Consider the following 118,423-nt stretch of genomic DNA (forward strand, 5'->3'; position numbering starts at 1 on the left):
CACACGCAAGCAAATAATATTCCACACCCCTCCTCCCAGAAGGGTCACACAACTGTGTCTTCACTAATAAACACACGAAACACACGGACGAGATGTGTTCAACCCACAGAAAGATATATGACGGCCTTCAAACAACTCGGGAAGATTGAGTGGATATTCTCAATATAAGCCGGGGAAAAATCCATTCAACTCAGATCGTCAGGGCCTCTGGCCCCACCACAGATTTCCAGGGCTTCGGCTCAATCTCTTCTCGTCGCCGCCAACGAAGAAGCTTTTCGTCATCCAGAAGGACGAGGCATCGCCTGACCCAAACGAGTACACGAGCTCAGCTCCCTTGCCGTGTCACCACGCCGAGGTGCATCGCCTGCCGCACACGAGGGTACGAGCCCAGCTCCCGTGCCGTGTCACCACGCCGAGGTGCATCGCCTGCCGCACACGAGGGTACGAGCCCAGCTCCCGTGCCGTGTCGCCACGCCGAGGTGCATCACCTGCCGCACACGAGGGTACGAGCCCAGCTCCCGTGCCGTGTCACCACGCCGAGGTGCATCGCCTGCCGCTCACGAGGGTACGAACCCAGCTCCCGTGCCGTGTCGCCACGCCGAGGTGCATCGCCTGACCGCGCCGAAATCATCGTACGGGGTCAGCCGAGGGCGGAGTCTGCAGCAGCTGATCACCGCAACCGCGACAAGGAGGGCCCTTCTCCGAAAGTCGTTCGTACCCACAACTTCCCCCACCAATAGACCCACACACACGCACGCATCGACGCCCCACTCACCTGTGAGACTATCCTATCTAGTTCACCCTTACTGTCGTATCAACCCTACACAATTATTGGAAGACTGATTATCAACTACATGAACCATCAGCTGGCCATGAGGAATCGTGGCCCATCGAGTGATTAAGAGTCCGTCGGTTATAAGAGTGAGGTTGGTTTCCGTGCCTTTCCCTTGTTCCGCTCATCACATAGGCGATCAATAGACTCGTCGAGGCAAACTCAACCTCCCGAAATTCTCATTACAAATCGACCGTGCACAGAGAGAGAAAATCTTGTCAAACCAGTTCCCCTTTGTCAGAGAATCTCGCCGAAGAATTAATACAAAAAATCAGACTCGCTCTCCCCACACCCGCCCTCACATACACCTTCGCCTCTGGGATACAATAAGTGCTGTTTATTACCGCAAAATGAAGTGTGTCATGCTTGTTTTCAAACTCGGCCAGTCGCCGATGGTGATCGATACAAAAACGAACTAATGAGATGCCTGGTGGAGAGGTAGAGGTTACGATTGCATAGGAATTTTAGTTATCCATATTAGTCGAATGCCCAATATCGAAAATGCATAAGAGTTTTGAGTTATTCAATTTAGTAAATGCATAAGTGTTTATTCATTCATATTAGTCAATGCTTAATCTCATAATTGCATAAGAATTTTAGTTATCCATATTAGTCGAATGCACAATATCGAAAATGCATAAGAGTTTTGAGTTATTCAATTTAGTAAATGCATAAGTGTTTATTCATTCATTTTTAGTCAATGCTTAATCTCGTAATTGCATAAGAATTTTAGTTATCCATATTAGTCGAATGCACAATATCAAAAATGCATAAGAGTTTTGAGTTATTCAATTTAGTAAATGCATAAGTGTTTATTCATTCATTTTTAGTCAATGCTTAATCTCGTAATTGCATAAGAATTTTAGTTATCCATATTAGTCGAATGCACAATATCAAAAATGCACAAGAGTTTTGAGTTATTCAATTTAGAAAATGCATAAGTGTTTATTCATTCATTTTAGTCAATGCTTAACCTCGTAATTGCATAAGAATTTTAGTTATCCATATTAGTCGAATGCACAATATCAAAAATGCATAAGAGTTTTGAGTTATTCAATTTAGTAAATGCATAAGTGTTTATTCATTCATTTTAGTCAATGCTTAACCTCGTAATTGCATAAGAATTTTAGTTATTCATATTAATCGAATGCATAGTATCGCAATGCATAAGAGTTTGGTTATTCACCTGCATGATAGAATGTCACATGCTTGTTAGAATAAAATTGCTTAACACCAACTGTTCGAGTGCTTCTTTCCAAGTCCATGCAAAACTGTCTTATTCATAAGAGCTGTATCCTGATGAGATCTGAACTGGTGACCTTAAATATCATAACACACACTAGGATAATCGGTAAACGTTTAATCGATGATAATCGTGTTATCCTGATTGACAACTCTGGATAAACGAAGCTGAGCCTAATTATCACAACTGCACACATTAACATCATCGCAAGCATCCGCATAAATTACTACGATTATCTCAGCGATTATCATAATTTATGCATATCATTACACGCATCATCATAATTTATGCATATTAATACACACATTAACATAATTGCTGCGATTTGCGCATTTTTCGGAAAATTATTAAATTTTATTATTTTTATCAAAATTTCATAACCCGACACATACAACACCCCCTCCCCCCTGTGTGCCCCGTAACACAACAACAAGAACAACAACCAACGTAACAACACAACACAACGCGAACACTGCCATCCGCAACCATCAACCAATGCCACTACAACAACAGAACAATATATACAATCCGGCGAGTGACAATACCAATTGTGTATGCAGAAAAGAAAAAAAAAATTCCATTTTTTTTTTTTCTTCCGACTCGTGCAGCGTCCCATTCTTTCCGAGCGTCCCTAGAACGGGACATTACCCCGGCAGAGGGGGAACACCGGGCGAGCTCGGTGTTGAAAAATGTCTTCATGAAAAGTGTTGTGCCCTAGCCCGAGTCCGCCTTGCCGGTCCGTCGTACGGCACCAGACGCGGTTGACCGTCCGGTGGTGCCGGCAGTTCAGGAAGACATTGGCCAGGCATCGGGGACCCGCGCGTGCCACGGGGTTCCGGTTCCCGACGGTCAGCAGCCGTCAGGCCCGAGACACCTGGGGGTGGGTCAGGTGGAGAGACGTGAGGATCAGCCTGCGACACATCCCTCCCCGAGTCGACGGTCACATCACACGCCCGGTCGTTACGGCACAGAACGGGGTCACACGGTGCCGCATAGGGCTTCAGTCGGGAGGGGTGCACGTACCAACGGCGTTTTCCCCATTTAATCTGTATACTCTGGGGTCGTGCAACCCGCACAATTTCCACCGGTCCCCTCCAAGGTCTCAACAATTTGGGGGACGTAGCCAACGGTGCATGTGGACAATGCAGCCAGGCCTTATCGCCTGGTTTCCAATCGTGCGTATGCACCCTCCGTCCATGCAATCTCTCGTTCGCGATTTGCCGAGACCACGAATTCAATCTCGCCGCCTCCCGCGCTTCAGCCAATTTGGCGATATTAAATTTGATGTGGTCTGCCAATTTTGATTTTGCACGTGGCTGGGAAATCCCCAGTTGGACGTCCATGGCCGGATCGGCCTCCCGCCCATACATAAGAAAAAATGGGGAAAACCCCGTCGCCGCATGAGGGGCCATTCGATAGGCCGCGAGTACCCCCGGCACCTGTAAGTCCCAATCAACCTGATCGTCGCAGACCTGTTGGCACAGCATAGACGTAATCGTCCTGTTCAGACGCTCAACCATCCCGTCAGTCTGCGGGTGGTACGGGGAAGTACGCACTTTCTTTGTACCCAACAGGTCGCACACCTCGCGCAACAAAACGCTCGAAAAATTCTTTCCTTGATCCGTCAGCAAGCGTTCGGGGGCGCCCTTGTCCAAAACATAACCCTGGACGAAGGCGTCCACCACCGCTGCAGCCGACTGGTTGGCGAGTGGCCATGCCATGGGCCATCGGGTGAAGTACTCTACGCCAACCAGCAGGAACCTATTTCCCCTCGGTGTAGCAGGAAAGGGCCCCAAGATGTCTAACGCAACCAATTCGTTTGTGCGCGAAACTTGAATGGATTGCAGCGGTGGATTAGCCGCCAATGGTGGCGGTTTTCTTTGGGCGCACCCTACGCATCCCTTAAGAATGTTCGCCACGTCGTTACCCATCCCCGGCCAATAATAGTCTCGCTGGATTAGGGCGAGCGTTTTGTGAAAACCCAGATGCATGAGTCGTTCATGAGCAGCCAGAACGACCCTACCCCGCATAGCAAAAGGCACAACGAGCACGTGACGCCGGGACATGTTGTCCCACTTCATCAAGAGGCCCTGTCTGCACACCCAGGAACCGACCCGCGCATCCCCTACCTCGGGAGCGTCAACTTTTCTACGTAGCATAAGTAGGGAGCTGTCGGACATTTGGAGACGGCCCCACTCAATGAGGGGCAACGATAACAGCGAGTCCCTCCCCGTGGGAGCGTCGACACCCGCGGTGTCAGTGGCGGCGAGCGCAACTCCCGCGGGGTCGGCGACCGGGGGTTTACACCGCGCCGATCCCAGCAAACATGCGCAGTCCGTGCGCGGTGGCAACCGCGACAAGGCGTCCGCAGTTGAGTGTCGTAATCCCTTGCGGTAAATCGTCGTGAATTGGTAGTCCTGAAGGACCTCCAACCATCGGGACAATTGGCCCGATGGCTGCGCCACCCGCATAGCGTATTGGAGAGCCGCATGGTCCGTACGAACCGTAAAATGACGGCCGTAAAGATACGGCCTGAATTGCTGTGTAAAAAACACAATCGCTAACAATTCACGGCGAGTCACGTAATAGCGTTGTTCGGCGGGGGAAAGAACTCTACTACCATAGGCGACCACCCGTTCAACCCCCCCGACCACCTGTGAGAGCACTCCCCCGATACCCGTGTTGCTGGCATCCGTGTCAAGCAAAAACGGTTGTGTGAAATCGGGGTAACACAAGGGGGGAGCCTGCACCAAGGCGTCACGAAGGGAGCAGAACGCAGCCTCCTCTTCCGCCCCCCAGTGAAACCGCACACCCTTAGCCGTCAAAGCGTGCAGGGGCCTGGCTATGGTGGCAAACTGCTTGACAAAACGACGGTAATAGGAGGCGAATCCAATAAAGCTGCGAACCTCCGTGACCGAGGTTGGCGTTGGCCATGAGCTGACGCAGTGCGTCTTAGCAGGGTCTGTCGAGATCCCTGAACGACTCACGATATGGCCCAAATACCTGACCGATTCCCGAAGCAGAAAACATTTAGCCGGTTTAAATTTAAGCTTAGCGGAACGCATCCTGAGGAACACCGCTCTCAGTCGCTGGAGGTGCTCCTCAAAAGTCCGGCTGAAAACGATGATATCGTCGAGATAAATCAAACAGGTGTCCCATTGGAGGCCCGCTTCGGGAATCGGAACGTGGCGGGAGCGGAATGTAAGCCCATGGGCAAACGGTTGAATTCAAATAGGCCACCAGGTGTCCGGAAAGCGGTTTTAGGTTTAGATTCGTTATCGAGGGGCAATTGCCAAAATCCGGAAAGCAGATCGAGTGTGGAAAAAAACTGTGCTCCCGCCAAGGCATCCAGCGACTCATCCATTCTGGGGAGCGGATACGCATCCGCCATCGAGATTTTGTTTAAGCGGCGGAAATCGACACAGAACCGCAAAGACCCGTCCTGTTTTTTAACTAGGACAATAGGAGCACCCCACGGACTAGAAGAGGGCGAAATGATGTCGGCCGCCAACATATCATTAACCGCCGACTGCACATGCTCCTTCTCGGCTGGGCTGAGCCGGAAGGGATTCTGTCGAATAGGGGCCGCATCCCCCGTAGCTATGTGGTGGCGCAACAGGTCTGTGCAGCCGATATCGTACTTATGTCTGCTGAACACGTCAGCAAACTCGAGTAGCAAACCCCTCAATGCTCCCAATTGCACCTTGGACAAGTTAGCAGACCCGGCACACAACGAGTCCAACCACTCTGTCCCCTCATCACTTAGAGGATGCGACTCGACACTGAAATCGGCGTGAGCAACGAGCTGTTCCTCAACGGGTAGCGGCGCGGCGTGAGCCAGCACCGTTCCCTGCGTAATTATGGCCGGCCGCGACCCCATATTCAGGACCATTACGAACGGCTCACTGTCCCCTCTCACCATGGTTTGAGCTACCGCCAAGTCGAGGCCACTTTTGGCCCTGTTAGACGGCCCCAACAGTACTCCCTGTGCCCCCGCACCCACCCCGAGTGGTTTCCTCAACCGAAGGGGTACCAACATTTGCGATCCCGGGGGCACGCGTACAGTCTGAGTTGCCAGCACCTGCACCGTCGCACAAACCGTGCGTATTTTGGTAGGGCTTGTCAAGAACGCAACCCGCCGTCCCGACGGAAGCTCAATGCAGGCCTGATCTATGAGAATTTTGATGGGCATTTTGGACAAAAAGTCCGTACCTAGCAAACAAGGAACGGCCAGCGATGATGATACAAAAATAGGGCCCGCCAATTTGATGTCACCAATGCAAATAGTCGCCCGAATCTGGCCGATGATCCCCAGGGATCCCTCATTCGCCGCATAAAATGGCACGTCCACAGGCAGAAGGGGTCGACTTTGAACGGGAAGAATGTTATAAATAAGGTCCGAAATGATAGTGGCCGACGCACCCGTGTCCACAAGCACCCGGACCTCAACCCCGTCAATAAACCCCGTTACCACGGACGACCCGGCCGACGCAGCCACTATCCTGTGGGCCAATTCGGACCATTCGACTGCTTGCGGGCCGTGTACGGACCCCCCTCGCCGAAGTGAACCCCCAGCACCCAGCCGCGGACCCCCCACCGCCAAGCGGCGACCCGAACGTGCCGCGTATGTGGACCGGGCGTGTGAGGTGCCGCGACTTGCCGGGTTTAGTTGGGATGACTTGTGGGCCTGGTCGTCGTCCCGACGTGGTCCCGTGGCGCGCTGACGCGGGGCCCGGCACCCGGCTGCGACGTGACCCCGAAGGCCCAACCACCTTCCGCCGATCGTAGAATTGGTGGCGGCAGGTCCAGGGCGGGCCGAACACCTTAGCCATCAGGTGTAGCGCGTCCTGGAGCGTTGAGCGAGACGACCTTGGGGCCGATGTGAAGGCTGCAAGCGCGTCGTCGTCGAGCATCGCTGGCAGAGCGCGCAGGGCAGTGGTGTCGGACCACCCCGACATTTCTTGATGTGCGAGGAACCTTCGGTGGAAGGCTCCCCAGTCGCCTCCGTCTGCCTTGAACGCCGACAGCGCGGGCAATCGTTGCTGGAGGACTCGGTCGTCGTCGTCGTCGGAACGATTTTCCCCCGCGCCACTGTGGTTGTACAAAATGTCGGCTCTGTCAGCAGTCGCACCCTGGAGAGCTCCGGCGCGCGCCGATGACGCGGGCCGCGCTGAGTGGAGATCTCCGGCCACGTGGTGTCCCCGCTTCCCGCCAAACAATGGCGGTCCCTCAAAAACGGCGCCAACTTCAAAACTTTTGGCGCGAAGCGCCTTCTGGCGGGAACCCTCCAGCCGCGCCGCCTCCTCCAACCCCGCAGCCGTCCCTCCGCCCGTTGGAACGGAGATCTCCGCCAAAACTGCAGCGGCGGCGAGCAGCAACTCCGCCAGGCGGGAGTGTGCGTCCTGTAGGCTGGTGTCGGAGGCGAGCTGAGCGTCGGCCATCGCCGCGAAGTGCTGCATCGGCGGCAACTCCTCGTCCTCTCCTCCCGAGGTTGGTGTCTCCGGTACGCCGTCGTCTTCCCGATCTCGCTCGTGGGTACGGGTAGTCTTCCTAGTATCCATTCTTCTTGAAGACAGGTTTACTTCTGACGCCAGTTGTAATGTAGTAACTCGGCGGGAGACGACTTCACGGGGAGCACACTCTTTATTTCACCAACTTCGTTTCACAGGTGACTAACACCCACTGTAGTATCTCGGGTGACAAACACCCACTCAGCTACTCGGGTGACCAACACCCACTTAGCTACTCTGGCGACTAACGCCCACTGAGCTACTCGGGTGACCAACACCCACTTAGCTACTCTGGCGACTAACGCCCACTAAGCTACTCGGGTGACCAACACCCACTTAGCTACTCTGGCGACTAACGCCCACTGAGCTACTCGGGTGACCAACACCCACTTAGCTACTCTGGCGACTAACGCCCACTGAGCTACTCGGGTGACCAACACCCACTTAGCTACTCTGGCGACTAACGCCCACTGAGCTACTCGGGTGACCAACACCCACTTAGCTACTCTGGCGACTAACGCCCACTGAGCTACTCGGGTGACCAACACCCACTTAGCTACTCTGGCGACTAACGCCCACTGAGCTACTCTGGACACACCCTGCCGGGGTGTCCGTCTCGACTGTGGGTCCCCCAGTCCCGACCCACGTGGGCGTCGGACCACGGGTCCCACAGTCTCGCCTCCGAGCCACACAGGGCCCCGGTCCCCACAAGGACAGCGGGACTAGGGGTCTCGGGGCACTATGTCTTCAACTCCGTCTTCGATCTTCAACTGGTTAACCACCCCGAGTGCTCTCGCGCGTCCCCCTTTATACCCCACCTGCGGACGTCGCTGAGAGCACCCATCCTATTTGACCAATCACTGGGCGCTGGCTACGATCCTGTTTTCCCACATCTCAGCGTGCCTCACCACCCACGCCGCGCCGCCCCGTCATCCGTCACTCCCGGCGCGCGCGTCCACACCACGCCCACAACGCGTGCCCAACCCCGCACCCCGTGCCGCCCCGTGATCCATCACTGTCACAGTCGGCGCGCGTCAACACCACCACTACATCTGTATATATAGGCCATGGACTGAATGGGACACGAGTCCATATTGCATGCTTGTGTGCCCTGTGTGTAACGTCATCATCAGCAGCCATGGCTAAATCCACTGCTGGATAAACGCCTACGCAATCCGTCGATAATTCACAATTTTGGGGATACAACCAGTCCCATCAAGCTATCGGCACATGAGCTGATCCCATCGCTCCATCTCCGTGGTGGGACTGCCTTGTGAGCACTTTGCCACGGTCATCGTTCCTTCTCTCGACATATCCTGTCCCAATCCTACTTCCTCTTATGACAGTGTCTCTAATATATTCTTTTCCGCTCCAATCTAAACGTTCCTCTTTCTGCCTAGCAGTCTAATTTTAAACATGCGTCTCCCCGTTCTGCTTTGTGGACATTTCAAGTCTTATTTCGTTTCGTCTGTTTCTGATTGAAATGGCACACCAGGTAATTTGCACAGAGAACGCCCCTCTCTTCAGGTAATAATTGCTGTTACTTTTCACGAACAAGTTCCGTTTTCATATAGACGGCAACCTGCTCTGGTCTGCCTCTGTATTATGCATGATTACGTTTGCTTACCGAGGAGAGTCTGACCGAGCCTCTTTGTTCAGGAGGGTCCTGCTAAGTTTTTGCAATCACTAGCAAAGGTTGCGTTTGTGTACATGTATTCCCAATTGAGTAAATCCTCACTTTGATCCCAATCCACTTTCAATAATTGCCCCCGGCATGCTGTCTAATGTGTTTTTTTTCTTTCTGCGGCGTCCGTAATTGTTTAGCGAGCTTGTTGAACGAGAATTGTGTTCACACTGTATCTCTATTAGCCGGGTGGCTGTGACACGTCTGTAATCCAGCACTGTTGAGGCAACGAGGGCTGGAGGATCACACAAACGTTTTCAAACTCCCCGCGGGCGTCAAGGTGCTATAACCCTGGCTTGCCACAAAGCAGTGCACACACAGAAAATGTGGACCCCACCTGTTCCATCTGTATGGGATAGCGTGTTGCTCCTTCGCACGCGTGCGTTTTCTGATTCTCCAGGTTTTCTCCCACATGCGTGCACTACTGATTTGGCCGATAGCACCTTAATGTATAGAGGACCGCAGACCTGAGCGCCTGCACATCACAGCGCGGCTGCTGCCTTCGCTGATTGTCTGTGGTTCTCCATCGCGCTTCAGAGTCGTTCTCTATTAGTATGTTGAACTTATGTTGAATTTTTGTCGCACCGTACGTAGCCAACCGTGATAATTGGAGGTGCGGGGGAAGGGCAGCAAACTAAACACAGAGTGAGCGAATGCTGTGGGGCAGGGACACGGGGAGGTATTCATAGTGGTGGTGGTCACACAGAAGTCTCGTGATATACGGGAGGCTGAAGTTGATTTAGATGTCCTCTACAGCATTCAGATACTGGTCCACGAACTAGATTCTGATATTCTTGGTTGTTTCGGTAAAGTCACGTAGAAGGGAAACAATAAAAAAAAAAATTATTTTATTATTAATAAAAATATATATAAAATATATTTTTCTTATTTTATTGTTTCCCTTCTACGTGACTTTATCGAAAGAACCAAGAATATGAATCCCTGCAGTCACGAAAACTTTAAATCAAAATTTAGATTCTGATAGTTGACATACATGTTTACTCATATTGAGGGAGCGGTGGCACATTGGTTTGCGCACTTTACCATAACGCCCAGCTACATTTCTTCAATTCCTGACTACATACATCAGTGGCGAGTGAAAGCGGAACTGTTTCTGCAGGCACCTTGCACAACTTCACCAAACCTGACCACCGTGGGTGAAGTATGGCCAAACAACTTCCAAAGCTGACACGGTGTGTGAAGGTCTTCATCCATAACATTGACAACCCCCCCCCCCCCCCATTGAATGAATTAGTAAATAGATTTACCCATATACAGTACACTGTTCACTACCATCAGCCATGGTCAATCCACTGCTGGATGAAGGCTTTCTCAAACTGTCATCACCTGCTTCCATCTCCTCCGTGGACGTACTCTCAGACGCGTTCCAAACATGCCTTGGCTAATCATCACTCATCCGTGATTAGTGTATCACGTGTTGCCTTGAAGCACATTGGCCCAAAGATGGTCACATCAGTTCACTGAACACGCAAGGCACTCACGCGGTTTTGATATATGCTCGTGAACGCGTTCAATTACGTACCCCGCTGATTGCTTAATAGCCTTCTGACTTTTTTCTCAACAGGTGACCGAATATTGTGAAAGCGTTGGCGTCACATATTATCAAGAGAGAGTGGAGAGTTACAATATTTAACAAGTGTGTTGGAGATTTTGTGGTGCATATGTGGGGAGTTTGGAATCAACTGCCTCTCAAATTTCTTCCACTTATGTTATGTATTTATGGATATTTTTAGCCGGAAAATCTTTTCAATGGTGTCCAGGGATATCTGTTAATATTGCTTGGTTTATGTGGTCTATAACAACAATTACCTATTATATTGATTATAAGACGCATCCAACCCTCCTCCCTGCCTGTATTTTAGAGCGCAAGCTTTGAAGGCGCGTCTTATAATCCAATAGGTCGGTGTGTGTGTGTATATGACCGTATTTGTATAACTATATTGACAACGGGCACACATTTGGGGGTACGTCTTACTTTCCGAAGGCTCTCGTAATCCATAGAATACGGTATTTAAAAAAAATTACATTCATATGCTCGCCCGGGGAATGTTTCGGGGCACTTTACTGTGCTCGGGATTACATAATGTACAATACCAATGACGTCCCGGCGCTGAGCTGCATCACGCTGGAGGGGGGGAGAGGAGATCCGGGCTGCGGTCATGGTGCTGATGATGATGGTGGTGGTGCTGAAAGTGATGATAGAGGGGAGCGGTGGTGCAAGTGGTTAGCGAGCTGCTGCGCTACGAACCTGTTCACCCGACGTCGATTCGCGCTCACAGAAGCCGACACCGGTGACGATTATTTGAACCTGTTCCTGGGCCTCCCCTATGTCGACTCAGCCTAAAATGAGTACCTGGTGCGGTGTGTAAATATCGTCACTAGGGAGACAAAGGCGGTGGGGCGTGGTGCTGGCCACCCACCCCCTCGTGTACGATTCCAGCCTTCATAGGTGCTCGTTAACAGCACTTGCCCCACCACCCACCAGTCTGTTAAGGCTATACGGGGGATCTTTGTCTTTGATGTCGCTTTTGATGATGGTTAGTGATGTTGGTGGTCATGATGGCGCTGATGATAATGATGGTGGTGGTGCCGATTTTGGTGACGGTGATGATGATAATGATGGTTGGTGGTGGTGACAACAACGATGGAGGGATGATGGTTAATGATGCGGCTGTTGTTATTGATGACACTTATATGTGAAGTTAGATGACTATGATGACGCACGTTATGGTTGATCATCTTGGTGGTGATGATTTATTCTACGAAATTGACAATATACGATTGTTATATTATTTACATCGATGTATTAATATATTGTGTTAATATTATGTTCATTATGTATGTTGGACTCTTTCACACCGTACGTAGCCAACCATGATAGCCAGCACAGCACACGAGGGAGTGCGTGGCCAGCACCACGCCCGGCCGTCTTTGTCTCCCCAGTGCTGATACCTACACCCCCCCTCCCGCCACTTAGTGTATGCGGCGACAAATTGTGACGCTCTCCATTTGGTGGCTCAACACGGGAAGGGTACAATTATCTGTGTCCTATCCCCTCTACTCAATGTGCGGACGTGAAAAACAGGTCATGCTCCAGAGGTGCTGCTGGGTGTATTGGAACATCGTCTAAATATAAAACTAAACTATATTTTAGTTCACCAGGTAAGGTCCACTGAGCTATATATAGCTATTCTTTTCAGAAGCGACCGGGCTATCAGAAATTACTCTCAACGAAGCAGTTTACCATAACGTGGACATGTATAGCGGCCAAGTAGTATAAACGCACGTTGATTCTAAATGTGGGGTAAAAGAAAAACCGGAGGATCCAGAGAAAATTCACACGACCACTGGGAGAACACGCAAACTCCAAATATACAGACTTCAGGATTGGGGTCGAACCCACGACCTCCTGTATACCTAGCGAGAGAGTTAACATCTCGCCACCGCGGCGCATTCGCAGAACCGTGAAAGATTTCGACGGAACTGTTGGTTTGACCGTGGCTTGCCGCCACTGCTGCTGATGATGATGGTGCATAGCACGATGGATTAATCGCACACGAAGTGGCTATGATGATTAGAACTACGGTGGTGCGTCCCCACGCTGCAGTAAAGGCACAACGCAACACCCACGTGCGATATAATCAATTCTGTAACGTGCACCGCGTGCAGTACCCTAACGGAGTTATCTTCGCGTGTCGCGTTACTCCAATCTCATTCATTTGCGCCACTTAAACGAGGGTTGCTTCCGTGGTGCATGGCTGACGCTATCGTATCGCCCACCGGCCACGGTGAGAGGTGTTGTGCATGTGGTGTGCTGGGTGCGGACGTGTGTTTTTTTCGGGGTCGCTGACCCCTTAGAGGCCTGGCTGAAATGAAGCCCAAGTTATCAGATACAGGTCACCGTTATCGTCCCGTGTATAACCATCGGTCTCCAAGAGGGTCCTGCATTGTACGTTGTTTGTTTTGTTTACTAAGATATCTTCGGTCATTTCATTATGAGTGTTTAGCGACACTCATACCAACCCCCCCCCCCGTGTGCGAGGGGGCAACACTGTATCCCGCACAGATGGGACGGGTGATATTAGTGAGCCAGGAGGTTATGGCACCTCCTCGACCCCCCCCCCCCACCACGGGAAGGAGGTTTGGCAAAAAACACTTTTTCGTGTGGCCCGCTGCGTCCCCAGTGCTGGGTTGCAGACGTGCGCCACCACCTCAACATTTCCTTGAGAAGGCCTGTCGGCCGAAACGTCGATATGTTTCTCCTCTCCGTCATTCTAAAAAAAAAGATTTAAAAAAGTTATTCTTGATTATTTCGGTAAAGTCACGTCGAAGGGAAATAATAAAATAATAAAAATAAAACTATTAAATTCTCACGACGTTTTGATTGCAACACAAGTAATCATCAGGTGTGAAAACCACAGCAAGAAAATTTAAATACTTGTAAAAAAAAAGATTTCTGTGTTGACCAAAGGACGCCAAAAGGCGAACATCACAAGGACAATGCAAACGCCAACGCATTACATCGCTCGGGTTATGTGCAGTGACAGTACAATACATCGATAGGACCCGTTTCCCCCCCTCTGCGTTACTATCGATATACAGCGCTGGCAACAACAACAACAAAGGTCGCAAATAGATACAACAATGTTATTATTTTAAATCAAAATTGTCTAGGCTCAACAACGCCCCTGCTTGGCTTTCCGAGTCGAACGAGTCCGGGCGCATTCCTGGCCGCCCCGTCCCACGCTGTGTGCTGGACAACAAAGAGTGGCGGCACGGAAACGTCGCTATTGTTGTACTGTATTACTATGGTTCCACGTCGACGGTCGCCATACCTGTCAACCCCTATACCTTATTACAGACCCCCGTGCCCCTTAATAAATCTCAACGTTCATTCTACAAAGTCCCATCACAAGGGAGAAACACAAACAGATAGAGACACATTATATTTTGATTTAAAGCTTTCGTGACTGCAGGGATTCATATTCGTGGTTCTTTCCATAAAGTCACGTATAAGGGAAATAAAAAAATAAAACAATAAAATTCTCACGACGTTTCGACTGCAACACGGGCAATCATCATCAGGTGTGAAATCCACAGCAAGAAAATTTGTGGATTTCACACCTGATGATGATTTCTTGTGTTGCAGTCGAAACGTCGTGAGAATTTTATTGTTTAATATTTATTATTATTTTATTATTTCCCTTCTACGTGACTTTACGGAAAGAACGAAGAATATGAGACACACATTATGTTACGAAACAATAACTGGTTTATGCATTCATTTTGATAATTGGTGTCAATGATGCTACTTATCGTGCTACTTACTGTTTGTGACCTTGCATGCTGATGCTGTCGTGTGAATTTTTAGTTTTGCCCGTATTGAAACGGCTGTATACGTCGTACGGACCTGAAAACTCAATTTCCCTGTACAAGAATTCGGGTTAAAAACCCGTGTGTGGGTTGACACGTTTATGTCTCCCGCACTCCTCTGAAGCGCGGCCATGTAAACCCCAACATGCACGTTCTTATTCTTAGGTTTTTTCGGTAAAGTCACGTAGGTAAATTTTTTTTTAAATTAATAAAAGTAAAAGAAAAAATATTATATTATATTCTTTTTATTTTACTTTTATTAATTTTAAATTTAATTATTCTTTTACCTACGTGACTTTACCGAAAAAACCTACAAATATGAATCCTTGCAGTCACGAAAGCTTCAAATCTAGAACCTAACATGCACGATTGTCAGAAACAAAGTCTGCGGCCAGTGAAGCGAATTTAGTTTTTTAACCGACAAACTAAAAGTAAACAAACTTTTATCTCAAACTAAAAGTGGTCGCGCGTTAGGCGTAACCCAGTGCCATTTACACCTACGGACACGGTCTACCTGCAGGTTTAACACTATGAGATCTCCTTTACCAGTGGCAAAATATAGTAATAGGGTTTAACCTTTCAACTGGTACAAAACTGACACCTTTATACAAGGGATCATGTTTGCAATAATCACAACACAAGCAGTCAAAATTCAAACAAAAAAGAAACAACTCTGATGATAATGATATGCACCCGAGACAGCTTTTCTTAGAGCCTAGTCTCCATTGGTGTTGGACCAGATGACGCCAAAAGGCGTACAACTCAAAAACAGCGCACTATCAAAGTATTGAGACCTCCTTTACCAGTGGCGAAATATAGTAATAGGTTTTTACCCTTTCAACAGGTTGCTTCCGTTCCACTTTGAGGTTCCACATCCTCCATCTCGGAGTTGGGCACGGTGTAAGGAAGACCCGCGCGTGTGGTGCGATGTGGGGTGTTTCTGTTTCAACGTATCTACGGTACGTACGTTGAACTTCTTTCGCACCGTACGCAGGCAACCTACCCTAATAATTATAATGATTGTCCGAGGCTTTAACCAACAGCGCATTGAGCGGCGTGGTCAAGGGGCCGTCCATAAATGACGTCATGCGATTTTGGACGATTTTTGACCCCCCCCCCCTAGTCACATGGCGTCACAAAAATTCAGACCCCCTCAAATATGACGTCACAAAGCTCTGCCCCCCCCCCCTCCCCAAAAAATAAAACCTGCTTTAAATCGCTTTAAACTATTGTCATGGTAGTACGTATTTAATATGCCGCTGCACGCTGATGTTGTAGGAGAAAACATTTATTAAAAAGTATATTTAATTAAGTATAACGTGTTGTCTATATTTATTTAAAGTTGCACATTTTGATGTGACGTCACATTTCTCAACACCCCCCGTTCCCACGTCACACATCGTCACACATGTCTGACCACCCCCACCCCCCCTAGGTGCGTGACGTCATTTATGGACGGCCCCGAAGTTATGACCAAATTAACCGGACACGACCCGGGCGCGCGTGGGAGGGGCGGCCGTCCGTGATTGTATTGACACGGGGCTGCTGCTGCTGCTGCAGATGAACTCGTGTGTGCGTGTGGCAGAGGTCGCATACGGGTTTTGATTCCTTACCCGTACCCGGCCGCACCAGGGTCGCAAATGGGTACCCGTACCCGGGTACGGGTACCCGTTCCCTACCCGTACCCTACCCGAAATGAGTGACAAACGGTTACTCACCAGTGACTCACGGCCTACCCGTACCCGGCCGCACCAGGGTCGCAAACGGCTACCCGTACCCGGCCGGGTACGGGTAGCCGGGTATCGGGTAGGGTACGGGTATCGGGTACCCGGTTGCGACCTCTGGCGTGTGGTGCACCTTGGGAGCGGTGGTGCAGCGGTTAGCGCGGTATGCTACGAACCTGGCGACCCGAGTTCGATTTGTGCTCACGGCCAACACACCAGTGACGATTATCTGAACCGGTCCTGGGTCTCCCCTAGGTCGACTCAGCCTCAAATTAGCACATGGTGCGGTGTGTGAAATACATCGCCACTGGGGGAGACAAAGGCGGTTGGGCGTGGTGCTGGCCACCCACCCCCTCGTGTGTCGTACCGGCCATCATTGGTGCTCGCTAACAGAACTTGCCCCAACAGTCTGTTAAGGCTATACGGGGGATCTTTGTCTTTGTGTGAATGTTCACTGGGTGTGGAGCGAATTGCGCGAACCCACTGCACCACGACCACAAAGACAAAATACAAAAATCCCCCGTGTAGCCTTCACAGACTGTTGGGGCAAGTGTTGTTAGCGAGCACCTGTGAAGTCAGGCACGGCACACGATGGAGTGGGTGGCCAGAACCAAACCCGCCCGCTTTCGTCTCCCCAGTGGCGATGTTTACACACCGCTACACCAGGTATTCAATTGAGGCCGAGTTGATCAAGGCTATACGGGGGATCTTTGTCTTTTGTGTGCACCTGCTGCTGGGCTATGTTATTCTAAACGCCGCGGGGGAATTCGCGATTCGTCCTCGTGCTCCTCTCAACTTAAGCGAGGCTCATTTTCGTGTTGGCCTAAGGACTACCACTCAAGGTCCACACAGACCCCCCTTACCCCCTGTCCCCACCACACAGGAATGGGGAGAAGTGTGAGAAAGGAAGAGGAAGGGAGTGATTAGGGGATGATAAGAGGTGAGGAAGTTGTCAGACTCAGATTCCTCGTGTGACGTGAGTGTGGTATCTGTGCGGGTGCACGTGTGTGCTCTTTGTGAGTGACGATCTGTGTGATTGTGTTGTCTGTTTGTGTGCGCGGGCGTGGTGCTTGCCACCCACCTACTCGTGTGTGCCACAGTGCCGGCCTTCATAGGTGCTACTCCTTAACAGCACTTGCCCCAACAGTCTGTTCCCAGCTATATGGGGGATCTTTGTCTTGTGCTCTTTATGGGGAGCGCTGGTGCAACGGTTAGCGCGGTATGCTACGAACCTGACCACCCGAGTTCGATTCACGCTCACGGCCAACACCCAGTGACGATTATCTGAACCGGTCCCGGGTCTCCCCTAGGTCGACTCAGCCTCAAATGAGTACCTGGTGCGGTGTGTGAAAAACATCGCCACTGGGGAGACAAAGGCGGCCGGGCGTGGTTGCTGGCCACCCACCCCCTCGTGTGCCGTGCCAGTCTTCAATAGGTGATCGCTAACAGCACTTGGGCCACCTAACATGTTGAAGCTATGCGGGGTATCTTTATCTTTGCACTCTTTGTGAGTGACGTGTGTGTTATATGTGGGTGTGTGTATGCTGATCTTCTTTCGCACCGCACGTAGCCAACCGTGGTAATCGGAGGTGGGTACCGTATATGTACTCTTAAACTTTTTCGGTAAAGTCACGTAGGTAAAATAATAATAATAAAAGAATACAATTAAAATAAGAATAAATGAAAATAAATCAATTAAATTACGACGTTTCGGAGGCACAGCAAAATAACGTTATTTTGCTGTGCCTTTTTACACCTGATGAAGGAAGCTTGTGTTGCCTCAGAAAGGTCGTGATTTAATTTATTTATTTTCATTTTTTTATTATTATTATTTTTTACCTACGTGACTTTACCGAAGAAACCTAAGAGTATGAATCCTTGCAGTCACGAAAGCTTCAAATCTAGAATTACCGTATATGTACTCTGCAAGTGACGTGTGTGGGTGTTTGCGTGTGCGTACTATTTGTAAGTGACATTTGTGTGTGTGTGAAATGCGCGTGTGTGTTTTATCTGTGGGGGTGGGGTGTTGTGAGTGTTCACGTGTACTGTGTGTGACATGCGTATCGTATCAGCGTGAGAGTTATCTGTGTGTATGTACTGTGTGTGACACGTGTATATCAGTGTGTTATCTGTGTGTATATGTGTACTATGTGTGACATGTGTGTCGTCACTCATTGGTTCTTTCGGTAAAGTCACGTAGGTAGAAATTTTAAAAAATCACGACGTTTCGATAGCAACACAAGCCATCGTCTTCAGGTGAAAATCGCGATAGCCGCGATGTCTGCTGCGAGCAGCATGATGTCTGCTGCCTTGTCGTATCAGTGTTTACTATTTGTGTGTGTAGTGACATAAATGGTGTCACTAGGGTGTTCGCGCCAGCTACAGTTACAGGAGTGCAACTGTGCATCTGGAGCCTCTCTCCAGCATCAGAGTAAGTACGGTGTGTCAGCCAGCGCTAGGGGGCATAGTCCTGGTGATGGCCTGAGAGAGGGCAAGGGAGCACGTGGTAGCCCGAGTGGGGCACGTGATGCTCGGTCGAGATCCTTCGGGAAAGATCTCGAAGGGGGCGTGGCCAAAGGCGGAGCGAGGCCACGCCCAGGAGCATCAAGGGGCAGTCCCGGGAGTGTTCTGGGCTCGTCTGTGGAATCAAGCCTGAGCCCCGCGTCTCGTCGTCTCCGGGTCTTCGTCTAGCGTTAACTCTCTACTCACAAAGTTATCCATATCACCTACTATAGAACCCGAGTTACCCGTTAGGGAAGTTGTTAAATAAAAGTGTTGCCTCCCAGTCCAGAGTGTGTGCCTCCGTGTTGAACACTACAACTGGAGTCAGAAGTGGTAACTAGTTAGGAAATAGGCTAGGATAGCGATACTTACAAAGACGTTTTCGATGGAGGAGGACGGCAAGGGGAGATTCTCCAGACGGCCCCGGGGGTTTGCAGCCTGGTTACCCACTGCATGGTGGCTTACAGCGGGTGGGAAGCTACGTCTCCACGACTTTTTTTATTTTGATTAATTTTGTTATCGGCAGCTGCGCTGCTCACCGAGCTCCGAGCTGGAGGAGCCAGTCGAATAAGTCGGTGTGCCGGGGCCGCGGGGAGACGGCTCCGCCGCTACTGTTCCCGTGCGTGCGGGAAACCCAAGAAACACGGTGCGAGCGGCCGCCATTCGCGGCCCGGCGAGACGGGTTCCCGCCAAAATTGCGCTTCCCGCCAAAAACGCGTTTTCCGCCAAAATGTATGTCTGCGGAGGGAGAGCTTCACTCCGCCTAGGAGCGCCCCGTCGTCGGCTCTGAGTGTGGCCTGCCGGCTCAAGTCGCAATAGGATGCCGGCTTAAGTCGCAAGAGGATGCCGCGCTGAATACAGCAAGACCTAGCACCGACCGGACGTGGATTGGGGAGAGTGGAGCAGCCGTCACCCACTCCTGCTTCTCCCATTTGTTCTTATTTCCGGGAGAGGTCGCACCCATTGGACCTTCTTCCCCACCGTCTTATTTATCCCTACGCCATTGGAGATCGCACACACGACACACACACATACACACACGATCACACACACACACACACGAGCCAGATTATGCTGCCGGTTGGTGTTGGGTGGTGTACATTGTCTGGTGTTGTGTTAGTCATGTGTTGTGGGCATTTTTTTGGGTGCTCCTCCGTAGATGTACATATTGTCTGGGCGATGGTTGCTGCTTGCTTTGTTGTCATTGAGTTTTTGGTTATTGTTACACAGAAAATTTTGGGAGGCTTATTTTTTTGTTGTTGGTTGTCGCTGTTGTTATTTAGGGTATAGTGATCAGCCAGGACGGCTGTGTTTTTAGAAAGGGGTGGGGGGGTGATGTAGTGATATAAATGGTGTCACTAGGGTGTTCGCGCCAGCTACTGTTACAGGAGTGCAACTGTGCGTCTGGAGCCTCTCTCCAGCACCAGAGTAAGTGCGGCGTGTCAGCCAGCGTTAGGGGGGCATAGTCCTGGTGATGGCCTGAGAGAGACAGGGCAAGGATGGACGTGGTAGCCCGAGTGGGGCACGTGATGCTCGTTCGAGATCCTTCGGGAAAGGTCTCGAAGGGGGCGTGGCCGAAGGCGGAGCTAGGCCACGCCCAGGAGGATCAAGGGGCAGTCGGAGAGCGTTGTTGGCTCATCTGTTGAATCAAGTCGGGGTCCTGCGTCTCGTCTTCTCCGGGTCTTCGTCTCGAGTTAACTCGCTACTCGCATAGTGAGCCACATCACCTACTATAGAACCCGAGTTACGTTGAGTGTTACCCGCTAGGGAAGTTGTTAAATAAAAGTTTTGCCTCCCAGTCCACAGTGTGTGCCTCCGTGTTGAACACTACATGTGTACTGTGTGTGACATGTGTATCGTATCAGTGTATGTTATGAGTGTGTGTATACGTACTCTGTGACATGTGTATAGTATCAGTGTGCTGTGAGTGTGTTATATATATGTGTGTGTGTGTGACATTTGTATACTATAAATGTGAGCGTGTTATCTGTGGGTGTTAAGAGGTACCTAGAACTTCTTTCGCGCCGTACGTAGCCGACCTTGCTAACCGGAGGTGGGTATAATGTACTAAGTGACGCGTGTATGTGTGGGTGTTTGTGTGTACTATTTGTAAGTGACGTGTGTGTGTGTGTGTGTAAACATGCGTGCGTGTTCTATCTGTGTGTGTGTGGTATGTTAACGCGTACTGTTGATGTTACCACCGGAGCGGCCTTCTTAGGTGCACGCTAATCCAACAGTACTTGCCTCAACAGCCGGTGGGTATGATAATTGGTTTTTTACCCTTCTATCTGGCAACAAAACTGACACCTTTTTTTACAAGGAGTCATGTTTACATAGACCACAATACCTGCAGTCATAATGCAAACAAAAAACATAACTCTGATAATGTGCACTGTCCTTGAAGTTGATTGGTCCACATCCAAGACAGCTTTCCTTAGAGCCTAGTCTCACATGGTGTTGGACCAGATGACGCCAAAAGGCGCACATGGTCAAAGTATGACCGATGGTGACCATCAACTTACGAGAAAGGAAGATCTTGATTGCCACAATGGCACCGTGGTTTAGAAACATTATATAATATAATTGAAACAAATGATCATATTTTTACTGGCAAATGAGGTTCCAATGGTGTAAAAGCCGGTGAGTACTTTCTCATCTATGTGTAACATGCGTGTGTGCTCTATGTGTGTGTGTGTAACATGTGTGTGTGTTATATCTGTGTGTGTGTGTAAGTAATGTTGGTGACGTGCCTGGCGAAATACATCTTCACCGGTTCTGTGTCTCCTCTAGGTCGACTCAGCCTTACGTGAATACCTGCTGTGATTGAGTTATTACTGGTGCGTTAGTAAGTGTATTATTAATATATATACATATCTAAATTGTTTTACATCTGATGTAGAGTACAGCGCTTTGAGATTACCAGTTTGGAAGCCGATTTATAACAATAAAATCATTGTCGGGGGATAAAAAAAAATTATGCGATCGGCAAAGGCGGTCCTATGTGGTGTATCGCCTTAATAGGTGCTCGCTAACAGCACTCGCGCCCATCAGTGTGCACAAGACGAGGCGGCAGCTGCGTGTGGGTGCTCTCGAGGGGGGGGGGCTTGATGGTCGCTTTAAACACGTGCGCGCACGAGTGGTCATTGACCAAGGGAAGTGCTCTGTGGTGGTGGTGCTGGTGGTGGTAGTGGTGGTGCTGCTGGTGGTGGTGTTGGTAGTGGTGGTGGTGTTGGTAGTGGTGGTGGCTGGTGGTGGTGGTGGTGTTGGTAGTGGTGGTGGTGTTGGTAGTGGTGGTGGCTTGTGGTGATGGTGGTGTTGGTGGTGGCTGGTGGTGGTGGTGGTGCTGGTGGTGGTGGTGTTGGTAGTGGTGGTGGCTTGTGGTGGTGGTGGTGTTGGTGGTGGCTGGTGGTGGTGGTGCTGGTGGTGGTGCTGCTGCTGGTGGTGCTGCTGGTGGTGATGATGATGGTGGTGATGATGATGATGATGGTTAGTGCTGGTGTTGGTAGTGGTGGTGGTGATGATGATGGTGGTGCAATAGTGTCGCGATTAACGCGCTGCGCTACGAACCTGGCGACCCGACTTCGATTCCCGCTCACGGAAACACCAGTGACGATTATCTGAACCGGTCCTGGACCTCCCCTAGGTCGACTCGGCCTCAAATGAGTACCTGTTGCGGTGTGTTAACATCGCCACTGGGGAGACAAAGGCGGCCGGGCGTAGTGCTGGTTACCCACCCTCTCGTGTGCCGTGCTGGCTTTCGTAGGTGCTGCTCGCTAACAGCACTTGCCCCTAAAATCTCGTAAGGCTATACGGGGGATCTTTGTCTTTGGTGATGATGGTGGTTGGTGGTGGTTGGTGGTGGTGGGGGTCGTGATGGTGGTGGAGTCGTGAGTGGGTGGTGATGTTGGTAGTGCTGTATGTATGTACCGCATGTTGAACTTCTTTCGCACCGTGCGTAGTCAAGCGTGCTCATCGGAGGTGCTGCTGCTGCTGATGGAGTCTCGATCTGGAGGAGGTGGTGTTGGTGGCTGTTGCTGCTGATTATCTGAACCGGTTCTGGACCTCCTCTGGGTCGACTCGGCCTCAAATGTGTACCTGCTTCGGTGTGTAAACATCGCCACTGGGGAGACAAAGGCGGCCGGGCGTGGTTCTGGCCACCCACCCCCTCGTGTGCCTCGCCGGCGTTGATAGGTGCTAACAGCACTAGCCCCAACAGTCTGCTCGGGCTATGCATACGCATCCAGTGAACATTCACACACTCTTACACTCACCACTCACTCACAACGACACCCTCACACTCACCCATACACTCACACACACTCTCACACTGTTACACTCACCACACACTCACACCCACACCCTCACACTCACCCACACACTCTCACACTCACCCACACACTCACCCACACACACTCACCCACACACTCACACCCACACACTCACACACTTTCACACTCTTACACTCACCACACACCCACACCCACACACTCACCCACTCACACTCACCCACACACTCTCACACCCACACCCTCACACTCACCCACACACTCACACCCACACCCTCACACTCACCCATACACTCGCACACTTTCACACTCACCTACAAACTCTCGCACACACTCACCCTCTCAACTCTCTCTCACACACTCTCACACACTCTCACCCACACACTCTCACACTCACCTACACACTCTCACACTCCCTCACCCACACACTCTCACACTGACCCACACACTCACACACCCACACACTCTCACTCTCACCCACACACTCTCACACTCACCCACACACTCTCACACTCACACTATCACACTCACCCACACACTCTCACACTCTCACACACACTCTCACACTCACTCACCCACACACTCTCACACTCACCCACACACTCACCCACACACTCACCCACACACTCACCCACACACTGTCACACTCACTCACCCACACACTCTCACACTCACCAACACACTCTCACACATACTCACTCACCCACACACACTCACCCACACACTCTCACACTCACCCACACACTCTCACACTCACTCACCCACACACTCTCACACTCACTCACCCACACACTCACCCGCACACTCTCACACTCACCCACACACTCTCACACTCACCCACACACTCACCCACACACTCTCACACTCACCCACACACTCACCCACACACGCTCACACTCACCCACACACTCTCACACTCACCCACACACTCACCCACACACTCACCCACACACTCACCCACACACTCTCACACTCACCCACACACTCACCCACACACTCTCACACTCACCCACACACTCTCACACTCACCCACACACTCACTCACCCGCACACTCTCACACTCACCCACACACTCACCCACACACTCTCACACTCACCCACACACTCACCCACACACTCTCACACTCACTCACCCACACACTCTCACACTCACTCACCCACACACTCTCACACTCACCCACACACTCTCACACTGGAGTGCCGGCCTGGCATGTCTTCTCCCCCTACCCCTCCCACCGCTCCCCTCCCTCCCCGGGTTATCGATCCCTCGCGGTAAAGCGATGCCGTCTTGTTTGGTTGTTTGCGGGCGGTGTCTCCTTGCCAACCGATTGAGTTAACCGGGGGGTTGTGTGCTGCGGCCTTGTGTGTGTGTGGGTGTGTGTGGGTTGGCTGGGGGGGGGAGCGGTGGCGCAGTGGTTAGCGCACTGCGCGGCGAATCTGGCGACCCGTAGGTCGATTCCCGATCACACGACTGACATCAGACCCGGTTCTGGGTCTCGCCCTTTAGGTCGACTCAGCCGTAAAAAAAATAGTACTTGGTGTGGTGTGTGTGGGTGTGTGTGGTGTGTGTGTGGTGTGTGGTGTGTGTGTGTGGGTGTGTGTGTGGTGTGTGTTGGTGTGTGTGTGTGGTGTGTGTGGTGTGTGTGTGTGGGTGTGTGGTGTATGTGTGGTGTGTGTGTGTGGTGTATGTGTGTGTATACGTCGGCGCTGGGAAGACAAAAGCGGCAGGGCGTGGTCCTGGCCACACCATTCCAAGGAGCGCCGTTCCGGCCTTAATAGGTGCTCGCGAACAACAACTTTCCCCAACAGTCTGTTAAATGGCTACACGGGAGATCGTTGTTTTGTATGCGCGTTGGGTGTTTGTTGTTATCAGCGTAGCAGCCCGCCTCTCGACTACTCCCCCATCGCCACACCACTTGCTCACCCCGTCCCTCACCTAACCATCTCCACTCACCCACCACCCCACGGCCTCCTCACACCCCCACCCCCGTCCCTCACCCAACCACCTCCACTCACCATACCATAACCCTGGCTCCATTACAAAGTCACTCACTCACCCAACAACCTCCGCTCACCCACACCACGGGAGAGACCCAGGTGCTATCGGTTGACTCGCCGATACGACAGATCCACCAACCTGCCCAAGGTGCCAACTCGCCGTGTGTTTTATCCACCCCGGTGCTCTTGCTCATTGTTGTGAGCGTCGCTTGTCTGACCTCCAATTATCTTCCTGGAGGGCAGTCGCCTTTTCAGCAGCGCGTGTCCACCAAACCTCTTGAGTGAAGGCTCCTTCCTCATTCTCGGGCCACGAGATACTTTGGTTCGGTGAGAGTGAACCTGCCGCTTTCTCTCAATCAGCTGGGCACTTTTCGATTTAAAGCTTTCGTGACTGCAGTCTCCCCGACAGACCTGGTCTTCATCTGAGGACGGCTGCTTGCGTTGTGGCCGAAACGTCGTGAGAATTATTTTATTATGTTTATTTTTATTATTTTATTACTTCCCTTCTACGTGACTTTACCGAAAGAACCAAAAAGACAGCTGGGGCACCTTACCACCTCCGTCGGCCAGGGCTTCTGGGGAGGTCTAGACGGGGCATCTAGTCCAGCCACGGCAGCTGCAAGAGCCAGTGTCCCCCCTGAACCTCACCGAATTTATCCTTGGCCTCAGGAGGATGGGGATGAGGGGGGGGCAGGTGCCAACCCCAGCTGCAAACGATCAAATCCTCACAACTTTCAAAAGCTAATCGAGGCCAGACTGCCGTGGCTAGTACGATTGGGATCAAACTTTGATGTCCACCTCCGCAGTGGAAGAACAGCAGGCACATGTCACAGATGGCAAGTCGGTCGACAGCTCAGTTTGACTTCTAGATCCTGGTGTCAAGGATGTGGGAATCACATTTGCCTTCACACCGCCGCATAGCCCAGCAGATGTTCTTGCTCGGATCCATTGGCTGCACTCACACACAAAAAAAACACCTAACAGCCTCCTACCATTATTCTTTAAGTTAATCTGGCTCATGACTTCCCATCGCTCACATCAAGTGCTCGCGTAATGACCCACTCAGAAATGAAAGTAATGCAATTAATATCGCTCTCTCTCTCTTGAAAAAGACAGAGGGAAAGCAGGTTCGAGAAGGCTTCCACCTGACTCATCAGCCTTGCCTGTGTTGACTTTCCCCCGCACCACCGATGAGCACAGTTTGCTGCGAAAGAAGTCCAACATACAGTGCATACTAACACACAGACAATTGATGTGTTTTTTGTGAGCTATGAAGAACAGCGCTGCGCACGAGGTCAGTGATGTGGCCAAAGCCGTCCCCCGGCCGCCTTTGTCTCTCCAGTGCCGATGATTACAAACTCTACCAGGTTTTCACACTGAAGTTGGGTCACCAACGGTGGAGGCCTCGGATCGGTTCGGAATATCGCCGCTGATTTTTTTCCGCGAGTTGGAATCGAACTTTGGTGGCCGTGCTCGTCGCTCAGTGCGCTAACCACTGCACTACCGCTCCCCATCATCACATACGCAAACAAAGACAAAGATCCCCCGTGTAGCCTTAACAGATTGTGGGGGCAAGTGCTGTTAGCGAGCACCTATAAAGGCCGGCACGGCACACGAGGAGGTGAGTGGCCAACACCACGCCCGGTCGCCTTTGTCTCCCTAGTGACGATGTTTACACATCGCACTAGGTACTCATTTTAAGCTGAGTCGACCTAGGGGAGGCCCAGGACCGGTTCAGGTAATCGTCACTGGTGTTGGCCGTGAGCGGGGAATCGAACCCGCATCGCCAGGTTCGTAGTGCAGCGCGCTAATCGCTACACTACCTCAATTACGCGCGCACACACGCGCACACGCACGCGCGCAGAGGGCTCGTGCTCTCCGCTTTCACTGCCGTTGCAGCCGTCGCTGCCGCAGTCTTCAAGGTGCCGGCAGCCCTCGCGTCTATCTAGGGGAGTGCGCGAACGCGGCTCCGATTCCCCTGCAGCTCAGCCAGAACCTGCCGCACGAGACTCGCGCTCTCTCCTCCATCCCCCCCCCACCCTTCCTCTCTCCCCTCTCCTCCCTCCATCCCTCCTCCTTCCCCCCAACCCTCTCTCCCCTTTCTTCTCTCCATCATTCCTCTCCCCCCTCTCTCTTTTTCTTTTTTACGATCAGAGGCAACAAGAAGATGCTCGGTGTAGTCGCCACTTTGCTTCGTTCATCATTTCGTTTTTTTTTCAATGCTTTGCTTTATGTACCTCCCCTTTTTAAAATGAAAGATTTCTCAAAAGATTTCACGCTCTTCTTTTCTCCTTCTTACCGCTTTCCTTTCTCTCTACCCCCCCCCTCTACCCCCTCTCTCCCTAATCTGTCTATGTTCCCCCTGTTTTCTATGTAATATTTCTTTACTACGACAAGTGCTGCATCAGCACCCAGCCCTTCTCGCAGTCCTCCGGCCTCCAATGGGTAACTCCTCCCTGCGATGGTCGCTACATTTTTCCTCCACACACCTCTCCTTCCTACAATACTCCCCTCGCTCTCTCTCTCTCTCTCTTATCTCCTCCCTTTTCTCTTTTCATCACCCCTCCATCTCTCTCTCTCTCTTCATCTCTCCCTCTCCTCCCGGTCCCACCGTCACGCTGTCTCTCCGTTCCTCTTCCTTCACTGCCCCCGATCTCTCCTCCTCGAGATCCCAATCGCAGGGAGCGGCACCACCAACCACCACGGCCTGTGGCTTTCGTGTGCACCAGCAAAGGGGCCCTCAGAGATGCGGCGAGACACAGAGACAAGAAGAGGGCCTGGGCATCTTCCGCGCTCTGGTCGGAGCCAGGGTGTGTGGGCTGGAGTTCCGCCATGCGGCGCGGCTGACCCACGCCGTGCCGGCCTTCAGGGAGCAGTGGGCGCTGGAGGAGGCCGTGTGCTCGGTGGCAGAAGACGGAGAGGTCTGCGTGCAGTTATGAGCTACCCGTCGGAGGCCGTAGGACTGCGAGAAGGGCTGGGTGCAGATGCAACAGTTGTCGTAGTAAAAGAAAACACATTACATAGGAGGGAGCAGACACAGGCGGACAAGGAGACCCGGAGAGTATTCTTATTTGTTATGAGTGCACGCTCCGGCCCCGTCTGTATACCCACCCACGTGATGTGTGCATGGGTAACGATGGCAGTGGCGTAGGGTGGTTGGCATTGGTCCTGGTGAAAGATATTGAATGGAGAGGGGAGGGAGGCTGTCTAAACGCAGTGTGTGTATGTTGAGCTTCTTTCGCACCGTACGTAGCCAACCGCGCTAATCGGAGCTGAATGGGGACTATCAGATGGCACTCACCGCTGACGTTAGCGGTGGTCGGGAATCGAGCACAGGTCGGTCAGGAACATCGTGGCGTGTGCGAGTGAACACTTCCACTGCCCGACTTCAATTCTCTGTTCGCGGTTACGCGGTACGGCGCCCCGATGTGTTTTATGAATGCACCGCGTGCCGTTCGCCACGATGTCCGACGCTTCGCACCCTCCCCCCGTCCCTACGTATGAACGGTGGCGATGGGTTTTCTCCGGGTACTCCGCCTTCCTCCCGGACGAAATCGTCAAAGGCAAAACACCATCGGCTGACCTGAGTGAGAATCGGTGGCGACGCTGCACGGCGCAGCAGTACCCCGGTGCACGTCGGGGGATGCCTTCCTGGAAGGTGCCACGACGACGAATATCATCGAAACGACGTAAAATGCAAAGCGACTTACATGGTAGTACGGTGGTGGCGGCGGTGGTGGAGGCGAAGGCTGAGAGGCGACGGGTAACGAGAAAAGGACATGGACGATGCCGTCAGCGACGTGTGTGTGGGTTGAGGCGACGCAAAACAGCTGGTAGTAGTAATAGCTATTATTAAAGTGACGACGTATCTGCGAAACGACGTAAACAGGGGGAGACGTGAATAGGGGGTAGTGCCGTACAATACAAATCGTGGAAGAAAATTGAAATCGCTCATTTCAGCTCGTGGAGTAACTCGCAGCACGTGAAGCGACACGTAGAACTTCACGCCGAAAATCACGTGATACACGTGTTTCCACCTATTGCCCCCCCCCACCGCCCGCCACCTATGCGCACCACGTCCTTGCAGCCTCCCTGAGCCTCTATATTTATCCTCCCTTCGCTGGACTTTGCATCTCCTCCACCCCCACTCCAACATGGTCGTGACGAGGCAGCGCGCGTGTGTGTGGGTTAATAATAGTAAACAAACACGGGACGCGTGGTCCGGCCCTATGATTAATGACCCAGTTAATATTATTATTATTCATGTGTGTCACCAAAACCCACATGTACACATGTGTGTACACACGTGTAAGGTTCTGGGCCCTCCCATAGGTCGACTCGGCCTCAAATGAGTACCTGGTACGGTGTGTAAACATCGCCACTGGGGAGACAAAGGCGAGGCGCTGGTCATCCAATCCCCTCGTGTACCGTTCCGGCCTTCATAGGTGCTCGCTGACAGCACTTGCCCCAACAGCATAGTCAAGGCTATAGGGGGATATTTGTCTTTGTGTACATGCCCTCTGAACGGAATTTTCAAAGATTCGTTCTTTAAATGTTGTGTTTTTCCTTAAATTGTGTTTAAAGTTCATTGCCATGACGGTGGCAAGGGGACCTGGGCTCACACGTGGCCATGATTGACCTAAGGATCCAGCAGCATTAATTAAAATGTTAATCTAATTACGTTACCACGAGACCGAGTGAAGTTACAGTGCTTTCACCCGTGCCTTTCTATCATCACCATCATCATCTCCACCACCATCATCACCATCATCACCAACGCCATCATCATCACCTCCATCACCGTCATCATCACCACCAATGTCATCATCACCAACCACCTCCATCATTACCACCACCTCCATCATTACCACCTCCATCATCATCACCGTCATCATTGAGATTGGCTCCTCAGGGTCACGATCATTGATGTTTGTGAAATATTGTGCGAGTTACAAATAGCATTTTTATGATACTAAAACTAAACTAAGCTATTTTAATTTTACCAGGTGAGGCCCACTGAGCTATTTAGCTCTTTTTCAGAAGCAACCTGCTCACAAATGATAGCTCGACGAAGTGGCTTGTCATGTGGAAATTTATAACAGCCAAATGCTCTAAACGCGTGTTTCTAAATGTGGAGGGGGAAATTAGCACGAAGATCAAATCGCAACGCGATTACGTAATTTTTCCAAAAAACTTGACAGAGTTTGAATGACATCACCTACTCGATGTGTCCACAATGTTGGGGCGTGTCTGTGTCGCACAATGCGACACAGACACCCACACCCACACACGTGTATCCCCATACATACAGACAGTTGTGGCAAGTGCTGTTAGCGAGCACCTATTAAGGCCGGTACGGCACACGAGGGGGTGGTGTGGCCAGAACCACACGCGGCCACCTTTGTCTCCCCCAATGCCAATGTTTACACACAACATCTCGAATTTATTTTAAGGCACACAAAGACAAAAAAAATCTACCCGTTATAGCCTTAACATATTGTTGGGGCAAGTGCTTGTTGGCGATACGGCCTTCATAGGTGCTGAGTGCCAGGAATCGAACTCGGTTGGCCGGGCACAGTTTGTGCAGTGCGCCAACAACAGCGTCGGCGAGTCCGCAGATAAATGTGAAGCCGTGCCGCAATGTCTGGCCGCGTCTCATCTCACAGCTCCACCCTTATTAGGATACAGCCCCTACCCCTACCACCACCACCACCACCACCCCCCTCACCCACCAGCAATCCCTGACCCCTGACGTGGGGTCGACCGCGTTCAATACCCGACACCAGCGGCGGCGGTTTCTGACAGCAGCCGCGGCGGCTGCGTGAATTGTGACCACAAATCCCATCTACACACCCAACCCTGCCTGGCCGAAAAATTACTTTTCTAAAACAATTTCGATTTAAAGCTTTCGTGACTGCAGGGATTCATCTTCTTGGTTCTTTTGGTAAAGTCACGTAGACTTTCTTCACCTGAGGACGGCTGCTTGCGTTGTGGCCGATACGTCGTGAGAATTATTTTATTGTTTTATTTTTATTATTTTATTACTTTCCTTCTACGTGACTTTACCGAAAGAACCAAGAAGATTTTCTAAAACAATCAAAATAATAAATATATATACAGTCGTGTATAAATATTACTGACAGCCTGCATCGTCATCACCGTCGTCAGCTGTGTTCTATCTACTGCTGGATGAAGGCCTCCCCCCCGACAAGCTGCCACCTCTCACGACAGTGTGATGCAGTCATCCACTCAGCACCCGCACCATGGACAGATTTCATTTCTCCATCTCCACGGTGGAGGTAATTTTTCCCAACGACGGCGAAACGCTCTCGATTACCCCGTGGGCTGTTTGTACGCAGGCAGGTTGCGGATCTTTTACCGTGCGCGGTGTGCGGATTACTTCCCACCACCTCGTTGCCATTGAAGGCAAAAGTTATCAAATGTTGTGGACATCATTGCGTTATGGGTAACCCTGCTGCCCTGTGCTCACGCAACGACAAAGGGCGAATCCGTTGGCCCTGACCCTGACCTTGACCCCGACGATTAATCGCCGACTCACAGCGGCGTTCCGGAGAACCCTCTGCAAGGAGAGGGGAAGAAAGGCGCTGAGACACCTTGATTCGATCTTTTGTTTCTGTTGTTCCTGCTGTGTTTTTCTATCGAGCGTTCTGCTCTGCCCCCCTCCCCCTCTCTGTGTGTCTCTCTCTCTCATGTCTCTCCTTTATCTCTCGCAGCTCTCTCTCTCTCAAACGAATTCCTTTACTGGGTGCCGCCTATAGAGAGAGAGTTGCGTGGCTACGTTGATTATGTAAGTACAGTACGTTGAACTTCTTTCGCACCGTACGCAGCCAGCCGTGCTTAATCGGAGGTACGGACGAATTACACCAAACTACACACACACACACAAAAGCAGTTCTAAAGAAATGATTTGTAAATCTGGATTTAAAAGTGCGTAGCTCCAGTTGGCTTCCTAATATCGGACGGAAGAGCTTTCCAGACGGCCGCAGAAGCGCACCTGAAAGCGCGCGATGCTGTGGCCACCGTCTTTGTTCGACGGCGAGGCAAAATCCGCTGCCGCTGCGGGGATGAGCGGAGTTCGCGCGATGACGGTTGATGCTCCTTGTCGAGATCGGCGAGGTATTGTGGCTCATTTGTGGCCGAGCACTTTGTGTGTGACGAGCGCGACCCATGGGACCACTGGACGTCTGCGAAAAAGAGCTTTATAGCTCATCGGATTCCTCCAGTCCAAAATACAACATTCCGAGCCGGAACTGCACTACCTGCTCCTCACCAAATCCCGCGAGCTGTGATTGACACAATCCCTGCTCTTGACGAGAGGACGACGCGATTGACGAGGGAGCGCACGCTGGCACGAGGAAGATCAACGGTGGGGTGGGACACTCGTGAAAGTGCCGTGGGGTGGCGGTGGTGGTGATGGAGTAGGGGGTGACACGGGTTCGATTCCAGGCTCGTGCGCCTTGCTGTTGTGCCGTTTGTATGTTCTCCCCCTGTTCTCTGTGGGGTTTCTTCGGATTTATCCCAAAGCTACAAATCGCACACCCTCCATGCAATGTAACCGGTATTGGCCAAACAGCCCCAATGCTGAAAACTCAAATTGGAATTACAGGTTTCGGTATATGCGTTTGAATTCACTCATATGCGGCGATGCGGTCGGACGTGGGACAGCACTCTGCGTGTGCGTACCGTGCACGCGCTATCCGGCAGGCAGCCGTCTCCTCGTGCGGTTTCGCTTTATACGCAATTTTTCCTGGAGCGATACATCTACCACATGAAGTGTGGGGGGTGGGTGGGCGTGTACAGCACACATAGCATCATCATTATACCCAACTGCGAAAAGTTGGCAAGACCCTCCTGAGAAAGAGTCTTGAGACTCAGTGAGGCTTTCTTGCGAGCCTAGGATGGAATGCGCATTCTAAATTTGAATTATGATTAAACAAGCGTAGTGGTAACAATAGAACAGACACCAATTTAGTATTAAACTCATTGACGGGAGTGAGCAAAAGAGTAATGAAGATCTGTCACGTGGCTGCAGGTTTGACATCACGCGCGCACTCCGCTTTCCAGGACTGGAGTTTGTGGAAACGCGGCAATAAATGATTCCTGAAGAAGGCCAATTGTCCGAAACGTCCACGCCTCTCTTTCCTCTCGGTGACTGTCAGAACGCTCTGTTGTTGTTTCTAATTACTGTCGCGTGTTACAGGGACATCAGGATACTGCATATCCGTCTAATCGTTTATAATTACACGCACCAAAATTATTTGAACAAACGGGAGTTGAGTGAAATTCAGCTCTTTGTCAATATCCACTGCTGTACGAAGGCATTCCCACGCCGCGTCGCTCATGGGGTGGTGTTCGATCATACTTCACCACGCCGGTCATTGCGGGGCTGGTGACACAGGGGAGGAGAGGAAGCCCACAGGACCGGTTCAGATATCCCTCGCCACTGAAATGTCGCCGTGGGCGGCTATCGAACTCTGGCAGCGCATTGCGCTAACCATTGCGCCACCGCTCTCCCCAAACATTCGTTGTTTCACGAACAACAACAACAATCCCCACACTAACTGGAAGCACCAGCACCACCGCCGCCGCCTCAGCCACCACAAAGCACGCTCTGTCTCTTGCATGGCGGGGAGTTTGATCGACAACAAACCAATCTCTGTCTCTGTACGTGTCGCGAGGTTGTGAGCGAACCCGGTCAACGGCTGCATGGACATCAGGAGCCGTGCCAACTTCTCAAATCGTGGCAACGGCGTTAACCATTGCGGCCCCATGGCTTTGAGATAAGAGGCTCGGTCACACGGGGAGGTTCGCAGACTTAGACAGAGTCCCGCAGACTCGCACGGAGGCCCGTAGACTCAGGCGGGGAGGTTCACAGACGCACGCGGACAATTTGCGTGCGCTTTAATCAACACTTCGTTTGTCCTGTGGCCGGGTGAGCCGATCGGCGACCTTCGGTGTCGTTCGTGCATATAGGTCGCTGCGCCAGTGGGGACGGCTTCAGGGGGCAGCCTGGCCGATGAATTAAATGAAATCCAACCCGAGTGACGGGGCATTGGTGCAGAGGGCGCGACAACGGACGTCTGGGGTGCATCGGCAAATCAGCTGCATTGCAGCAAGAGCCTGCCGCTGCTGCCGCTGCAGAGGATGTGGCAGCAACTGCTGATGTCTCATCGGGGTGCAGGGGCTGATGTTGATCCCGTGCCTTCTCCCTCCCTCTCGCTCGCTCCCTCCCTCCCACTCTCTACTTTCTCTCTACCTCCCAACTCCCTCTCGCTCCATCATCATCATCTCCCACAACTCCCTCCCCTTCTCCCTCCCTCTCGCTCGCTCCCTCCCTCCCACTCTCTACTTTCTCTCTACCTCCCAACTCCCTCTCGCTCCATCATCATCATCTCCCACAACTCCCTCCCCTTCTCCCTCTCTTCCGCTCTACTGAACCGCAGTGCAGCAAAACCCACAGCGAGAGGAGGAGGAGGATGTGAGGACGGGGTGAGAGGGGGGGGCAGCTGTGAGATGGGTGGGGGGTAGAGGAGCTGGGGGAGGGGCTGGGTGAGGGGGCAGTGGAGCGAGGGGTTTAGGGAGCTGCTCTGGCCCCGTGCCGCTGGGTTGAGTCACGCGGCGGCGCTGGGATGAATTCGTGGGTTTACATCCAAATGTTTCAGATAAAAGGAGGGCCTAGCCTCCAGGGGGGTGGGGGTTCGTGCTTAGTTCTCTCCCCGCTTAATAATGTAATAGAGTTGCGAGGTGTTTACTACCTCGTCTGGTATACAAGCGGTCGTGGGTTCGTTCCCGACCCTGACGCCTGCTGTATATTTTGAGTTTGCGGTGTCTCTCTCTCTCTCCACGTGGTCGCGTGGATTTTTCTCCGGGTCCTCCGGTTTTTCCCTCCAAATTTATAACCAAAATGCGCTCAGAGTATTTGGCTGCGATCAATTTCCACGTGATGATAAGCCAACTCGTTGAGCTATCATTTGTGATAGCCAGCTCGCTTCTGAAAAATAGCTCTGTGGGCCTTACCTGGTAAAAAAAACGAACTAGTTAGTATAGTTTAATTGAGAGCCCTCTTTGTCAGTCCAGTGCTGGATGAAGGCTTCCCCCACATCAGGTTGCTTTGACCATACTTCACCGCAGCTGCTTCGTGCGGATTGGTGCGTGGGGTAGAGGGGTCCCAGGATTGGGTTCAGTGTAAACTCGCCACTCGTTCTGCACGCCACCGGGCATATTCAAAACTCGGAACTGAAATCCAAACAGCAGGGTATTGGGAATAAAGTTGCGGTGGTACAATGCCCCCGCCCAAACTGGGCACCTCTATTCTCATTATTTTTGTGGTTTACTATCAACATACCTGCCAACCCCTGATTACAGAGCAATTCAGACCTCATTGGTCACTCCGTGCCCTTATAAATATCACCGTTCAACCTACAAAGTCCCATCACAAGGGAGAAACACAAACAGGCAATGATAGTTTTGCCCGTATTGAAACGGCTGTACGCCGTATGGACCTGAAAAAACTAAATCTCCCTGTACAAGAACACGGGGTAAAAACCGTATGGGTTGACACGGTATTAATTCAGCTAAAATAAATAAATACAATTGTTTCATCCGTGATTCCTTACGCGAGGGACAAAGCGAACCCCTGCCCACTCGCCCAAATCCATATCGAAGCCAAACACCGCCTATGCCAGCACCCCGGGGTTCCATAGCACCCCGGCTCTCGCATAATGTCCGTGATGCAGTCATTTTTAGTCTGTCGATGGTCGGCGATGCGGCAATCGACTCATCTCGACGAGCTGTACACGATGCACCACTACGGTGCGTACCGCGAGCGTTCAGGGTTTCGGCGCAATCGTCCTCGCGGAGTGGCACTGATTTCAGATTGATTGGTACCCCAGTCGCGGAGTGAAGTACACCCAAAAAGTTTCCCAGAAATAAAACAATTGGCTCGGTCATATTTTGATTTAAAGCTTTCGTGACTGCAGGGATTCATCTTCTTGATTCTTTAGGTAAAGTCACGTATAAGGGAAATAATAAAATAATAAAAATAAAACATAAAATAATTCTCACGACGTTTCGGCCACAACGCAAGCAGCCGTCCTCAGGTGAAGAACAGGTCTGTCTGTCTTTCCGACAGACCTGTTCTTCACCTGAGGATGGCTGCTTGCGTTGTGGCCGAAACGTCGTGAGAATTATTTGATTACATTTTATTTGTATTATTTTATTATTTCCATTTTACGTGACTTTACCGAAAGAACCAAGAAGATGGCTCGGTCATTTTATATTATTTGGTACCCCGGGTTTCCGCCATATGGATCATATGAAGGGCCGTTCAAATTGCCCGTCTGCGTGCTCGCCTCTTTGATGGGTATCGCTGCCCATCTCGGTGTGCAGCGGATTTCTTTTTCCTTTCTCCGGACGCCGCTGGGATGTTCCGCGGGCGGTGTTGTGCAAGTTGGTGCAAGCGCCCCTCTCCGATCTCGGTCGATTGTGCTCCTCTGTTCATCGTTGTTACGGCGTCTGGGTACGACTACAATGGTTGCGGCGTGGGTTTGTTGTTGTTGCTGTTGTCTTCGTCCACGTGGGGGAGCGGTTCGCGTGCCGCGCTACGAACCCGGCAGCCCCGAGTTCGATTCCCGCTCTCGCGGCACAACACAGGTGACGATTTACCTGAACCGGTCCTGGGCCTCCCCTAGGTCGACTCAGCCTCAAATGAGAACCTGGTGTGTAAACATCGCCACTGGGGAGACAAAGGCGGTCGAGCATGGTGCTGGCCACCTTGTGTACTGTCGGCCTTCATAGTTCTTATGTTAAGGTGAGACGGGGGGGATCTTTGTTGGTTTCTGTGCACCCACGCGTTTTTCATGTTGATTGAACAGAGGTCACTCATTGTAAAGGACCCATCCTGGACCCGTGACCAGTTCTCACCTGGCTAAACAAATGACATGCGAAGCTTGAACTTGATAAGTGGGCCAACGTAAGGAAGAGAAGATGGGGATGAAGAGGCGGCCGAATGCTGGCGGGAGAGCGCCCCCCCGTGGCACGGACTTGGCTGGCGCCTGCTGCTACCAACATCCCGGCGTGATGCAACAGCGTCTTCTCATAAGGGGCCGTCCATTTAGTCGGTACGCAAAAATGTGTCAGAACTTGACCCCCCCCCCCCCGCGTACGTTCGCTTGACGCACCCCCCCCCCTCCGAGTCCTATAGAACGGCCGATATTTAATCCACGCAGAAACGATCAAGGATTCATAATATTCACGTGTTTAAGCAAACAGATAGTCCACCGCCGGACTATCTAACTCATTTGAAGGCCAATGTCGACAAATTATTATCGAGGCTTCACCCCCCCCCCCGCCGTTTCCTATGCGTACGTACATTGTCAGTAGACCCCCACCCCCCAAGCATACGCATTTGGATTACCCCCCTCCATGCGTACGCACTAAATGGATGGCCCCTAACCGCACGCCTGTCATCCGCAATGACGTGCGAGGTCGCTAAGCGTTGGCAGGAGCTGCGCGGAGATTTGGGCTGCGAGATTTGGCCAGGGGACTTCAGGCGCGCACAGAACGGGTTCGTGTTGTTGTTGCTGTTGTCTTAGTACACGTTCGTGAACCCGTTCTGTGCGCGGACTTTGGCGTGCGGGCCCCGGGTTTCCTCCCACGTGCACGGGGCGCTTCTTCTGTGCACGGTGGTGGTGGGGGGCGTAGCGGCTCTCCGATGCGTTTCCGTTGTCCGACGTTTCGCTTCCGCGTGCTGCGATCGACGTTCCGTGAACCGACACACGCCGTAGGGGTGCATCGTGTGGTTGCGCTGTGGGTATTTGCGCGGTACCCGTTGGGTCAGAGGTCGCGGTGGCAGCCCTGCAATTTCTTGCCGACAACCACAGCTGGCGGATGGGCTTCCCGACGAGAGGCATCTCTTAGGGGGGGGGGGGGGGGGCTTGGTCTACTCTTCCACGCTGACCTTTGGTATTGGGTCAGTATGAGTTGTTAGAGAATATTACTATACTGGAGTGTGCCATGTGTGTGGTGACCGTTCACCGCTGTTGTTGTTATGATGATGCGAGAAGAAAACTCCGTAACATCCAGACTCGGCCTCTTTTTAATAATAATAACAGCAATGATAATGACACGACACGCTGACGTACAACTTTAAACATCGACATCAGGCAAGACGGTCAATTATCTGTGAGAAAGCACAGGGTGGAATACGTATCGCTACGATCTCAAAACAGCTGGGAAAGCAGTCTCAAGAAAGTGAACGTCAAATATAACTTAAATTGTTAAACAAAGGCGGAGTTTGTAGAAAAAAAAAACGTCAGTAAAAAAAACCACGGTGTCGAATTTGAGAAAAACACAGCTTTGTGACACGCGGGGGTGTCTGACAGCCGACGTCACGTCGCACGGAAGTGATGGGACACGGAGGTTAGGTCGATTCTGCTGCTGCAAACAGACAGGCAACACGGAGTATTATAGTAGTAAAAAAAACGAATTCCATAGATTAAAAAAACCCACGGTTGGTAACTTACATAGTGCAAGGACACGCAGTAACAAGAGAGCTGTTAAACCCGGGTTGAGAGGCAACTCGTGGAAGCGTTGTCGGCTGCATAAAACCAATCGTCCAATTCATCATGAACGGCTCGCTTAAGTCGTATTCAGATTGTGGAGTTTGGCGGCGGCGGCCGGGTGGCGGAGCGATCGAGTGCGCAGGCGGTGCACCTGCACCAAGGCGCCAGGAGGCTACGAAGAGGGAAACATGGACAGCGGGTGAGGAACCTCATTTCATTCCGAGCACCGACGCCGATGCCAAACACGATGCGCCCACTGGGGAAGGGGGGAGGGTGGTAGTGGTGCCCACGATTATGAATCGCAATCGCAAGTGACCTGGAGGCAGCGGTTTGGTGAATCGCGCAGATGTATGCGCACTTCGTTGTGTGCGACGCGTAAACCCCACAACCCGCGCAAGGGGTGACAGGCTGGCCCCTGCGGAAGGCAATGGAGTACGGCAAAAGTAGGCTGTTCACGAAGAATTCGTACAATTGTTTTACAAAAGGCGTCATTGCCTCATACGTGTGGGTTTTCTCCGGGCACTGTCGTGGTTTTCCCTCAACTTAGCGAATAGAAGAAAAAAAACTACTCGGTAAAGACATTTGCCAAACACCTAAATGCAGAACCCTCCTGAGAAAAGCCTTGAGATTGAGCGAGGCTCTCCTGGCCGGAGACCTCCGCAGACGACTCACCAACGAGAACCGACTGTGGAGTTCATCGCCGCTGCGTCGGTGTTCGTGGCTGCGCCCAACACCTCCCCCCAACACCTCCCCCGTCGCGTATTTGGGGCGTACCGCGCATTGTTCGGCACAAAGTCCCGACGTTTCGCGCCACGTGCCGGGAGATTCTTCCTGAACCGGAGCTTGCGGTGCAACCCGAAAACACATGGGAGTCCTTGTGGAATAATTTCTCTGCGAGCCGAGTCCCCGATCGTCACCTTCATCGTGTAGTGTAGATTGCAGCAAATAAAATGTGAACCTCGTTTATATCCACCACCCTCTTTCTTTCGTGCAAATCCTCTCTTATCTCTGACCTCCGTTCTCCCACATTTGCCCGCCTATCACAGATAAAAGGAGTCTCGCATATATATTCGTATAAAATTCAGGGCTCCGTTCCGACTGAATGAAGTCTTTAAATAAAAATCTGACGTTAATTAAATAACGTGTTACAGGCTACCCAACGAAAAACTCTACGAAAAATAACAATGAAAATGAGCTCACTAAAAAAAACTTAAAAACTACCGTCCATAAAAAGGGGCCCAATTAAAACGCCAGCCCAGTCTCAGACTTCCCACCGTTACGCACGAGGCGGCGAACTACACCAAGGGGCCTCGCGGCCGGCGGCGGAGACCTCGCGCGGCGAGGAGCGCCTTTGGTGGGCCGAGGGGGGGCTTCACGCGACCCGTTGAGCGTACGGCGCCGCGGGCGATTAGCTGACGACGCGTGAACTCGTCGTCGGCTAATTTGAGTCCGCAAGAGTAAGGGCGACGAGCGACGTGCAATAGTACCATTGAGAATAGTCATCGTCGAAATCTCTAACCGCTGCTCGGTGAAGGGCTTCCCCCCTTCGCCCTCCCCCAGGACAGTTACCGCTTCATATTTGGTCTCGCGAAAGCATACCTGTCAACCCATACGGTTTACCCGTATTCTTGTACAGGGAAATTGAGTTTGAAAGTTCACACGGCGTACAGCCGTTTCTCAATATGGGCAAAAAATATTTTGAAAAGTGTCTATTTGTTTGTGTTTCTCCCTCGTGATGGGACTTTGTAGGATTAACGTTGAGATTTATAAGGGGCACGGGGTGACCAATAAGGTTTTGACTTGGTCTGTAACAGAGGTGGGACAAAGTCATTGTTATGCAAGTCCAAGTCGAGTCGCAAGTCATCAAATTCATGACTCGAGTCTGACTCGAGTCCAAGTCACATGACTCGAGTCCACATCTCATAGGTGGGACAAAGTCATTGTTATGCAAGTCCAAGTCGAGTCGCAAGTCATCAAATTCATGACTCGAGTCTGACTCGAGTCCAAGTCACATGACTCGAGTCCACACCTCTGGTCTGTAATAAGCTAGGCACTGATAAGGGATTGACAGGTATGTGAAAGAATCGCCGCGCCCGTGCAGAGATCTACCAAGCGATGCATTGGCCGTCCGCCGCATCATTTCACTGCCGCCACCACAACACGCAACGCGGGTTCCCGATGAGCTTCTGTGCGTTTGACAAGCAGTGTCCCACTGCCGCGTGGGTGACGTAGCTGAAGGAGGCTCAGTTCGAGCGAATGGCGACTGCTTGAATGAAATGGACGTGTACGAAAGTTGACGGTGGTTTCATTTAACCATCGGATATCCATTCAAGTGAATGGAGGGTGATGGTCAACAAACAGGGCTCGATGATGGGGTAAGGTTGTGATCTCTCACGAGTTGATAGGTCTCAATGAAATGGAACGTTGCTCGATTTAATAGGTGCGGTTGCACCTCCTAAAACTTGGTCGCGAGACTCCTCCAGTTGAAGACGATTTAAACGACCGCGCTCGGAAATGAAACGACTGATGATTGGAAGCGTTAAGCAATGCTCTCCCTTTACAATCACGCGTTGCTTGTAAACTACGGACACGGAGGCGCTAACGTCCGGGGGTAAAATCCCTCGCGCCCCTCCCTGTCGTACACACATTATTGCTTTGCATTCTTTACACTCGCGGCTACAACCTACGTGACACAAAAACAAGATCCTTGGTTTAAAATTTTGACTCCCATCGTTCTCTTCAATACAACGCTCTACATTTTGGTGATGGCCACGGATAAAGACGAAAAAAATACGAAAGTCAAGGAAAGGCAAAACTTTAACTAGCAAAAGAACGCAACGCCGCAAAGATATAGGTCGCGATTCAGAACGAGATGAAGGGTTCCTCTTGCCGTCCGTCGCCAGTCTTCCCCGACTGCCGTGCTGCTGCTGCCCGTCCGTCTGTAGTGTAAGCAGGGGGTGGTGGGGGTTTGTGAATTCTCATGCAAAGGGGTTTGATTCATCTGGGTTGTCCATCAGGTTTGTCCTGCAAGGGACCGACGGGAATGCACCGCGATCCCTCGGTGAAGTCAATCCAGCCACGGGCGCCTCTCCTCCCTCCGGCTTTGGAAAAACACGAGCGGACCAGAGTAAACAAAACGTTTCGCTCTGCTCAATCGCATCGTGCTGGGAAGGCGTGATTTCAGGAGGCGGGATGGTGGTGGAGGTGGTGGGCAGGCTCTAGGAAAGTCGAGTTAAGTTTCAGGCATCCCCACCACTGCCGCCCCCCCACCTCCTAAAATCTTCTTGCCCGCCGCCCCCCACCCTTCACACGCAGCCGTACTCGTACCACACGGTCTGCTTGTCCGTTGGGGTGGAGGTGGCCTGGGGCGGCGTCTGAGCGCCGTCCTTGGGCGGTGGCGGCGTAACGGCGCCAGCGTCCGCCGTGTCCATGCCCGTCATGGCGACCGGCGCCACCGCCTGCTGCTGTTGTTGCTCAGCGTCGTCCTGCGACCCCGATGCCGGCCCCACCGCCACCACCGGCGTCACCATGGCGATGTCACTGGGTCTCGGCGCGGGCCGCTGCAGCCGGATGAGGCTGCCCGATGGCGGCGCCACCGACAGCTGCACCTGCGTCACCACAATCTCCTTCGCCGCGCCGCTGCCCGGCGGCGATCCGATCTGCGTGGCCGTAGCCGATTTCCTGACGCTGCCCCCTGTCCCCGGTACGCACCACCGGGCTGTGGCGCCGCTGCCGCCGCCGCCGCCACCGCCGCCGCCGCCACCACCACCACCACCCTCCTCCTTAGCCGGGGCGAACGAGAAGCGGCGTGTGTCGACCGGCCGGCAGGGGTACTCGGGCGTTAACGACTTCGCCGTCGCGGCCGTGACTTTAAACGACTGCGGCCGCTCCAGTCGAGGGTGCGTCTCTTGCTGATGCACGCGCACCGCCGTCGCCGTTGCCGTCGTTGCCGTCACCGCCGTCACCGCCTCCACCGCCGCCGCCTCCCGCTCTGCGGCAAGCTGGGAATTCTGTGAACACGGCGGGGCGGCGGTTGCGCAGGGCGCCTTGTCGCCGACGGGCAAGACGTCCACCGACACGGGTCGCCGCCGGTCGTGCTGCATCAGCTCCTGCACGCTGCACGAGGGCGAGCGCGCCACCCCGCCGGCCGACAAGCCGGGACGCGGCGGCGGCGATGCCACGGCCCCGCCGGGGGTCCCGGCGTCCTCGCCACGGCAGCCGGCGCGTGCCGGCGAGGCCCCCCGGTCGTCGGCGAGCGGCGGGCGGTCCCGGAGGGAGAGCCCCTTGCGTGGCAGCGTGCTGCTCCCGTGCAAGTACCCGTCGGGATCCGACAATCGCGGCTGCTGCTGCTGCAGCCGGTCGAGCCGCTCGGCCACAGACAGCGCCCGGCGCTGGCCGTCGAGACCCGGTCCCGACGCGTCGCCGCTGACGCCGTCCGCGGCGCTGCCGTTGCGGGGGCTGGGCCGCACGTACTGCCCGGGTCTGGGTGGGCGGACGCCGTCCCGGGCGGCGAAGCCGACGCGCTCGCGCTGATGTCGCCGGTCCTGCGCCTCGCCCGTCGCCGGCCGCTCCTCCCGCCCGTCCAGGATGTTCTCCTCGCTGACGACCTTGCGCTGGGAGATACCGGGGGGAACGCGGGGGCGGAGGGTCATGTTGGAGGATGAGGAGGTGGTAGGAGTCTGCGTCGTCACGGCAAGCTCGTAAGCACGACCTGCCTGAGCGGACCGCGAGATGCGGGTCACCATATTAATGGAGCACCGCTGCTCAATTGTGCTACGGGGTGATGCTCATTTGCAGGCCTGGGATTTGTGTCAAAGACCAAGGGATGTGTACCATTCTGACCGCCTCAATTTGGCATGCCCTTTTTGGCTTGAATTCGGCCTTTAAGTCATTCTCTGGCTGGAAGAAAGCCTCCCCATGCCGTGTCAGTTCAGATATCACTCCGATATCGCTCGCCGCTGCTGATGACAGCCGTGGCTGAGAATTGAAGTGAACGCAAGCAGCTGGGTTCATAGCGCAGTGCGTACACATTACTACTACACACACACGTGCGCGAGCAGCGAGCACGCGATCACGTTGCCGGCGGTGGCGTGCAGGGTGGTGCCGTACGTACCAGGCACGTCGGCGACAGGCGGTTGCTCTCCTCCAGGAACTGCTCGAGGGTCATGAGCTCGCTGCCCGGCGACCCGATCCCTGGCTTCTGCCGCAAGCCGGGCACAGGCGGCGCCGAGGGCGCCACCTGCGTGGAAATGGGCGGCGCCGGGGTCCCCGGCGTCCTGGGAGACACCGGCTCCTCGCTCGCCGGGCTGTCCGGCGCGCCATTAACTGCCGAACCGCGCCGCACGTTGCACCGTTAGGCCCCTGGCTCGCTGTCGATGCGAAGCCTTTACAAATAATAATAGTCGTATTAATACCATTGCTTATTGTCGATCGGGAGGGCCCTCCGCATCGAGAAACATATGGCCAGTTTTATCGAAGAGAAAGAATTGCGTGACTCGGAGTGCAGTCACAATGGCGGACGGCCATGTGGTTTTTAACTATGAGATCAAACAACGAGAGAACGCCGCTGCCGCGGCAAAGCAGTAGCCGACTTTCATTTACGCAACAAATGAAGAGGCAAGCGGACGCTGGGAATGGGTGGGGGGGCGTGGGGGCACAGGGAAGAAGGTGAGAGGCATTACCTCTGCTGGCCCGCGTGCTGGCGTTGTTATTGCTATTGCTACTGTCCCGGCGGTTGCCGTCTATGCTTGAAGATCCGGAGGCTTGGGGTGGGAAGGGCGTTGATGGAGGGAAGGCGGGCGAGCGGGCGGGCGAGCGGGCGGGCGGGCGAGCGAGCGGACAGGCGGGCGGGCGAGCGGGAAGGCAGGTGAAGTTACAACCGGGTCGGGGAGGAGGGGAGGTAGAAGGGAGGAGGGAAAGGGGAATGGGGAACACATCACGCAGGAATGAAACAAAACTGGGAATGCATGAGTTGGACACCTGTGTAGCATCAAGCAGCCTCAAGCCATGCTTTCGGCCCAAACGGAGATGGAAGGCGGGCACCCGATCGTCCAGAGACGCGCCAACAAGAGCGAATCGGGTGGGTGAATCAATCTCTGTGATTTAAAAGACACAAGCCCAAAAAAAAGACTGACAGCTCTTGCCTTGCAGATGTGTGCCAAGGCTGTGTGTGCGTGTCTCAGGCCGAGCGACATTAGCGCTTGAAGTTTTTTCGAATAAGAAAATAAGTCTTCTATTCTTGCACAGGGCAGCAATATGTTCAGGAGCCAAGTGCCGGCGTCAAGGTCTGCTAGCCGTGACCGGGCTTCACGAGAGAGTGTGTGCAGCGTTGCCGTTCCTCCTCCGTTGAAGGAGCGCAGACTACAGTGGTTTCCTGTCTGGGTCAATAGTTTGGGGTTGCATAGCCACAGTCGCACTCCTGTGGCCGTATCTTTAATTTTCCCACTCATGAAGGAGATGTGCGCATCGGCCTGTTGATGTTCCGATGCGGCCGATGGTGGCACCGGTTGTCTTCGAGGAGGAATGTGAAAGCCAGGAGGTGCGATGATGTTTGGGTTCCGGATAAGGTATTTATTCTGGACGTTCGCGTTTTTCCAGCGTTCTTTGGGATCTGGTTGGACTAGGTGGAGACTCGTCGGAACTTGAGTCAGTATCAAGGTACACTGTCGAGGCCTTGGTTGATGGGTAGGTTGGTTGTTGTTGGCAAGAAAATGTGTAAACGCCCCTTGCAGTTTGGGCGATGTCTTCACAGATATTTGGTGGCAGAATGTTCGCCAGATCAGGGAACCAGGAGATTGTTGTTGGTTTCAGCGTCCCGGTTGTGATGGTGCAGTGCGTTATTTAATTGTGCATCCAGCAGTTTTGTTCACGAGCTCCCGGGGCCCATCCTGGAGTCCAACGACTGCCACCGAGTTAAGATCAGCGAGAAGGTGGCAGATCGTAGCACATCAGCCGAGGGCACCCCCAGGTCGTTCCTGCAAATTCCCACAGCAGCGGCGATCCTCGACCTGGATCTGTTTTCACAGACCTGCCTTATGTGGGACTTGAAGGCCCAGCTATGCCATACAATGTCCATGTAGCGATGTGTCGCTAGAGTGCTTTCGATGACGCACTTGACCGCGATTTGTAAACCTTTCTGTTCCTCATTAGCGTACCCCTGAATATCGGTGTGGCGACATGGCGGGAAACTAAAGTCCAACAACTTCGCAACCTCGGCGCGGACCCTCCACGATAAAGCCGAGTAACGTTTCCCCCTTCCATTCGAGTCAAGCTGCCTTTGTCGCACGCCGCGGCTCAAAGAGCGCAGCACCACACACAGTCGTGGACGGGCCCACAGCAGATCCTCCGCTCGCCGGGGCCACCTGACGCGGAACGGCTCCAGTGGAATCGCTAATCCTTGTCGGACCAGTATCAACGAACAGCGCAGTCCGCTTCATGCCATGCGCAGACATCGCTGTGGAAATCGCCCTTCGTTGGAGCGGACGCGTTGACCGATACGCCAGCCGATTGGGGCTCTTTCTGTTATCAGGCGGCATTAACTGTTAAGTAGGGAGATTTGATTACTTTGTGTAATGCGTACTCGTGCACACTGAGCTCATGCATTCCGTTAATGTTTCCTGTAATTCCAGTACACCACAGTCTCGGCCACCCCCAACAGAACCCAGTGTCTGCTGTGGCCCACGCGCAAAGTTGGGGCACGACCCGCACGGCCGGATTAAACCACCGAACCCAAACGATCACTGGGCAGTGCACTTCGATCGGCGGCGTCGGGTGCCGGTCAAGAGCCCTGGAAATGAAAACAAACACAAACCGCAAAAAACAAACGAGGCGATGGCGCATTTGGGCAAAAGCGTTGGAAAGCGCAGAGGAAGCGCGAAAGGCGGCTGCATGGGGGGTGGGGGGAGAGGATGGGGGGTGGCTGGGAGCGGGCGGGACGCCCCCCGCCCCCCCCCCCCCGCAGCGATGCCAGCGCTGCACTTACAGCAGGAGTGGCAAGGTGCGGCGCACACGGAGGCCCCCGTGTCCCCCGCGGGTTCCATCTCCCACGCTCCGCCGTCTGGCGGGTTCGTGGAGGAGACGTGACGGAGGCGGCACACATCACAAACGGTCGCGTTCGCTGGGGTCGGGGCTCACGGGTTTTAATCGCTCGGTGGCTCCGGCGGGCGGGACGGGATCGGGAGGGTGGCGAGGGTTCCAGCGGCTCGAGTTGTACGGCAATAGATTGTGATATTGATGCGTTATCATTACAAGAATATTCCAGGAACAAACTCTTGTTGACCGAGATCAATAACGAAAGTGGCTTTTTTTGTGTGTCTTTCCCTCTAGTTTTATCCCAATCGTGCCTTCGGCGTAACATCACAAAATTAATCCGCTCGGAACTCACACAGAGGAGTCTCGTCCCGTGTTACTGAACGGTCAATGGCAGGGGATATCACGAAACTTCTTCTGAAATCTTTCCCACTCGCCCTGCTACGGAGAGAAACTTTGTTGTATGACAGTCAAAGCGAGATTTTCAATTCTCAGAGCTGGCATTTAGTGAAAACCTCATGTAACATGATGGGTACTCCACTCGTGGGTGTACTCGACGCATGGCCCGGGGTCGATTCGCACGGTTGGCTACGTACATGTCGCGCTGGACATTGGTGTGGACGAATGCAGCTCCTGGGGACTGGGCAACGCCGAATCCTCGCATGACGAACTCACTGATAAAAAAAGACAAACGCAACACAAGCCAAGGGACGCACGCTCCACAAGGGTTTTATAAACCACAAACACAAGCTGTGCCACGCTAAGTGCGCGATGGGGTTAACGCACACGTATATATATATGAGTCACAATGAGTGTGCATTGTGATTTACACATTTGCCCCCCCCCACCCACCTGGCATCTTCCCCTTTGGGCGGCGGCGCGCAAGGAGAAGGCTCGGCGTGGAGGTGCTGGCCACCATGTTGACGGCTGACGTGGAGAAGGCCATGCAGCCGAGGTCGCGCCGGCGGTGCCGAGAGAGGCCCTCGTCCGGCCCGTCCAGCGCGTCCATGCTGCCTGCACGTTGCTGCTGCTGCTGCTTCTGTTGTTGCATCAATCCTGCCGGCTGCTGCTGCTGCCTTTCCAGGGTCTTGGAGCTGCTGGAAATGTTAACGACGCCGCCGCTGCCGCCACCACCACCACCACCACCACCGCTGACACCGCCGCCACCGCCGCCACCACCACCGCCGTCGCCGCTGACGCCACCCAGTTTTGAGAGCGAGTAGCCGATGCTCTGGACCAGGTCGTTCATCGCTGAGCGAGTCGGGGGTCGGGAAACACGGCGAAACGAGGTGGGGGGGGGGGGGGGTGAATAAGGTGGAGAGAGGTTAAGAAACGAGATTGCAGTTCGGACGCCTTGCCGGGCTGCGCCGGAGCGATGGCGCCAGTGCGAAGGCGCCGGCAACGTCGGCGACGTCCGTGACCGCCGCAGAGAGAGACGCACTCTCGGCGGTGTGCCGGCATCGCTCGGCGTTTGCGATGCGCTGCCCGCCCTCATGTTTAAATGCGGGGGGGGTGGGGGCGGGGGCCAGGGTCTTAAGTCGGAGCAGGGGGATCCTGGTCCCGGGCAGTTGTTTACACGCAAGCAGCCGGTGGTGATGCGCATGCCAACGCGCGTAAAAAAAACGGCCTGTGTCCAATCGTGTTACACAAATACCAGTGGCATAAAAAGATGCTCGCTGTGATCCACTAGAGAAAGAGAGCTAGTACGATTTGAAGCAGGCTACATAACCGATATTTTAAGTGGGAATGCAATAAATCACCCCTTGTAACTTGATGAACTGTAACGACTCCCGGATAAAAAATTTACCCCACAAATGCATTCGTTGTTGTTTTTTTGCCAGTGTACAGGATGAGAGCAAGATTCCATATTAATCGGCAAATGGTTACATTACGTCCCTAATATAAAACTCGTACGTAAAAAAAAAAATCTACGTAGTAGACGAGATATAGATTCCATTCGCTGAACCAGCCATTCAAACGACAGGAAAATGAATGCGGTGTTATGACTTTTCGCCACATCAGCGATTTGTTAATTGAAAACGGTAAATGAGCTGTGCCTGTAATTTACAAATCCCCCTCGGGCGTCACTCAGAATTGGATTGGCTGGTGTCGCCCCCCCCCCGCCCCCCCCTTCTCCCTGCCCCCCACCCCTGTTAGTTACGGGGCCCTCCTACGACACCCCCGTTCAAGTAACAAAAACACGATTACCACGGAGACAAAAGCGGCGGTGTGCGCGGCGCGGGTTACTGCGACGTGACGGCTGATTAATCGAAGCGCAGCAGGCAGCCCGAGCCCCCGGGGGTGGGGGGGCGTGCGCCTACATCATTCGCTCCTCCCTCCCTCCTCTCCATCCTCCTCCTTCTCCCATCGTGTGCATGCAGTCTCATGCCAAGCATGCGCCGGGGTCGCACGGCATCGCCGCCATAATCATGCTGGGTCGTGGTGGGGGGGGGGGTTAAAGGGCGTTCGGCGTGCAGCTGTCGGGGCGGCACGTCGGTGTTGTTAGACGCGAGGACGCCGCGGCCGTACCCGTGTCTCTGGAAAGGAAGGCATCCGGAACGCTAATAAGGACGTTAAAGAGTCTTATTTGCTGGGTGTTTTTTTGCGCGGTTGAGCTGCTCGGCTTCTCCACCGTGGTTTTCGGTTTGCACGCCCGTGTTGTTCGGCACGGCGTCTGACGTTTAAGAGCTAAACCCTCCACTGCTAAACCCGGAGCGCATCAGGGCCTGAAGAAACGTTGGGCATCCAATTACGCGGTACAAGCCGGGAACACAACGGAGGAGTGGTATGAAGAGTCCCCCGTTATCTATCTTGTTGCCAGATAAAAGGGTAAAAAAACAATTATCATATTTTGTTACTGGCAAATGAGGTTCAAAGGGAGTCGCCCGTTATTTACCCGGGGAAAGCTTTGCCGAGTCTCAGGGACTCCTTTTTTGAGGAGGGTCCTGCTGAGGTACACGTTTGGCCAATTTTTCCACTGGGTATTTTATCATCTGGGAGGAGGGAACTGGAGCGTTAGGGTCAACCATCTACTTCACCTCGCCGACAAAACCCAAAAAGAAAAAGCCGCAACGGAAAGGGGTTGCAAGCCAACGAAGGACGACGGTCGCGCTGCGTTAAAAAAAAATTAAAATGTTAATCGCAAGGCAGACAACGACGACAACAAAACCACGGGCTCCCACACATCCGTCAAGACAAACGCACGAAGAGGTTTCGCAAGCGCAGCGCGTAGCCCGCTTCACGTACACAGAGTCCACCACAGTGCGCCGAGCAGCGCGGGGTGGGGGGGAGGGGTTCGAGTTGGTCGCAGGCGAGACGCACGGGGCGAGATGACGGGCGGCAAGGGCTCGGGCTGTTAGTATGGAAGCTGCTTGCAGGGTCATGCTGGGGGAGGTAGCCCGACGCAGCAGGTGGGAGGGCGGGGGGGAGGGGGGGTGGTGGAGCGCCTTACACATGGATCGCCGGTGCAACGCCTTCCGCTCGTCCCTGTCCTTGGCTCTGCTCCGCAGCAGCCGTTTGAGCGTGCTCGCTGCGCGCGGGGGACGCAACGTGGACACCGGGAGGGGGGGTGCGGGGGGAGGGGAAGAGTGGGCAGGAGGCGGTGGAGCCGCGAGGTGGTGGGGAAGGTAGGCAGGAAGGCAGAGAGGTGGAGAGAGAGGTCAAACTTTGGAGAAGGTGGCGAGGGGGTGTGGGGGGGGTACCGACAGCGAGAGCACCACAGTGGGGTGGGGGGGGTGCGGCGCGGAGTTTAGCCGAGGGGTGCCGTGCCGACCCAGCGCGGTGTGGCCTCCGGCCCGGCGAGAGAGCGAAGCCGCGAGAGAGGGAGACAGAGAGCGCTCAGAAATCCTTCGATGTTTAAAAACGAGAGGGAGATGGTGACCTGCAAACGAGGCGACGGAGCGATTCCCTCCACCACCTTCCACGATCCCACAGATCGTCGCGATCAGATTGGCAAATGTATGCTCTTCGGTCTTGTGGTGCACGCAGAATATTTACGTTGGCATGTATAGAATTTATATTTCGCACCTCCTATGAGCACGGTTGGCTACGTAGAGTGCGAAAAAAGTTCAACATACATACGTGCATATTCGTATGTAGTGGTATAAATATATATCAACTGAAAATAATCGTTTCCTGTATGCATGACTTGATGGATGCATTTTATAGGCATGGCACGAGCGATATATATTTTGCAAATATTGGAATACCGTCAGCGCACGGATGTTTTGCAAGTGCAAGAATCGATTTTGATTGACGAATCGACGCACCGTTAGGCACCGAACATCATGCGAAGCTACGAGTCGATCTTAACGGCGCAGCTGGTGAACCGTTGCCTTCCCTGGCGATGGGCGCGGCCGGGGCCGTTTGCCGGACGGTGACTCACGTGCCCGTGTGCCGGAACATCCATACGGCACAAGCAAGGGTTGAGAACATTAGCTCGGCATCAATACCCGGAGACGGTGTGAGATAGTATTCTAATGCTGGGGTCATAATATTTTCTATTATTTTAACGCAGTCCCATGGTAGGTAGGCTAACCTCTTTAATCCGAATGATAACCCTGATTCTGACCGCGGGCAGGGTGGAGGGGAGTCGCATTGCTTGAATAGGAATTGTTCACCAGGGTTCAAATAAATATAGTATATTGATCCCGGGTCCAAATCCTACGGGGTAAAAAAAAAAGTCTCACAACAGCTCGGAACTCTGATATTGCTACACGGTGCCCCGCTTGCCCTCTTGTCCACCCGCCCTGGCGCCTCGCCCGCCTCGCCCGCCCGGCGGAGCCACTCACTGCTGCTCTTGCGGGTGACGGTGACGGCGTGGGCGCCGTGAGCTCCGATCTCGTCCAGCGAGTTGGAGCCGACGGACGAGCTGTCCTGGCTGTCCCCGGGGAGGCCGTCGCCCAGCGCCCCCTCCACACTGCAGCGCAGCTGCTCCCGACCCACGGTCGTGCTGCTGCCGGCGCCGGTGCCGGTGCCGACGCCGCCACCGCCCTCCTTCTTCGGCCGGATTAGCTTCTTCATCTTCGCCGCGATCCAGTTGCTTTTCCTAGCAGAGAGATAACCGGGATTGATGACCACGTGGCCTAGGGACGGTTTTTGAGCCAGGCGCGAGGCTCACTGCGAGGCAGGGTCTCAAGAAGTTAAAGATGTAACGGTCAAATCGATTCAAATCGATTCCCGCGCTCGCGACGAGGACTATTCGACGAGACCCGATCACGCCGGTCAGTGCGGTTTGGTGAAGGCGGACAGCATAGACATGAGCATAGGAACAACAATTTTATTTTGCCACACTGCCTTCTGCTACTCACCACGTCGTATTTGCTTCAACAACGGAAACTCTGGACTGGTTTCGCTCTTCCGGCGCTCACCAGCAGTCAGCCGTACAGGATTAGATGCTGCTAGGTTTCAACTGGCGGCGCCTCGATACCGCTGGGTTACATCTGGCTGTCCTATATAGTTTGGGTGCGGCACCGACCGTGTGGTGCGTGTGCGCTAGGGCGTCTGTAGCGGCCGCGCTGAGCCCTGCCGTACCGTCGCGGCGGCGAGAGGCTGTAGAAGCGGTACTGGTCCATGATCTTCTCTTCCAGCCTCTCCTTTTGCCTCCGCAGCTCGTTCAGTTTGTCTCTGCGGCACAAGTGGCACGTGATCCCGAATACCGTGTACTGTCCACTCCCCTCCCCGTTCTATGTGCCCTGTGCAAACATTGCCGTCCAATGACCGCGAGAGGTCAAAAGTCACAATGTTCTTTAAAAATATACGCCGTGAGACGGAGAATCTATTTAGATCTCGAGCACAGCCCCATTTGTGGTTGGAAACGGCCCACGGAAGCAGATACCACAGAGCTACTTCTGAGATCCCTTCAATTGACCTCTATTCAATACAGCAGTAGAGGGGGCAGCACTTTCTCACTCACTCTGCCACCGAGGGTAATGATCGTAGTCCAACAGTCAAACTAATATATGAATTCTCAAAGCTGAAGCGTAGTCCAATTAAGTCCGGAGCCAAATTTAATCCGATGGGTTTCTTTCGTGCGATCACTGGTGACCGGGCTGAGACAATTAATTCACTACGCTTGAGAACTCCATTAAATTGCAGACGGCTGCTTGGATTAGAACCCAGGATTTCAGCGGTACCAGCTTCGACAGGTTGAGCCACCCCTGTACCTTAACGTCAACGGGCTAAGCCAAGGGGAACCCCTGCAAAACGCGCAGGGCCAGTGTTTTAGCAACGTACATGTACTGCATCTGCTCAGAGTGGTACTGCTCCTTGCTCTCCATGAGCCGATGGATCTGGTCCAGGAGGTGCCGGTTCTCCTCCTCCAGGTTGCCCTTGAGCTGCGATAGAAGCTGCACACGCAAACACAGAGACGGTGACCTCCTCCTTTGGCCTTGGCGGAAGAGAGCATGTGATGACGCATCAAGTCATCGGTACACAATTGGTTTGTTTATGCTCGTGACAAGATTTATGAAATCTCACGCGGAAGAATATTTTATTTTCCATGGGTGGAACGGTGCTGCAATTGTTATTGCATCGCATGGTGAACCTGGCAACCCAAGTTTGATTCCTGGCCATGGCTAACATCAGTGGCGAGTATTTATCCAAACCGGTCCTAGGCTTCCCCCCTCCAATTCACATATCAGCACGGAACCAGCAAAGTAAGGCATGGCTAAAAGTTCACATTAAAAAAATGCCCTTCCGTTTTTAACAATACTCACGGCTTTCATCTCTCCCACAACGTGATGTCCTCGCTTAGTTGGAACAGCGGGTCCCCCCCTCCCCCTCTTTGTACCCCCTCCCCAACCGCGACATACGGCTCAGTTGCGTCGGGATGGTTCTTTGGATTTGAGAGCTGCGCGACGGGCTGTAACGGGGCTCGCATTTGATAAAAAAAAAAAATCCATGGCTGGGATTGTGAACTTGGCGTGTGACGTCACGGTCAGTTTCCATGACCGGCCTCCTGGATCGGCCTGATTGAAAGCACACGGCTTGGTTTGATAACCGTGCACGGGCACAGGCACATGCAGTGAGAACACAGACCCCATCGGTGCTCTGAGGTGGCATCCGAGTACAGGATGGTGAGAGGAGAATGACAATGACAGCCGTCTTTTCTTACTTTGGCTCCGAACCCGTAAAAACTCGAGTTCGAATCCCACACTCGCGGCCTACATCGGTGACGAATATATGAACCGATCCTGGGATTCCCCTAGGTTGGCTCAGCCTGAAATTAGTACCCCGTGCAGTGTGTAAACGTCACCACCGGTGGGGAGATAAAGGAGGCCAGGCGTAGTTCTGTCCACAATGGGCCTTTCGTATGTGCTTGCCAACAGCACTTGCCCCAACGGCTATCAAAATCATCATCGTCATCACGATCCATGGGTAGACAGCCCGCAGGTGTCCACTGCACATTTCGTCATTTGTTTCCACTTTCCTTCGTCTTGCGCCAATATGCTCGAGTAGTGTAACATCTTTCTAGCACAAATCTCTTACGTCGTCCCCAAGCCATTCTCCTTTAGGTCCTGTTGTTGTCCATCCTACACGCGTGTCCAAAAAGTGTGCCACCTTTTTCTTACGTCTACGTTGGTCACTCTTCGGGGTCCAGCTTAGATGCAGCAGTATCCTGTAGCAATACGTTTCTAAAGGCTATATAAAGGGGGGGGGGGGGGGATCTTTGTGGAGTGGAGAGGGGGTGGGGTGCGGGGGGGGGGGGCCCGCACCTCGCACTGGTTGCTCAGCTTAGCCGAGGTGACGTCCAGCTGCTGGCAGTGTTCGCGAAGCTCCGAGTACTCGGCCTCGAGGCGTGCCTGCTCCAGGCGGCTCCCGTTGAGTTGGCTCTTTGTCGCCTTGTAATCCACCTGGAGCCCCTCGTGCTCCTTCATGAGGTGGCTGTAGGTCAGGTTCAGCCTGCGGGGTGGGCGGACGCCGAGTCAGCGAGGTGCGCCCGTGCCGGGGCTGGGCGTGCTCTGAGACCGCGACAAGTGGGGAAGGGCTCGCTGCCAGTCGTCTCGGTCGGCTAACTGACAACGCCGCGAGTTCGCCGACCGAGACGACTGGCAGACGAGCACCACCTGAACTCCCCGCTGTGCCACCACGACGCGGGGTGTTACGTCGCCGCCCCTCTGCTCGGCAAGCACTACCGCGCACACACACACTGGCGCACACACACACTGGCGCACACACACACTGGCGTACACACACACTGGCGCACGCAGACGTGTCGCGTGTCGATTAGTGGCTAGCGACGTGTCGCGGCTCGAGCTGCCTGCACCTGTCGTTCTCGTCGCGCAGGCGGTGGTAGTCGCTGGCGATGGACTCGTACTTGCTGGCATCCTGCGCCAGCTTGTCCTGCTCGGCACGCAGCACGCCCTCCAGCTCCTGCAGCTGCACCTTCTGCTTCAGCAGCGTGTTGTACCTGCGGCACCGTGCATATGAAGAACGAATGGCTCACTCAACCTATGCTCAGCACCCTCCTCGGCCCTCCTCCCTCACCCCCATCCCTCACCCCCATCCCTCACCCCCATCCCCATCCCTCACCCCCATCCCTCACCCACATCCCTCACCCCCATCCCTCACCACCATTCCTCCCGTCCGACCGATTTAAAGGGCAGCACAAGCAGCGTGTTCGTCAAACTCACGTCTTACCAAACACATTTTTTATCCAAGATCGATTGACCAGAGTTCAGTTAGACTTGAAGGACAAGCAGTCGCTGCCCCGTCGTACTTTAAGATTAAAAACCTGGGGCGCGTGCAACCTTTTTTGAGCTCGGGCCACTGTGAGAATATCTCCCGGCTCTCCTTGGACCAAAAATTGTCAAATGGAAGCTTAGACGTTGCGTAAGCCAGAGTGACGTCGCTTGGTGGGACAGCCGGCCTTGTCGATGGCCCCGCGTTCGTGTGACCCCCCCCCGCCGGTACTTGACCGTCGCCCAAAGCCAGGCCGCTTCCGGCCCGCCCTGTGGGCTACAAAGTTTGCACGACCCCGACTTTAATCCCGCAACGCCAGCCCATGACAGGCGCCGTGGGGCGTCCCCGACGGCGCCGTCGAGGGGATGGACGCCAGCGGTACCTGTCCTCCAGCTCCTTGTGCTGCAGCTCCGTGGCGCGGTGCGCGCTCTTGAGGTGGCCGTGCTTGCCAATGAGCGCCTCGTAGTCGGCGGCCTGGCGCTCGTGCAGGCCCACGAGGCGCTCGTGGTCGCGGCTCAGCGCCTCGTAGGTGGCGTGCAGCTCCTCGCGTGAGCGCGCCAGCTCTTCCGCCTCGGCCTCCAGCGCCGCCTGCTGGCCCTGCTGCGACGCGTTCTGCGCCATGAGTGAGGCGCTCTGCGAGCTTACGGCCGAGTTCTCGACCTGCGACGGCGGGAGACGGGGACAGTATGAGGACGACGGGGTGGGGTGGGGGGGCGGCGATGCGCAAGTGGTCAGCAGATATAGGACACGAGCTGGGAAACGTCGGGCGTACGCGTGCATTATGGAGTGTGTTGCTTGTCTATGGAAAAAAATAATTGGCAGCACGGAAGCTGATGCTGTTGGGGAACAATGCAGTGATTGGCGCATTGCGCTGTGAACCTGGCGACCTGGGTTCGGTTCGGTTCCAGGCCATGGCTATCATCAGTGATGAGTGATATCAGAGCAACATCTCAACAGGTCCTGGGCCTCCTCCATGTCTAAACACACATTGGCAATGGGGAAACAAAGGCGGGCGGGCTGGTCGCAACACCTCCTTGTGTGCCGCGACAGCCTTTATAGGTGCTCCCTAACAGCACTCTCCTGAACAGTAAACATAGCTCTCTGTGTGGATGTGGTTGTGCGATGGGCTGTGATTGGGGTGCGAGCATTGCCTGCAGCTTGGCGTTCTGCGTCTGCAGCGCGGTGTTGTGCTCCTGCAGCGACACGGCCTGCTTCTGCAGAGCCAGGATCTGCGTCTGCAGGTGGTTGTTCTGTGACTCCAGCTGCTTGTACTGCGCCTTCAGTGCCTGCTTTTCTGCCTGTAGCGTCGCATTCTGTGGGGGCAGGGGGGGAGGTGGGGCAGCAGTCTTAAAAAAGTTTGTGTCACAGGATTCATCGTTCATCGTGTAGCAAATTAACAAAAATCACGATTATTATAATAATTATTATTATAACTACAGTCAAAGTCACGTTAAAGATCTTGCAAGCTCAAGCGAGCTTTGGGCAGCACTTGAATCCGTTGGCTGCACCTGAGCCAGACGTCGAAATTCCACATTACTATGGAAAGTTCAGTCTCTCCAAAGGAGAGGGAGTAATCGCGGCATGCGACGATTCGCCCACCACGGCGACTCTCGACGCGCCGTTACGGATCGGGGGTCACGCTTCCATCCCAGAACACGTCATTCGTAGGCCTCACTGCCACCGTGCCACAGCACCCTTTAACGGAACATCTCGCTCCGCGCGACATCTTTAGCGGCGCGAGAGAGAGAGAGAGCACGGACGTACGTTCCTCTCGATCTCGATGAGCCGGTCCTTGACGCGCAGCAGCTCCCGTGTGGCTTCGCGCGACTCGCTCTGCGTCTGGCTCACGGCGAGCGCGTCGGCGCGCCGGCCCGGCAGGGGACTGACGCCGCCGCCGCTTTTCCGCTCCTCCTCCTCCCGCTGCTTCAGAGCCTCGTAGTTCTTCTTCACCTGGTTGGGAGCCACAACGCGGGCACGTCAACGCAACTCGCATCCGCTCCTCCTCTCCGTAAGCTCGCGCGTGCGCCTGCCTGCCGACGGTGTCTCTCACGCCCGGACGGTGGTGACGTCACCTAATCCCGAAGGCAAGCGGAGGGCCCCGCTGAACCGGCCTTCGCCGGCCGCCGGGTTCTGGGTCGGAGGAGTCACAAAGTCCACTCCCCCTACCTTTCGGGTTTTAATCTCAACTTCAAATACGTGAGTAACAATCCTCACTTGCCCTTAAATGACCGTTGTACAACCTGAAGAAAAGTGTCGCTGTGGGGAATATAATAAACAAGATAAATAAGAAAGCAATACACCTCCCTGCCATATCTGTACCTCCACATAAAACCAAAAACACAAAAAAAATGTTTTACATGACCCATCAGCTATAGAGCCTACTGGGGGTAGCGCATTCATTCAGCAGCAACGGTTCACCACAAGCAAATATCTCTGCAACTGGTTTTCGTTACTCGTAATAACTTTCTTTTTTATTCAAAATGACACAAAAAGTTAGGGGGGGGGGGGGCGGATCGAAGGACAAGGCGCCGTGCTCCACAAACCGTTTTGAGCTCCTGCCGCAGCTGCTGGTTGAGGTTGGAGGACTCCTCGAGGCGCGACTCCAGCGCCGAGATCTTCTCCTCCCGCAGCTCCAGCGTCTTCTTGAGCGTCGACTCGATCCTCGACTCCAGGATCTTGTACTTCCTGCTCAGCGGTCACCGCGACCGACGCGACCACGGGAGGGGACCGTTAAGAGCTCGCACCGCGACGGCGGCAAACAAACGCTCGGAGCTCTGCACGAACGCATTTGACTTTCCATCGGTGCGCCGACGTCTCCCGACAAACCCGTGCAAGCCAATCCTACTGCCCGAGTCTCCGATTGAGGTACGAACCATGCGTCGACCTGCTTTGAACTTCCGAGATGCAAAGAGATCGGGCGCAATCGGGCTGATTTGGTTGCAGGTGGCGGAAGTGGTGATGGTCGTGGTGGTGGCGGTGCCGTTGATAGTGGAGGTTCTGTTGCTGGTGGTGGTGTTGATACGATGGAGCTCAAGTCAAATTTATTTGTTGAACAAGGGTGATCACTCACTTTCTCAATGTGGGTGACGGAGTTCATGCTGTTCAAGGTGGTGTATGTAGGAGACAATGTTGGTTGTAGATGGTCCTAGGAGGGGAGGTTGTTAAAACTATTTTTATTTTACCAGCTAAGGCCCACTGAGCTAAAAAGCTTTTTCAGAAGCAACCTGGCAACAAATGATAGCTCAACAAAGTGGCTTATCGTGTGGAAATGTATAGCTGTCAAATACTGCGTGTTTCTAAATGCGTGTTTCTAAATGTGGAGGGAAAACCGGAGAAAAATCCACATGATCACGGCAAGAACATGCAAACTCCAAATATACAGCAGGCGTTAGGGTCAGGATCGAACCCACGACCTTCTGCATACCAGGCGAGGTAGTTAACATATCTCCACCACGGCGCCACCTCGATGCTTGTGGTGGTATAGGTGTTGTAGGTGGTGGTGCTGTTATTGTCAGTGCTGGCGTGAGCGGTGTTTGAGTAGGCGACCTGTGGCACCTGGGTCTGCCCCGTGACCTCCTGCCAGCGGGCGTTCGACACTTCACGTGGCCGCAAGGTGCACATAGCCTGGCACAAGCGTCGTGGTGACGTCACCGCCATTTAGTGGCGAATGTTGTTGAGTAGGCGCTGTAGTGGATGGTGCATGTAAGCTTGTGCTGGCGCATATGGTGGTGTGCGAGCGTACATAGGTGGGCAGCAGCGTTGGCGTAGGTGCGGCTGTTGATGGTGGAGGTACGCACAGGAGCCAATGGGGGAGCGGTGGCGCGTGTGCCTTACGTATCGTCGTTGCTGTGCGCGTCCTGTAGCAGCCGCTCCTTGTTGAGGCCTATCTTCTCCAGCTCGTTGCTCAGCTTGTCCAGCTCATTGCTCAGCTGCTGGCCCTGCAGCTTCTCGGTCACCAGGTCCTGCGCGCCGCACGCACCAACCCGGAACTCGTACAAGAACCCCAGGATGCTCGGTGTATTCCAAACATGGGCTGCAACCAATCGATTTATCAAAATCCTGGGTGTGAATCCCGTATTTAGCCACCACCGTGGTTATACCGGTGAATTGGGCCGATGGCCTCAGCCCATCCGATGAATGACTGCACGCAAAAAAAATCACTACGTGTCAAAAATCTGGCTCCGAGACGTATCGATATGATAAACCCTCCAGGTCTGGGAATATAAAAAAAAATTGGTTTGACTGCTATGTGAACATCCCTATCGTAGGCCAAAGAGGAAAAATGCATCATCCCCAAGTATAAAAAAAATATATAACACAACATAAGAGTTAGCATGATTATGGAGAATATCACAAATTAGATAAGCAAACTAAATATCAACGAGGCCAATTGAAGTAATCTCAGAAATAGTTCTGCGATATCGACTTCCAAGAGAGTTCGGTATGGATTTTTCATCTCATGCCACGACTCCCGATTGCCCGACTGGAGTCAAACATCAAAACAAGCTTTTTAACGCCCTCCCCGCAACTTAGATTCAAATGCGACGAAGCCAAAACACGCCGCCGGCGCGTCGGCCCGACCTCTCGGAGCGTCGCCAGCGTCTTCTTGCCGATGGTGACCTCCTTGAGGAGCTCCTTGCTGTCCCGCTCGGCGTCGCGCAGGCGGGCGCAGGACTCCGAGAGCCGCGCCACTTCGCGCGACAGCGAGCGCCCGTCGACCTCCAGCTCCGCGATGCGTGCCGCAGCCTCCTCCGCCACGGCCTCGCGCACCTCCGCCTGCTGGCGCAGCCGCCACACCTCCTTCTTCAGCTGCTTGCGCTCCTTCTCGATCTGTGCCACTTCGGCCTCCAGCGAGCGAGCCGCCTGCTCCGCCACCTCCAGCCGGCGCGCCGACATGCGCAGCTCCTCCACGCTGCGCTGCAGCGACTGGTTCTCCAGCTCCATCTCCTGTGCCGGCACAGCCACGGCAGCGTCACCTGACCCGTCGCGCAAGGGCTACATAGCTAATCTGGTTGAGTTAAGCATCGTTGTTTTTACTCTGCGGGCCTAGGCAGGACAGTGCAGATGCATGACGGGCCGGTGTGGCCAGGGCAGCTTTCCCACCAGGTACTCCGTGAAGTTCTAGATTTGAAGCTTTCGTGACTGTAAGGATTCATATTCATAGGTTTTTTCGGTAAAGTCACGTAGGTAAAACATTAAAATTAATGAAAGTAAAATAAAATAAAAATCACGACGTTTCGGAGGCAACACAAGTCTCCGTCATCAGGTGGGACCGTCACAGCCAGATTTGCTGCATCAAGTGAGGCAATGATTCAAGATGTAATCCCTTAAAAGCAAGTTGAGGGGGGAGGAGAGGGGGGCGGAGCTCATCGGAATGTGGTAGCCAATGAATGGAACGTATCGGGAGGGAGGGGGGCGGGGCTCAAAGACGGCACGACGTGTCACGTAGAACGCCTCGGGAGGGGGATGGGGGGCGGGGCCAAACGAATGCACGACGTGGTACACGTCGACGGCGTGGACGTGGTTGTGCGCAAGCAACTACTGCTGCACACGCCAACGCATTGGACAGAGAGGGGGGGAGGGGAGGCCAAACGATAGTGTGGTGCAAGTGTACGTGGACATGTGTGTGTACAAGCACCTGTTGATACACATGATAGAAAAGAACGAAAATGCCCATGTTTATACCAGTGCTGGCTACTCCGTGAAGGATAAGTCATATTTGCATGCCCAGCCACCTTTATCTCCGTTTACAGCACCCTATCTAGACTTGAAGTTTTCGTGACTGCAGGAGGTTATAACCTCTTACCACGGCAACTCGCTCTCCCACTTCAGCAAAAAATATTTCTTGCTGTGGTTTTCACATCTGATGATGATTGCTTGTGTTGCAATCAAAACGTCATAACTAAATTTATTTTATACCTACGTGACTTTACCGAAAGAACCAAAGAGTATGTTTACAGCACCCAGTTTCGACCTCACCATACTAGATAGGCTTCACGGGTTCATAAACAATGCAGCTCTCACCGATTCTCCCCAGTCACTCGCTTACCCCCCCTTCACCCCACCAACTATTCCAGTGATCCCCCTGGCGATAATGGCAAGCACTCTCCGATCCGTCTCCCGCGATCGCCCGCACGCACGCACTTGCAGCTCGCACTCCGTCTGCGCGGCCTTCTTGCTGGCGGCCTCCAGCGCCCGCTGGGTGCGCTGGCTCTCCGTCTCGAGGGCCTGCACGCTGGCCTCGAGCCGCTCGGCCTTGCGCCCGGCAGTGCGCAGGCCCTCGAGCGAGCGCCGCAGCGTCTCCTTCTCCTGCTCCAGGTCGCGGTTGTCACGCTCGGCCTGCACCAGCCGCGCCTCGGCCGACTTGAGCGACTCGACGGTGTGGCGCAGGGCGGCGTTCTCCTCGTCCAGCTGCGCGTTGTCCTTCTCCAGGCCCTCGAGCTGCGAGCGCACGCCCTGCAGCCCCTGCGTGGGAGCGCGTGCCAGCACGAGCGAGCGCACGTCGTTAGCGCTTTCCAACTGAGATAATCCTCTACCAGTGGCATCGATCGCCCCCCCCCCCCCCCGATATACCTCTCAGTCACCAGGGCCTGCGTGCTGGCCTACAATTACAACTGCTGTGTAGAGTACGCACGCGGCCAAGTTTGGAACACTTATCTAGGACAGGACGTCCAGCTCCCACCTCGCTGTAATTGATAGAACTGAACGTAAAGCAGTGGAACAGCACCCTGTGCCATCGAACAGCCTGCGAAAGGTGATATCACAGAACTACTTTCGAGATTCCTTCAAGTGCTTCCTACGCACACGAGGCTTTAGGGTTCGTAGGGTTCCGAGCAAGAGCTGCGAACCACGGCACCGACGCCCCACCCCGCAAGTGCTCGTGAGCGCGATATAATTGCAAGTATCAGCCGGCGTGTCGAGTACGCATGCCCATGCGCGCGACCGACGCTTGCCCCGACCTCCAGCGTCTTCCGGAGCTTGCGGCTGTCCTCCTCGAGGGCGGAGTGCGCCTGCTGGAGCGCGGCGAGCCTCTCCGCACTGCCGGCGCCGCGACGCTGCAGCTGGCTGTGCTCGCGCTGCAGCCGCCGCACCTCCCGCTCGGCGCCGTCCGCCCGCTCCGCCTGCTCGCGCCGCTCCGCCTCGAGCCGCGCCAGCCGTGCCCCCCCCGGCTCCGCCGGCGCTACTGCCACGGGGCTGCCAGCGTCGTCGGCGTCTTTCTCTACGAGCCGCATCAGCTTCTCTTTCTCTTGCTCCAGCGCCTTCATCTGCACGCGGTCACGGGCGCTGTTAATGGAGGTGCGGTCGGGCCGAGCAGCCTAGTGGTGGTGGAAATGGCGCCGATGGGATTTTCAGTTTCTACTCTTTTAATGTGTGTTGTATGTCTTTTTCTTTATCGTTTAAATGGCTATTTTGTCAATCCAATCCACTCTGCTGCCGACACAGAAGGATGGCCGAGAATGCCGGCTTTATGCAAGGCGGTCGCCTCTCCAAGCACTATCCGAGGCTCAACTCTGCTTAGCTCCGAGACTTGATGAGATCGGGCACGTTCTGCGGAATTCGGTCAGAGGATGTTACATGAAGGTCGGTGATTTATCCAGGAAAGTCTCACCGAGTATCGTAGTGTGTTTTCAGGAGAGTGCAGCGTGGGGATTGTTAGGCCAATTTTATTTTAAAGTTGTTTTTTTTCGTGCGTGAGATTAGAAACTTGAACAATCCACGAATAAAAACTTGAGACACCCCACGGGAAAAATGACACTCCAAAGCTCCGAAAAGATGGGTTAATGAAAACAATTCGGTGCACTGCAATCTCCAGGCCAACTCGCAGCTCGGCGCATTCTGGATTTGTGGTGCGCGTAGCCACCGCACACCTGCTTCCTGCAGTTGTCGTGCACGGTCCGCATGCTCCCCTCCAGGTGCTCCTTGTCGCGCAGGAGCTCGTTGCTCAGACTCTCCATGTCCTTGAGGCTTCTTCGCTCGCTCTGGAGTTCCGCCTGCAGCTGCTCCACCTGGCGCCGCACGCACACACGATGTTTAGGGCAAATTTTCTTTTTCCCATGAATACTTTTTGTGAAAACTGTGCCGCCGTCGCCAACAGTGGAGGGCGGGGGGGGGAACCCGGCTAAACGATACGTTTAGGCCGTTTTTTTAGAATTCGAGGTCATAATCATAACATAAAAACTCTTTTTGATTTTACCTGAAATTTCGTGTTCCGTTTTTGATCCGTTTTGATATCATAAGGTGGTGAATGTATTAATACAATGAATTAATCGATTGTATTAATTTGAGGTTTTATATCCAACGTCCTTTGGTCTCTCGTAGAGCCCGCCGCTGATTGGTAACACACACCCTCAACGGTGACGACAGCATCTCTCCGTCGCCTGACCCGCGTGTGTACATGCGTCTCCGCCCGTGCGTGCACGCATCTGTGCACCGCGCCCACCTTGTCGTTCAGCTGCCGATTGTTCACCTCCAGCTCGCGCAACCGCACCACCTCGACCGGCTTGGGCGGCAGCCGTGGGGGGATCCTGGCCGCGCCAGAAGCGGCGGTGTTCTTGCTGCTGCTGTTGCTGGCGGTTGCGGTGGTTGCGTTGGTTACTGTGGCTGCCGCCGCCGCTGCCGTCGCAGCTTCGCGCAGCTCCTGCACGGTCTGCATGAGGCTGCGGTTCTCCTTCTCCAAGCGCAGCACGCGGCTCGACGTCGCCTCGCTCACCTCCGTGCTCACCGACTGCCGCCGTCCGTCTGGGGGCGGCGGGGGGCACGAGATGGGGAGTGGGGGTGAGCGGTGCAAACGTACACACACACAGCCAAATACAATGATAAAGATCCCCCCGTATAGCCTTAACACACTGTTGTTGGGGCAAGTGCTGTGAGCGAGTAACACCTATTAACGGCTACACCACGCCAGGTTGCCTTTGTCTCCCAAGTGCTGATGTTTTACACACCACCGCAACCAGTTACTCATCTGACACCGAGTCGCCCTTGGGGCAGCCCAGGACCGGTTCCAGTTGTTCGCCACCGATGTTGACCGTGGCTGGGAATCAGACGTTGTGCTACGAACAGCGACGCAACGGCTGCCGTTTGAACCGCAGGACATACGGCGCGCTTCTCGTCCAGTCGCTCGCCGTCGCGCAATCGCGACACTCACTGTCGCCGAGGTCAGCCGTCTTGCTCAGCTGCTCGAGCTCCCAGCCGAGGTGCGCCGACTCGTTCATGCTCTGCTTCTGCGCCATCTCCAGCGTCAGGTTCTCCTCCACCAGCTCCTCCAGCCTCGTCCTGTCCGCGTCCCGTTCCTCACCCCACCGCGGCGACAACGGCGGCCCGCTCGTTATTTTACGCACATCCTTGCCGCCCCCCCCCCCAAAAAAAAAACATTCCCGCGAATCTTCGCGCGCACGTGGTCTGTCGCGTCGACAGCCCTTACCATCTCCAGGTCGTGAATCTTGGAGTGCAGCTGCAAGTTCTCCTTCTCCAGCTCGTGCAGCTTGTCGCAGCGCGAGTGCGCCACCTCCAGCTGGTCCTCGAGCATCGCCTTCGTCTCCAGCAGCACCCCGTTGTCTTCGCGCAGCTCCTGTTCGTGAGCGTGGTTGTGAGCGGCATGGGGGGGGAGTTTAGAGTTAGGGTTAGGTGCCACATTTCATATTCACCCCGCACCTCCGGATAGCACGGTCGGCCACATATGGTGCGAAAGAAGTTCAACGTGCATACATAAATATACACCACGTATACAAGTTGTCAACTTCCAAGACACCTGACCAGCATGCAGAGGTCGCAAACGGGTTTTGATTCCTCACCCGTACCCGGCTGCACCAGGGTCGCAAACGGGTACCCGTACCCGTACCCTACCCGAAATGAGTGACAAACGGTTACTCACCGGTGACTCACGGCCTACCCGTACCCGTACCTGGCCGCACCAGGGTCGAAAACGGGTACCCGTACCCGGCCGGGTACGGGTAGCCGGGTATCAGGCAGGGTACGGGTATCGGGTACCCGGTTGCGACCTCTGCCAGCATGGGACATTTCTGCTCTAGAGCTCCCTCTAGTGGAGGGACCTTCCACCAGCAGCGGTGGGAGCCAAGAATTTGCGGAGCAGCACCTCTTAACGTTCACCTCTATATACTTTCTGAATGTTGTTTAATTTATGTCCAAGAGCTGCTGCCAAATTGCTTTATTTGTTATTCCCAGCTGTGTTCCACGCTGCAATCCGATTGGCTGGCACCAAGTGGGGGGGGGGGGGGCTACAAAACTATTGGAGCAAATTACCTTTTGTGTGCTCTGCACTGCCTGTCGTGGGTGTCTTGTTTGTTCTGCTTAGTACTTTCCATTATCCATTAGCCTAAGGATAACACTTCCACAAATAGTAGATCATGGAATATGGGGGTGTGTAAAGAGGCCAACGTTGAACAAATAAATTCTATTTTACAAGCTTATAGGGCAGGAGTACGATAATTAATGTGAGGGTCTGTTTGGCCCGTGTGGTATTGGTTTTGAGCTTGGGCCTGGTTGGTTTATGACGCTATAGTTAAGGGCAGATCAAGCATCTGCTTAGCCTGTGTGATTAAGTTTTGGTTTAGAACTGCGGCCTGGTTGGCTAATGCGGTCGAGTTCGGGGTAGGGCAAGGATATGTTCATCTAGCGTGGTTATGGTAAGGGTCACAGATAGGGTTCGTGTCTGGTTGGCTAGTTGTCGTTACGGTTACGCGAAAAGCTAGGGTCTGGTTAGCCAGTGTGGTTATGTTTATGGATAGTATAGTGTCCGATTAGTTTGTGATTTTCTGCCTATGGGTAGGGCAAGGATCAGGTTCATCTCGGACAATTAGGGTTATGGGCAGGCCTAGGATTTGCTTGTCCAGTCTGTTAAAGGTGAGAGCCACGCGTTGGGCCTCGTGTCTGGCTGTCTGGTCGAGGTAACTGTCTGGCGCAAGCCCTCTCCACCCTCCGGACAATCCCCTCTTTCCGAGCGCGGGCCGCCCTCCCGCCGCTGGTTGCCGTTCCGCCACCGCCGGTAGGCCTCACCTCGGCGCGCGCGCGGTAGAAGTCGACGTCGTGGAGGCGCTCCTTGTAGCGCCCCACCTCGCTCTCGAGCCGCTCCACGCGGCCCGCACGCTCTCGCATGGCGTCCAGCTCGTCGCGGTACGTCCGCGCCGCCCGCGCCTCCGGCACCAGCAGCAGGTTCTGCGCGAGCACGAGCAGAGGCGGTTCGCGCGTCACCAACTGCGCGCGCGTGCCCTGTGATGAGGGTTGCCGCCTTGGCCTGGTATTCCCCGATATTTTTTTCTTCCCAGGATATTAAAAGTCCAGGTTTTCGTCACTTGCTCAATAATAATAACAACAACAATATTGCACTGCTCAAGACAACGCATTTATATGCTGGTATTTTAAGGTATCCCTCTTTGCTTGATATGACCCAGTTCATTGTTCCTCAGAGGTGGCAACCCCACCTGGAATGCCTTCGAATTAAATCAGCGATTCGGACACGGCCCCCCAAAGGATGCCACGGGATTCATTATAGGGTCCAAGCCCCACACCTTGGCAAGGTAAAATGTAACCATCAATGCTCATATCAATAAATAAACACACACACACACGGATCTGTCTCTTCCCATAAAAACACACATCAGTGCACCAGCCTTCTGGACCCACCATTTGTTTAATCGTAAACAAAAACAACCCGGAACCTGTCTTGACTTTAAGACTCTTATTCGCAAAAAGTCAGCATTGGTTTTGTTCTACGAGGAGAGACTGGTCACCTTTATTAGCATGTGGAATTGTCAACACCGGCTCAGGGCTGCCAACGGAGGTTAGCAACTCCCCCACACCCATTTGAGCAGGGGGACACAAAGCCTCTCGCTTGTGATCACTTCAGATGTTTGACCAGGCTTTCTGCCCCTGGAGGAAACCCACATGTACATGGGAATAACAGCCAAAAATCCATACCAACTAAACTAAACTTTGTATTTTACCAGGCAAAACACACTGATTTATATAACTCTTTTTCAGAAGCGACCTGGCCTTCACAAATTATAGCTCAACGAAGTGGCTTATCGCGTGGAATTTCTAGCAGCCAAAATACTCCCAAATGCGTGTCCATTCTAAATGTGGAGGGAAAAACCGGAGTATCCGGATAAAAATCCACGCGACCACGGGGAGAACATGCAAACTCCAAATATACAAGAGTCAGGGTCGGGATCGAACCCACAACCTCCTGTTTTCCAGGTGAGGTAGTTAACATCTCCCCATTGTGGCACCCTAAAGATATGTCAGCAACCTCCTTGCTTCACTACCATTTACTAATCCGATGGGACAGTGAGTCTGTATTAGGAATGGCGACCCAAGGTGAGTGCCTATTCTTCTAAAGCTACGTTAGCTAAATTACGCAGTCGGCTGTGGCTTTACCGGGGTGACCGACTGCCTGCGAACTCTCCGCTACTCAGCGTCAGATGAGGCTGCCCCGGAAGTCACTGACCTCCTGCCGTAACCTCTTCAGCTCCAGGTCCATTTGCTGAAGCTCGTGTCTGCAGTCGGTAAGCTGCTCTGTCCTTTCCTCCCTGAAAGCAACGACAGCGACGTGTTAAAATTCGCAAGGTAATAAAAACGTAACTTTAAAAAAGACGTGCAGATCGTTACAAACAACTGAAAAAAAACTGAATTGCAAAATCTGTAATTGCGGGCGAAAATGAGAACACTTAACCCATCAATGACGGCAAATCCGTCCGGATTAAATAAGCGACATTTATTTTGGCACGCAATCTCACCTCGACCCAAGCATCGCGAGACACTCGTGCCTCTAGATGCTAAATATACCCTCATTACAAAGCGTATGCAGCCTGAGCTTTCATAATAGGGCTTAGTAACTGAGGGTAATAATTTCCCAAACTTTGATCTAAGAGTTAAAAGCAACCGTTGGCTCCTTTACTCATCTTGCAATCTTCTCCGATCACAAAAATAGATTATGTGCATTCAACAATCTGCTATTAGCTCTTTCATTGTGTATGTCCATGTGTAGAAAAACACCAGAGTGCTTGGAGAAACCCCGCACAGACAAGGAGAATACTCAAAACTGCCACTCGGAAATCCTTTGAGCGGCGTTGTGGATAGCCACTCAGCTAATTAATTTAGACACCAATTGTAATGCCTGGTGTAACTGTCATCATTTCAAATGAAGGTTGCACGATGCACAAATACTGCACTGGGTGTGCGTGATTAATTGGACAGGATGGGTAGCTTCAAGTTTATTTTGTTTAACCAGGTGAGAAGTCAGCATTGTTGGCTACGTACGGTGTGAAAAACGTTCAACATACGTACATACATAAATTGTGGTGTCACCATAAATGACAAAAGCAAAGCATATGAAACATAAAGTGACAGCAATGAAGCAAAAGAGAAATCAGGCTATGCGGCTGTTCGGATACGCGACGTTGCACTGTATTGTACACCGAGAAGGGGAAGCATTTGATGGAACAGGGGAACAGGCGTTGGGGCGAGCCGCTCCAGGCCCCTGGCCATCTCCACTCACAGCTCCTGGCGGACGCGCCGGCACTTGGCCTTGGTGTCGGCGAGCTCCACCGCGAGGTGCTGCCGGTTGTCGATGGGCGACAGGCGGACGTGGGCCGACGGCGAGGGAGCCCGCTCCGGCCCGCTGGGTGAAGACGTCTCCAGCTTCCCGTGCTGCAGCTGCTGCTGGAGGTGGTCTCGCTCTTGGGCCAGCTCCACGATCATCTGAGAGGAGAGGCATCGGCGGACAGCCCCGAAGTTAAAAGGCGCCGGTCATTTGGTTGATGGAAAAGCGGTCGGATTGAATTTGAATTAGAAATAGTTTTAGGGGTGTCAGTCGCTCACAACTTGCAGGCCTGCGGTGTAGATGACATTTAATAGGCAGGCAATGATCCACTTGCATCGAACGATTCGGATTCATTACTTGGTTGGAGAATGTATTCTTTGTTTTGGATAATTTTTATTCCTCTGATGCACCAACTCCATTCCCTTAAAGATAATATTTGCATCGAGTATAACACGCACAAATCGTGATTGGTGATCCGAACACGTGCAACTTGACGCACACGTCGCGACTGTTACGATCGCTTTTCATTAAAAGTTCGTTACACACCTACCGTCAGAATTCACAATTGGTCTTGACCTTTCACCTGCATGCATATACGTGTGTATGTATGTTAGACGTCTTTGGCACCGCATGTAGCCAATCGTGTGAGTTGGAGGTGCGGGAAAAGGCAACAAACTAAACACAAAAAGCAGTTGTAAAGAATTGAGTTTTCAATTTAGAACCTCAATTACAAAACAATAATAATAAGACATGTATATATGTACTTTGTTGAACTTCTTTTGCACCGTACATAGCCAACCGTGCAAATCGGGGGTGCGGGAAAGGACAACAAACTAAACACAAAAGGCAGCTCCAAAGAAATGACCTGAACAGTGATCCCGTGAACTCCGTATCTCAGTTGGCTCCTCTCCGGCTCACCCCCCTCCATGCCCCAGCACTAGCCCCCCCCTCCTCTCCGCGCCCCCCCCCCCCCAGCCCCCCCAACAACGCATCACCTGCGAGAACTTGTCGCGCTCGTCGACGAGCCGGCGCAGGTTGTAGACCATGCCGTGCGTCAGCGCGTACAGATCCTCGGGTACCACCTCCGTCACATGCATCCACTGCATGTCCAGGATGTTCTCCTGGCTCTGCGTGACCTGTGGTGGCGGAAGATCACCCACCCCCCCCCCCCACACACGTGTTGGTGTGCGCACGTGTGTGTGTGTGTGTGTGTGAAGGTGTTCGCTAACAGCACTTGCCCCAACAGTCTGTGTCAGGCTATATGGGGGTTCTTTGTCTTTGTATGTGTGTGTATGTGGGGCCTGGCCGGGCACAGGCGCCGTGGTGACGTCACCGTCACTTAGTTGCGTATGACGGGTATTGGTATGTAGGCAGCGGTGGTGTAGCGATTAGCGCGCTGCACTACGAACCTGGCGACCAGAGTTCGATTCCCGCTCAAGGCCAACACCAATGATGGTTATCTGAACCGGTCCTGGGCCTCCCCTAGGCTGACTCAGCCTCAAATGAGTACCTTGTGCGATGTGAAAACATTGCCAATAGGGAGACAAAGGCGGCCGGATGCGGTGCTGGCCACCTACCCCATCGTGTGCTGTGGCGGCCTTCATAGGTGCTCGCTAACAGCACTTTCCCTAAAAGTCTCTTAAGGCTATATGGGGGATCTTTGTCTTCATTGTATGTGGGGAGCAGTGCTGCAGTGGTTAGTGCTCTGCTCTACGGATCCAGCGGACCAGTGTTCTATTCCTGTTCAGTGGCGAATATCTGAACTTGTCCTGGGCCTCCCTTAGGTCGACTCGGCCTCAAATGAGTAAGTGGTATGGTGTTTAGCCATCAGCACAGGGAAGACAAAGGTGGCCCGGCCACCAGACTGCGATTCTCAGCCACGGCAAACATCAATAGTGATCGATATCGGAATAATTATCGTGGTGAAGTATGGTCAAAACAAACCCACACGGCCAACGCGGCATGAGAAGGCATTCATCCAATAGTGCATTGCCAAAGGGCCGTCGCATTTTATTATTATTAATTAATATTGTTGTTGTTAGGTTAACGAATGAAACAAACAATGGCAAGGAAAAACCGCGAGGGCTCGGCCGCATGCATAATGCAAGCGCCGGGGGCGCCATGCTCAGGCACCGTCGGCATTTTTCCGACATTTACCGCAGCGCCACGCCAAGGGAGGAAGGAGGAGGTAGAAAAAAAACCCACCGTGGAAAGCGGCGCGCCAAGCTTTGTGCCGCACGAGGCGGACAACCGGCATTAGAACTAAAAAAAATAAACCCTGAAAGTGCCCTCGAGTCAGCGGAGGGCCGAGGAGGCAATTACGGGGCCCCGTCATCGTCGCGCTAAGTGCAGCCCGAGGACGAATAAACGCAGAGAGGGAAAAAGAGGGGAGGGGGGTGGAGAGAAGTGGTGGTGCGTGGCCCGGTCTACACCACAACACCCATCCGGTGCAACAATTCAACGATTCGTATCGATTCTTAAGCTCACAAAAAATGTGGTTAGCGCAATACGCAAGTAAGCCGAGAGGACATGAGTTTTATTCCTGGCCACGGCTGGCATCGGTGGTGAGTGTTGTTTGAATTTAAGGTCCTGGTCAGTCCCTTCACCAACCCGCCATTGACCAGCAAGGTGAAGTATGGTCAAACAACCTCCCAAGCGTGATACGGTGTGGGCGAGGCCTTCGTTCAGGAGGGGATTGTAAAGGGCCGTAAATTATTATTATTGTTGTAAATCAATCAATAAAGATTGATTGATCATTATTGTCAATGTCTGCCACGAACGGAATAATCCGGAAAGGAATAGTCTGCAGCGTGCATTCTCACCTCTTTGATGTGCGCGACGATCGCCGCCTGGGTGTTGATGTCTAGTTCCTTGATTTTCTCGATGTGCTTCTCCTTTTTCTCACACTTCATACGAACGACACGTCAACGACACGTCAATAACAGCACGTCAACGACAAAACAACAACACATCAAGCCTCCGAACCGCGATGCGGCCCGATTTGATCCGCGAGAGTTTGTTGAAAGAAAATCGTGGAAGGGACGATCGCGACCGAGAGCGTACGACATGGGCGGCGCACGCCAGTTCCTCACCTGCACAGCGCAGCCCAGAATGAGCAGCAGCAACTTCTTCAGCTCCAGAATGCTCTTCTCTGAAGAAGAAAAGCACGAGGAATAAAAATCATGCACGCGGACGGATTCTCTTCACGACATCCGACAACGACGCGTTCCCGCCCCCCACCACGGGAGTTATTTAAGCGACATTAATGATGTTAGCCTTCAAGCTTGCATGGACGAGATGACGTCACACACGGTTCATACGAATCGACAAACGTAGCTTCTCACACGTGCGACTCGGCGCGTGTCTGGCGAGTAAGGGGGTGTGACATTTCAACTCTAACCCCACGTCCCCGCCCCACGAATGCCCAAGCATCAGCAATTCCACAAGTACATTGTCACGATTCATGGTGGCGATTCGAATTCCAGAACTGATTCTCTATCGAGACACTGCGCTGAATGTGGTGACCTCCCGTGTCTGCAAGGGTCACATGATCCCGCTGCACGTGCCACGCTTGCATTCTCTCGCACACAATTCAATGGGAGTATTGTGGAGCTTATTGGGAATACAAATGCATTGATCGGCGGTGAATCGACTCACCATTAGAAGCATACAGGTTTGACAGGTGGACCAGCATCTGTTTCTGAAAATCAATATCTACGATGGAACGGGGCAGACAGACTGTTGACGATCGTAGGCGGATGAAACAAGGTCAGGGGGTGAATTGCGCTGGGAAAGTAGGTCTGAGGATCCCCCCCGCCCCACACCCCTCCCACCCCCCCCACCTCCTTTCGGGCATTTGCGCTGTCAACACGGCCTCGGAAATTGGGACAACCCCTGTGATGAGTGAACGCTGCCCCCTCCTTCTCGGGGCCAGGCTTCACTCGAGTCCGCTCGTCGTGTTGAAAACCGCTCGACGACTAATAGGTCACACACACACACAGCGCTCTTACAGATTTCATGCAAACCGAAGAAGCAACCCACGAAATAGAGGGCTGTTTAGGAGATACAAATGAGGCTTTAGAAATCTGTAAAACCTCATTGGCTAAAAAAATGTATAAATTAAGTCAGACATGCCATTATACAAATCTTGTGATATCACCGCGATGACGTTGTATTAAAATGTGCGCACGTGACAGCAGTACGGTGTCATAATGATGGACTTGAGCAAACAATTAATTAGTTTTGTTTCTCATTAACAACCCAGGGTACAACATCATTTGTCACTGACGTCAGCTGTGGCTGGGAATCAAACTCGGGTTGGCGGCTTCGTCATAGCGATAATTCCTACACCACGGCCTCTCCACCCCGACGGTTTTTAATTTGCTCATTCGTTATCATCCTGCTTCGGAGATGAATTTTGCAAGGACCATTGCTTCATTGCATTCGAGCAAATCTGCATATCTGCAGAGGACGGCGATTCTCTCTCTCTCCCTCTGTCTCTCTCCCTGTCGGCAAACGCGGCTCTCACGCGAACTCGCGAGCACGCGCCACCGCTCTGGTGTGCCGAGCCGGATTAAAACGCACGACAACGGCAGCAGCAGCGGCGATGGCGGTGATGGGTGCGGTCACTGCGGCAGTCGTGTCTGGAAAATGGCCTACATTAGCCGATGAGCGAAATGCGACATGACGGAACCACTTTCCGAAAGTGCTCGGGCGCACACAAGGCGCAAGCAGCAGAGCCGTCCGCCCGCTTGATGGCGACCGAGCGAGGACAGGGCGAGCGCGGGGCGAACGCCTCTTTGAAAACGAGCCAGATCTGCAACAATTCAATACAACTGCGTTCATTTCCGTAATATGATTCATTTGTCAAGTAATTTTTAGGATTCTGGAAGAGAGACCATAATTATGTATGTCAAACTTCTTTCGCACAGTACGTATCCAACCCCGTGCTAATCGGAGGTGTGGGGGAAGGACAACAAACTAAACACAAAAAGCAGTTCAAGAAATAAATTTGCAATCTAGATTTAAAAGTGCCGAGATCCAGTGTCTTCCTAATATTGGAGGGATGAGCATTCCAGACGGCCGCAGGAGGGCATCTGAAAGTGCACGATGCAGTGACCATCTTTGTTTGATGGCCAGCAAAAAGCTGCTGCGAGGATGACCAGAGTTGGCATGATGGTTTATGCTCCTTGACGAGATCAGAATGGTATTGTGGTTCACTTGTGGCAAGCACTTTGTGTGTAAGGAGTGCGGCCTTAGAATATAAATGAATTATGAGAAGAGTTCTGTGATAAATACTCATCATCGTCATAATAATAATCTATGATCTATCCAAGACTGGATGAAGGCCGTCACCATCTCCTCTCTTAGTCTTGCAATGCAAATAACACAGCTAAGCTCCTTCGCCCAAGCGGACTCCATCTCTCCGGTCAACGTTCACTTGAGCGTCTCACTCCTTTGACTTCCACTCTGAAATTAGTCTCGACCACCGGCGATGATCTCTTCACGTGACGTGTCCTGCTCAAGCCCACTTACTTTTCCTAACAAACAACGTGATTTTTGTTCTCTACGACAAATACCGCACAGATGTAAAAACAAATATGAGCAGGACTCAGTGCCGTCTCCAGGTATAAATACGTTTTATTCCACCAGCCTACCCACTTTCCAGATCAATATTATCAAACAGCATTTGTTTAAGCGAGCACACGGGTTACTGGTTTCATAGCACAGTGCGCTAACCAATGCACCACCGCTCTAGCTGGTGGCGCAAGAAAATTAATTTCAGTGGTCTCAGGTTGTGCGTTACAGCCCAGCTGTTTGGCTTAATTTGACGCCCCATCCCCGTGCACTTATCATAAACACGAGCAACCGCACCGCCAACGATATTAGGGTCGTTCGTTACCATGGTGCAATTGCAGCGGCAAAAAAATAAAAACTGGTTAAGTGTGAATTGTTGGAAAACTACGTCGTGCCGTTAAATAAAAGGCATGCTTTGTCGCACGTCACAAAAAGCATCGCTCATTTACGCGTCCTACGAAAGGGATTTCTTGATCGCAATATTCGTCCGCACGATGGCGAATATTGACCGCCGTGCCATCTGTTGCTAAAGGTCGGCAGGCACGTGCAGGATTAAATATGGCGGGCGGACGGGCGGGCGGGCAGGCGGCCGTTCTGCCACGCCGCCTTCCGCTGCTGCCGACATCGAAAACAAAATTAAATTTAAAAAGCACTTTGGGATTTGCTGAGCTCTGCTCACGAGCACTGATTTGAGTTTAATTCGGTCATTTGACTGTGTGCTGTAGCGGTCAAATGCAGACCCTTTGCTGCCCGGTTTAAATGAGACAAACATTGAATTGATGCAATAACCATTCCTTGCCTAGAAAGTGCGGGAAAAAAGTACAATCTTTTGACAGCAATTTAGAAACATTCTTTTAGATTATTTTGCTGCTATTAATGTCCACATGATAAGCCACTTTGTTGAGTTATCATTTGGGCTTCTGAAAAATAAGCTAATAGCTTAGTGGGCTTTACCTGATCAGAAAAAAAATTGTTTAGTTTAATTTGGAAATATTTTTACCAAGTGATTTGTTTACCTTTTCTATACTCCTATCGTGTTTTTGTCCCGTTTATTGTAGTAACGTTCTGACCTGCCCCGACCTGGACATTCGTTGAAAAATAGCTTTATGGCTGGTTGGATTCCCCCAGTATAAATAAATATTCCGATTCCGATTTCTGAAGACTGCATTAGTGATTTTTTTTTAGGCCGACACACTTTCCAGCTAAGGATAATAGGTGGTTCACTGCACAGGGGAGACAGAATGTTTTGCCTTCATAAGGACTCATCTGTGAGTCAAAGCAGGTAACAATTCCCCCCACCCTCACGATTCAGAGCAGCAAAGCAATTCAACAACTGAATAATTATTCTCTTGATTTTTTCCCTATATCGTTTGTAATCATTCTTGTTGTTCCCCTGTCTGCTTTTAAACATGGCACGATCGTCCAAATTCCACCCTTTGTAAATAGTCAATTCTCACGGGCCCGATTAAACGTGAGTATTGCGAACATAGGCAATCCTCTTAAATAGACGAAACGGTGCATCGTCGCACGCTAATCAGCGAGCCATGGCCGAGTCTTTCGTCGTGACAAAGACAACCGAGAGACCAGTCTCTCTCTATTCAGCAGCATTGATCTTCCATCTTCAATCAACCCACTGACAGAGGTTACCTTGCAACCCAGCGGCCGCGTGATCGATGCCTCTCAAGGCCCCCGTGGCAACCGGGCCTCGCTGCCAGAAAAGGGTTAAACGGAGAAATGTGGGGCAGTTGGGGGGGGGGGGGAGTGGGGCTACAGACGCGCAGCCACTCGCGTGAAGGTCACGCCGGCGCACGGACGGCTCGAGGTGCTGGATTTTTATATTTTTTTTTATCTCTGCGGCTACCGCCACGCCGGTGGCCCGACGTTCAATAGCGGCCCCAGGGATCCAAATCACATGAGGATCCCACCACTGCCCCCAGCCCCCTCTGTCGCCGTTCAGATTTCAAAAGCCGCGGAAATGTGTCGCAGAGAGAGGGAGAGCGCGCGGGAATATGATACACTCGACTTCTATTGCAATTATCCATTTACCCAGGGAGTCCTGGGTTCCTTTGCCCGTTTGAAATATTTGGATAGTTCCCTCTGAAATATTTTTTCACGTTGGTAGAGTGGCCGCAGAAAACCACAATGCCAACGAGCGGAGAGAACACCCTAACGCCGACTGCACAGAGAGGCGAAACCATATGGTGTAGTTTACGGCGCCGTGGGGTTTTAAACGATTAAATATTTGCGACAGTTTTTTTACGGCTTCTGCTCTTAACATTAAAATTAGATTTGCACGCGAGCGAGCTGGAACAGGCGTGCACCCGCCGCCACATTTAACGCCATCTTCATAGTGTTCCTGTTGTAATTTATATCAAGGAAATCTGTTTTTTTTTGTTAAATCTTTATTGACTTTATCAGTCCACATCTCTAACCAATTTCTACTAACTTGAGAATGTTTTAAATGATGGATATACTGTTTACATTTATGAGAACTGAAAAACACATTTTGGGGCAACAGAGAGCAGTGTAGCAAAATCCACTGTTGTACTGCACTTCTATGTACCGCGCCTTCACCAACCCGAAAACGGGCAACGTGATGAAATATCCTCAAATAACGAGCCGCACGGAATGGGTTGGAGGGAGGCCCGCATTCACTTCCGATTGGCGTGGTTGGCTACTTGCGAAAGAAGTCCAACATGCATACATACGTCCAGCAGTGGATTGAGCAAAAGGGTCGCGCGTGCACATGTATGGAGTGGGACGGTGGGCGAGCAGCAGAGGCCGTACCGGAGAAGGGGTCGCGAGCCAGGGTCAGCACGTGGGGTGGCATCATGATTATCAGCTGCTGCAGGGTGTCCTGCAAAAAAAACACACACAGCAACAAGGGGGTCAAAGGGCATCCGCGGGCATCAACCCACGGGTGGCACGCTCGGCGCTTAAAAATACTCCCCCACCCCCGCCCCAAAAACGTCGCGTTACTTTGTATGGTATTACGTTACTACAGACATATGTTAATCCACCTGCTGGACGAAATCCTCGACATGCCACGTTGGTCATACTTCAACCCAAGATGGTCACAATGGCAGGCTGGTGAAGGCAGGTGGGTGGGTGGGGGACCGAGGAATGGTTCGGACCTCACTTGCCACCGATGTTAGCCGTGGCCAGGAAGCAAATTCTGGTTGCCAAGTTCAAAGCTTAGTTCGCTCGCCATTGCACCGCCCAAGCATAAACACTGTAATTAGTGATACAAATGTATACGGATATATCTATCGTGGGGTGAATAATGTAATTTAATTGCAGTATAAATAACTGTAAGACTGGATGAGCAGCAAACTGTAGTGTGTCTAACGAATCAACAACTCACTGACGAATATCGACTCTCACTCTCACGACACGTGCATCAAATCGCATGTCTCGATAGTTTTTCAATTCGTATGTTGCGCACCAGGTTCATGTGACCCCTGCGACCACTAGAGGCGCTACCATTCACACGTAACACTCGTAAAACAGAAAGCACAGTTGTTTCTCTCAACGTCTCCCGCTACCGAACGCTCGCACACGCAATACGGATATCTCAGACTGGAAACTCAGTTGGGCTCTCCTGCCATGCTTTATCGTGGGGTAATCGGTCACCGGAATCATTGTCTCCACAAATCCAGAGACGAAGAAGAAGAAGAAATGAAATCGGATGGTGGGATACTGTCAGGGCAGATCTTGGAGGTCGTCGTACGTCTACTTTGCAGCAGCTGCGGTTATCTGGTGGAGGGTAGGGAGCGTTGGCGACGAGGTGCGGTGGCAGTGGCGGTGGTGGCAGCATCAATGAATGGCTTTGGAAAGAAACACATCTCGATCTTGATGCAGTTCTTGGTCGGGGGAAAAAAAAAACCGATTCTTTCATTGAATCACTACCCGGAATCAGAACAATTCATCACATCGCTAGGTGGCGGGGGGTGTATATAAAGTAGTTCCACCTCTAGTCCACTGTAAAGACTCGGCAAGTAGTGAGATGAAGAGCTCTGCGATCGCCCCCCTCTACCAAAGGTCACCTCCTTCAGCCACAAGCGCCGCGACCGCGGTTCCTTCATTACTTCTCACTCTCCCCGTCATTCGTTTCTTTCGGGCCGATTGTTTCCCCCGTCGCTGCTGCCGGGGCTCCGAGCAAGCTTCAGGGCCGAGCGCGCTGCCAAAAGACCAGGCTTTTGAGAGCTCTGGGCGCCCCCGCGATATTTATAGCTGCACAGGAATGCTGTGGCGGCAGCGCTCGAGTTAATTGTCCTGTTCACACGAGTGTTGAAAAAAAAAACTGCCAAGACAAATTAAAACTCAGGGATGGACTCGGCGAGCCCCATGCTGTGGGGCTACATTACGGGCAGCAGAGAGTAGTGAAGCGAAATCCACTGTTGCACTGTACTTCTATGTACCCTGCCTTCACCAACCCGCACCGACCGGGGTGGTGAACTATGGTCATGCAACTCCCCATGGACCGTAATGTATGGAGAGGTCCTCTAGCAGTGGATTGACAAATGCCAGCACAAGCTATGTGTTGGTACATGTGGCATGGACGAAAGAATATTCTCATGTTGTGATGCCAAATATCAGTGACAAAGGAAACGCTCACAGCAGGGACACCTCGATTCATATCGATGCTTAAGCTCACGAGATACACGCGTTGAATCGAGTAAGAATCGACGTTTTGGTAGATTTGTTTACAATTTATGTCATGGCCTGATGCCACCCCTGCAGCCACTCGAAGCGTGACCATCCACAGCCACTTTGGGGAACATCTTTTCTTCCTGAACCGAATCGCAACAATTGATGGAATCGGGCGGATGGGGTGGTGAGGCAATCATAACACCCCTCATTTCCAGAGCTAATCATCTGTGACGCTGGGGACACCGCACCAGCTCGCTGGGCTTGCTCGCTCACACAGCTCCTGGATTAGCGTTGCTCTGTGCCTGTGATCCTGGGAGGGGAGGCTAATCCGGAGAACGGGCGGGTAGCCAGTGGCATGGCGGCGAGGAGGAGGAGAGAGATTCCACCGAGAGGAATGCAACTCCGGTCTCCCCTTGCTGCGATGCTTGTTGACAAGCGGCCACACAAAGGGGCAGCGTGATCTCCGAGCCTTTCTGTAACTATGCTTCTTTTGAATTAATGTTTTTTTTTTAATCTTCCTCCCTGGTCTGGGCCATTTCCTGCACCACCCGTGTGTCAGACCACCGACATTTCCGACAGAGTGCTGTCCTTGTTTGTTTGTAGAGCGGGGGTCCGAGCGATGGCCAACCGCGCGCGGTGATTCATTATCAGCGCTCGACAACAGGAAGCGGTGTCGCGAGAAGGATCGGTGATCAATGGTCAAGAATGTTTACGTGGCAGCCAAGAACGTGTCCGAGTGCTCGTGTTTACGCACCACACCAGGTAGTCATTTGAGGCCGAGTCAACCTAGGGGAGGCACAGGACCGGTTCAAATATTCACCAGGAATCGAACTCGGATAACCAGATTCGTAGCGTAGTGCGCTAAACACTAGGCTACAGGACAACATATAAAGAGCCTCCATTAAACCTTAACAGACCTGTTGGGGCGAGTGTTGTTAGCGAGCACCTATGAAGACCGACATGGCACACGAGGGGGTGGGTGGCCAACACCACGGCCGGCCACCTTTGTCTCCCTAGTGGCGATGTTTACACACCGCACCAGGTATGTGCTCATGAGAGGCTGTGTCGACCCTCAGGGAGGCCCACGGCCATGAACGGGATTTGTGCTCGGGTCGCCAGTTTCGTAGCGGAGCGTGCTAACCGCTGCACTACCGCTCCCAAAGATACCCTTACACACAAAGACATAAGTCTCCCATGCAGCCGCTAACATTGCCAGGATAAGTGCTGTGGGGCAAGCTCCTATTAAAGCTGGCACAGAACACAAGTCGCCAGCCGGGAGTGCACAATCCCAGAAACATTTTGATTTCAAATCCTGGCTGGGGGTTATCGACGTCAAACCATTATCACTCTAGGGTCGGTAAAATACATTCCACTTTGTGTGGGGAAGTCAATAGCGGTTGCCATTAGGATAGACTCGGCCTCACCACAGCAATGTGGATTTTCTACCGCTGGCTCAGGACTGTGAACAGATGAGCACCAATACCACCTCAACACTCGTTTTTGAGATGCTAATCACTTTGACAGAGCACAAGGAGGTGGTGAGGCCAGCATCACGCGCGGACACCCCACTCTTCCCCTAAGCAGAGTTGACCTGGGGAAGTTCCAGGACGTGTCCCGGATACCACTCGTCACCAAGGTTATCCGTGGCCGCGTCTCGAACTCTGGTCACTGGGTCGTGTAGCACAATGCACTGCCCGCTCCACACAATCAATTCACACAAAGACAAAGATCTCCCGTAAAGCCTGAACAGACTGTTGGGACAAGTGTCGTTAGCGAGCACCTATGAAAGCCGGCATGGCACACGAGGGAGTGGGTGGCCAACACCATGCCCGGCCGCCTTTGTCTCATTAGTGGCGACATTTACCCACCGCACCAGGTACTCATTTGAGGCTGAGTCGAACTAGGGGAGGCCCGGGACCGGTTCAGATAATCGTCACTGGTGTTGGCCGTGAGCGGGAATCGAACTCGGTTCACCGGGTCGTGTAGCACAATGCATTGCCCGCTCCACACAATCAATTCACACAGGCATACGCAAACAACTACACAACTCTGTAAACAGTAACAAGCATGGCTGCCTCCCACATGTTCTGTTTGGGAGGTGCAGGGAGATGGGTGATGTTTAACCTCCCGGCTGGGCGCGGTGGGTGTGGCTCTCAAGGCCTCCTCCTCCGCGTGGCGGCCAAGTTCAACTCGGCACGGATAAGGTGGGCCACATAAGATGGGTGCCGTCGCGGCTCGTTATTTTAATGAGTCAGGACGGTTCATCGGGAGGGTCCTGCCGTTTGGAGAGGCATGATTCGCTGCGGCTTAGAGCGGTGGCGCAGTGGTTTGCGCATTCCGCTAAGAATCCCTCTGACCAGACCCATAGCGGAATGCCACAAACCTGGTCCCCTAGCGTCAGCTGCGGCTGCCACTAACTTCGGCCACAGCTGACAGCTGACAGCTCCCCTCCTCCAACGAGTGCTGACCAGCGTGGTGAAGTATAGTCAAAGAGTAATAAATAGTAATATCCTTTAAATAACCAGCAGATTAGATATATAGACCCGTTCAGACACTGAAACGTCGCCTCTATTAAAATAAAGGGGTGGAACGGTGTGGCACAATGGCGAGCCAAAACTGCGCCGTCAACCCGGCCACCAAAGTTTGATTGTCAGCCGCGGCTATAACATTAGTGGCGAGCTCTATCAGAACCGATCCTGCTATTCCCTCCCCTTCACCAACCCACGCCGACCAGTGAAGGTCAAAGAACCCATGAGACCTGCACGGCACGGTAGGGTAGGGCCCTTATCCAGCAGTGGATTCACCAAATGGACAGATGTACGTTTGTACCACTGCAAATTCTATTGATTCCTAACACTATAAATGACGCATGTAAGAGAAAGGGGAAAAAATAACATGAACATCATTATCGGCCTGAAATATGGCAATTCGTCGAACAGTTATGCGTACGGCAATGATGCTGCTGGTTTTGCCAGAGAGGTTATCAAAACGCTGGCGGCACAAGCCCCCTCGTGCTCAGCGCTGGAATGAAAAGAGAATTTGTCCAAGGTGCTGTTGCAAGCAAAACACAGCCCAGGTATTATTGTGAGTCTCGGGCACTCTACACTCGGGCGAGCCTCTCCGGCAGAAAGAAAGCGCTATTATAATTATTAAAGGTAAACAAACCTCAGTGGCTTCACTAAGCCATGAAACGTTTCTCTTAAATGGAATGCCCAGTATGCGGCTGCTAAACAAAATAGTGTTTTAGTATTACTAGTATTACTTATATGGTCTCTGCGGGCTCCAGAATCGCGTGATTGTTCTGCGTGTTTATTAAGGGACCGCCGCGCTGGGAAGATTAACCTATAAAAACTACTTACTATTTTTTTAATTTTACCAGGTAAGGCCCACTGAGCTATAAAGCTCTTTGTCAGAAGCGACCTGGCCACAAATAAGAGCTCAATTAAGTGGCTTATCACGTGGAAGTTTATAGCAGCCAAAATACTCCTAAACGCGTCTTCTAAATGTGGAGGGAAAAACCAGAGGACCCGGAGAAAAATCCACACGACCACGGAGAGAACACGCAAACTCAAAATATACAGAAAGCGTCAAGGGTCGGATTGGAACCCACCGCCTCCTGTATACCAAGAGTGCTGATTAACATCTCGCCGCCGCAGCACCCCACAAAGGCACGAGGCCCGCGATCCTCCACGGCGGGCATCCAATGACCCTCACGGGGCCTTCGCTCCGGAGGAGAGGCCGCCGCTGCGATGGGACGGGCGAGGCCGGTGAGACACGCAAGCCTGTGACCCCAAACGCGACCCCAAACGCGACCCCACCCCCCCGATTGTCGTGGCGCTTTGTTGCGAGAGTCGCAAACCATGCTCCGCACTGCTTGGCAACGGCCCACGGGGACAGCAAGCGGAAAACCATAACACCACGCGCGTGATTCAGTTTCAAAACACACAAACACGCACGCACACACACACGTGCGCACGCACACACGCAGGCCGGTATACAGGTGTAGCCAGCGCAGCGGTGCTGGGCGATACGCAAGGGCACACTATCCAACATGCACAAAACCAGCACTGGCGACGATGAGCAGGTTTCCCCCGATACCGGCACCGCGATGCCGGACGTGCTGTACCGACATTGGGTACGCGTATAAACTATTCGGGTTATTGAATCGTGACGCAGGGCGGCCGTTAAAGCCCCCGTAAGCGCGCACAATGAATAACAGGTTCACTGAACATACCGCAAGGTATTTATTTTTACGGCAACTGCTAACACGGGGAAGATCGCGATGTTTCGGCCAAATGGCTTTCTTCAGGTGCGGCTCTTCGTGAGCGACAGCACAATCGCACAGGGGGATAATTAATTACCGCAGGATGCCTCTCAATTAAGACAAAAGCACACGGCAACGTCGCACCGATCGATCGTAACTGGGTGGGGGGGGGGTAGGGGGCGGAACTGAGCATCGGAATCGTCAAAGACACCGCTCCGCTGATGAATTATTTAACGAGCATACCTCATCATCAATACTGTCGTTAATAATTCATGCCGCCCCTCGCACAATACGACTGTTTTGTCGCGCTCGGCACATTGAGCATCATTTTCCTGTGTGTGCAGAATGTATCTCCTGTGTGAACAACTAAATTCCCGAGGCCTTTGCGTTAAAAGAAGGGAAACTGCCAGGTTTTTTCCTCAGCGCAAGCCACTGCTTGTCTTCCAAGCGACACAGGGCAGTGCTCACTTTATACACCTCGTAGACACGAGATCAATTCCAGTCCATGGCTAAAATCAGCAGCAAGTTATATCCGATCTAATTTCTGGCCACCTTTCCAACCTCTTCACCAACCCTGTCACTGCCCATCACGAATGACACAGCATGGGGAGGCCTTCATCCAGCAGTTGGTTGACAGAGAGACGTAAATTATTGTTATTTTAAGAGACATGATGGCGCGGTGGGTCGACCTCCCCCCCCCCGCACCATGACCTGTATTTGAACCCACGACCTTCCGACTGAAAATCGGGCGTTTTGCCCCCAAACACCGCCCCGGCCAGCTTTTGACAAAGGGCTCAGTGTGAAACATGGCGATTTCGTTTCATCACGACGTGCAAACACGTTTACACTCCTGTTGCTCCGAGACTCAAAGCCCAGTGGGGTTCATACAAACGAGAACTTCAGCTTGTGAGCAGCCAGTGAGCAGCCAGTGAGCAGTCTACAAGCAGCCATCTGGCTGTGAGTGAGCAGCGTGTCGCTCATGCCAATCACCTCCAGCAGCTCCCAGGAATTTTATTTTCGAACTATTCCACAACCCTGGTTTCTTTCCTGTCCGACAGCACGTCAGTCAGCACGCCGCGCCAGCTGTCCATCGTAATTAGCACTTACAGGAAACGCTCAAGGATTTTGTTGAATGTGTGTGTGTTTCGGATTGTTCAACGACTGATTTTTTGTCCTCTTTCATTCCTCCTCCCATCTTTCTTCTTTCGAGTTGGAGACTAAAGGGCAGCATTTGCTCGTCAAAAGTGAACAAGGGTTTGAGAAGAGAAGAGGGGCGAATGAAAGGGTTTTGCTATGAAAACCTTGCCATCAAAAGGTCTTTAGAGGCACGCTGTACACACACAAGTGTTACCCCCCCAACCCTCCTCCGAGCATCGGATCAAGAGTCGCCCTCTCCGGCAAACACTAGTGTGTGATCCTAAGCGTGTACATTTCTGCTCGCTGTTGTTTTTACTGTAGGCCCTGGGACTGCCGGGGTCATGGCGGCAGTGATCGCTGTACAAAATAATAAACCGAGTGGGGGGGGGGGCGGCGTTTGCTCGATACTCGCCCGGACCCTCGCCCGAACCCTCGCCCGGACGCTCGCTAAATTGGGTTAGGGAGACCGGAGGGAGAACGCAATCCAGACGAACACAATGGGTGCTGCTGTCTGCCTCAACAAAGCAGATCATCTGGATCAGATAAAGGGTGCTCGCAAAAAGAAAAGAAAAAGCCCAGAAATCAGATTTCGCTCCCTTTGGCTCGCCTAATGAGGCCAAGAAAGTTCAGTCGGGGCCGATATACACGTACGGCACAAGGTGTGGGAATCAATCTTGTGTGTGCGTGAGACATTCTCACGCACACTGTCCAGCAAATGGCTGGACAGCAACAGAGTAGGTTGCTGCTTAGCGTGTTATGAATCGTCGCGAGTCGGGGTTGCGTTCTTGTTTCTGGTTTGATCTTTGTCGCGTTGACTCGTTCATCGAATAGGAACGGTTTGCGTGATCTCCACATGTTGGAAATAACCCCAACTTACAGGCAAGGTGCAATGCGTGTTGCCGTGCACATAGGAATCAATTTTAACAGACGCATCGATAAACTATTATGCGCTTTATAACACCAGTGACGGGGGAATTGTTAACAGCTGTTCCCTTGAATGTACGCGCATTTCCTGGGTTCCATTGCCTTACTGTCACCTCCTTCCCCCTTATGATACCTGGTATATGCAGGCGGTCTCCCATCCAAGTACGAACCGGGAACAACCCCTGGTTATATTTTGACATATGATGGCACATTCAGGGTGCTTTGGTCTTGGATATCACAAAATCTCCTAGATGTGTGCTAAAGTGGAATGGAAGATGCTTCACAGATGAGAAAAATTCCTATGCAGAGAAGAAGAAGGCCTTCAGCCTGGACTTAAACAGGGGCAGGCAGTCGGCAGCACAGACAACAGGGGGAAAAGGAATTCCGAGACTGGAGGCGGCAGCAGCAGAGAAGGAGTGACCGCCCATTGAGCAGAGGTTGACTGCATAATTCGCAAAAATAAGTTCTGGTTGCTGGAGTGAGGAAAATACGTGTTGCGTTAAGTCAAAATAATCGGTAGCCACGCACTCCTACCTCCCCCACCGCCCACCCCTAACAACAACGACTGGAACAACGTCACATGAGCGATCGCGTTTTGGATCGAGTTTTGAGCGCAGAGTGGCGGCGGCCTCTGCTTGTTCAAACACATCTCCCCGAGCGAGGGCTCCATGAGGAGCGGGGTGGGGAAGCGTGAAATCAGAGCACTTAGAAAACCACCGCGATTCGCCGCCCGTGTTTGTCAGCGGCTCCGGCGGAGCCCGACGGACACAACACGCCAGAGGAATTCTTGGTACCGTTTACGACAAAAGTGGGGCACGCCTTTCAACGACGAGGGTAGCTTCTCCGTTACCAGGTCTCGTGATTAAAAAGGAAACTGTAGACCCGACGGACGAAGACCCAGTTTGGTAAAAACAAACTGCAGATTTTTTTTCCCCCAAAAACAGAACTCGCATTTATAAAACGCCGACGCTCCCGGGAACGCGTTTCCGAGCGGGTTCTTCTCCGTTACCGTCAACAGTGAGATTTAGATTTCATCGTCGTACAGTTCCCAAGAACCGTCCGTTCAAACAAAAAGATGGTGTTGGTTATTTGTAAGTAAAAAAAACCCCATAAAAACGCATAGTATAGGGTTTTTTGGGATAGATCGCGTAAATATTTATATTTTTTTACTTACAAATAACCGACGCGATCTAACTCAAAAAAACCTCTATTATGGATGTTATTGATCGCGAAAGCCTACCCGTTAAAAACCGCACCCACACAAAGGGAGCAAAATTCACCCACAACCAACGGCGTTTTTTTGGATCGAGTCTGAAAAACGGTTCCGCTGGCGATGCTGGCCGTTAGCTCCAGAGCGCGGCGAGGCTCGCTGTCAAGCGATGGCTTCCGCCCCGCCGCAAAACCCCCGTAGCAACCACCGCTCTCTGGGGGATTCTCCCTCTCTCCCCCATGGGGGGGACAAAGGCATTGGACAGTTGCTTCTCGTTAAAAAAAGGTGGCGGTGAAGTGTGCAGCCGTGAAATTTTATACCGCTCCACTGCGTGTGGGTGGAAGGGCTTCGAGTCAGGGGAGAGCTCTAGAGAGCCGCTCTAAAGAGCCACTCTAGAGGGTATTTGGTCTACTCTTCCATGCTGGCCAGGCGGTCTTGGAAGAGGTGGGTACGTACATTTTATCTCAATGCACGCGACCTGCTGATCGACTGGGGTGTATACATTTATACTGTCCGGGGGACAAATGCGGGGGGATTTTAGAACATTGACCACCGTTTCTCTGCACGCAACCTAACTTATGCACCCAAATTGGCCGCCGTTGTCGATTTACGTGCAGAGTTTTGATGACAACGTCGAGTCGATCCCTGCATCTGACGGAACACGCGTGGTTAATGACCCAGAGACACCTTGAATGACCTCCAGAGTTACGAGCCGATGTCTTCAAGTGCATCAAATGCTCCAACGATGAACAGAACGCGCTTCCAGTGAGCGTTAAAGCCATCGCCCATTCACGCCAGCTATTTCGGTTTGCTCAGCGTTTGTTATTTGTACTCCTTTGGTTCGCACTCTGCATTTCAATGGCCTGCCCCAGGAAACTGAGTAACAAATTAAACAGCGAGGCTCTTTTCGGCCAAGCCTGGCAATTGATTTAGACACTCCTTTCTTCTTATTTTCTCAAACGATGGAGTCACGAGAACTCGTCTTCCGCTAAGCCTTCAGATGCCGTCTCGAGTTTTGCTGTTTGGTGCGACGCGCGTGTGTGCGGCACGGTTAATCGGATTAATTGGATGCAGATTTCACTGCACAGAAATGTAAAGCTTGTAGTAAAACTCCTGTTAATGGGTCCAGGCCAAGGAAAGACACAGGGTCCAAAACGGTTACGGAATACCGCTCCCCAATAAACACTGCAGTAAAAACAACATTTACAGCTGATGCCAATGGGAATGGGTGAGCCATGATATTCTGTGATGTGGAAGATTATCTCTACATTGGCTCAAGGCCTTCACCAGGGTTGATACGTCACTGTAACGTACACGTAAGGACCTCTGTCAATCCACCGCTAGACAAGATCTAAATTTGACCACATTTAACCACCCGCTCGGCGTGGAGGTGGTGAAGGAAGGCGCATAGACGTTGGAGGACAGTACGATACAACAATGGATGTTTGCCGCACTGCTCTCTGCTGCAGCCTGCAACACCTTGCTTTTACGCACGATGGTTGCCCATGCAAGTGTAATGGGTTCCACTTAGTCGCCAAACGTAGACTTGGAGGCAACACATTTATTCAGTTCCAGAACACGGGGTAACTTCCCCTTAACAGATTAACAACCTAAGGTGGTGACCACCCGGCTAACGACACTAGTTACAACGTAACTGCGACTACGGACCGGGACCAATGACTTCGGCCCGGGTCCACGTGTTGGAGACTCGTTGAACGGAGAACGTTTCTTCCAGGATGAACAACAACCCTGGTCCCTCTCAGGACCCGACTTATATTCTCTGTGGCATGGCCGGCTCCGCCCTTGACCACGACCACCTTCCAGAATCCTCGGGAAGGATCTGGGTCGCAATCACGTGACACCCCTAGCTCCCTCTTGGGGCCCCTTTGTCAACTTAACAGGTCACGTGTCCTCCCGGGTCAACCAGAGTGCCATGGCCTCACACAACCTCATCCTTCGGTCGGCACCCACACACCCTGTCCTGTAGGGTCGGCACTGCACTTAAAGCGTGGTGCCATCTAGCGCTATTATTCAGCGCACACTGGGCCCCTCTAAGGCCGGTACTATACCGACACAATTGTGGTATCCGGCGATGTCGCTACACCGCACGCCGTGCCCCTCTAGGGCCGGTACTGAACCCACAGCCTGTTGACATCCAGCGATGTCACTCCACAAGCACCATCCCTACTCAACCCAGCTTTTAGCTTTTGACATCCGATGAGACCGGGGTACGTCCCGAGCAATTTGGTCGCGAAAGCTTCTAATCATCGCACGCCCTATTAAAATACAGTGTACGCTGTCGCCCGGCAATACTGGGGAAAGCTCCTTCACCTGGTAGTAGGCCTTGATGTGACGAACGAGGACACCGAGGTTCTCAATCCGAACGTTCACGTCGCCGTTCACGTTCGCGTTCACGCGGTGGTCGTCCGGCCTCGGGTCTCTGTCGCGAAAATGAGGGGGGATGGGGGGGCGGGGAAGTGACAACAGGACCGTCGCATTACAGCACTGGCGACACAATCATCCATCCACGCGTATGGCCAATTGTTGATCCACTGCTGGATGAGGGCCTCCCCACACGCTCCATACAAAGCACACAGAGGCACACGTGACATGTGCATATTACACACACGCACAGACGTTTATAAACAGCTGTGCAAATGCAGTTTAGAATTTAAGGGTAATTACGGTATGTGGGCTAGTGGAGGCAGGGAACATAGAAGCATACAAAGTGCTGTACAACAACGGAATTTCCTGCCCTACCACAATCCCCCCCCACCCCACAGCGACATATGGCAAGTTGGTGTGCGCTGCGGTCACCCATCCAAAGACTATCCAGGCTCAAGCCTGCTTAACTCAGCTTTCAAGAGCATGGGGGAGTGGGGTGGATGGGGGCGATTTGAAAATATTTGACCTACCGATAATTACTACTAAAATAAGCCAAGAATTTGTGTGTGTCCCGCGTGTGACGTCACTCCACGAGGCCCACCCCCCCCCCCTCATTAATATTCAAGAGTGGGTGGATTTTTACACGAACGTATCGGAAGGTCGAGCTGATTTAAATAATTTATTATGCAAAGTCGCTTCAAATATGACGTTTCTTTACAGAAAGTGACTGTAAAAAATAAATATACGCAGCACAGTGCTATATCCGTGAATGACGTCACTGCAAAAGAGCCCCCCCCCCCCCTTTTATTAATATTCATGCCCGCCTGGAAATTTACACTAACGCACAAGAAGGTCGCGCACTCCACGTACCGCACCTCTCCCCTCATTAATAATCATGAGCGGGTGACGTCACTCCACATGCCGCACCCCTCCACAATAACCATTAACGGGTGACGTCACTCCACATGGGGCAACCCCGCCCTCCCATTAATAATCACGAGCTGAACAATTTTTCTATTGAATATTTCCCATTTACTGCAATATTCACCCGTCCTTGGACGGGCACACAAGCTAGTAATAATAATATTCCATAACGCGCATAAAAACGTAACGCTTCTGCTATTGCGGTGAAATGCGTGGAGGCCACCGTCAATTTGGGGAACCGTGAACTCAGCACACAGCTGTGCCGGGCGGCCCCTCCTGACCCCACAAGCCATCCCTCTGGGGATGAGGCGTCTGCGGCAAATGTTTAAGTTTCCCGGCGTAGTGGCCGAGACGCTGAATCCCCCCGGGATGATTGCGCCGAGGGGTGCCTGCGTCTCGGTGAGATTTCCTGGCACCGCTATTTGCTGCCAGCACCGTCGCGCTCAGTAATAACCAACATCGCCATCATCATAATCGTAGTCGTCATCATCATCACAGCGATCGCTGCGATCGGCGGCGATGACGACGAGAATCAGAATTTTTATTTATACTGGAGAAATCCGATGAGCTATGAAGCTCTTTTCACAGATACCCAGTAGGGGCGGGTCAGAAAGTTACAACAACAATACAAAAACTGATATGGGTGCAAAATATGGGAAAGGTAAGCAAGTCACTAATAATAAATACATTTTTAAAACTTAATCGAGTATACAAGTAAAAATTTCAAAAGTTAATAAATTCTTGCCAATTTTTCTACAATAAAGGCAAAGTTGGGCAAGGCAGCAAAACAACAACAACAACAGTCCCAGACCACAGCAAGACAACACACGGTAGTCCCTCAATAAAACTGCACATTCAAAATTGTACTTATCGATACACGGCGAAGGATCAAGGTTACTTATCACATTTTGACGAGGCACGGGCCAGTCATGTGACGGATTTCTCTTCGTGCGTGGTATCATCTGCGCACGAGTCTAAACATTTTTTTTGATAATTTCCTGCTCGCGCCATTAACTGGAGGCCGGGGCCTCCGCGAGAGGGAGTTGGAGAGAGCCCCTCCACAGGGAATTTGGGCCGACTCCAAAAGACTGGCCACATATTTTGGAAAAGACATAAGAATTTACGGAAATCTGCAAATTAACCTAGAAAAGAGGTGGTAGTAGTCAAAAAAAACGCGTCTGTAAATTCCGATTCTGAAATGCGTGGCATGAGCGCGGACAGCGTATGTGAAATATTGATTCTTGAATCGTATCGCGACCCTATATCATGAAAATAATCAATTCTTACATGCACTATTCAACGCACGAATAGCAAGGGTTCATTTTATTATTATTGTGCTTGTTTACCCAGGAAAACCTGATGCCGAAGACTTTTCCAGCAGGAGCCTGCCAAATGTTTGCAGGAGGGGGCGATGCTGATGTGTGTGATCCCAATTTAGTAATTTGCAGGTAATGTTTCAGCATTGGGATGTTTGGCAAATGCTAGTTACATTGTATCTTTGGTTGTTTCTTTGGATATGGGAAAAGACCATGAGAACCCAGAGGAAACCCATGCAGAACAAGGGGAGAACATATACAGTGGTGCCCAAGTCAGGAATCAAACCCAGGATCTTATTACTGGGATGCACAATTGTTTCTCCTGCGCTGCCACCCCAATTTCAAAGCATGAATCGACGAGTCGTTACGCCCCTCGTGCCCGCATACTGGGCATCGTGACTGCGGGCCACCCAGGAAATAGAGGCACATGGAACTTAACGGCAGAATGGGGGAGGGAAGGAAGGCAGTGCGTGCTTGTGCCATCCCCGATTAGCCACCGCCAACTCCGCGTGCGCTCCCCGATACGCAATCTTGTACATCTACATTTTCCCTCGCCGCCGTCATCACCGCCACACCTCCACCCGGGCGGGAAGCCCTGCTCGTGGCGGGTGCCGGTGGCAGCGACTGGCTTGGTAATTGAGCCCAGGGTCTCCACAATCGCCGGGGGTAACACCCGCACAACATCGTGGCGGCCGTGGCAGTCGCCAACAATCGCAATAAAGTTAATAAAATTGGTAGGGGTGGATTGCAAGCGAGCGTTTAGAATTTCGCTCGCAAAGGTTTTGCTTAAAGAGGGAGCGATGTTAGCAACGGAAATTAATCTCAAATCGCAATCTCTTTTGCACGTACGTCGAGAGGCATACAGTGCGTGCACACTTTACGTGATAATCTAATGGGAGAGCATTTCTAGAATTAAGATGAATTAGCAACCACGAATGGCTGAGCCGGAGGATGCGGTCAATTGAAAAGGTCGATTAATATCAGTCTGGTCGAATGCGTGTAATCCTACACCCTTCCTCGCACAGAATGCGGCACAGTGCATGCAGTGGTGGAGAAGAGGAGGCGAAGGAGGCTCTACACTTTCTGCGGCACTCAAATTCTTCGTGAAAATTAACAATACATACGTAAACTACAAAACTATTTGAACTATTCACAATTTTTTCTATTTACCAGGTCAGGCCCACTGAGCTATACAACTCTTTTTCAGAAGCTACCTACCCACAAATGATAACTAAACTCAGTTGCTTATCATCACATGGAAATTTATGGCAGCCAAATACTCTAAAACCATTTTTCTAAATATGGAGGGAATAACCGGAAGGCCCGGAGAAAAATCCACGCAGCCAGGGGGAGAGAGAGACATGAAAATTCCAAATGTACAGCAGGCGTCAGGGTCGGGATCAAAACCTCGACTTCCTGTAAACCAGGCGAGGTAATTAACATCTCGCCACTGTGGCACCACATAACCAAGTGGAAAAAAAAGAAAGGTCAGCTGGGGCACACAGAGTTCGTATTTGTTCCACTCCGCTCCACACCAAGACTTCCCTCTGTGGGTGCCACTCAGCGTTTACTTTTCCACACCGGCCAGAAATAGAGGTAGGAAGTAAGACGTGCACCAACACTTTACCTCGCTGTCTGCAAGCAATCCAACAATCTAATGTAATATTAAATATTTATAGAGCGCCTTCACTCAAGGCGCTTGGCATAGTTTGAAAGACGGTGGCAGAAAAGAATAATTTAGATGGCAGAGGAGTGTGAGGATTGAGGAATGAGTGACAGCGATAGAGGGGTGCTTCTGGGGATCACGAAAGGGTAGGGGAGAGACGGGGAGGAGTGGAGGGGCGAGGGGAGGGAAGAAAACGGGCAATAGAGAAGATGTGAGGCTTTAAGAGAGGAATGGAAGGCGGTTAAGGAGGGAGACTGCTTTATGTATAGGTGACTTGCATGCAGTGGACTTGCAGCAGCATTCGTATTTTTTAAATCTCTGGATATACGTGTACGTAAAGTAGGGGGCGTGACGGTCTAACTCTGATCCCCCCCCCACCACCCCCAATCACGAAAAACTCTGATTAGTCAACCGTGGCGATCCGATTCCAGAATCTATTCTTTACTTAACACTGCAGTGGACGTGCGGTCGGCTCCATCGCGGCTTCGGGGGGTCACGTAAGCCCACTGTGTGCAACGTACGTCAACACGCATTGACTCTTTCACACACGATTCGATGCGTAAATAACGGGATGAAACAATTATATTCACCGACGAATGCATCGTCATCAGTGGAGTAGGGATGGTTGGTATGGACTCTGGTGCGGGGAATGATGACATGAGGCCTCTTGTCTCTTATCAACTACCGTGACAGGGAATTGAACACGGCTCCTCGGAAGCGCGGAGCTGCGTCAGCGTTAACTAGCAAACGCGGTGCCACTTAAACCTCGGCATTTGAGAGCAGCAACAGCACCACACTTTCTCTACGCTCAGGAGAGACTACAGCCCCATCCTTGCATCACGTGTCTACGGCAGTGCAGCAACCACAAGACAGGCGGCACTGTACGCACGCACTCCATTACACGCCCCAGCAGACATTCGTCCCTGCACAGAGCCAAGCCGGGATCTCCACAAAACAAACTGCACAAATTGGGCATGAGATGGCGGGGGGTGGCAGTGGCTGTGGTGCTGCCACCCCGTACAGATATCGCTCGAGTCGGGGCGCGGCACCTCCAACGTGCGACGCACTTGTAGCGAGCGAGATGCCTCTCCGATAATCCGACGTGACGCATCCTTCCTCCGAAGATCTCTCCCACACCTCGGGGGCACAACAGCGACCATCTATTTATAGCGGTGCCCCGAGTTACAGGAAATGTGATGGAGTAGTGCTGCTCGCGAGAGAAAATAGGTTTGAGCCGCAAGCGAGAAAAATCTGCACCACGCCGGGACAGACGAAGGAGGATGCACCGCGGGCTTCTTCGCTGGGACCAGACTTTGCAAACCTCTGCAGTTTTGCTGAAGGGGAGGGGGGTGGTGGGGAACGGGCAGCTAGTCTGCTGCTCTCCCCTCGCCCGCTCGCTCGCTCACTCACTCACTCGCTTGATTGCTGCTGCTCCTCCTCATTAGCGAATTGAGAGGAGCTTACCGGCTGCAGACGCCCGGAAATAAAATCGATGCGAAATATGATGTTGTTGTCTCGAAGCACAGCAGCATCCAGCGCAGCGGTCATTGTTTCCCGGCAACGACTTGGGGTGGAATGATTAGAAAACCGCCGCTGGCAGAGAACACCACGAACGTAATATTCGGCAATCGATGCCCAGACGACGCTTCAAATGCCAACGTCCTGACCGATTACAGATAAAACTGCAGTTGAGGGGGGGAGGAGGGAGGCAGGGTGACAGCAGGAGATGTGGGTATTCTGGGAGGCAGACAATCACAACTCTTTCAAGCCCCCCCCCCCATCTCAAAGGATAAGGCCCGTTTATAAAACCTTCCACCGCTGCTAAATCGGTTAAATTAATAACGCCATGCCTCGAATCCGGCGGTCGCGTCGGACAAGCCGCGGCTTTGTGGGGCCGGCCGTATTGTGTGTCACACCGCTTGCTCTGCCCCGGGGAGCCCCACGGAGATCATAGGCACGACTCCCACTGGCTCCAGTGCCGACCACAATAATGGAACTCTTTATTGGGTGCGCACAGGCACGCTTTGAAACACCAGGCCTGCACGGACGCCCCCTGCACCCCTCCCCGCCGCTGCCTCCCAAGCAGTGCTTCCGCACCTCTGAGCTGCGCTTGCAACCTCGGCGTGAATCACATCTCCGAGTGCTCGTTCAGCCGGAGTGCACCCGAATATCGCCGCCCGTGCTGTCAGGTCGATGAAATCGATAGGGTTTGTCGTAAGTCACCGCGCGGGAGGGGATTCGGGTGAAACGAGTGGCTCACAGGAGTCAAGCCTCTGACCAAATCACTCTAAATGCGCCCAATCTTGGAAGCTGAGCAGGGCTGAGCTGGATTAGTACTCGGATGGGTGACCACCAGGGATTGCCATATGTTGCGAGGTGGCCGGGAGATGGCAGCAATAGTTGTCGGCCCCGCATTGACGTGGTGAGGGTTTTTTTGTCCGGTTTCTTCGGTTTGCCTCTCACGTCCCAGACATTCACCGGTGGTACTGGCCACGCATTCCAATGCAGGAACTTCCTGAAAATGTATCTTGAGACCCAGTGAGGCTCTTCGATGTAAATAAATTGTATTAAAATCATCATAATCATTATCCATTGTTTTTGCAGTGCTGCTTTCGTGCCCCGATTCGCGTGTTGGTGAATGTCCATTTTCTTCCCAATTTTTGGATAAATTGCGCCGATGTCTCCATCACCAACGGCTGTGGTTATTCGCCAAGGTGACGATTTTCAGACGTTTTGTCCAACGTTGGAATCTGGCTCCAAGTTTCAGAACATGCTGCAACGCGAGTGACTGACAATAGCCCATTGACCAAAGCCAAAAATTAGTACCATCTTTAGTCGTACCGACGTTTTTATATGGCTAATATGAGTGAATTCCTTGACATCCCACTCGTATCAAATGGTTATCACGTGACCCACTGTTATTGGCCACAAATCAAATATCTGTTCTGGGCTCATGGTTTTACAACCTCCCCGCTTCTCCGGGCTGCAACCTCTAACCCGTGGCGGCCACGGCTAATTGGGGCCATCCGTCTGCAGCGCGGCGGGTCAGTTTTAATTAGGTCTAATGTGGAGCCTGTCCTGCGAGTGACCGTGGAAGTATGATATAATTAATGAAACCCCCGCAGCCAGCAGATGCGCAAACGTCGACATCGTGGGTCCATTCTCGATTAATTGGGTGAAGGAGCACAACAGCATTTTGAAACACCAGGCCTGCAGAGCCGCCCTGCGCACCCCCCCCTCCCCGCCGCCGCCTCTCAAGCGGCGCTACCACATCATCCCGAGCTACGCTTGCCACCTCGGCGTGAATCACAGCTCTGCGTCCATTAGAACGCATGACGAGGTTTGATTTTTTTTTCTATTGTGACGCTTCCGCATGTTTAAACATGAAAAGCCTCAAGAGACTTTTTTTGCAGGAGGGTCCTGCCAAGTATTCGCAGTTAGGAGGGCGATGGAGCTGTTGCGCTTTATCCTAATTTGGGTAAATTGCAGGTAGTGTTTCGGCGTTTGGGGATGCTTGGCCAATACCGGTTGCATTGCGTGCGTGTTTTTTTTTTCGTTAAGGACCGAGATGTTCACTGTGGTGAAAAAAATAATAAATGCTGCCGAGAACCAGAATAAGGCACTTAATGCTTCAATCTTTTTGCGTTAAATATTATTATCAGCATTCATCGTCATTACGAGCTGTGTGCTATTATTATAATCAGCACCAGCAGCAGCAGCATTTATCCTGACTACTGACTCACTAATGCATTCCTTATCGCCACTGGTCCCTGCGAAAATGAATACCGCAACCGATACTGCGATGACCGTGCCCTGCTGTGTCACGCAGCTCGGGCGTGTCTCTTACAGAGCCGGGATACAAAATCCTCGAAGGGACGTCACCTGGCCGTGAATAAAGGATGCGAGCGAACGATCGATTGGCGTAGCACACACGCACGCTCACGAGCCGGTGCGGTAGACTCGCCAACGAGCGTAAGGGAAGCGTGCCTCCGTTAAGACAAGGCGAAACCCCAAACAATAACGCGGCAAACGGCACGGTGGCATCGCTGCCAGGAGAGAGAGAGAGGGTCCCACGGTATAAAGTACGATCATCAACTGTAAAGTCAGGCAATCTCTCTGTCCCTTCTCTCCCTGCTCTCACAAAGGGCCATTATCCAAAACGTCGCCCGACTGTTGTTATTACTACGACACTCGTTTACCCGGGAATGCATCACTGGGTCTCAAGGCTCTCTGTCAGAAGGGTCCTACCAAGTTCTACCAGTTGCGGGCGAAGTAGCTGAGTGCAATCCCAATTAGGTTACCCTATTAGCGTAGGGATGTTTGACCAATACCAGTTACATTGCATGTGGGTTTAAACAATAAATTCTGTATCTTTCCGTTACAATAACTTACAGCCCCTCTGTCAAACTGCTGCTGGATTAAGGCTTTAGGGGGGGATTTGTTTGACCATACTTCCCCCACCCACCCCGCGTGAGTGGCGTTTTTTTATTCAATCAACACTTTTTCATACGACGCCACCGCAAATAACACCGACAGGGCACCCCTCAATGTGAGTGCCATGTTCGGTTTCTCATTAACGGGGGCTTCAAACTCGGCGTCTGACAAGACAGGCCCCGGGACACCGCCTGGTTGAGCGGTCGTTGTGTCACGCGTCGCCTTCTACAATCTAACGTCCTCTCTGGAGGACGGCACCTTCAGGAGGGCAACACCCGAACGAACTCGCGGCGCCGCCGCCCAACGTCGGCGCCAAACCTCCCAATCGTCGGCACGTCGACCTCGACCGTGCGCTTGCCGCTCTCATTTGCCACATCTCTCCTCCGCCACGCGTGGTCCCCGAACCGGGGGGCCGACAAGTGTCTCGTCTCCATCTCTTCCCATCCCTTATTTCCTGTAATGCGAGCGCGCACGGTGCGGCCTTGTGAACCGAACCGCTTCAAAACTTTATCTAGACGCTCCCTTCTTCCGTCTCCCTCTCCGCTGTTCTCTTGCCCTCAATCTCACTGGTGATGCCCTGCTTAGCCGAGCCCTCTCGTCTCATTACGGTGTCCCAAAAAGTGTTGTCATCTCCCTGCTCACCACCCCCATCCTTACCACCCCCCCTCCTCCACCTCTGTCCACCTAACAATATACACAAGGACACCACAGCAGTTATTCAGCGTGAAAGTGAGGGTCAAACTACCCTCTCGAGAGTGGCTCCAGATAGCTCCCTCTAGCGGAGACCCTTCCACCAGCAGTGGAGATAGCGAGCAATTACACAGAGTCCACATTTCTCCACCAGCCAGTTTTTGTTCCATTGCCACTTCACAAAGGTGTCCACCATGTCTCACGACAGCACAGCCGCGCGACAACGCTGCACGCAGAGCTGTCCCCAGGGTGCGGCGAATCGGGGTGACTTCCCCGGGCCCCGCGCTTTGGGGGGCCCCATGCTTTGATGTCACGGTGTCAGATGTAATACTTCCGGTTTATGTGGAAGGCGTCGGGGGACCCACACGGTGTGATTTGTTCCTGGCCCCGCACCCACCTATGGATGGCCCTGGCTGCACAGCAATGACAACATTGCTGCTGTCATTACCACCACCATTATTATTAATAATATTTACCTCACATGAATTGCGCTCCAGCGGTCTCAGAGCCCCGCACTTCTTTAATTAAAACACACTGCCCTGCTCCTTCGTTCCGCTCGGTGGGCGTACAAAACGCGGCTTGACAATGTGGCCCAGCTGCTCTCCAGTCATGTCGCCCACTGCAATTACGCCATCAGCCAACGCTTGAGAATGGCAATTTGCGCATGCCACGCCGTCGCCATGGCGAACAAAAGCTTCCGATCCCATCGGGTGCTGAAAATGAAACGCCAGCCATGATGTTGAGCTCAATTACCCATGGAGACCTTCATAACACAGTTCCCCGGCTGACAGGTAAATCATCGCATGCCACGGAATTTTGTTTTATTGTTGTTGGTATCATTATTGGGTCCCCCCAGATATTCAAAAGAGGATGGCCGGACCGTCTACGGATTTCGTTTCTCTCTATGGTTTTTGAAGTTCGCGGAGCCCCAGGCAAAGACTTGTTGTATGCATGTACGTTGAATTTCTTTCGCGCCATACGTAGCCAACCCTGCTAATCAGAGATGGGGGGCTGCGATTATCTTCCAGATCCGTGGCTGCCAGAGTGCAGCACGCTCCAGCGGTGCCGATTTGCAAGGGTGCATTTGCAAAAAGTGCCCGCTTTCTATTTTTAGGTTTCATATTCCACACACAAATAATAAAATAACTCTGCCAGAAAATGTGTGGGCAGGATTTTCTGCTGCAGTGCATGTTATAGAACAAAAACACAGGGAAATATCACACATCTATAGGGGTAACAAAGAGTAGTAAAGATTTTTTTCCTGAGGTCGCCCAGCTTTAACTCTGCTCTGTAGAAGGGCCATTACTACAAACATTAGCCCACTTCATAATTTCTGCTTGTGGCATATTTTTACGTGCTCTCTGCTCCAGCAGATGCCTTTGCTTAGTGGGAGGTCACTCCTTTTCCCCCGCGATTCACTCCCACGGACCCGTCCATGCCGTGGAATCCTTGTGACATCTGTGAAAAGGGGCTTCATAGCTCTTCGGATTCCTCCACTATAAAGAAATACTCCGATTCTAAAGTCAAGACACAACACTTTCCGATTAACCTCTGCCTATGACTGTCTCTCTATCAAATAAACATTCCTCCTTTCCCCACGACATGCATGCCCCCTTCAATTCTACACAACGCATTGAGATGTGTTTGCTTTTAGATGCGATGCCATATCAATCCAGATCGCACTGTATCACACTATACATGATTGAATCAGTAATCATAGTATAATGGTAGTTTTATCGCTGGCTGCCTACCAGATGACAACCATCCCCCTCTCCATTCAGATGGCTAGGACATGTGGTAATAAGAGGAAAGCCACATCGAATCAAGAAAGTTGATGAACATGGAAGTACATGAGTGGAGACCAAGAGGCAGGCCTAGACATACATGGATGGTTCCTTCCGGTGAGCCAGGATGTAGAGGACATGGAGATGATTCAAACCTCATTTCTAAAGAACTGCTTTTGGTGTTTAGTTTATTGTCCTTCCGCCGTACCTCCGATGAGCACGGTTGGCTATGTACAGTGCAAAAGAAGTTCAACATACATACATACATGATCGCCGTGTGCAGAACTGAGTGTAGACAGAGGACCAGGAAGTCAGACTCCACACGAGTGGGACAAATGCCATATTTGTGTCAATTACAGCTAAGCCTCACACTCGCAAAACGTTCGCAGCGTTGGTTTGCGGTGTCAAGAGCAAGCGCGGACATGTTGGCACGCACGCTTGGCCAAAGACAGCGAGAGCGCAGTTGCTTGCCATTCGGTCGTTCTCTCCGGCGGTCACGAGGCTGTTAAACTCATTATACTTCGCCACGCGCATCGCGTTCCCCCCCCCACCCCGTGACTACCTATGCACCACGCAGTGATGTCACTGCCCAAGCATGACGGGAGCCCTGCCGGGGTCGGGCCGGGAGCTGAGCGCCTGGACAAGAGAGAGGCTCACAGTGACGTTAAAAGCAACCGGACCTTCGCTGAACGGCGGGCACACGTAAAATCTATGGCTCTCGCTCTGTGAAAGCAGTCACCACCACCGTCACCACCACCGCGATTTGAAATGGCAGCATGCGGTAAATCAGTGCAAACAAACGCTCTTCTTCATCGCGTCGTTAACCGATTTACATTATTGCTGGTGACGCATCCGTAACAAAAGACGGGTGGCCATTAATAAACTTTAACCAACGTTTCCCGCTCTCTCTCTCGCAAAAGAAACAAAAAACGACTTGAACATGTTGGCAGAGGACCCCCCCCCCCAACGGCCGCGCGTTTGAAATTCCACATTTCCATGGATATAACGACCTCTCTCGGAGGACTTCTGCCAACAAGCAAAAAAAAATCAAGCAAGCCAGAGAAAAACCTTCTATCAAAATACCAAAGGCAAATCGCTCCAGGTTTGAGCCACGGGGTGTTTCGTGCCGATGTGATTTGCATTCCTAGCGCTCAGCGACGACGCGGCCAGAAAGGGGATGTGACCAAAGTTGAGAATTCATAAAACTTTAAAACGTGCCGCTCTTGACACCAAAGAATTTCGAGACAATGGGGCTCAGCCACACTGCAGTAAACACAGCGAACGCACAAACGATTATCCACACGTACAGGACATTGTGTAATCCCCGACTGAAAATGCACACCGTTGGTGTGTATGCCGTAAATCATGGTAAATCCACTTCTGGACGAAGGCCTCTCCGAAGCTGTTGCCATCTCTTGCAATCCTGAGATGTAGTAATAATAATAATATTATGGCAATGGTATGTATTTCCCAAGACAAGGCTCTCCGAGTCTCAAGGCGCCCTTTCAAGATGGTCCTGTATTTAAATATCTGGCCAATTCATTCCTTTGGGAGGAGCGGTTTCTGTTTTGTATGCGCAAGGAAACTGAAGAAACCCAAAAGAGATCCACACAAGTGAGGTGATGATACTCATGAGTCCACACAGATGGGTTTATAACAAAGCCACTTGCTGTACTGAAATCTCATAGCCACTAAGTCGATACACATACATATATATGCCATTTACTTGTGCTCAAAAACCTCGCCGAATTTCCAGACTTTTCCAGCAGGGTCCTGCATGGCCACGTGTTTGGGCTATTCCATTAATGAGTGTTTTGCACGTGTGTTGTATGTATGCAAGTATGTTGAACTTCTTTCGCACCGTACGTAGCCAACAATGCTAAATCGCAGCGTAAAAGTGAATCCTGGCAAAACCATTGTCCTGCCAGAATTTTTCCCGACACAGTAGCGACTCGTATGTTTATATTCTGCGTGTACACTAGGGGCTCTACCGTACACCATCATCATAAAACGAGAATAGATTTAGAAAAATTTGATCGTGACCCCGAATCGCGACGGGGCGAATCGTTGCACCCCTAGTAACATTGTACAATGAATAACATGTGACGTGTACGTATATACGTTGCATTTCTTTCGCACCATACGTAACCAACCGTGCTAATCGGAGGTGCTAATCGGAGGTGCGGGGGGGGGAAGGACAACAAACGAAACACAAAATGCAGTTCCAAAGAAATGAGTTTTCAATATAGATTTAAAAGTGCATAGGTCCAGTGACTTTCTAATATCGAAAGGAGAACCTGGAGAAAAGTCCGACAAGAAGGGGCGATAAAAATGCATTCACTGGCAGTTGCGCACACACTTTGGAACGTTACGACATCCAAATTCTCGGCAGCCGCCACGGCTGTAATTTATCATTTTCACCAAAAAAATTCCAGTGGGCCAACGACCGTTCTTCGTTTTCAAACTCTCTCTAATGTGCAACAGAAGTAGATGGGGACGTCCGCCAGTAACAACCGAGTCACTGGAGGAAACTGGCCTGTTAATGGATAAGTCATCATCATCGCAATCCATGGGCAGATAGCCCGTAGGTGTACGCTGCACATTTTCTTATATGTTTCCACTCCCTTGTGCCAATATGATTAAGTAATGGCTAAGTGGCATGTCTATTCCAGTGGCCTAGGGGCAGGCTTGCACAGCAATGGAATGCCCGTTGGAGAAAGTATAGCAAGTAGGTTTAAGCTGCTGCACAACTCTCCGATGTGTATTTGGGCTGTGCCGCACGTTGTTTGGCAACAGTGTCCCGCGGTTTCGCTCCACACATTTCAGTTACCGAAGGAGTTCTCAGGACGCGGAGCGAAACGTGTCGTTCCAAACAACACGCGGTGAGAGAGCCAGAGCGCACAACGGCAGAAACCTACGTGGTAAATGTATGCCTTCTTCGTGCAGAGTTAGCATTTTCTCCTTTCGTATAATAAAAAATACTCTAATTGCAATCGGCCACGCATCCCAAAAGCGGGACCCTCCTGAGTAAGTATCTTGAGGCTCAGTGAGGCCTTCCTGGTTAAACAGAGGCAGTATTATAATTGTTGTGACAAAGTCACCAACATGCATTGATCTAAGTGCTATCCAGTTAAAAAAGCATACAACAGTGCCACTACTGAAATTGTAGACGCCTCCAGAACCTCGGTCCCGTAGAGTGTAAGGCGATGACTTCACATCCGTGAATAATTTAATTAACGCCCGTTTTGCCTTTCACGCCGTTTTCAATGCAGATTGCTACAGTGGGTCTGATCGTCTTACAACCGAAGGAATTGTTAAACATTACGGACATTTTATGAAGGTGTACACAGGGCACTTTTACTCCAAGCCCACCCACCCCCCAAACCTCTCCTAAGCAAGAGCAGATTAAAATGTTGATCCCCAGATAATGAGCTTCATCAACTTTTCGTGATTTTAGAAGAGGGCACATTAGGCTTCACCTTCTTTCTCCTCCGGTACAACATCTAATGTTTGTTATGTAACGCATTCTCAAAGGTGAACCGGGCAAGCGGTGATGCAGTCGTGAGCGAGCTCGCGTTCGGAACATGACGACCTGAGCTTGATTCCCGGCCACAGCTATAGAATGTCAGTGGTGAGTGATATCCGAACCGGTCCATGGTGCTAAATTTTTCACCGGCTCGTTCTGACCGGTGCAGTGAAATATGGGTAAACAGTGTTGAAACAACCCTCGCGACCAACACAGCATGGGGATGGCTTCATCCGGTGGCTGTAAATTAATTTCCATTGTTATTATTATAGTTGTTGTTATGATGGACCACACGATCGATGTTAAACTCATCAGTAATGACCCTCCGAGACTAACGACACGGCATCGTCGTGCGGCGGGTCACGGGTAAAACGGGCGATCGTGCGGGCGAGAGTGCACGAGGCCGCGAGCATTGTGATATCTCCGGCCCTGCCGTGGCCCAAAAACACAAGACAAAGGGCACCACCAGGCCCACTGAGCCCAGCTCCCCGAGCCATCTGCTGATCGCGTATGGCCCGAGGATTGGCTTACATCCCGGGCGCTCGCCAAATGAAAACAAACCGACGGCACCGACTCCGCGCTTTTGCAGACGGCGGCGGAAAATATTATAAGGGGGGCGGCGGAAACGATTTATACAAGACCCCCACCGCCCCCGCCCCTTGCCGGCATGCACGTAAAGCTGCAGAAGATTACATCCCGATTTTTCTCTGATAATTATTTTTGCAGAACCTCTCCACCACCTCTTCCCCCCGCCACCTGCCCGCCCGCCGAACTCGGCATGCTTTACGGCGTGCGCCACGGCGACAACCCAATGGTTGTTACACGGGGGGGGGGAGGGCGTTTTTCCTGGTACCTGCTACGTACCGTACATGACAGAAGACAAGATAGGAGAGCGTGGCGGGCTGTCAAAACCCACCCCAAGCGGTACCGACAGGAGTGAAATACTGCATCTGCTCGGGCCCGTGGACCACCAGCAGGGGAATGACTAAACAGCTGTATCTACACACACACATTTATAAATTACTTACCCACCGCTCTATACCACGGCTGTGGCTAGCATGAGTCACCACCATTGCGCTATTAGCTGCCATACACCTGCGACCCCGTTTGTGGATGTGCGCACTGCACAAGCCGGATGATGTCACAGCCAGCGCTTGCTGCCACAAAAACGGCTCTCGCCCCACCTCCGCCACTGCGGACCGGCCTCGGCCGCGTGCCAAGTGCGTTCACCTGGCAGGCCGCCCCCTCCCTGCCCCCACCTCACTCCCATTATCATTCGTCAGCTTTTCCTGTGCTGCCTGTCAGCTGATAAAAAAACCCCCACCACCACCACCCCGCGGGTTTGCAAACGGTACCCCGGCAGAGTTATCGAGCCTTTCTAATGCATCACGTCTTGATACGACGTTCAAAACGTGTACGGACGGCCATGCATCACTCTTCACACAAACGCTGTGCCTATAAAACACAAAGCGGTGCACGTTTACGGCTTACGATAAGTAACACGGCTTGCGGCTTCCAGGATGGGATGTGAAAATAAAGGCAATTTTGCTCAGTTTTTTGGTCGGCCAGCATTCGCGGGGATAATGCTGACTCGCATACCCGGTTATGTGCAGTACTTATGGATGTAACTACCCCACGATTTAGCCGTAACATTTTATCCTCACTATTTACGACACGTGCAATGAATCACCGCATGTATAAATAACAATTATATACCCGTACTGTGTCTTCACAGTTTTTATACCTCAATACGTTCTGAATATTTATATCAGTAATAGTGGACGGAGGTGATGCAGTGGTGAGCGCTCTGAGCACACGGCAACTTGAGTTCGATTCCCAGCCACAACTCACCACGTCGGTTAGGAGCGATATCTGAACCGTACCGGCACTAACCCACACCGATCGGTGCAGTGAAATATGGTCACACAACTCCCATAGTCAAACACAACATGGGGAGGCTTTCGTCTAAGCATTTGAATGACAAAAGGTTTTAAGTCATCGTTATTATATATTTAGAACACAGATTCAATCGACGCATAACACTGGAGACACATGACTAGAGATTGTATATAGTCATAACACTACATTTGATAAGATGCATTTTTTGACTCGCACCACTTGTAAATCCTGGACGTTCGTATCACGGTAAATTCTGTAGGCTCCATACCACAGTAGATTATACATGCAACTACAAGGGCAAAAAAAATCTATTTGCAAATCTAATCACGACCCCCCCACCACCCACAATTTGTGACAATTCAGAGCATCACAGCAAACACCTATCTGTACTGTACGTGGCAGTCCGTCCATATTCTGCACAAACACAATTAGTTCACCTGATTAAAACCAGGTGAGAGCCCCCTACAAAAGTGAAAAGGTATAAAACACGAGGTACGTATGTTGAACTTAATTCCTGCCGTACGTAGCTAACCTTGCTAATCGGAGGGTGCAGGGGAACGACAACAAACTAAACACACAAAAAAACAGGAATGAGGTGCAACAATGCACGAGGCGTTACACACAGTAAATTCTTATTCTAAGCCAAAACGTGTCATTATTGCCTGGGGTCGGCTGCTCACATGTTCTCTCTCCACGTACAGTATTCACATTGGGTGCCTCTACTCTGGTCGGCATCCACTGATCCTGACATCTCTTTCCACCGCATCCTCCCTTCTTTCCACCTCTCCCCCTCACTCTCTCCCTCCTCCTTCTGTCCCTGTAAACCGGTGACATCTCTCAAGAAAGGAAGGCCGTGAAAATAGCTGAAAACCGAGGGCAAAACGGGCGTTTACTCTTCTCTTCACGTGCTACCTTGCCTGTAAAAGCGGCATCACCGCCAGGTGTCGGCGGCAGCAGCCGCACCTTTTCGGTGGCTGTGGGCAGAGCAACTCACTGCTGCCACTTCCTCCACCGGCCAGGAGTCAGTGGTGAGGAGCGAAGCAGCTCAATAAATGTTTTGTTACGGCAGGGCATTGTGTATCTAACTGTAACGACACCGCCTTCATTTACGTTTGATGGTTGACCCGTGTTTTACCCACTGCCGGATAAATCCCTCCATCACGTCGTGAATATAGTTGAAACCGAGGGCAAAACGGGCATATACACTTGTCTCTTTATGTGCTCGCTTGGCTGTAAAAGCGGCATCACCGCGAGCTGTCGGCGGCAGCAGCCGCACCTTTTCGGCGGCTGTAGCCACAGCCACTCACTGCTGTTACGACAGGGCATTGTGTATCTCACTGCAACAACAACACTGCCTTCATTTACGTAACATGGTAAACCCGTGTTTTGCAAATGCAAGGTATTTCTTTAAAGGAAACAATAATTCACGATCGCCGTCAAATCGTGGTCTACCCACTGATGGATGAATGCCTCCCCCCAACGCCGTCACGATCGATTTCTCTCCTCCTGCACCTCATATGATCCCTGTCGATCCATTTCCACGGTGACCATCTTCTCAGGTGTGTTCCTTCTTTCACCGGTCTCATCCATCAGCCATCATCCCCCCCCCCCTTGTTGCGATGTGTTCCATGCGAGCCAATTTTCCAAAAGAGTCATCACAATGAGTTGTCTAGTCTGCTGATCCATGAGTTCCTCTTTCTGCTTCTAAATATAATTCCAATCGTGCGTTTCTCCATGCTGTTTTGAACAACTTTCAGTTGTTCCATTTTTTTTTGCCAGTGGGTTAATCAGTATAATGACAGACACCCATGAAGTTGACACTTGCCAACCAACTCAATGGGCGTTTTTTGTTGTTGCTAACTTTACACGTGTGCACTTCTAAATTGTGACAGGGCGTGGGGTGCAGAGCGTCTTCTGTTGGTTACATTCTAGGCACGCATCGATTAGTTGATTCATCACTTAGAATCGATCCTCTACACTCGCGACACTTGCATCCAATCACGCTCCTGACGAACAATCGTTTGCAATTCGTACGCATTGTAGGTCAATGGGGTCGCGTGACCCCTGCGGCCACGAGAGATTCTACATGCACGGCAATAGCAGCAACGGCGGCCACAACAACGTAAAATAATCACAATTGATCTCTGGATTGAATCGTCAACCTGAATTGTGATAATCACTATCATCAAATCGTGATGGGAGCAAACAATTACACAACTATTACATACGCAGGGATTCATGGCCGGCATGCGCTGGACGGATCACATGAGACTGCCCGAGGGACGGTCAACAGCCAAAATGAGCTTTGCATAAACTACTGAGCACAGCGCCACGTCAAACCGTACAGCGCAATTGACTCAGCGACTTCCAGCCTGTTCCTCAATCATGTGTCTTTGAATGAGACGATGACTACGATTTAACCAAACAGAAACCCATAAAGATACACATTTATTTTGTGACTGCACTGTACGTGTTTGCATGAGTGATTATAAACTCATAACACAACACTGAAAGCGGTTTAGGGCATCGTCTGTGCTCCCCGCCTTCAACAACCCTGCGCTGATTAGCGTGGTGGAATATGCTCAAATAACTCCTGTGAACCGCACGGCATGGGAAGGCTCCAATCCAATGTTGTTCTTCATTTCATCTCGAGGGGAATAAACCATCAAGCAAACTCCGGTCATCCTCAGTGGCTTTTGGCTAACCATTGCACGCTTTCAGATGCGCTTCTGCGGCCGTCTGGAATGCTCTTCCTTCCGATATTAGGAAGCCATTGGAGCTATGCACTTTTAAATCTAGTTTGAAAACTCATTTCTTGAGAACTACTTTTTGTGTTTAGTTTGTTGTCCTTCCTCCCACACCTCGGATTAGCATGGTTGGTTACGTAGGATGCGAAAGAAATTCAACATATATATGTATACGTAACATGCTATTCATTGTGCAATGTTACGAGGGGTGCAACGATTCTCTCCGTCGTGATTCAGGGTCACGATTCAATTGAAAAAAATCTATTCTCGTTTTACGATGATGGTGTACGGTAGTGTACACGAAGACCTACTGTGTCGGGAAACATTCTGGCTGGACAATGATTTTGCCAGGATTCACTTTTACGCTGCGGCTCCATCCCTCCTGGCCGAACGGGGTCTGGAGACGACTAATAAAACGAGTTGCCCTGGTGCGGCCATTAAGAGCTGTTAAGTACATCTTTACGGCCAGCGGGGCCATCTCGCCAACCACCCCCACCCCTCCGCCCTCCCGCCAGCACAGGGGTCCATGCAGTGCCCCCTTGGTGGTGATCTCTGACCCCGGCAACGGCCGTTGCCAACACAATTGGCTGCCCGCCGCCTCTCTCGCCTCCAGCACGGTGGGGGGGGGGGATGAGACTCACATTTGCTGCATGATGTCGTTGAGGAACACGCCATCCACCAGCTTGGTGTACTCCGTCAACGTGTCCTCCTCCTCCTCGTTTTTTGGGGAGAACGTCCTGACCTGGTTCCCATTAAAAACAGTGGTGGCGAAAGGGACAGAACAAAAAAGGATCCGTTAGGAGGCGTAGTGCCGCACCGCGGCTGCTGTTGCCGGCGTGTAGGGTTTTACGAATAGGGGCAGGGTTATCCATTGTATCTGTACACCGCACCAGTGTCTATGCAAGCCTCGATTGAATACCATGAAAGCGATGAGCTCCCTGTCTGTCTTGCAGAGGAGAGCGGAGCTAGGAGATTTAATAAGTGCATTGGTGGACAGACGTGTTAGACCCTTGGAAATATAATGTTTTTCGCTGTCATTTTTGCACGTGTTATTTGAGTGGTGTATCTGTAAATGGATCGCTCCGTGCATTGCCAAGCCCACTTCCGTGTAATATAACAGGGCTCTAAAAATGCGTTTACCTGCATTTTACGAGACGCAACGTGTGCGTCCGTAGCGACTGATATGATATACGGCTGTGTGATATAGCAACTAATGCGTGACATTACGTACCAAGTATATTAAGAGATGTATATTCAAGTACATTTCCACACGCAACATTTGTATGGAATAAATAGGCAGGGGTGGGGGAGGCACAGTGGTCAACACACTCCACCGCCCCGCACGCGGTCATCTCGGTTTGATTCTCGGCGACGGTCAACATCAGTGGCGAGTGATTTCTGAACTGGTCAAACATCAACGACCCATACAGTGGGATGGAGGGCTTCAATCCAATCGTGAATTGACAAAGGGATCTGTACCTTCAATTTTATTTCCACACACATACATCGATTATGAAAACAAACGTGTGTGCAGTGTAAGGCATTCAATTAAAAGATATACACTATATACGATTATCACGGTTGGCTACGTACGGTGCGAAAGAAGTGCAACATGCATATGCACAATGCATCACATTCGTGCTCTGAACCAAGCCAACCCCTGTTCGAGTCCTGGCTACGGCTAACACCAGTGGCGAGAAGTAATATCTGATCTGGTCTTCTTGGTTCTTTCGGTAAAGTCACGTAGAAGGGAAATAATAAAAGAAAAAAAATGAAACATTAAATATTTATATTTATTTTTGAGATTTTTTATTTTTTATTTTATGTTTCATTTTTCTTATTTTCTTATTTCCCTTCTACGTGACTTTACCGAAAGAACCAAGAAGATGAATCCCTGCAGTCACGAAAGTTTTAAATCGAAATCTCATCTGATCTTTGCCCCCAAACCTCCCGTGCCACTATCAATAAACAGCACTGGCCAAGCGTGGGGAAGTATGGTCATGTAACCCCCTCCCCCCCATGGACTGCCACAGTGTGAAGATGCCTTCGACCAGCAGTAGATTGTCTTGAACGTGAATGTTATTCCACGCTTTATGTATACGTTAGGGGCGCTGTGTATACGGCAGAGGGTGTGTCAAGGTGTGTGTACAGCTGAGTGTGCACGCAAGGTTTGTGTCCATAGCAACGTGATCCAAGCACAGAGCTCCTGTACATCATCCAGAAACAGTGTGTATCACAGTACGACAGATTTATGACATACATATATTTTTTTTTATATTATTCGAATTACAATATATTGTACCGAATAATTGTTGTTTCCGTGCTTAAATGTGAATTCAACTGTATATTTCGTGATAGTGTATACGGGCAAGCCATTTGTGCAAATATTGGGTTCATACACAGATTATAAAATGCAGTACTTATGCATACTGTGTGTATGTAAAAGCGTATAGGGGAAATGTATATTGCAGAGTACTGTACACGTTGAATGTAATTACAAATAAACAGCGTCTTGTTGTATTGTGCATTATACACTTTACTTTGCGGATTTCTCTTCCGTTCCGGTTTTATTTGTGAAGGGCCACGTGTCTGAGACCCGTGTCATCGTCACACGCTGTTGACACTAAAGACTCGAAAAACTAAACCACGACCCACCACCACCACCACACGTTCGTCAACACCACCACGATGTGGTCGCACGCGATCGCTCGTCTTCATAGAACACACGAAGAGCGGGAGGGTGTGGGGGCATTGCCTGAAACGTCGGCTATTGTTATTGCATGGCAGCTGCAACACGTTTGACACGTGCGCACCGTACTGTACAAGCCAATCCACTGCTGGATGATCGCCACTCTTGAGTCTGTACATACTGGGTACAGTATTCGGTTTTGGGTGACAGTTGTATAAATGATGACACGTTTACAAATGATCATTGCGTTTAGTGCACTGCGGTCAAATCATCTAAAGTGCGATCATTTACTTTAAATCGCGATATAGAATCGTCACGATGGTCATGAAAAGATGTGTGAGTTCATCTTCTTGGTTCTTTCGGTAAAATCACGTAGAAGGGAAATAATAAAATAATAAAAATAAAACAATAAAATTCTCACGACGTTTCGTTGTACACGTGCTATGTACTGTACCGTGTACTGTATGTGTACTGTACAGTTGACGTAGTCATAGCAACGGCTCGTACACAACACCACGACATCGCACGATGTTGTGCATTACATTGGTGCATACACGATGATGATTATTATTACCACCACGCGTGATTATTATTAATTGATTACGACTACGACTGTGTCGATGCGGTGTACGGCGTATCCATGGCAACTGATGCACGGCACATCACTCTACGTAGCCTGACGGCTGCCACCTTGTCAAACATCACTACACAACCATGAGTACATACACGGTGGTTATAACCCATGGTTTGTTCGCAATATATTGTTTATAATGCGCGGTGCAACGCGTCCCTGGCAACTGATGCACGACAGCGCAGCGCTCCGTACGAATCGTCACTCTACGATGCATTTTTCGCACATTATAAAACATTACAATAGAAAGAATATATATGTACACACGACTGTTAAAACTTCGATTGTTAACACGACTGTAGAGAGAGCAGGACACGCGTCCATGGCAAGTCTATGCCCGGCACAGTCCTCTACTCCACACGCGCACTACAATAGCATTGACGATTGTATCGTGAAAACATCACCGCGTTAAACCCACGTGCTCCACGTCTTAACCATACATGGGGTACAATTATAAACGTGTGATGGTGAAGTTAAATGCTGCCACGAACCACCACCACTACTACTCACCCATGTGGCAAGCGGCGTGCCCATGAATTCCTCCATTGCAGAGATTCCACCCTCGGCCTGCATCGCTCCCTCTCTCTCTTCCTCTTCTCTTCCAACAACAAACTACCAAATATCACTCATCACCACCAACGTCATCTTCACCAGCACATCTTAAACCACCGTCCGACCGAGGCTCTTGACACCGCGGCCGTTAACGAGCCGAGCGCGGAGGGCACCGTTAGGTGCACAATGGGGGGCGGAGAGGGCCCAGGGCGAGCGGTTCGCTATTCAAATTCACATTTGAATCACTCGTCTCGCTCTCGCTAACATCGAATCGAATGAGAAAACGCGCGGATCACCACCCACCAACCCACCGGCGCGACTACCCAGCCTGCCCGCCTTCGTGGGCGAGGTCGTCACCGCCACCGCCGAATGCGGGAGAACGAGCGATTTATTTAGGTTAAGTTATCGACGAGACTTAGGTGGGAGGAAGGGGGTGAGAGGCGACAAGAAGAAGAACAAAACCAAACCACACCAGCAGCCCGCGGGCGAGTTGCTTAGGCGCGGAGGCACCGCTGGTGTGGGAGAGGGCGGAGCGGGGACCCCGTGGGTGGGAAGCTCCCGGGGGCGTGACGCCGGAGATGATTGACGTGGCCCGTTGGTATAAGACCCGCCCACCACCATCCCCCCCCCCCACCACCATCCCCCCCCATCACCATCCCCCCCCCCCCATCACCACCCCCCCCCATCACCCCCCCCCCCATCACCATCCCCCCCACCACCATCCCCCCCCGCGCCCCCCACCACCACCCCCCACCTACCACCACCCCCTACCCACCACCACCACCCCCCACCACCATCCCCCCCCTGCCCCCCCACCTCCCACCCCCCACCCACCACCCACCCACCACCACCATCCCCCCCACCACCATCCCCCCCCCGCCCCCCCACCTCCCACCCACCACCCACCCATCCACCCATCCACCCATCCACCACCCCCCCCCATCTCCCACCCACCACCCACCACTACCCCCACCCACCACCACCCCCACCCACCACTATAGGATTCTCGCTGATGGTAATATGAATACTATATGGGCCATATAAGTGTGTTTAAATATACGGTATCGTAGACTTGCCGGTGACTGGTAACCCATAAACCTGTCAACCCACACGGTTTTTAACCCGTATTCTTGTGCAGTGAGCGGCTTCCGAGACACGTCGTGTAGAAGGCTTCTTATACTGGTAGGAACCTCCTGGTTACACCAGCCCACAGAGGATTATTGTGTCCGTTCGTCGTGCATCCAAAAATGGGAGGGGTGGGGCTGGGTGGAGAGGGGAGGGTGGGAGGGGCTGGGTGGGGAGGGGAGGGTGGGGAGGGGCTGGGTGGGGGTGGAAGGGGTGGGGCTGGGTGGGGAGGGGCTGGTCACCCCGTGGAGCCCTTATAAAACTCAACGTTTAACCTACGCACGCCGGCTTGTGCCCGCCCTCACAGTCGGCCATATTTGCGGGAATACACCACGCCGCCGTTGACCCTGGCCATTGACCGAGCAACCCAACGTTACTAGCAGCTCTCTTTGCAGAAATGTGTTTTATTAGGAACACACTGGGCCATACATTTACGTAACGCAGCTACATATCGCCGACCCTATCACACAACCACATCGTCGGCGTCCAACTACGCAGCTGTCCGATTAGCGCAGCGACGGCGACAATGAGAGCCTTGCAGAAGATCGGCTACGTGGTCGGACGACGAAGAGAGATGATGGCTAGCATCGACGCAGCCAGGACCCAGGACCCGCAACAGCACCGAACCTCTCTGGTTCGGTCCCCCTTATATCTGCCCCAGCGCGGCCAAGCCCCACCTCCGGCAACGCCCCCTTCCAGAACCTTTAAGCAGGTTCCCGGAGCTTCGACTGACTCCGCCTTTCACCTTGACCCCAGGTACGCCCCCCTCATAATTAGGCATTATGTCATATACCCATAACCGCGATTACCCCTTCAGACCGACAGGTGGCACCCTGTCATTACACTTGTAGAGAAATTTACTTTTACAGCCGTTTTAATACGGGCATGAATAATGGGTCTATTTGTTTTCATTTTTCCCTTGTGATGGGGACTTGGTAGGATGCAAATTGAGATTTATAAGGGCACGGGGTGACCAATAAGGTCTGAATTTGTTTGTAATAAGGTAGGGCACTGATAAGGGGTTGACAGCAGTGTCAAGATTGGCCTCTATATTGAGGAGTCTTGTGAAGGACGCTACTACAACTGGGCAGTTGGAAGGCAGTCGCCCTCCAACAACAACAACGCTCACAACGACGAGCGGAGCGCAGGGCGGATAAAATACAGCAAAGTTGGCACAGTAGGAGGGGTTACAGCTGGTCGCATCTGTCAGTCATCTCGGTCGGTCAACCCATGGCGCCTGCTGGGTCTCCGTCCCGTGACCCCCTTGCCTGCAGCGAGACTTCGACACTTCACGTGGCCTCGAAGTGCACATGGCCTGGCACCACAGGCGTCACCGTGACTTCGTGGCGAATGGCGGGTATTGGTGTTGTTACTGGATTCAGTAGCGTGACTAACGTGGGGCAGGCAAGGGGGTGCCTTGCCCTCCCTCCCCTTCCGTGGCCAAAGCTACGAGCTGGGGCCCCCCTTTTACAACCACCATGATATTAGTTTTCAACAACAGCGTAAAAGAACAACAACAATTATTTAAAATGCGGTTTGCAATGTTCGAGACCGTGAGCGTAACGACGTGATTAGCCAAGAGGAGTCCACGATGTTGTAATAAAGCCTCTAGGTGCCACCGTGCGAGACAAATCAAATTTTGGGGGGCACTTGACCGATTGACCCCCCCCCCCGCCCTGAGCTGCTAACGTCTTTACTCGGGCCACTGACTCTACGTGTTATTTTATTTGTTACACGGATGATCCCGTTTAGCCAGTTGCCCGGTTATTTTTACAAGGGAGAATCCGTGGTGCGGTGAGTATAACAACAACAAAACAAAGACAACAAAAAAAGTAAATATTGCAGAGAACGAGGATATAATTCCATTCAAGAATATTGCACAATCCCTGCAGTCACGAAAGCTTTAAATCGAAAAATAGTGCACAACTCAGCAAAACAAATATGAACCACACTATGGCTCCTTCAACGGAGGATGAGGAGTCAAATCAAAACTATACGAACTCCTTAAGTCCATTCGTAGTGGCCAGCAGACCTCGATATTGACATTAAGCTCACACCGGTGGGCTAAAGTAGTGAACTATTTGTCTTTTGTCAACGTGACACGTTTTTGCTGATTGGCCGTGTTGGGTGGTGGAGGGTTACGACACATTTAAAAATAACGCGATCTAACCCAAAAACGTTTATTATGATTAAGCTCAGAATCTGTATTTATCCTGGAGAAATCCGACGAGCTATTGAAGCTCTTGTTCACAGATGTCCAGTAAGGGGCGGGTCAGAGAGTTACAACAAGAAACAATGCAACAACAAAACGATAGGAGTGCAGAGCTTATGATGAACACATTGCTGCCATCATACACAAGAATAGAATATGAATACTGTATATTGTAATACTCTAAAATAGAAAAAATGAGCGTTCCAATTGGGGTCTTTATTATAGCTTCTTAAATGGAATAACACTTTTTTGTTAAAATACTTTTCAAATTGTTATAATTTTGTGGGTTTTTTCAGCTTCTTGGTGAGCGTGTGAAAGTAAATTTTACATTTTGTTACGTAAATCGTAATGCTGGTGCTGAATGTTTAATCTATTTAGTGATTTAAGAAAGCGGGAGACGTTCAACCCCGTGGACGATGATTGGGTGCATTATCATTTACATAGTCACGTGATCGGCTGATCGGATGATTTAAAATGTTTCTGATTTTGCGTTTTCTTTATTTTAAATGCAGTGAACCCAAATGTATACTTTGGAAATTTCATTAGCTTTTACTTTAAGTACAGTACTATATATCACATTTAGTGGGACATGTAATTGTCAATTGCAAGTGTCTGTAAATTGTAGGTAGATCATAATACTTTTACAGACATACCATTAGGCTTATTTTAAACGCATTATTCCATCAGTCTATAATATGTATTACTGTATTGTGTATGCATTCCTTTTAAGGCTGTGTGATTGATGAATGCTGTTGGGTTCATAAAAAAAAAATTCTGCCGAATTATTTATTTTCACAAAATAATTAATCGTCTAACTTTCATAAATCTAAGATTTTCTATTTCGATATTTTGGATCTCATTCTAGAACTAAACCTTTCGGCCATATACAGTCCGGTAACGATATTAAATTTAACGTTTAAAAAAGTATGTTGTTATATGGTCAACATTGCCCACTGGCGGACACATCAACAACTGCTTGTCGAAACGCCTATTGTCGTCAGCTGTACCCCAGCCCTTTAGTGCATCTATCGCTGGACGAGAGGCCTCCCTTTGCACAACTAAACTAAAACTAAACGTTTCGATTTAAAGCTTTCGTGACTGCAGAGATTCATCTTCTTGGTTCTTTCGGTAAAGTCACGTAGAAGGGAAATAATAAAATAATAAAAATAATAAAAATAAAACATAATAAAATCATTCTCACGACGTTTCGGTCACAACGCAAGCAGCCGTCCTCAGGTGAAGAACAGGTCTGTCGGAAAGACAGCGTCTGAATGAAACACCACAAGGCTTGGCAGCGTATATTTAAGCTGGGTTGGAGGGGGAAGAGCGCCTTGACAAAGGAATTTGCATATCAAGAGTAATTTAGCATATTTATGGGAAATGCAGATATGGGATTAGTCACTACTTATTATGTTGTATTTTTATTATTTTATTATTTCCCTTCTACGTGACTTTACCGAAAAAAACAAGAAGATGTTTTTATTTTACCAGGTAAGGCCCTCTGAGCTTTATAACTATTTTTCAGAAGCCACCTGGCGATCACAAATGATAGCTCAACGAAGTGGCTTATCATCGCATGGAAATTGACAGCAGCCAAATAATTCTAGATTTGAAGCTTTCGTGACTGCAAGGATTCATATTCTTAGGTTTTTTCGGTAAAGTCACGTAGGTAAAAAATCTAAATTAATAAATTAAAATTAAAATCACGACGTTTCGGAGGCAACACAAGCTTCCACCTGAAGACGGAAGCTTGTGTTGCCTCCGAAACGTCGTGATTTTAATTTTAATTTTATTAATTAAAATGTTTTACCTACGTGACTTTACCGAAAAAAACCTAAGAATAAGCAGCCAAATACTCTGAACGCGTGCTGGTTATAAACGTGGATGGAAACCCCCGGAGTAAAATCCACGCGACCACAGGGAGAGAGAAGCAAACTCCAAATATACAACAGGCCGTCAAGGTCGTGATCGAACTCACGACTTATGGACACCAGGCGAGGTAGTTAACATCTCGCCACCGTGGCACCCGACGACGTGCGGGGTCGTGGGGGTTAGTTGACCATACTTCATCACGCAGGTCAGTGAGGGCTGGAGAAGGCGGGAGCATCTAATTACGGCCGAATAATAATGGGTTCTGCTGCACTTCCCCCTTTGCTGACTTTCCCCCTTTGCACCTCCGATTAAGCACGGTTGGCTACTTTCGGTGCGAAAGAAGTTCAACATACATAGGTAGCCTATCAGCAGCAGACAACACCTGAGAACACGTTCATCCAAAGCACTATCCAGGCTCAACCTTGCTTAGATTTGGTAATTGGCAGTTGGTTGGTGATGTCTGATGGCCTCGTTGACGTATAATGAATTGACTCCTGAACTTGAATAATTTGTATATTTCGTTTTTAACACAAATTCTGTGAAAATCCCTTCCCGTGGGCGCCATTGTGCCTTACCCTGGGTCGCCAGGAGACAGTACAGCAAGTGGACTAATCGCTATCTGTTTCCATCTGTACGGGGATAGAGCGTTGTCCCCTCACGCGCATGGGGGTTCTCCGGATGCTTGGGTTTCCTCCCACATATATATAAATACATTAATCGTCCGAAAACACCTTTAAAAAATACAAAGCAGGACCCGGAAAAGCCACACCAAGTAAATTCATGAAGTGCATAACTATATATATGAGAAAACATTAAAATACCCGAATACTGCCATCAAAGTTCCTTATCGTTTTTGACTTGTTTTAACTTAAGCTTGGTGAGAATACAAAATAAGTTTGTCCAAATCATGATTAGAAAACGCAAACCATAGAAGATGCAATTAATTCACTAGACAATAGAAAATACCGACGTGAAATTGAACTTAAGTAATCGTAGAAATGTCTGTCAATATACGTTAATGCCAATAAGGCCATAAAGCAATGGCCCTCTTGGACCAATGTATTACATTAGCATTGGGTTAATCAGCCAAACTCTGGCCTCGTGTTAACTTTTCCTGAGCCTTATCAATCACCAACACCACGGAGCTCCGATTTAGCAGAGAAATTGCTAAATTAACCCGAG

At 51.8% G+C, this 118,423-nt stretch overlaps 1 protein-coding gene across 2 annotated transcripts; it reads right to left on the bottom strand.

Annotated features, from left to right (window-relative positions):
- Positions 1 to 38,267: 38,267 nt before the first annotated feature.
- CCDC88A (coiled-coil and HOOK domain protein 88A) lies at positions 38,268 to 112,561 on the bottom strand. Of its 2 annotated transcripts, XM_078610034.1 has the most exons (33): positions 111,991 to 112,561; positions 108,802 to 108,902; positions 89,121 to 89,229; positions 77,389 to 77,458; positions 72,117 to 72,175; positions 71,847 to 71,930; positions 70,020 to 70,160; positions 68,980 to 69,182; positions 67,930 to 68,011; positions 66,480 to 66,638; positions 64,888 to 65,034; positions 64,612 to 64,756; positions 63,907 to 64,205; positions 63,335 to 63,472; positions 62,426 to 62,731; positions 61,611 to 61,931; positions 60,048 to 60,413; positions 59,301 to 59,428; positions 58,010 to 58,151; positions 57,231 to 57,416; positions 56,618 to 56,779; positions 55,849 to 56,126; positions 55,051 to 55,194; positions 54,500 to 54,686; positions 53,019 to 53,131; positions 52,317 to 52,409; positions 51,575 to 51,831; positions 50,236 to 50,313; positions 47,637 to 48,035; positions 47,381 to 47,458; positions 44,438 to 44,518; positions 43,870 to 44,081; positions 38,268 to 43,369 (listed from the first exon to the last, which is right to left on the bottom strand). In XM_078610034.1, the coding sequence occupies exons 1-33, from the start codon at positions 112,051 to 112,053 to the stop codon at positions 42,062 to 42,064; spliced, it is 6,639 nt and encodes a 2,212-aa protein (XP_078466160.1). In that variant the 5' UTR covers positions 112,054 to 112,561; the 3' UTR covers positions 38,268 to 42,061. The 2 variants fall into 2 exon arrangements, with proteins under 2 accessions (XP_078466160.1, XP_078466161.1); XM_078610035.1 differs by lacking the exon at positions 50,236 to 50,313.
- Positions 112,562 to 118,423: the final 5,862 nt, after the last annotated feature.

This window comes from Lampetra planeri, chromosome 33, assembly GCF_965212315.1.
Source record: "Lampetra planeri chromosome 33, kcLamPlan1.2.h2, whole genome shotgun sequence".
In the NCBI taxonomy this organism is placed as follows: domain Eukaryota; kingdom Metazoa; phylum Chordata; class Hyperoartia; order Petromyzontiformes; family Petromyzontidae; genus Lampetra; species Lampetra planeri.

Coding starts and splice junctions, on each gene's coding strand:
- CCDC88A (XM_078610034.1), bottom strand. CDS start 112,053: ATGCAGGCCGAGGGTGGAATCTCTGCAATGGAGGAATTCATGGGCACG. Junction 53,132..54,499: donor AGCTGAGCAACCAGTGCGAG/GTGCGGGCCCCC, acceptor TTGCGTGTGCAG/CTTCTATCGCAGCTCAAGGG. Junction 47,459..47,636: donor CCCAAAGGGGAAGATGCCAG/GTGGGTGGGGGG, acceptor TTTTTTTATCAG/TGAGTTCGTCATGCGAGGAT.